Source organism: Cucumis melo, chromosome 5 (assembly GCF_025177605.1).
Source record: "Cucumis melo cultivar AY chromosome 5, USDA_Cmelo_AY_1.0, whole genome shotgun sequence".
NCBI lineage: Eukaryota > Viridiplantae > Streptophyta > Magnoliopsida > Cucurbitales > Cucurbitaceae > Cucumis > Cucumis melo.
In genome coordinates, this window is record NC_066861.1 from 24,824,013 (window position 1) to 24,967,880 (window position 143,868).

At 33.3% G+C, this 143,868-nt stretch overlaps 12 protein-coding genes and 1 long non-coding RNA gene across 36 annotated transcripts in view; 7 read left to right on the forward strand and 6 right to left on the reverse strand.

Moving 5' to 3' along the window:
- Positions 1-4,230: 4,230 nt before the first annotated feature.
- LOC103493220 (kaempferol 3-O-beta-D-galactosyltransferase-like) lies at positions 4,231-6,947 on the forward strand. Its single transcript, XM_008453899.3, has 2 exons — positions 4,231-5,038; positions 5,980-6,947. Exons 1-2 carry the CDS (start codon positions 4,540-4,542, stop codon positions 6,843-6,845), a joined length of 1,365 nt encoding a protein of 454 aa, XP_008452121.1. The 5' UTR covers positions 4,231-4,539; the 3' UTR covers positions 6,846-6,947.
- A 7,666-nt stretch (positions 6,948-14,613) lies between these two features.
- On the forward strand, positions 14,614-20,311 carry LOC103493248 (protein DETOXIFICATION 16-like). 2 transcript variants are annotated; one of them, XM_051085296.1, is made up of 9 exons: positions 14,635-14,955; positions 16,835-17,034; positions 17,105-17,379; positions 18,229-18,315; positions 18,402-18,458; positions 18,604-18,842; positions 19,405-19,523; positions 19,657-19,743; positions 20,110-20,311. In XM_051085296.1, the coding sequence occupies exons 1-9, from the start codon at positions 14,781-14,783 to the stop codon at positions 20,164-20,166; spliced, it is 1,296 nt and encodes a 431-aa protein (XP_050941253.1). In that variant the 5' UTR covers positions 14,635-14,780; the 3' UTR covers positions 20,167-20,311. The 2 variants fall into 2 exon arrangements, with proteins under 2 accessions (XP_050941252.1, XP_050941253.1); XM_051085295.1 differs by having other exon boundaries at positions 14,614-14,955; positions 16,835-17,379.
- A 3,583-nt stretch (positions 20,312-23,894) lies between these two features.
- Positions 23,895-34,651, forward strand: LOC103493228 (protein DETOXIFICATION 16-like). Its single transcript, XM_008453917.3, has 8 exons — positions 23,895-24,155; positions 26,006-26,550; positions 26,964-27,050; positions 27,194-27,250; positions 33,788-34,026; positions 34,146-34,264; positions 34,367-34,453; positions 34,595-34,651. Exons 1-8 carry the CDS (start codon positions 24,024-24,026, stop codon positions 34,649-34,651), a joined length of 1,323 nt encoding a protein of 440 aa, XP_008452139.2. The 5' UTR covers positions 23,895-24,023.
- On the reverse strand, positions 28,558-33,451 carry LOC107992287 (aspartic proteinase-like). Of its 10 annotated transcripts, none has more exons than XR_007821242.1 (11): positions 33,125-33,451; positions 33,002-33,031; positions 32,592-32,700; positions 31,625-32,305; positions 30,214-30,326; positions 29,953-30,121; positions 29,803-29,842; positions 29,667-29,713; positions 29,425-29,485; positions 29,204-29,323; positions 28,558-28,779 (listed from the first exon to the last, which is right to left on the reverse strand). XR_007821242.1 is itself a non-coding variant. In XM_051085298.1 (9 exons), the coding sequence occupies exons 3-8, from the start codon at positions 31,694-31,696 to the stop codon at positions 29,465-29,467; spliced, it is 462 nt and encodes a 153-aa protein (XP_050941255.1). In that variant the 5' UTR covers positions 31,697-32,305; positions 32,592-32,700; positions 33,125-33,451; the 3' UTR covers positions 28,558-29,323; positions 29,425-29,464. The 10 variants fall into 10 exon arrangements, 3 of the variants coding, with proteins under 3 accessions (XP_050941255.1, XP_050941256.1, XP_050941257.1); XR_007821245.1 differs by lacking the exon at positions 33,002-33,031 and adding an exon at positions 30,453-30,549 and having other exon boundaries at positions 33,125-33,450; XR_007821241.1 differs by lacking the exon at positions 33,002-33,031.
- Positions 34,652-36,177: 1,526 nt separating the features above from the next.
- On the forward strand, positions 36,178-38,569 carry LOC103493252 (uncharacterized). The gene is made up of 2 exons (XM_008453929.2): positions 36,178-36,211; positions 37,887-38,569. Exon 2 carries the CDS (start codon positions 37,898-37,900, stop codon positions 38,336-38,338), a length of 441 nt encoding a protein of 146 aa, XP_008452151.2. The 5' UTR covers positions 36,178-36,211; positions 37,887-37,897; the 3' UTR covers positions 38,339-38,569.
- A 554-nt stretch (positions 38,570-39,123) lies between these two features.
- On the reverse strand, positions 39,124-41,846 carry LOC103493261 (transcription factor MYB36). The gene is made up of 3 exons (XM_008453936.3): positions 41,642-41,846; positions 40,882-41,011; positions 39,124-39,940 (listed from the first exon to the last, which is right to left on the reverse strand). Exons 1-3 carry the CDS (start codon positions 41,775-41,777, stop codon positions 39,319-39,321), a joined length of 888 nt encoding a protein of 295 aa, XP_008452158.2. The 5' UTR covers positions 41,778-41,846; the 3' UTR covers positions 39,124-39,318.
- Positions 41,847-49,745: 7,899 nt separating this feature from the next.
- LOC103493269 (uncharacterized) lies at positions 49,746-59,518 on the reverse strand. 6 transcript variants are annotated; one of them, XM_051085273.1, is made up of 13 exons: positions 59,225-59,517; positions 59,059-59,118; positions 56,322-56,436; positions 54,067-56,218; positions 53,867-53,964; positions 53,685-53,786; positions 53,383-53,535; positions 52,982-53,145; positions 52,700-52,847; positions 52,094-52,216; positions 51,911-51,998; positions 50,190-50,645; positions 49,746-50,051 (listed from the first exon to the last, which is right to left on the reverse strand). In XM_051085273.1, exons 4-12 carry the CDS (start codon positions 56,216-56,218, stop codon positions 50,479-50,481), a joined length of 3,195 nt encoding a protein of 1,064 aa, XP_050941230.1. In that variant the 5' UTR covers positions 56,322-56,436; positions 59,059-59,118; positions 59,225-59,517; the 3' UTR covers positions 49,746-50,051; positions 50,190-50,478. The 6 variants fall into 6 exon arrangements, with proteins under 6 accessions (XP_050941230.1, XP_008452183.1, XP_008452174.1 ...); XM_008453961.3 differs by having other exon boundaries at positions 53,867-56,218; XM_008453952.3 differs by having other exon boundaries at positions 53,867-56,436; positions 59,059-59,088.
- Positions 59,519-72,380: 12,862 nt separating this feature from the next.
- LOC103493290 (26S proteasome regulatory subunit 4 homolog B) lies at positions 72,381-75,368 on the forward strand. The gene is made up of 6 exons (XM_008453981.3): positions 72,381-72,993; positions 73,355-73,600; positions 73,848-74,017; positions 74,114-74,330; positions 74,450-74,590; positions 75,063-75,368. Exons 1-6 carry the CDS (start codon positions 72,508-72,510, stop codon positions 75,144-75,146), a joined length of 1,344 nt encoding a protein of 447 aa, XP_008452203.1. The 5' UTR covers positions 72,381-72,507; the 3' UTR covers positions 75,147-75,368.
- A 1,798-nt stretch (positions 75,369-77,166) lies between these two features.
- Positions 77,167-93,676, reverse strand: LOC103499255 (uncharacterized). 3 transcript variants are annotated; one of them, XM_051084405.1, is made up of 15 exons: positions 93,280-93,676; positions 92,022-92,101; positions 81,837-81,954; positions 81,525-81,703; positions 80,954-81,036; positions 80,683-80,867; positions 80,238-80,299; positions 79,891-79,999; positions 79,691-79,810; positions 79,224-79,343; positions 78,960-79,080; positions 78,700-78,856; positions 77,972-78,044; positions 77,697-77,824; positions 77,167-77,517 (listed from the first exon to the last, which is right to left on the reverse strand). In XM_051084405.1, the coding sequence occupies exons 1-15, from the start codon at positions 93,461-93,463 to the stop codon at positions 77,395-77,397; spliced, it is 1,842 nt and encodes a 613-aa protein (XP_050940362.1). In that variant the 5' UTR covers positions 93,464-93,676; the 3' UTR covers positions 77,167-77,394. The 3 variants fall into 3 exon arrangements, with proteins under 3 accessions (XP_050940362.1, XP_050940363.1, XP_050940364.1); XM_051084406.1 differs by lacking the exons at positions 81,837-81,954; positions 92,022-92,101 and having other exon boundaries at positions 93,280-93,599; XM_051084407.1 differs by lacking the exons at positions 81,837-81,954; positions 93,280-93,676 and having other exon boundaries at positions 92,022-92,045.
- A 23,453-nt stretch (positions 93,677-117,129) lies between these two features.
- LOC103493298 (uncharacterized) lies at positions 117,130-122,727 on the reverse strand. Of its 5 annotated transcripts, none has more exons than XM_008453999.3 (10): positions 122,484-122,726; positions 121,998-122,093; positions 121,062-121,138; positions 120,774-120,853; positions 120,533-120,593; positions 120,058-120,125; positions 119,876-119,957; positions 118,554-118,736; positions 118,124-118,243; positions 117,130-117,489 (listed from the first exon to the last, which is right to left on the reverse strand). In XM_008453999.3, exons 2-10 carry the CDS (start codon positions 122,089-122,091, stop codon positions 117,310-117,312), a joined length of 945 nt encoding a protein of 314 aa, XP_008452221.1. In that variant the 5' UTR covers positions 122,092-122,093; positions 122,484-122,726; the 3' UTR covers positions 117,130-117,309. The 5 variants fall into 5 exon arrangements, with proteins under 5 accessions (XP_008452221.1, XP_008452230.1, XP_008452212.1 ...); XM_008454008.3 differs by lacking the exon at positions 122,484-122,726 and adding an exon at positions 122,319-122,476; XM_008453990.3 differs by lacking the exon at positions 122,484-122,726 and adding an exon at positions 122,339-122,451.
- LOC127149368 (uncharacterized) lies at positions 119,172-121,326 on the forward strand. The gene is made up of 2 exons (XR_007820887.1): positions 119,172-119,265; positions 121,018-121,326. It is a non-coding gene; the product is annotated as an uncharacterized LOC127149368 (long non-coding RNA).
- A 10,467-nt stretch (positions 122,728-133,194) lies between the features above and the next one.
- Positions 133,195-136,785, reverse strand: LOC127149366 (regulatory-associated protein of TOR 1-like). 3 transcript variants are annotated; one of them, XM_051084574.1, is made up of 6 exons: positions 136,581-136,785; positions 136,302-136,397; positions 134,303-134,461; positions 134,107-134,223; positions 133,834-133,976; positions 133,195-133,454 (listed from the first exon to the last, which is right to left on the reverse strand). In XM_051084574.1, the coding sequence occupies exons 1-5, from the start codon at positions 136,581-136,583 to the stop codon at positions 133,920-133,922; spliced, it is 432 nt and encodes a 143-aa protein (XP_050940531.1). In that variant the 5' UTR covers positions 136,584-136,785; the 3' UTR covers positions 133,195-133,454; positions 133,834-133,919. The 3 variants fall into 3 exon arrangements, with proteins under 3 accessions (XP_050940531.1, XP_050940532.1, XP_050940533.1); XM_051084575.1 differs by lacking the exon at positions 136,302-136,397 and adding an exon at positions 134,541-134,623 and having other exon boundaries at positions 136,581-136,783; XM_051084576.1 differs by having other exon boundaries at positions 136,302-136,384; positions 136,581-136,783.
- Positions 136,786-143,382: 6,597 nt separating this feature from the next.
- Positions 143,383-143,868, forward strand: part of LOC103493325 (probable xyloglucan endotransglucosylase/hydrolase protein 23) — a 4,397-nt gene continuing 3,911 nt past the window's right edge. The window contains exon 1 of the mRNA XM_008454035.3: positions 143,383-143,770. Within this exon, the coding sequence (XP_008452257.1) occupies positions 143,504-143,770 (267 nt within the window). The 5' untranslated portion in view covers positions 143,383-143,503. The remainder of the gene's footprint in view (positions 143,771-143,868) is intronic.

Consider the following 143,868-nt stretch of genomic DNA (forward strand, 5'->3'; position numbering starts at 1 on the left):
GATTCTAAAAGTTAGTAAAAAGTTTGACGTGGCAAACTGGGATATTTATTTAAATTTGGATAAGTACACACACCGAGTCAGATTTACGTACTGAGAAGGGCAAGGAAATTTGTAAATGTGGATTTTTTCTTTTTTGAAGAAATTAAATTAACGCAAAATTTAATTTTCTTGTCGACATGTCGTATTATTGAACTACATACTCTGGTTTTCTGTTAATATTATAAAAATATGCTATTTATATAGATCTTGGGAATTACTGGAATTAACATTGTTTTTTAGGAATATTTTCTCAAGATATTTGGAAATATTGGGATGATTTTATTTGTTTCACATGAATTGAGAAAGTGTTAAATTCTCTTAATTTTCAAACAATAATTCAAGTTTTGCAATATTTGAAGATGAGTTGAATGAGACTATTTGTGTAATTCAATTCTTTCTAGAAATGATTTTTCAATGCAAACGAAAAGGTAATAGGTAAATAAGTTATTTTGAGGTTTAATGTTGATAAAAGTTTAAACAAAAGTGTTAGAATATATTGATACAGTTATATTTCAACCAGAAGGGGAATGGACCTTCGGTATAATGTGGTCGCATCATAATAGAATTGTGGTGTAGTTAAATTTTGGTCTTGTACGTAATGTTTCTTTAGAAGTTCTATGCAACTAATGTCTAATATTTCTATGGTTAACTAGATCTTAGATTAATTTACTACATTTAGTTTTTTTTATTTCTACGGTGTCCCTTGCTTTTAAGGCGATAGGACACCCCTATTTCTAGGCTTTAGTCTCATGTTCTTTTGTAAATTATGTTTACCTCCTAATTTCATATGCATTAAGATTTCACTAGATTGCATTAATTTAACTTAATTAACAATATTTTCCATAAACTCAACAAAGGAAATGCACAAGTCAGAGAGGTATGAAGCATAGACATTGCACATAAAGGAACTCTATAGAGAACTTTGCTCATGACTAAAATAAAATAATGAAGTTCATTTAATTAAAATTTGTTATTATATTTTTTTTAACAAATATGGAATTAGTTTTTTTTATTTAAAAATTATTTCTTATCTTTTTTAAATATCCTTTTTAACGAGGAGATAAAAAAATCTTCCTTTAATATTGAAAAGATAAAAAGATCTTCTTTAAATATTTAAAGAATAATTAAAAAATCTACTTTAAAGAAGAAATTAAAAAATATTCCTCATAAATGTTTTATAGTAAATAAGGGGTTCCCTTTCTCCAAGGAAAAGGCATTTTTGGCTAGCAAAAGTTCTCTAACGTACAATCCATTATTCGTAACTGATGTTCAAAAGTTTATATTTTTGTTGGTGAAAAATCTGTATGAAGGTAAACCGGTTACCTTCCTTGTTTTGTGAAGAATTCTTGATATCTTCATTAGCGGTTCTATTGTATCCGGGATAAAAGATTTGACCAAGACTTTTCTACGAAGAGCTTGCCATCTTCATTAGATTCAAATAGAGCCTGATTATTTTTAATTTCTTTTTATAACTAAAAAGATTACTAGATCTAGGGGTATCTTTTCTACATTGTTAAAGTATTATATATCTTAATAAAATCTACTTATATCTGTAGGTACGTTTGTCACCAAGCTGGGTTTAACAAAGGGACATGTTTTCATTTACATTATTTATCTTTTAGTTGCTTTAGCTACCTCTGGTTGTTAACTAAAGTAATAGCTACAGAAAAATTATCTCACTTTTTAGAAATCATAGTTAGAGGAGGATGTTCAATGGATATAAAGAAAATAAAGGAGAAAATTACATGGAAATAATATTGAAAATACAACTCAAACATGTCTCGAGGCAAATCCTCAATTTCCTCACCTTTCCTTAGGTTGATACTCTCGCGCATACTTTCACGAGATTAGATGACTTAGAGTGATCACACCTTAGAGGAACGTTCGTTCTTGAGCATGTTGACTGAGAATTCAAGAAATTGCCCAAGGGAGATTGAATAAAATGGTAGAAAATTAATGAAAGTAAATCATGAATAGTTGTGGATAAAGAGTTCGATGGATGAAATTAGGGAGACTTCTTATTCTTAATTATATAAGTCCAAATTGGTTGAAGAATAACCTAAGATCATGTTCTGAATGTTTACCCAACATTTTTGGGCACTAATAGCACCTTGGACCAAGAAAATAGAAACCATAATCACTAAAAGTGCATCTTAATTTCAAGACAGATTTCTGCAAAGCTTATAAAATCAATACAAATAATCACCCTAAATTAACTTTTGACAATTCAAAGACATGCATGTGCTTTCCCATTTTACTCAATTCTTCTTCCTAGACTCAAAATATCAAATATGTTGTTGCTAAAGAAAAGCACCCTATTATATATCAAAGGCATGCATTAATTTTTATAACATGAATCAAACATAATCATCATAACCTATTTATACTTTTAGTCTCAACTTTTATGAAAATAAAAAATAGATCCCCACTTTAGTCTATAACAATTTAATCATTATACTTTTAAATTTTATAATAATTATATTCTTAAAAATTAGGTTTAAATCCTATTTTTATCCTTAAACTTTTAAAAATACCTGTTTTAGTCTGAACTTTTAAAAATGGATAATTGCAAATATAACAATAAAATTCAAAATAATTAAGTATATATCAACGTTTTAGAAAAATTGCAAATATAGCAAAATCTGTCAAAGTCTATCCGTGATATGAGTCTTTTTCAATTGCAAGTATAGGAGTCTATCATTGATAAAATATGTTGCAAATATTGATCTATCATTGATAAACCATAAGAGTCTGTTAGCGATAGAAGTCTATATCGATAGACTTTGTTATATTTGCAATTTTTTTAAAATGTTGCTATATACATAATAATTATTCCTAAAATTGCTAATCATTATAATTACCTTTTAAAAAAAGTATATTTGGGTCTCTGTCATTAAAATAATTCCACTAACTAATGAGTGGAATGGTGAAGTGGTTTCTATATTTTGATGATTATGATGTCAAATAAGATAATCATTTTTAATAATCTAAGGTTATAATTTTTATTTATACACTAGATGTTAAATTGATGTTTTATTAGAGAACTCAAAAAAGCCATTGACTTCTAAATTTTGATCATCACAATTTTGGCACATTGTCAATCTACCTCACTTTCTCAATTCGTATAAATTTTCTAGTGACTTAAGTTTGGAACAATATTTTGTGATTCATTGATGTGTTTTTTTCTCTTCCTCCCATTTGTAATTTCTATTCTTTCTTTTTTTTGGGAGGCTTATGATATTATGGGAATATTTGTTTACAATTTCATAGGGTTTTTTTAAAACCAATGTTATACTTATTTTATTTTTCTAGTTTGTCAGTTATATTTTATTTCTTTTATTATACTAAATATTGTTTTTTAATTGATTTCAATTAGAAAAATAAATAAATAAATAAAGGATAGAGGGTCGGGGAGGACATGTGGGAGATTCAATTTTGGTGAAAAAGAAAAAAAAAAGTTAGTTTTTAGTTTGGATTTATTTAATTAAGTGGGTTAATTATCATAATTTTATGTTGGTATATATAAAAGACACTTATTGGTTATATATCCATTTAATTAATATTATAAATCTAGAACCTAAAAATTCAAATATAGAAAGTCTTAAATAGTTAATGAAATCGTCCTCGCAACAAGTAATAAAGTAAGTTTTTTTCAAAATTTCGAAGACTAAAACAGATATTTTTAAAAGTGTGGATACCAAAATAAAACAAAGTTAAAAATTCACAACAAAAAGTTTTAACCTAAATTCTAATGTAAGATAATTTATTCTCTAAACTAAATCTAATAACAATTGAAAATCCATATCACAAAAAGATCGTTGATTTATATGATGGTCTAGTTTTTGTAGTTAGACAAATATTCATGATTAATGATCATATATAAGAAATTTTATCCAAACTTAACAATATTTTTTGCTATAGAAACTAAACTGTTACAAATTTATTAAAATATATGGGTACTAGGATGGTTATATAACAAAGCTTGAAGATTAAATTACTAGAAAAGTGAAAAATACATAAATTATATTGTGTACTGTGATATATTATTGTCACAAAAGTTGGAAGACTCATTGTTTGTGAAAGAGTATGATCCCTTTTTAATTATCATGGGATCAAGGGTTGGTTGATGTAGAAAATCTTTGATGAGGTCAGAGTTCTTTGAAATGTGTGAATTTCATTTTGTAGGAAAGTTGGTAATTGATGATGACATTTTGTTTTTCTACATCAGAAGAGTTGGTAAAAGAAGGGTACTGTAAAGCTAGAAAATGTTTGCCACTCCCCATTGTGTAGATATATAGCTTCCATCTCTCGTTCAGATGTTTGAGAGGGCCTCAGTTGGATTTATCATAGTCTTTGAGTTCTAATCATAGTTTATATTTTACACTTTTTTATATTAAATCTTAAATGATATTTGGAGAAAAAGTTGAGCTGTGAAATTTGAAGAGTTACTTACTCAGTTACATTTTACAAAGATCTAAAAAAAAGCTTCATTTTTTCTCCATGTCCATGGAAGAATTAGCAAGAAGCCATGATTGGAAGCACCAAGTTCTGGTTTTAGCCTTCCCCTTTGGCAGCCACCCTTGTAGTCTTCTCGGTCTCGTCCGACGACTGGCCAGCGACGCTCCCGACGTGAAATTCTCCTTTTTCAACACAGCAACTTCCAATGCCGCCATTTTCAACGATGGGCGCCGAAACGACAACGTTTTCCCTTACAGCGTTAGCGATGGTCTGCCGGAGGGATACGTGAGGAGATGGGGAGTGCCGGAGGAGCCGGTCGAGCTTTTCTTGAAGGCGGCATGTGGGAATTTTAGGGAGGCGATTACGGCGGAGGTGGCGGGGGTGGAGGTTGGAGGGGTGGTGAGTGACGCATTTTTGTGGTTTGCCGGTGAGATAGCGGCGGAAATGGAGGTGGCTTGGGTTCCGGTATGGATTGCTGGGCTAAGGAGCCTCGTTGTTCATCTTCACACCGATTTGTTCCGTCAAAATCTGGCGGATTCAGGTATATGTTGGTCAATTCTCATCAACTTTAACTTTTCAAGTCTTTGCTTCTAAAATAGAAAAAAAAAAAAAAGCTTTTAAAAATAAGAACTATTTCCATAATAATTTGTCAAATTCTCAACCAACCAAATATCCTTTGTCAAATATATAAGTGGGATCTTAATGCTTTCAACTTCATTTGAATTGAATTGACTTTAGAAATCAAAGACATTACCAAAAAAAAAAAAAAAAAACAAAGAATAGAATTCCATGTTTGGGCAAATAGTAATCGGTTAATATAGTCCACACATGCGTTATAGTTGTTTCTGTTTTGTAGTAAGAAATATTTTAGTCTGTATTATCATAACGATAGTATGTGTTTATTAAGTAAATTATTATAGTTTGAGAAAAAAATAGTCAACAACATAGTAAAGAATTTAAAAATGATGAATGTAAAATAATAAAAATAGATATATGAGGATTTTGAAATAGTACTGATTGAAACTTTTAAATAGTATTTAGGGATGGTTGTAAATATAGCAATTATACTCAAAATAGTTAAGTATATAGTAACATTTTCTAAAAAATTATTGATAGCAGTAAAAAATCTATCAATAATAGGAGTCTATCACCAATAGATTATGTAGCAAATGTTGGTCTATCGATCATAAACCATAAAAGTCTATAAAATGATAGAAGTCTATTACTGATAAACTTCGTTATATTTACGATTTTTAAAAATATTACTACATACTTAATAATTATTCTAGAAATTGTTATCCATCGTAGTTATCCTAGTATTTATGCTACCGAGATGGGGTTATTATAATCTCTCCCAGACTCCTTATCCAAATACCTTTTTAGTTCGAAAATTGTGGGTGGTAACAACGTTAATGTACCTTGTAACAAAATAAATAAATAAATATATAGTTGCAGGATGTAGATAAGATTTGGTTTTTGCAGGACATGATGAAGAGAAAGTCATCAACTTCCTCCCAGGCTTTTCAAATATCCGTAACATTGACTTGCCCCATGAAGGGATTCATGCAGACTTAGAATCACCGATTACAACCATGTTATATAAAATGGAATTACATCTCCCCAAAGCTTCCGTTGTCGTCGTAAATAGCTTCAAAGAAACTGAGCCCGTGATGTTTGATCTACTCAAACCAAAGCTTCGAGAACTTCTTACCATCGCACCAATTAACCTAACATCACCGACGAAATCAATTATCAATGACGAGTATGGATGCCTCGAATGGTTGGACAAGGAGAAGCCTAACTCCATAGCATACATATGCTTTGGTACATTTGTAGCACTCCCACCTCACGAGTTAGAGGCTTTGGCAGAGGCACTAGTTGAGAGCGGAGTTCGGTTTCTATGGTCATTCAGAGGCAACCCTGAGGAAAGCTTCTCCGAGGACGTTCTTCAAACATTTGATGTGCAAGGAAAATTGGTGCCATGGGCTCCCCAAACAAGAGTGTTGGCACATCCTTCAGTTGGGGTTTATATAAGTCATTGTGGATGGAACTCTGTTTTGGAGGCTATAATGGAAGGTGTGCCTATGATATGTAGGCCCTTTGTTGGTGACAATGGCCTTAATGTTAGGACAATTGGATGTGAGTGGAAGGTTGGCTTAGGACTTCCAAATGGAATATTTACAAAGGATGGAGTAATGAAGGCTATGGAGACAATCTTAGACCCTTACAAAGGGGACCAAATAAGAAGCAATCTTAAAGCTCTTAAGCATTTGGCTTTCAAAGCTAATGAACCTGAGGGTAGTTCAACTAAGAACTTCAATTCTTTGAGAAAGTTACTCACAAAGTAGTTACCTAGCTATACCCTTTTTAATTTCTTGTCATTAGCATAATTTGTGTTGTTCTCATTCTAATATTGTTTTAGTTATATATTTGATTATCATCTTACTTTATTGACTTGTTTCTATTATATATATATATTCAGAAATGAGTAATTATCAAAAGTGTTCGATACCCCAACTAGTTTGAAATACCAACCTTTGCAAATGTTATCGATCAAACTTGACAAAGAAAAGTTCCTACTTTGGCTATAACATTGTCCTTCCAATCCTTAAGAGTTACATAAACTTGAAAGTCATCTACCTAGAAAAATACCATCGATGTCTAGCATTGTTCTTCCATCCAAAGATGAAACTCAAGAGCTATTATCTAGCTAGCAATTGATCGATTTTAATTCCATGACCCTTATTGACATAAAAGTAACGAGTCTGATATTGAATGCAATACAGTAGCTCTATGGAATGTACCATAATATCAATACTTTCAACCATTAGTAAATTAGTTAAATGAACTTAGCACAACGATAATTGGTGTAACCTTCTATTTGATAGATGATAAGTTCAAACCTCCATCTAACCTAGAAGTATAATGAATTTTTGTCCTTTAATGACTTTTTTTTGTCAATAGAGTGTAAATAGTTTGTATTTTTTATTATTTTTTAAAAACCCCCTAAAATAATTGTAAATATATAGCTAAAGAATTAGTAAAAACACTAAAAGTCAATGTGAAACCTCCATTATGGGAGTTTCTTATCGAATTTTCACAAAAAACTCTTAAGTAAAAAACAATCAATTTGAGAAAGGGTTTTTTTTTCGCACACTTCTCGATTTTCTCATGTTGAAAGCTATCATCTAATAGTTGCTACTGATTACTATCTATCACCGATAGCTGCTATTAGTTATCATCACATATAGGCTACTATCAATTAATATTATCATTTTCTATTTATCACCTTTACGGGTGCTTCTTTCCAGCTTTCTCAAATTAAAAGTTATTAATGATAACAGAGTTGATAATTGATAGTTGCTACATCACTGGTAAATTTATTAACAATAACTTGTTTGAGAAATATAGTATCAATTGATATAATTGATAATGGTTATTGATGATAGCTTCTATTAAGTATAACCAATAAATGGTAGACTTGTTATTTAAAAGAAATTACCAATTCTAATATTTTTGTAAATATTTGATTCCATTATTTCAATTTTAGTTTATTTTTTAAATCGTGCTATTTGCTATGACTTTTCCTAAAAAGTAAAAAAAAAAAAAAAAAAAAAAAAAAAAACAAGTTGTGTGATCCAATAAATTAGGATTGTACATATTTGACCAATTGAGTACTCAAATGAAAAAAATTGATCGAATCTTTTTAAAGATGTGTTTGGATTGATTTTTAAAGTGTTTGATTTTTAAAATAATTCATTTTAAGATAAATTAAGGTGTTTAGAATTATATTAAAATATTTTTTAGAAAAATGAGATTATGAAATAAATCATTTTAGAGAAAACACATTCAACCAAATTTTAGAATAAATGTTTATATGGTGTTTAATGAGAAATTTCTCCCAAATATCTATTTTTCTTCCTCTACTTTTTTATTCCTTTTTACTCTCTATTTTTCACTCCGTCGTTCTTTTTGTTTTTTTTAAATACTTTGAATATTTTTTAATGTGTGTTCATATACATTTAAATATATGGATTTGCAAATGTTCCTCTCTCAGCCAAATCTACTTCACTTTTGTAACGACCCAACTTCTTATACTGAGCCGAAGTCAATACTAAATGTAAAGCACATGATTTAAGTCATAAAGTTTAGTTAAAACGAATAAAACCTCATAATTTTATTTATAAAAATCAAATCAGGGTAATGTGCAAAATATAAATAAATATTAAAATCCTACTCGGGTCCTATCTACTTTTAAAGAAATGAAATAGTAAATAAGAAAGAAAATAAAACTCAAGTTACTAATGTCTAAAACGAGGTGTAAGCGGAAGCATAAATCCCTATGGCTCACCACAGTCACTTCTGGTCGCTCGCCAGCTTGCCCTTGTCCCTACCTCGGCCTCTACCTGAAAAACATGACATGGAGAGAGTGAGTATAAAATACTCAATAAGGGACCCACTACTAGTCGATCCCACTAGGTGCCTGTTAGCTTCCTATTAGAGTCCTGAAAATGGTACCCAATCTCTGGCACGTTCCCGAACACGTGCAACATGCGCTCCCGTAGGAACGAAAATCTGGTCTTCGGTGTCCCGGGGGAGCACCTAGGACATACTGGTTTGTAGTGAACCTGGAGGAAGCACTAAGACAATCGGGCTGCGTGGATCCCGTCGAATCACTCGAATCATATCTATATCCATGATAGACTAGCGTCTCGTCGGACTACGCAGTCCTAAATAGGTGGTGATCCCGAAGGACACCCATGCAGATACGACTCTAATAGGCTAAGCTAACAGATACCCTAACCATAACATACATAAGCATAGCATCATCATGTAATCGTATCAGTCTAATCATCATTTCACATCTCACACAATATCCAACATACAGTCATAATAAGGCACGTCATCACATTACCATGCCATCATATAAACCACATCATCAGTCACATCATGCTCTCATAAATTTACATGTGTTATACAGTCTAGTCCTTAACATGCATAACTGGAAGTGTATGTAGTCTCATGGTTCTAGTCGTAGAGCTAGTAGTAGAAATCTCTTACCTGGAGATTTGCTCGACGAGTCCTAACCGCAAGACAAGTGTGCTTTCCAAGCAGCGAGGTCCTAAGTGTTTAATAACGCCAAAATTCATAATTAAATCACCAAACGACCCAAGACCCAAAGTGCAGTTGAGATGACTTACCCTAGGTCGAGGTTGCAGTAGTTCCCTTTAATTCGAGAGATCCCACGTTCCAACTCCACTTGGTTCAACCGGCCCTTTCAGAAAAATGATTTAATTTAACCCAAAATTAAATTATTTAAAACTAAGATTACTCTTCGTTGGGTATGCCAAAAATCCAACCAACTTACCACAAACTCACCAAGGACATGTGGGGGAAAGGACCAAAGAACTAGGTGGCTCCAGAAAAGCTTGGCGGCTCGGCTGGAAAAGCAGGGACCGACTCGGCTTGGGCGCAGGCGCGGCTCGGCTCGGGTGCAGGTGCTGCACGCGTGCGGCTCGGCTTGCGACAGAAGGGAGGCGGGCTCGACTTGCGGGTGCACGTGGTGCGGCTTACACGCGGGCGCGGATTGACGGCACGAAGCAGCTGTGCGGGTCGGGTTTCGGGTCGGAGGCGCGACGTCTCTGTTCGGATCGGAAACGTGGATCGGCTGCGGCAGAAGGTGCGACTCGGGTCGCGAAGGGGTGATGCGGGTCGAGTTTCCTGCTCGGGCGACGGCGTGCAGGCGGAGGAGATGCAGCGCTCGGCAGGTGTTTCGTTTTAGCGCGGGGCGGAGATGCGATCGGAGCGCAGCGCACGGCTTCCGGACTCTGGCGGCTGGCGGCGCGAGTCAGCTAACTTGCAGGGACGTCCGACGTGGTGTCTGGCTGAAGGTGGCGCTCGGCGACGGGCGGACGGCGGCAGCGGCACTTGCTAGGATTTTTTTTCCAAAAAATTTCTTTAGGTTGCTCTCTCTTTTTCTTTTCAAAAAAAAAAGTTTTACTTTTGGTACACGGGTCCCAAGGCTCATTTATAAGGTAAACCCAAAATAAATTCCCTTCAATTAATTCAAAACCAACAACTTTCTCTCTCTCCAATTAAATCTCCCAATATCTTAAAATTTCAAAAATTATCCAATCACAACATCCCCTTTCAAATATATATATATATATATATATATATATATATATATATATTCTTTTCCAACTAAAATATCACATTAGCTTAACTCAATTATTTTATCTTCAACAAACAACCTTACCAATTTAATTATCCAAATCAAAATAATTATGTCTCTAAACCTTGATTAATCAGAAGTCAAAATGATCAAGTTCCTCAAATAAATTCGAAATTTCCATAACCACACTTAAAAATAATAAAAAGGAAATCAAATTTGTTGGGCCGTTACAACTTTAAAATAAATCATGAGAACGTCAAGAAGAACATGATCGTTCGGTTCGTGAAATAAAGATAAATGAAGAATGTAATCAAATTACACATCTTCTTGTCTAGTTGATATTATATTATATAAGAAAAAATATTTATCTTATGCATATTTTGTTGTTAGAAATCAATTGTTTTTCTTTATGGTTATGGATTTACATTTGAAGATATTTGTGCTTTTAAATTTGAATTGTAAAAAAAGAAACAAAAACAAAAAAAAAAAAAATGAAATTAATGTTTAGTTTCAAGTAACTAAAAATTTAATAATTTAAAGATAACGTACGATTAATTTTAAAATATATTTCTGAAAAAAAAGATTCAAAATTTTTGTATTTTTTTATGAAATTAATTCATAATGCTTAATAGTCTTTTGTCGTAATTTGACATAAACATTGTTGATATAAGACAAACCAAACACAATTTTTCATATAAAGATTTATAAAGATATCAAACCAAACATGTAAGTGCCTAAGTGTCTGATGTTAAACTTATTTTTTAAAAAATAGTTTTTAGAAAATATATTCTTAAAAGAACATTTTTTTCATAGAAAATCTAAATCAACCCTAAATTAGGCTACAAAATTATTTATAGTTTAATAGAGCAATGTAAGGTTTACATAAATCCAAACACTAATAAATAAATGACTCATATTGTCCACCAGAATCAACACATTTCTCGAAGATTTTTCCACAATCAATTAATACATAAACAAGAATATCTCTTAAAATAATTTTTAGAAAATGGTCAAATTAGATTTTTAAAATTATATTATTCAATTCTAGTTTTGACAAAGACTTTTGGTAAATTTAAATTTAGATTCGTGACTAATAGTTTTCTTTAAAATAAAAAGAATAAAAAATTGTTATATATATTTTAACATTTTTCACATCTTCTGTTTTCAACAAAAACTTAATTGTGAAAGATTTAATGAAAATATATGCACTAAATTTGAAAGTAACGTTGAACGTGATTTTCGAAGAAATTCAATTCAATTCGTTTTCTATTAACTTCGTTATAATGAGTATATAATCTCTAGTATGCATAATCCTTTGTCGAAAAATAAACTTTTGTCTTCAAACTTGTTGATCTTTTTAGATGACTTAGTGATCTTCCCGAATGATTGATCTTTGTGCTTCTTAACTTTCTTGAAGCCTTTGAATTTGTTGATCTTCTTAGGAGGATCGACTTTTGGACTTTTTGTGCTTGTTGAATAACTTGAATCCAAAATCTGGCTTATTCATTGTCTTGAATATGATTGACTTTAAAACATCAAAGGACTGTTTGACTCTCAGATTATGAAGGAGTGGAGTGAGCTATTTTAGATCATACTATGTTTGGCCCAAGGGTTATTATAATCTGATTAAGACTAAGCCTATTATACTCATTTTCCTATTTCTCTTTTGTCACTATTCCTCACTCTTCCATTTTCTTCTCTGACACTATTTTTCACTCTCTCATTTCTCTTTTTATCACTATTCCTCACTCTCCAAGAGTTATTATATATTTCACAAATTTCAATTATGCCACAAAAAAAAATTCATCTAATGAATTTTGTTACAAATAATAAATTAGAAATAATTTACTTAAAAATAACTTAGGAATATGGCTTGTTAGGAAAAACAAATTACAAAAAATATATTTGTAAAAATAACGTAGTAAAAATTACTTAGGAAAAATTAATTTAGAAAGTATCTTAGAAAATTTTCTTTGCAAAAATTTAGAAAAATTGTGTTAAACGGTTAATGCATAAACATAATATGAAAAATTGATTGTGTTAAACTTTCATCGATTTATTTCAAGTTTTCAAAAAAGGAAAAGAACAAACCAGAAAATCAACAACTTTTGACAATGTTTGCTATAGAAATAAATAAATATTGGTAATTAGATGGGGTAAAATGAAACTATACTTTTATTTCCATTCTATCAAAAAAAAATTTAGCTTTTATTTCTAAATAAATCAAAGGAATAATTTTTAGAAAAGATACGATTATATTTTTTTCATTAAAAACTATTTTATGAAAATATTTAGCTTAAAACAAGATTTGAATAACTAAATTTGTATCATAAATCTAAAGAATAAAAGATATGCATCTTAATGCATTTTTTTTAAGAAGACAATTTATGTTATAAAAAAATAATAGCATGATAAAAGAGAAAAAAATAATAAATTTCTATCATAAAAAGAATAAATTTGTATCATACTTAGAAAAAATAAAGAATTAATGACAGTCTAGCAAATGCATTTAGAAAAAATGACTATATGCAGTGGTCAAAATCATGCAAAAACATTTTTAATTTTTTAAATCTTTTATACAAAATTAACAAACTTATGACTTCCTTTAAAATTAATTGAAGAAAAATGCGTATTTCGAATACAGTATAACAAAAAAAGAGTAGTGAAAAACTCAGATTATAATAGTCTCAATTCCAAACACATCTTATAATAACACAGATTATAATAGTCTGCACCGTAAATACAGATTATAATAACAAAAACTATAATGATTTGTATCCCAAACGCAGACTATTATAGTCTCCAGACAATTATAATACCAGATAGACCAAAACAGTGTGTTTATCTGTTAAGCTTAAGAAATTGGCTGAATGCAACTTTTTTTTTTCTTAATGAAAATTTATGGTATACATAACATATAATATCCATTTTCTATTGCAAATCTAAATTTAATGATTAATTATTTTTAGAAAGAAAAGATACATTTGTATTTTGGTCATTAAAATTTACATGGTCTAATTTTGCTGTCATCTTACATTGGTTGGTGGATGTGACATTTCATTACCTAATGTGTTTTAAATAATTTATTTTCTTTATTTTCTTTTACCTTTTCAATATTATTTGTTTTTTTCTATTTGTTTCTCTATATTCTATATTCCATCCCCACTCTTCCACCCCATGAATGAGAGGAGAAATAATTGACATAATAAGATTTTAAACTTATTGGTTTCAACAATGCCAAACTTTTAGGTTTAACTTTTTAATTTGATTTTCAACCCATGAAGTTTTTGTTCTTTTGGAAGAAAAAAAAATGTTTCTATAGTAGCTTGGTCCAAGCTACTCTCTCGATTTCAAGCATTACAACAATCTAACTTTTTAATGGTGGATCTTATTTCAATTTTTAGTTCTCTAAGTTTTGCCTTTTTAACTCGATTTTTTACTCAAAGACTTACCTTCAATTCCCTAACATGGATGACTTAAAAAAAATTAAAAAGAAAAATAATTGTTATGAATAACAAAAAAATTTGAAACTATTTGTACACATATTACAAAAAAACTTTAGATGAACCTGGTAAATTTTGCTAAATTTTGTAAATAGTTCTTTTTTTTTTTTTTTTGCTATATTTCAAAATGCTCTTAGAATTCTAATCAATTAAATTTCAATAGTTATTTTTTCGTCACAATTAGATTTAATTTTAAAATTTACTTCCCTAAGTAATCTTATAAATGAGAACAGATTGATGAAACTATATACAAAATATATAAAAAAAAAAAAAATCAAAGATAAAATTGTAAGGTTTTGAGTGGGACTAAGTTATGAAATAAAACTTACTAAAAAGAGCCTTCAAAAGCAAATATATAAAAGTTTAGACTAAAGTTGTAATTAACCAACATTTTGGTTTAAGCCATGAATACATCCAAGGAGTAGAATACATCAAGAATAAAGTTGGGTCCCCATTGACTGTAAAGCTATAACTCACTACACAGAGATAGACAGAAATCTCGCCATGGAAGAAGAAGAGCAGACGAAGAAGCAGATCAGTGATCTGAATTCTCCATTCATTCCGCCGAGACACCACGATGGCAGATCTTTTACGAGGGATGAGATATGGGAGGAGGTGAAGAGGCAGCTCCGATTAGCCGGGCCACTGGTGACAGTGAACGTGTTGATAAGCTGTTTGCAAATGATATCGGTCATGTTCGTGGGGCATCTGGGGCAGCTTCCTCTCGCCGGAGCTTCCATGGCTACTTCCTTTGCTTCTGTCACTGGTTTCAGTCTCCTCGTACGTACCCTTCTCCCCCCCATCTTCTTCTGTTTTCAATAATTTTGTTCCTTACAATGATTTGTAAAAGTTCCGGAATAAAAGTTTAATTGAATGGTCATCGACCCACAAATCCATATCTAACATTTGATAATTTTATTTTTTAAATATAAATTAAGATAACTATTATCTATGTTTATGATATAAACTGCAACCTATCTTAATAATTTTACTATTTTATCTTTCAAAATTCTATTATTGTTATTATTCTTTAGATACTTTTTCTTTCTTAGGATGTGTCTCTAGTTTCTCAAGAAAACACTTTTTATATTTCAGATATTTAAACTTATGTCTCTTGCATTTGTTTATATGTTCTTTTTTATGTTTTTTGTTTTGTTATATTTGTAATTGTTTTGTTATATTTGTAAGTATTCTAATAGTTTTATTATTTAAATTAAACAATTATTCATGATTCATTTTAACTTAATCAAGGTTAAATTACAAGTTTTCTAGTTCTTGAGTTTTAAGACTTTGTGTTTAATTATTCTTTAAATTTAAGAAAAGTGTATTTAATATAGATTTTGAACTTTTGATCTTATACCTAAAACGTCTCTTAATTTTAAAAAATAGTCTAATATATCATTAAGCTTTAAAAAGTTTAATAATGATATGACTTTTTATCCTTCTCAAATTTGATCTACAATGTTATTTTTAATTCAAATAATTTTCCCTGAAGTATGTTGACTCCTATCTAATTTTATATACGTATTGCAAAATATTAAATAATATTTAAATACAAACTTTAAAAAAAATTAGAAACTAAAAAATTAAAACTAGATATAAATTTAGGCAGCAAAAATTTCAAATTTCAAAATTAAACTAATGTATAAACTAAACAAATGGCAAAGTAAATTATAAGGCCTCAACCTGATACTTTATCGTGAATATTAATAATCTAATTAAATTGAAATATTTATAAAAGTTTAAATTAAACCGATGGTAGTGTTAGTATAGAATTTTAATTTTAAAAAAAAACTATCTTTTTCTTTAAGGAACTATAAGTTCATTTGATTGATTGGTCAGTTTTTGAAATGAATTCTTTTAGTCTCAAAATGGATTTAACTCGAGATTAATGTTATCATTTACCATAGGTAACTAAGATTTTATATATACACTTTTAATGTGGACATGGAAACAGTTTAAAAGGTAATAAATAATAAAAACAAAAACCACTCTCTCTTTTATCATCTTCTTCATCATCTTCCATTGAACCTGTGGTTAAAAGTTCAATGACCTAAGAATTAATTGAAATTTTTATTATTAATTGAAATTTTCCTTAAAAAAATTAATTCCAATTCTTTTATTCCAACTTGATGATTAAAAAAATTAAAATTTAGACATGTAGAGTTTGAATCTCTATGATCAAAGATAGTGATATCATTTATATAGGAAAGGAAAAATAATAGTGGCTTCACTATATAACTTCTCAGATTAAAAAAAGGAACAATCTAACTCTATATTATATGAGTATATCATATAATCATAAATTTAATTCAAGAAAATACTATACGTACTTATTTTACGACTAAAAATGTTTGTAGTTAGCTGACTAAATAGTTTAATTTTTAAATGCACACAAATACATGTTTAGAAGTAACTTTAAAATGTAAATAATTTTTTTTTTTTTCAAAATGACTAAAAAATACACTCATCATCACTCAAAATCAAACTAATAAAATTACTTACAAAAGATTAAAATCAATTTTTTAGTGAAATAATTTTCATAATTTCATAATTGTCCAAACATAATTGATGGAACGAATTTGAAAGTAGTTGTATTGAAAAGATTCACGATATATATATACTATATATGTGACGTACTTTATTATTGTATGTAAAGAATGGAATGGGCAGTGCATTAGAGACATTCTGTGGGCAATCATATGGAGCAAAACAATACCATATGCTTGGAATTCACTTGCAAAGAGCCATGGTTGTTCTTCTTCTCGTCAGTTTCCCGCTCGCCGTTGTATGGTTCAATGCCGGCGACATTCTTCGGCTGCTTGGCCAAGATTCCGAGATCGCAGCGGAGGCTGGCCGGTATGCTCGTTGCATGATTCCCAGCATTTTCGCCTTTGCCATTCAACTGTCCCATGTTCGTTTCTTGCAGGCCCAGAACAATGTTCTTCCTATGACAGTCATTGCCGCCGCCACCGCGGTGCTCCACTGCTTTGTGTGTTGGGGTTTGGTTTTCCGCTCCGGGTTGGGGAACCGAGGAGCAGCATTGGCCAATGCTATGTCTTACTGGATAAATGCAGTGGCATTGGCGGTTTATGTTAGAGTTTCGCCGTCGTGCCGGAGGACGTGGACTGGATTTTCCAGCGAGGCGTTTCGTGGGATCTTCAACTTCCTTAAACTCTCTATTCCTTCTGCTCTCATGCTCAGGTTCCATACTTGTTTTTCTCTCTGGTTTCTTCCATTTGATTTAAAGCAATTTCCATTCTAAATTTGTCTGTTAATTGAAATGGATAAATGAAGTCAATCTCACAACAACATGTTTAGAAGTGATTTTGAAATAGTAAAAACTATGTTTTAATGTTTTTATAATTGATTTTAAACATGTTTTTAATAATTCAAAATCATTTATAATGATATGAAAATAGCGATGTAAAATCTGGTAATTTAGAAAATAACTGAAGTAAATTTTCCCAATTTTAGAATTATTCCACAAATTATCATTCCATACAATTTAGGTCAAATGTACTTTGGAAAAACATAATCATTTGTTGTATTTGTGTTTGTTTACATGTATTTTGTAATTGTAACGAGATGTGTATATATGCGTATAAAAATAAGTTTGGACCCCACTAATAGATAGATTTTTATAGAAATAATCGATGAATTATAAGTCTCTCATAGTTATACTACTATTGTCACATATACCAATCCCCAATTGATCATAAATGGTAATGGTAATAAAGACAATTTGATGGAAGACAATGAAAAGTAAATAGCCTCAATTATAATCAAATTACATTACACATCTAAGTAAATATGATTAAGAAAATCCATTTTATTAAGGCTCATTACACAATTACACACCAATTTTTATTTTTTAGTACAATATAACATATGAGAAATTTGAACCATAAACCCTGTTGGTCACTAATACATGCGTATTTGATTAAACAAACAAAAATCATGTAATAAGTTGAGTCATGGTATACTTTGGAAATTGGAAATTGTCTTTTGGAATAACTTTTAGTTGATTGATTTATGGATGTATGGTAATAGTTTGGAGATATGGTCATTTGAGATGGTGGTTTTGTTATCGGGCCTTCTTCCAAATCCAAAGCTTGAAACTTCTGTTCTATCAATCAGGTAATTAATTAAACTTATGACCAATTATTAAGTAACGCTGGCTCTAATCCTACTTAGCATTTTAATGGATCTCTTGTTTTTTTCAGCCTCAATACAGCTTACATGATTTACATGATACCCCTTGGAATCAGTGGTGCAGTGAGGTTTAATTAGTCACATTTTATTTTATTTATTTTAATTGAATATTACTTCAATCTACATATTTTTCTGCATTACCCAATTTAGATTTTATAGTTTAAATATGGTTGAAACCTCCTGAATTAACTTTCAGTCTTATGCATGGGACAGCACAAGAGTTTCGAATGAACTTGGAGCAAGGAGGTCAATGGCGGCTATCTTAGCAGGACGTGTTGCAATGGGGATGGTGGCAACAGAAGGCACCATGGCTGCTATTATCATCATCGTGGGCAGAAGATTATGGGGTTACAGTTATAGTACTGACGAGACTATGGTTGGATATTTGGCCCAAATCTTGGTTTTGCTTGCCATTTTGCACATCTTCGATGGAATTCAATCTATTCTCTCAGGTTTCTTTATTATTTAATTTCTTGTTACAATCTTATTTCAAAGTTTTTTTTTTTTCTTTTCTTTATGAAGAATGAAAAAAATTATGGATCAACGATAACTTGGCCTATATAAGACAGAAAGAGTTGTGCTTTTGATGTTGTGTCAAGTCACATATATGCATTTTAATGCTCAAGTTATAAATATATATTGAGTTTGTAAATATTTTGTAGATAGAAAAAAGTACGTACGTGTTTGAATTTTATAGGGATTATATATCGACCTTAAGGATATGAACTGACCAACTTCATTTGGAAGGGTTACTATATTCTGTTACTCTTCATCCTACTCTCAATTCATTCTCTTATATCTTAGTCTTTGGTTGACTCAAATGTGGAACCATTTCCTTAAACTTATCTTGAACTTGACCAATACACTTTCACATATAACAACGGCAAACTCTATTATGAAGTTGGGTTACAAAATTAAGTTGGCTTTCTTGTTTGTTTGTTTCAAATTTATGTTCAAGAATCTAACCAAAATGGTAATGGTTACTTCCAAACTGTATTGCACTTAAAATTATAGGTATCACAAGAGGATGTGGAAGGCAGAAGATTGGTGCTTTTATTAACTTGGGAGCTTATTACCTTGTGGGCATTCCTACGTCTATCTTTTTAGCATTCTTTCTAGGCATTGGAGGAAAGGTGGTGCTTTATTTACTTTTACAATTTAAAATTTTTTCTTCTATTTAATTTGTTTGTTTAATATATATATATATATATATATACATATAAAAGTAATCTTGGAATTCATATTATTGATCCTTTCTATGAGTAGGGGCTGTGGATGGGAATAATGGTGGCAGTGTTTTTACAAGCTCTATTTCTTGGGATCTTGATTCTATCCACCAATTGGGATAGTGAAGTAAGCTTCTCATCATCTTTAAAGACTTCCTTAACTATATATATAATGTAATTTTATAATTTCAATATATAATTGAAATAGTTATATTAGTTTATATCTTTTTTTTAAAAAAAAATACTATAGATTATCTGTTTAGTTTCTCACTCAACGATACTATTGAACCAAATATTTCAAAAACTTTGTTATGGATCAATTCACTTAAAATTTTCTTAGCGAAGATATGTTTAATGAGTGAGATTATTTATTATAATTATATAAGTGTTAGATTTCTTTTATATATATCATAATTAATTAGTAGAATATATAAAATTGTCCAAAGTTATTTTTGTGAAATATGTAATCTCTCATTTTCTCGAGTTTGTTCAGGTTAAGAAGGCGGCCGATAGAGTTACGAGTTTCATGCCAGAAAATCTATTAGAATGATACCATCAAATAACAAATCGAACTTAGATTGACTTTTATGGTCATCACATTAATTTGTATTGGATATTCTAAAATCAAAATGAATCTTTATATAGCCCTATAACAAACAAATTCTTATTATATATATGCTACTTTTTTCCTTCTATCTTTTTTAGAATTTAAAGTATATTATTCTATATAAGTTGTGTATGGTCTTCTCTTGTATGAACAAGAGACTTAAAAAAGATATATAATAACAAGAAAAGACCGAATATATTGACCACTAATATTTAAGGGGTCATTTTCAAATATAGTATAATGAATCAAAATATTTATACAATATAGCAATAACTTTTAGATTTTGTCAATAATAAACATCAATAGATTTCTATTAGTATCTATCAGTGTATTTAATAAACTTCTTTCAGTGTCTATCATCGATAATATCTAATATTTTGCTATATTTTGCAGTCTCGTCATTTTCAATAATTTTCCAATATTTAATTTACACACAAATTATATAATAGTAATTCCATCACTTTATGTCAAGCTAGTTCGAAGATGTCTTCCGTAGTCAAATTAATTTTTCAAATTGCTTTCTATGAGAGTCGTTTGGTTAATACATCTGCAATCTACTCCAATGTTGGAAGGTATGGAATACAAATCGCACAGTTGTCATCAATCTTATGCTTTATAAAATGCTTATCTACCTCGATATACATGTACTTTTGTTCCATCTATGTAGAACTGAATTATGAGCTATTAAAATGCATGCCAGATTTACTATTAAAAATTAAACTCGTGTTGATTCCTTTTGAAAGAATTTCAAAATTTTAAATTGAAACTTTTTTATTTCGTAAATATTTTTGTTCATTTTTTTATATTTAAAAATAGTCCAAATTTTGTTGGGAAAATTTTTGAAAAATAATTTAACTAATTAGCATCAACCAATAATAATAATTAAGAACGTGATGAAGACTACTCTATTTTGATAATAGAGTTAAAGGAAAAAAAAAAATTAATTTGAAGTTGGTGTCATATGAGAAAGGGTTGCATTATAATTATTTATATTTTAACAAATCTATGTCAGGTTGATGAGATCCAAAGCAATTACACTGAGATCTTAATTGATATATATATATATATATATACACACACACATATATATCTCAGTGTAATTGGTTTATTTGGTCTTTTCCAATTTGTCATTTCTTGGTTGGTTGATGTGACAAATCTTTTATAATCTCTTTCCTGCCATAAACATTTTTTATCTTTTTTTTTTCTCTATTCTTTCCCTCACCTACCACTCCACCGGTTAATATTTTAGGTAGTGATTGAAAAATTGGGACGTAATAAGGATTACTAAAAATCATACAAGTATTGAAATGTGTGTCAAATTGAAGGCGGAGCAAAAATGAAATCGTAAAATATAAAAATGATAAAAAAGTAGAGTTTAATTGAAAATTGTTGGGACAAAATCATGAGCTTAGTATTACAATTGAGACTCACAAGCTGAATCCAAATATGAATTTTGGATTACATTATAATGCATTTCAATTCCATTACGAGTGTAGAAAACATCATTTTAAGGGTACAATGAAATGATATTATAAGGATAGTAATATACTTAAGATGTGTTTGGAGAAGGAGAAAGAGAGTTATGGGGGAAAAGGATTACAATAATGATTATTATGATTCTAGTGTTATGATAATTTGTATTTGGAGGAAATATTATTATTACTAGTGTCATGGTAATATGTGTTTGGGGGAAAGAATATAAAAGGTATAGTGTTATGATAATGTGTTTGGAGGAGTGATTACGATAATAATGTTATAATAATATGTGTTTGGGGGAAGAGTTATGATTGTAGTAATTTAAAAAATAATGATAGAATTTGAATTTGATTATTTAAATAGGGTAATATAGGGTTGTAAGAAAGTAAAATAGAGAACAATATATGGTTATTTAGGGATTAGGATAACTCTAATCCTCATTTATCATAATCCTTGGGCCAAACACAATTTGGCCCAATTTCTTAATCTTTTTCCCCTAAAACCCCATCCCAAACATATCTAAATATATTCATACATATATAAATTAAATGGTTCGACAACGTTATTTAAATATTCTTGTATATCTCTAACATCTAGTATACACATGTTTATAAAACAACAATTGGCTTAAAATATATGTCATTTATTTACTCAAATATGAATAGAAATACTAATCGACCATATTCACAATATAGCTTGGGAAGTGAAAACAACATAATTATTAATCTAAATAAGTTCAATAAATTTCATGACTTACAAAATTTTTTGTTGATATTGATATTTTATTTCGATATGTATGGATATTTGAATTAAAATAAATAGGCAGAGTTAACATAATTTTTAATAGAGGTCTTTTCAAAAATATAAAAAAACGACAAAGTATAAAATATCATCTGTCAACAATACACGTAATATGTTTGGTAACGCGATTTGGTAGGATCATTTAGATTTGACTATTATTTGGTATACAATCATTTAGATTTATTTTTTTTTTTCAATTCTATCATTTGGTTACACGATTGTATAATTAATTGGGTTACACGATCATTTATATTTGTCTACATGATCGTTTAAATTTCACTACCCCAAATCTAAACAATAGGTTTAGATTTGGGACAATTTTTTCAAGATTCTTTATATATCATTTTTTTATGGTTATATAATCTAAACGTAAAAAAGAAAAGAAGAAAGAGGATAGGATGCATGCGGTGAATGAAAAAAAAAAAGAAAGAGGAAGAAAGACATGCACGTACCTAAGAAAAATAGAGAAAAACAAAAAACAAAGAAATTAACTAAATCTAAAAACAGAAAAAGATGGAAGGACAAATCTAAAATATTTAAAAAATGACTAAATTCATGCGCTTTGTTATACGAACCGTAAATATTTAAATAGTTTGTTATATTTAGAAAAGTTTCTCTTTTTAATATAGTATTAAAATGATTTTTTATTAAAAATGTCGTGTACTCAAACTATTTCATTTCATTTTTTATTATCAAAATAAATCTAACTATCAAAAGAAGAAACCTAAAAAAAACTTCAACTTAGACACTAAATTTTATAATGTTATATATTTTATCGATTCGTTCCTGCTTCATTAATATAAATCAATCAATAAAGGTTTTAACATGTAACGAGTTTTGAGTTTGATCCGTTTTTAATTGGGTCTCCAAGTTTTAATATGTAACAATATTTTATACCCTTTCAATTTTGAGTATTGTTTTTCTAAGTCTTAATATTTATATTCTCGCGAGTGAATTGAAACCAATTAACTCAATCCCTCAAATTTTTAAATCTTAAACCTTTTAAACTTTAAAAATTAAATTAAAATCAAACTCAAAACTTAAAACAAAAACCTACCGTGTCTTGAAATCCAACCAAATGAATCTAGATTCAAAACCTAAGAACTAAAAACACAAACACATATTTATATACAAGAGCTCAATCATATACGTAAGATGAATATCTATTAGATACAAACTCGAGAGTAGAACTCTACCTAAAATAAATTAAAACTTCAAAATTTTTATCAAACACACACGCAAATATATAAAAATGTAGGGACTAAAGTTGCAATTAAATAATATTTCCATTTCACCCATGAATGCATCCAAGGAGTACGTAGAATTAATACATTATAAAATGAACTATGAGTTCGACCCTCCATTGACAATAGAGAGAGAGAGTGGCCATGGAAGAAGAGCAGAAGAAGCAAAGTCTGGACTCTCCTCTCATTCTCCCGCCGGCAGACGACGATGGGGGATGTTTTACGAGGGATGAGATACGGGAGGAGGTAAAAAGGCAGCTCCGATTAGCCGGGCCGCTGATGACGGTGAACGTGTTGATAAACTGTTTGCAAATGATATCGGTGATGTTCGTCGGGCACCTCGGGCAGCTCCCTCTAGCCAGTGCTTCCATGGCTACTTCCTTCGCTGCTGTCACTGGTTTCAGCCTCCTCGTACGTAACCATTCCTTTTCTTCTTCTTCTTCTATGTAACATTATTGAAATTACTGACTATTTTCATTTATTCATTTTACTTTTACCTTTTATTTCATAAAATGTCAGGGGAGAGGTCGAGTATATGTTTTAATTACATATTAATATGAGAATGGTTGTTAATGTTAATATCAGATGTTTCAATGATCAAATGCATATACTATTGAAAGAATATGAATTTTTGTCATATTTTGTTAATATTTTCAACAATTTTATCATTTACAATATTTTATTATAAAAATATAAAGTTGATAGAATATTTATATTTGATACGTAATGAATTTTATCTTATTTTTTTAGAGTAAATATTTTGTTTTTTTCCTTCTATTTTTGGAAAAAACCCATATTTATTTTTTAAAAATTGGAAAAACCCATATTTGTTTCTTAAAAAATTTAGAGATTGAAATAATCATTTTATAAAAAAGTTCACAAGATCCAACATTTTTAACTGAAAATTAGTATATTTTATTGTTGTTGTTTATGGAATTCTTTACAAATGAGTATCCTTCGCTTTTAGATCTAGAAAATAATTAGGGTAATACTAATAACACTTTCATTAAATAATAATATTTAGTTTAACTCCAAAATATAGCTATCAATTTCAAGTTTGAGGTTCGATCTCTCACCATGGTCCATATACGTACATATATTTAATTAACTTAAATCAAGTAATCGCTCAAAAGTAAATTTTTTTATAAAATAAATTGATAAATTATTCTAGGTTCGAAAATATCAAACTTTTAGAGTGCTTGTTTTAATTATGTTAAACTTCTTTCAATATAATAAGAGATGGAAAAGTTCAAACCGATAGTACATATGTTGATTGTCGAATTCTCTTTCAAACTATAAGTTTAATTCAATTTCTCAACTTTCAAAAGTATCTAATAGGTTTCTAATTTTTCAATTTTTATATATATAATAGGTTTATATATTTTTAAATTTTTTAATTTTGTATCTATTATATCTATAAACATATTTAAAAAGAAAAAGAGAAATTTTTCTTTAAACATTTATTATATAAAAATCAGTTAATTGGTTTTATTAAAAATTTATATCAATAAAACTTTAAACTTTCAATCATGTATCAATAGATTGATAAATGCCATAAAATATCAAATAGTCGATAAAAATAAAAATAAAATGAAAAGTTTATTTATATATTAAATATATTGAAACTTTAAAATTTTATTAGAAAAATTTAAATTTTAGTCACCACATGATTTGTAATCCTAAAGTGTTAGATAAAATATAATATCTTGTTCCCTAGGAATGATGTATTTTATAAATATTATAAAGATATGAACACAGTTTTATATATTTTTAGATCTGAGTTCAAACATTCGTTCTATATATTTTTAGAAACAATAGAATAGTAGCATTCAAATAGGGACTATTATTATTAATGTAAAATTGTTGAAATCTTTTTACAAATGTATATAGTAAATATTAGTAATAAGTGTATACCTGTCTATCAATATTTATCAATAATTATCGTTAATAAAACAAACGAACATAATTATATGCAATATTAAATAATAATAGGTTATAGTACGTGAAAAATATAATGAAGTAGTTAATGAGTTCAAATTCAAGATACCAAGTTCAAATATTTCCCTCTCATTTTATTACTATAGGAAAAAAAAAACTTTTTAGCCTAAATAAAAGAAAGATACATAACTCATTACACATAGTAATAAAGATCTTATGATATTTTTCAAATTGAAAGTTTTAATTCAACAATCATATAAATTGACGATTCTTTCTAGATAGATAATAAAAAGATATAACATATTTTATTACGATATTACCAGAATGGAATGTGTAGTGCATTAGAGACATTTTGTGGGCAATCATATGGTGCAAAACAATACCATATGCTTGGAATTCACTTGCAAAGAGCCATGGTCGTTCTTCTTCTCGTCAGCCTCCCACTCGCCGCCGTCTGGTTCAACGCCGGCGACATTCTCCGGTTTCTCGGTCAAGATTTCGAGATCGCCACAGAAGCTGGCCACTACGCCCGTTGTATGGTTCCCAGCATTTTCGCTTACGCCATTCTTCAATGCCATGTCCGTTTCCTGCAGACCCAGAACAACGTTCTTCCGGCTGCTGCAGCCGCCGCTGCCACGGCGGTGCTCCACTGCTTTGTGTGTTGGGCTTTGGTTGTCAGGTCGGGGTTGGGGAACCGAGGGGCAGCATTGGCCAATGCTGTGTCGTACTGGATAAATGCGGCGGCGATGGTGGTTTATGTTAGAGTTTCTCCATCGTGCCGGAAGACGTGGACAGGATTTTCCGGCGAGGCGTTTTGTGGGATTGTGAACTTCCTTAAACTCTCCATTCCTTCTGCCCTCATGCACAGGTTCTAAACTTTTTTTTTTTTTTATCTCAATTAGGTAAATTTGTATGATTTTTTGTATTATACTTTTAGCCTCAATTTTTCATTCAAGGTTGCTTTTCCATCTTTAATGCTAATATCTATTTAACTAATTTAACACTAAATTTATACTATAATTTTCTTAATATAACTTCTTGATAATGGTAACATATAGCAACTTTAAATAATCTCTGAACATCATCACAGCAATTTACTTCCAACAACCCTTGGAATATTGTACCCTATTAAGCTTATAAATAGGGTAAATTCAAATGATTAGATCGATCTCTTGGTCGTTTAATATATATATGTTGACAGTCGAAAGTTTTGAATATCGATCTTTCTTTTTCTTTGTTGAGTTTACAACAAATGTTTGATTGATTAATGTATGGGAACAGTTTGGAGATATGGTCATTTGAGATGGTGGTTTTACTATCAGGGCTTCTTCCCAATCCAAAGCTTGAAACTTCTGTTCTATCAATCAGGTGAATATAGTGGAGGACTAGTTACACATTAATTAGTGTGTTTGTGTGGTTTTAATTAAATTTAATTAAGGATGACCATTATTAAATAATGCATGCAGGCTCTAATCTTAATTAGTATTATTTGATTAATCTCTTTTTTTCAGCCTTAATACATGCTCGATGATTTACACGATACCCCTTGGAATAAGTGGTGCTGTGAGGTTAGTTACACTTATTAATTTTATTTTCCATTTTTTCTTCCTTCCTATGTTATAATTATTATTGTTTTTTTAGGGTAATTAGAATGGATAGCAATTGTTAGAATAATTATTAACTATGTAACAACATTTTAAAAAAATTGTAAATATAGCAAAATCTATCGGTGATAGACTTCTATTGTTGATAGACTGCTCTGGTTTATCAGTGATAGACCAACATTTGTTACATGGTCTGTCGGTGATAGACTCTCATCATTGATAGATTTTGACAAATTTTGCTATATTTATAATTTTTTTAAAATGTTGCTATATACTTAATTATTTTAAATATAATTGCTACATTTGCAAATATCCCTTTTTTTAATTGGATTGGAAATAGAATGGTGGAATTTTAGGTCGATAATTTGTTTGATGAGTTCTAAATATATATATATATATATATATATATATATATATATATATATATATATCAGGGACTAAATTGCATAAGTTAAAAGATGAATATGGCTTTTCCATATTTTGAACCAAATTCTTCAAACCAATGGAAATACTCTCTCTCTCTCTCAATCTCTCAAGAACAAGAATTTGAATTATAAGTCAAATTCCAAATTCCAAATTTTAGTTTTTATAAAACTATTTTGTAGTCAAAATTTGATTTGGTTTTTAAAAACATGGATAAAAAGTAAATAAAACACAAGAAATTAGAGGTTGTTTATTTTACTTTGATCTATATATATGTTCAAAGTTTGATAAAACATTGAAAATTACATTTGGAATAATTTCAAAAGAAAATCTAACTAGTAGTTTAAATTGACTCATATGAAAAAAAAAAAGTTTAAACTTATGGTCACTACAAGAAATCTGACCTTTAATGTCGGTTTAAAACCGACATTAAAGGGCTTTAATGTCACTTGACAACCGACATCTTTGCGAGCGTTATTAAAGGCCTTTAATGTCGGTTGGGCTTTAATGTCGGTTTAAAAACGACATTAAAGGCCTTTAATGTCAGTTTTCAACCGACATCTTTGATAGTGTTATTGAAGCCTTTTAATGTCGGTTGGGCTTTAATGTCGGTTTTAAACCGACATCTTTGATAGTGTTATTGAAGCCCTTTAATGTCGACTGGGCTATGATGTCGTTTTAAAACCGACATTAAAGAGGCCAATAATGTCAGTTTAAAACCGACATTAAAGGCTTGTTTTTGTCCATTTTTAGAAATTTATATTTATTTAATTGTTGGATTATTGTCCATTTTTTATAAACCAACATTGAATCCATATAGATAATTATTTTTTTCTCGCTCCAACAAATTAATAAAATCAATATTATTTTAGAAACTATAATATTTATCTTTTAAATTTGTATACACAAAACGAAAAACTTAATATTGTGTTTTACAATAGTACATGAAACAAGATCCTAATACAAGACTTAAATAAGAAATTCTAAACGCCTTCTCAGTCTTCAACCTTCAACGATCTCCTAGCTATCTACACAATCGCTTAGCTTTCAATCTGATGACTTCAATCATTCTACAAGCAATATCGAAATAAACCATTTAATCTGATAACTTCTGATTTCTATCATCTCCATTATTACAAACAAACATGTCAAGCATAGTAGAAAGCAGTTCTATCACTAGAAGAAAACCATAAACATACCCAAACCCAATTACAAAAACATTCAAACCCACTCATAAAGAAATGTATATATCAAAATAATTTTTGGAATATGTAGAAACTGTCATTGTACACATTCAAATGTCTATCTCCCAAACATTTTTATATACAGAATCATTTCCCATGGTCGAATTGCTTCTTCCTTAACACTTAACAGTACACAAAATCATTAAACTAATAGAGTAAAATAACTAACTGCCCTGAACACTCTTCCTTGCATCATATTATTTAAATTTACAAAGAAGAGAAGAGAGGAGAGTTTTCAGTTGGATCTTACAGTATCAATGGCATGAACCAAATCATCGAACTTTGCTCCAGTTACTTCTTTAACAACCTTCTTGTCCTTTAGAATTTTGAAAGTTGGCACCACTTTTATCCCAAGTTTCTTTGCCAATGGCTGCCAGATAAAGACAATTTAAGTGTTCTTACTTCTTATATGAACTATTCTGCAAATACATTTCTAATTTCCAGCAAGAAATTAGGGATCATGAGATGAACCTTATTGTCTTGGTTGCAATCAAGCTTTAGAAAGACAACATCAAGATATTTGTTCAGTCTGCTACTCATTACAAGACAAAGTAAGAAAAATCAAGTTATTTTGAATGAAATTGATAGTCATAATTCGAAAGGATTTAGAGTTATGTCTCATTGACCTTGGTAGAGGCACTTAAACTAGCTATAGTCTTGCATGGAAAAATGAAATAGATTACATGGATGCATTAAAAATTAATGCTGTTGACCTTTACTAGAACAAAAATTAACGCTGAGCAACCACCAGAACAAAATCCTGCAACATGAATTTTTGAGTCGAAATTAATGAAGCCAGTTATGAAAACAATATTTGATTGATCACAGAGTTGATAATTTTGAACGTACCAGTCGTACTGCCATTGATCAGGACATCACCCATATCAAACTGCCAACATAGAAAATGATATAAAAGTTTAAGACCTAATAATAAACTGCTAACAAAGACAATTATATATTACATGCAAGCTTGTTTACGAAACAGCACACATAACGAACCTGCCAATATCCCTTTTTAGTAACTGGAACATATGTATGTTCCCCCTTGTAGTGATCAGGATCCACACCACCAAAGACAATTTCACCACCTTGTTCCTCATCTGCATTTCGATTAAACCAAAAAGAGAAAACAGGTTCCTTCACAAGGTTTTGATCAACCATGTTGTACCTGTACTACTAAACATTTAGTAATCTATACCATCAACATTAACTCTCCTTTACATAACGCATGCAAAAAACGGTATTGATTCTACTACATACCATACAGGCACTGCATCTCCAACCGAGATCTCTTTAAAGCCAAGTCCTAATATGCCATCAAATTGGGCAAGTACAAACGTGAGGCTGGGTTCCCTAGTTGCCTCGATAAAATCCTGGAATGAAAAATATTCTAGTAAAATTAATGCAAACAATGCTGGTCACAATGGTGGTTTATGTTCATCTGAGGAAGAACTTAATGCTGTTGTAAGTGATTTAAGTTCTTTAGAAAATTTCAAAACCACTAATTTCTTTCCCTCTGATCCTGCATCTGGTTCTTTTGCTCTCCTCATCTTCCTTTTTTAATCCCATTTGGGTTGCTGCCTATAGATTCAGAGCCTGCAATACCATATACAACATGAAAGCATTCCGCTTTCTGAGGAAAAGCAAAATTTAAGAGAAATTAAACAGCTTGAAGGGACGAGGGAGAAAGTTATTGCTAATGCTGCTATGAGAGCAAAGCTTCAAGATTCTATGGTACAGAAAGAAGCCCTCCAAGATCAAGCCAAGGTTAGGAACGTGAAGTTGAATCCAATTCTGTTTTACTAATTAACTGCTGTAATGCAATAAATTCACGTCTTACAAATCATGGTAATGTAGATCATAGGTGGTGTTTTGGATGGAGTGAGGAAGGAACAACAAGCCGTTAGAGCCAAGATAAAGCAACTCGATGATGCCTTGAAGGCAATAGACAATGAAATTAAAACTTTGCAGGATGAGCTAACTTCTGTTACAGAGAAGAGAGGCAAAGCTCACAAAAGCATTCAGCAACTTAGGAAGAACCGTGATGAGGGGGTGTGTTGGATTACTTGATCTTACCAATTTTAGTTATATAACTGTTTATATTGTTCTCTGCAGCAGGCCAGTTGATGCTAGTTCATGCAGCTATGATAAAATATTAAATCATCCCTCGTGAACAAGTTGAATTGAACACTTGGTTGATAACAACCTAACCATATGAACATAAATACAATACCAGTATCCAACTAGTGACAAAGGAATACCAAAATGATAAGTCACCTAAACCAAATTGCGTTCGAGACCACTAATATTATACAATGTGCTTTACAGTAGAGTTTCATAGTGCATTTCAAGAACTACCCTACTAGATCTAGACTTTCGAGCTGCTGCCCTCCACATAATAAGAATTGAGTTCTCTGTATGTTAGAATTCATTTAGTGGTATTTCTTCCCGAAATCTTCATTTTGAAAATATACGATAACAGTTAAAAACTTACAAGGAATCAATTTAGAATTTTTAAAGTTTATATGGTCTAACCACAAAGAGGTGTATAATATGTTCTATGTAATTCCGTCACAAAATCTAAATGTTGTTCAGCTCCTCTAAATTTGATTCTATATAATGCCATTTTTGCAGTATACCAAAAATATAAAGATGAACCAATATCCCTTACCTTAGCCTCAGCAAAAGGTGCTACTGGAAATGCATTCAAGAACCATCTGCCCCAAAAATAGCCTAGGTACATAAAAGAACAGCGTACAGAAATAGAAAATCCTGCAAAAGGTAGAGGTGGATGACACCATCTCCAAACAAAAACTACAAAAATCCTGCAAAATTTGTTGTAGTGTGTGTTCTGTTATTATTTTTTATTTCAGTTACTCATGTTGTTACTTCAGTTATTAGCCTTACTATTAGCTTAAAACACCAAGTTAATTGTGTGTGTTTCCTGGTATTAGATTGATATATTATAGTGAAAGAAATAATGAAAACTAAAAAGTGAAGAGGCATGTGAAGATGCATATAGATTTAAAATTGTTATGTGCGGTCCGGTGAATTTTCAAAACTTTTAGATCTTAACCCCTCATTTCTAACCTTAGACTATATGTGAAGATCTTAACCCCTCATTGCATGCTAAGATGAAATTACACATCAGCAAACATTCATTTCCTTGGAATTCTGGTTATTTAAATCCTTTTTATGATGAAATTACTCTTTCTTCTCTAAGAAAGGGAAAAAATACAACACTTCCCATTAATAGATAAGTTGTCATTGCTAACAATAAGGCTTCGAGGCACAGCATCGTAATACGTTCCTGCAGCACCCGCATTTTCAGAACAGCCATAACTCTTCCCCCCTACAAACAACACATAAAGGTCACTATATTATATTTGATTCTTTCTCATTCTTTTCCTTCTCTGCACTATGATGGTATTATAGAGCAGAAACCCCATGACAACACTCAATTTTTGTTACTAAATTTACGTTACTTTCTTTTATTTCAAGGAAAGAAAAACAACCTTAGAACATGTTACTAAATATACATCTTAGAGATAAAATGCTCAAAGTCAAACACAAGGCTAAGACAGCAGACTAGAACAACAAAATGAAGCTTGCTTTAAGTTATAGCTAAGTCAAATAACCTGAATCTATAATGGAAGTGTTTGAAGCATCCGACAATGGGGGGCTGACTTCTCTGAAGCAAATAATAGGCAAAGCACGCTTCGGTATCTTTCTTGCTTTTGTGATGTCCTGAAAACATTGCATATAGTAAGAAAACCGAGATACAAAGAGAGATTGCAATTGTAATGACTGATAACATACTTGCAAATCTAGCATAAAGTTTTATAATAGAAAACACCCACTCTCATGAGACTAAGTATGAGCTTGGGACGAGCAATTCCTTGGTGAAAATGAGAGTTTTTTTTAAATACTTTTGACTATTTAACCACTTAGCACACTATATCCACAACATATCGAAATTTTGAGGGAAAAAAAATCTTTTAACAGGTTTAAGCACATTTCACACATCCAAAAGCCATCTCAAGCTCACCTCTTGAAAACTACGTTCTTGTCGATGAAGCTATCAGACGCCATTGAAAAGATTAATGTGAAAGAAATATATTGTTTGACCTTGTTTTAGTGTGAAAAAGATCAAATCAGTGCGGGAACGTACGTGGTGGAGCGAAGTTGGGGCGGCCATTCGTGGGGATCTACTGTGCGAAAGTCTGTTATGGACATCAGGGGAGGGAACGTCGTCTGTGGTGGCGCCGACAAGTTGATTGATATCCCTGTGGTGGCGCGGCCAAAGCTTGTACGTGAACGTCGTCTGTGATGGTCGAATGTCGTCTGTGCGTGAACGTCTGGTGGTGGATTGTCAGCCGAAGCTTGTGCGTAACATCATCTGTGCGTGAAATTGGCGGCCGACGAGCTTGGGTGGAGGAAGGACAGGAAGAAGAATGGGAAAAAGAAAAGAAAGAACGTATGGGAGGGAAAGACTACCCTAGGGTTTTTGCTGAATTAAATTGGGGAAAAAAAGAGAGGGAAACCATTGACTTTTTACAATATTAAAAAAAAAATTAAAAATGAGCTTTAATGTCACTTTTAAAAAAGGGAGAAGCTTTAATGTCGGTTCATTAAACATCCGCTTTTTGAAAAGCGACATTAAAGTTCATTTTTCATTTTTTCCACTTGACATTAAAGCCCACATTTCTTCTAGTGGGTTCATAAAATTATAATTAATTAGAGACATTTAGTACAACTCTTCAAAGTTTTAAAAGATATATAAATAAAATTTGTCAGCATATTTAATTTGATCTATTTATGTTGGAGGGTATAGTACTAGAGTTTCAAATGAACTTGGGGCAATGAGGGCAAAGGCGGCCATCTTAGCCGGACGTGTTGCAATGGGGACGGTGACTATAGAGGGTGCAATTGTAGCCACTATCATCATCCTTGATAGAAGATTATGGGGTTACTTTTACACAACTGATGAGACTGTTGTTGGATATTTGGCTCAAATCTTGATTTTGCTTGCTGTTGTCCACATCTTCGATGGAATTCAATCTATTTTCTCAGGTTTATATGTTCGATCTTTCTCTAAACCATTTACAGTCTAATATTCATCAATGAAATTTCTGTGAAAATAAACAAAATTATTGTAATCAACTTTTGTCGTTTTTGTTGTTGTTAAGTAGGTATCACAAGAGGATGTGGAAGGCAAAAGATCGGTGCTTTTATTAACTTGGGAGCTTATTACGTTGTGGGCATCCCTATGGCCATCTTTTTAGCCTTCTTTCAAGGCATTGGAGGAAAGGTGGTGCTTTATTTACTTTTTCAATTTCACAATTTCTGATCTTGTTGAGTTCATACGTATTATTAATTCATTTGGAAATGATGATCTATATAATTTGTGCAGGGGCTATGGATGGGAATCATGATGGGAGTGTTTATACAATCTTTACTTCTTGGGATCTTGATTTTATGCACCAATTGGGATAACGAAGTAAGTTTCCTTATTCTTTTTCCACTAAAACATTTATATTTTGACAAACTAATCTTTTTTATACTGCATGTATTGTTAAAAGCTTTTCTAATTAAAAATATGTAATCTAATTAATCTCATTTTCTCTATTATATTTTTCAGGTTAAGAAAGCAGGGGATAGAATTAGTAGATCCGTACCAGAATATGTTTTGGAATGATATTAATATCAAAATACTAATTAGTTCATAAATTTTAGCATAATATTGTAGTTGCCCCTTAGATACATTCATCTTCACACATTTGTGAATGAATATTTCTAAAACTAAAATGAGTTTGTGTACCTCTATGCCAAACATTGTCTTAATTATATATATAACTTCTTTGGCTTTTTTTTTTTTTTTTTTTTTTGCACTAATTTTGTGTTCTTACCGATGTATGAGAGTGGTGATTTAGAAAAAAGATCAAAGTTGTCTTATTTTGATCTACTGTGTAAACTATTGTGCATAATGGACATTAATTAAGCATTATATGGGTATTAAACCTGTTGATGTTCTTAAATCATTTCAAGTTTCTAGACATGATGAATGATATTAATATGTCTCGAGTTGATGGCTTCATAAGAAATGTTATTCTTTGGTTTCAGGCAAAATGAAAAATCATGCTAATACGATGTCAAAGGAGAAATAAAAAAAGGAAAGTTGTTTGAACTTGAGGCATAGAACAATAGGCAAAATATTTATACAAAAACAATATTTGAGTGGACTAGATAACACACTATAATGTGATTACGAAAAGGTTGAGACATTCTTCAAAATTTTGTGGATACTTGAAAAAGGTGGTTGTTTCAATTAATAGTTCAATTCTCGACCAATTCAATACGGGACTCTAATGAAAACAAATAATTTGTTTATTTTTCTATGGAAAATGATTTCCTTGCAAAAACAAATCTTAGAAAAAAGTTCTATTCAAAATATTTACATGTATTTCGAAAACGAAACGTGGCTATTCTTTCCTACACGATTGCAAATCTAAACGATTTAATTTAAATTTGGCTATTCATTATACAACTATTTTTTTCGTCATATTTTATATTTGACACAATGATCTTAAACTGAAAAAATAAAAAATGAAAAATAAAAAATAGATCTTATATAATTGTGATTTTGAAAAAAAATAAAAGAAAAGTTATATTTCGTAGTTTTAAAAAAAAATTGCATCTTATAGGGGAAGAGAAGAAAGATTAAGAGAGATGTAAATACAAACCTGTAGTATTTATATAATAATTTTGAAAACGAAAAAAGTGCAGAATCTTAAAATACAAAAGGAAAATGCTCCGTGGATCATGCTGTCAACCATGCGCGCCCTACACAATCGTTGACTATTGTTTGGATACAATTTATTTAATTTTGTTAAAATCTGGTTACATCATCGTTTATATTTGATAACGGTTTTTCTAATTTTTTTTGTTACACAATCTATTTTTTTACGATACAATATTTTTATATTTTTGAAAATTAACCATTTATAAAATATATTCCTTTAATTTTATACAAAAATAACCGGATCTCAACCGCCTAAAATCATTTCATCACGAACAAAAGTCAACGGTTGCGATTTGTCTCACCTATCCATCCGGACCCATCGTTTGTCCAATAGGAACTCGGATGTACTAGTACCGGAAGCAGGGGATCAAATCCTTCAGTGTATATAAACCCTACATCGACCCTGATCCCGAAACCCTAACCCTCCGATTTCTCAGAAGCAGCCAAAACCAAAAGGTAAGAAACCCCACTGCCTCTTCTCTTCATTATTGCTTTATATTTTCTATTCCATGTTAAAAATATTAATTACTAACTTGCTTTCTTGTCGGCTAAACTGAGATCCTCATTTTATTTCCTTTATTATTCTACTTGTTTCATTGATTTTCGTGTTCCTGCTTTGTTCTTTTGTTCTTTGAATTTTCTTTTCCGCCGATCCTGATTTCATATGAAACGAAATGTTAAATATATTTACGTTAATGAGAATCAGCCATTTCTACGAAAATCCTGGTTTCTTGTGGCTGGAAATTTAATATTCAACGAAAATACCGCACATTCTTGTACTATATGCTTGCATGTGTTGTAGTAATAGAGTTTCCAGTGGACTTTTAAATAGTTTCTGATAATATATATTGAATATTGTATGATATAGAGCTGTTCTTTAAATCATTCTTTTGTACTTTAGTGTTATTATTGTTTGTTGTAGCCGAAGAGAGAGTAATGTATCGTGAAAGCTTGGTGTAAAATTGGGAATAAAGTTATTAACGTGGGTAAGATTATGGATTCTTGGACAAGGGAAAGTTGTCAAGGCGTTGGGGCTTTATTGGCGTCAACGAATCTTGAAAAGCATAAATTAATTACAATAATGCTGTAAATAGGATGAAATGGCTGGAGTTGCGTTTAGTACAAGCTTCTTGTATTTGGTAGATGAGGTTTAGTGACAGGTAGGCAACCAGGTTGGAGAAGTTGTGCTATGTTACATAGAAAGGAATCAAAAAACTATTGTCTCTTTAGAATTAGCTTAACTTAGGCGGGAAAATGAACGGAGAAAATCAAGCTATAACACTGCTATAGTTGCAAGAAGTTCTTATAAAATCGACACTAAAGTAGGAATGTAGAGACTTTTAGATTTGAGTAATACCCTTTAGCATATCAGAAAAATTTTGTCTTACTTCATACCTTTAAAATTGGATGGGACGGTCAAGGTGTTCATAAAAATCTCATTTCTAAAAAGGAATTTAATCGGATAATTATTTTTTAGTGCATCAAATGCATATTAACATGAAAGTCAAGCTTAACAGACTTAGAAAGTGCATTCTTGTAAGAATAAACAAAAGGAGTGAAGGGACACAAACTATATGGTCACTAGAACCGATTGGAGACTTGTGTATAACCAACAATGATTTTTCTTTTGATAAAGCAACTAGTCTCGTATTTTTCTGGTGAGCTGGTGTGTTCTAGCTTGGTAAATTAGTTATGCAATAGAAGTAACAAAGTCAAGAGGATTTACATCAGTGTAATTGATCTTCAAAAATTTTGTAATAGTGGAGGTGTAGATCTAATTGCACTGTGGATGCAGACCACATGCAGCTGAACCACTTAAATCCTTGTTCTTATTCACTCTATTCTTGATTGTGTATTGTCTTTCTTGATTTCAGAACATAGTGTAACAAGTTAATGCAAACTTTTGACATGCCATTATGTATTATTTGAAATTTTTCATGTATGCTCAACTCAGGAGTTCAATTCCACTTGGGCACATTTACCTTTTTCTCTCTCTTTTAAATTCAACTTCAGAATGAGTTTGCCATACACCTGATTTCACCATAAGCAATTTCTTATAATATCAAGAATGAAATTATATATCTGGACCTTGGTTAATTATGTTATTAATCCTTGCTTTTGGTTGTGGTAGAAAACACAGCAATGTCAAAGCAGGTTGGTCGTTACGATGGTGGGTACCAGAACTATGACTACGATTATTCGGATGACTATTCATACAATCAAGGACCAGAAGTTCAGGCAACAATTGGATATCTTGAGGTTGTGGAGGACAACAACCAGATGAGCAGCTACGAACAAAGTTGGAGGACTCATGATCGTAATAGGCAAACTGGAAGCTATACGACCACCTCAACAAAGGCGGTTGCTTCCCGTGGTGAAACCTTCAAAGAAAGATCAACTGGGAGAGTTGGCGCCAAGGACGAGTTCAAAACCACGTCCACGTACAGGGTTGGAGACAAAAGTGGATATACTGAGTATCAGTGTCAAGAGAGGTTCCGCCGAGTTGATTTCGGCGGAAGCAGCAGTGGATCTGGTAGTAAGGGGGGAAGGGCAACAAATATCTCAAATGAAGGGGTGTGGTAACTATATGATGATTGGCTCTCTTGCTTAGAAGAATGTAGTTATTTTTGTGCAGACTTCGGTTGGTGTTAATATGATGGTTTCTGATGGTCTGAACTTTGGGTGTTGGACGATAGATCTAAGAGGGCCCTTTTGTTGGTCTGTTTTGGTTGTGCTTGTAAATGCTCTAATAGGTTTAGAGAGATGAATTAAATTCCAAAAACCAAAAAGTAAATGGTATCTCGTTTTGTTGCCTTTTTAGTTTCTTTTTTCTTTTCCTTTCGAGTTCATGGTTTGTTGGCATGTTAGTAATCTGCTTCACAAATTTTTTTCACTAAAGAAAAAAAAAAGTGTTTTTCAAAGAATTTTTTATTCAAAAGCCATCTTATCTTGAATTGTTGTTAAATACTTCAATTTTGCTAAGCCTTTTATGGATCCTTCTATTGGATCGCATTCTTAAGTCTTCAATTTAAAACATAAATCATTTTGGAAAAAATTAGAGGATTTAATAATTATATTTTTTCTTTTTCTTTTTCTTTTCTTTTTTTTTTTTTTTTTTGCGTGATTATGTTGCTTGCTAGTCCTTTTGTTGGTTTATTGGTTCAAACTTTTTCTTAAAGAATCTACAAAAATTCGTAAATTTTGGGAACGTAATAAAATGGAATTAAATATGAAACATAGGAATTGAAAATATATTGTAACATAATATGGATTATTTCAAAGCAAGCTAAGTATGGCTTAACTTCCATATGATATATGATAAAAATTTTGTGATGGTTTATAGAAACTTGGACCGCTATTTTCTGTTTTTTAGCACAAAAACCATTGAAACCCCCAATCGTGAATTCATATTATATCTAATCAGAAATTTGTGCAAGAAAGCTATAACAAAAGACACATGCATTATAGCACCATTATTATTCACACAATTTACAAAACTTAGTAATTAACATCTCTCTGTCATCATTTTTTGTAACAATAATTACAAACATCTATCAATTTCCCTAAAGGCTGTGACTAAGCTGTTCGAAATCCTTAAAAATCCCTTCCAATTGAACATCAACCGAAGCAGCAGTCTCCCACAGTTTGGTAGCTCCTCCAGATTTTGCATCAAAATCATAACCCCACCAATACAAACTCTCCTTCGAACCATCCATTTCCTTCACAAACTCAACCCCCCTTCTTCCTCCCCCATCTTCCAACCTTCCTAACTCCATCGAGCCCGAACTGACCGTCGGACTCTTCATCAATGTGCAATTCATGGCATAACCTTCCAACGTAGGGGTGGCTACACTGCAGGACGCACCATCAACATGGTTATTGTTGGCCAATTGGCCAGTTCGGGCTACCTTAACTTCCTCGACCGACATCGGAGGCCAGAGCGTTGAGGCGTTGTTGAAAGAAAAAGTGCTTTGTTGGAGCTGCATTTGAAGCTGAAGCCTTTCAATGGCTGAGTTTGTCAATGCTTGTGCAGTACCTCTGGAGTCACCGTGATATGATAACTTGTTGATGTTGGAGGAGTACTGTTTGGGAGTTCCGAGGAGTTTCTTCTTCAGTCTTGTGTTCCAATAATTCTTTATGTCGTTGTCAGTTCTTCCTGGTAACTGCGCTGCAATTATTGACCATCTGAAACCATGTGTATATTCATTTCTCAGTTCAATACAATCAAGAGATTTGTTAATTATCTCCAAGCTTAAAAAAAATGATTAACTATCTATCTATCTCACATGGGTTGGGTTAAAAACTTGGGCACGCAGGAATTTCATTTTAAAAATCAAAAACCTTGTGGTATACTCATCAACCTTATTACTCTTTTCCCCCCAATTCTTACCAATTTGTGTCCAATAATTATGGGTTGATTCAATTATAATAAACTTTGAACTATGGAGCCTTTGGAGCTTGTTAAATTAAAATAAATACCACAACTTTTGTTACTTGCCCTTAATTTACAGTTTTTTTTCTATTAATTTAGATTGGTTTTTAAATTTTTATGATTCAAATAAAATTGAGAAATGTAAATGAAATATTTATAAAAGTTAAATAAACAGAATCATATAAACTAAATATACTTTCAAGCTTATCTCAACTAGTGTGTAATAGTAAGCACGACCAATCTCTCTACTCTAATCTAATAATTGTACTAATATATATATACATATATATAACCATTTATACTCCATCTAATAATCCTTTTATTTGTTGGTTGCTAAAAATTTAGGTAATTTTTTAAATGGAGTAGACCTTGACAAGTTTTAAATGGATATTATTATCACTTTCTAAATATCTTCTTTTTCATTTTAATTTACAAACTTCAAAAATCAAATAACTATCGTACAGTGTCTTACCTGCGTTTTTTAGTTTTGAAAATATTGCTTGTGTCGTCACTATTTTTCTATTAGTTTTCATCGTTTATAAAATTATTATAGTTAAAATTCAAAACTAATAATTGTATGATTCGATCGGAGAGGTTTTAAAAAATTTGAAAATAGTTTTATGGTGGGAAAGAAAAAAGAAGAGGGAATTCAAAGAGAGAATGAGAAACAAAGAGAAAGGGACAAAATGAAAACCTGCTGCCAATGCTAATGAAAAGGCTACAAATGATGTTGTCTTCTTCCTCAGAGAATCCTCCATGTTTTATATTTGGCCTCAAATAATTCAACCATCTTAGCCTACAACTCTTTCCACATCTCTTCAACCCTGTTTTCATATATATATATATATATATATATATCTCTATCAATTCAATAATATCTCTTCATTATTTGATCTACACTTTCAAATTTACAAATTCCATCCATTAGTTTCCTCTCGACAACGTTATTATTTCATCCCCATTTTTTTTCTTTAATAAAGTCCTTTTTTCGTTTTGAAAAATTTTGACTTAGTCAAACTATGAAATTTAGGGATGAAATTGGTGTTATAAGCTTAATTTTAAAAGATAAAAATCAAAAAATGAAATGGTTATTAAAGAGAATTTTGATATTCAATTTTTTTAAAAAAAATATTTTACATATCCACTAGACACAAAATTAAAAGTCGAAAGTTCATAAATCAAATACACAAAAACTTCAAGAAAAAGAAAATAGAAATTAGACTTATAACTAAAAAAAAAAGTTAAAATACTTTGAAGCTTATTCAATTTTAGTCGATATATTTTAATTGTTTAATTTTAATCATTATATTTTTTATGTATATTAAATTTAGTCTTTATTATATTAATAATATCGCTTTATACAAGCTAAAAACTTAAATTTTAAATTCGGCAACATTCTCAATTAACGACCGAGAGTGGATGAACTAAAATTAAATAAAACTTAAAATTAGAACCTATTTTGTGGGGAAGAGCAATCCAATTGGAAACAGTTCCATGGAGATGGATATAAGACTTGAGCTTCTCATCTTCTTCAGGTGACCATGGCCCTTTCTTCACTTTCTCTTTCTCACAACATGGAGCTCTCCCCATCTCTCTCTCTCTCTCTCTCTAGAAACTCAACTATAGTTGTGAGAGTTTGAAAGTTTTGGTGAATAGGTGAAGATGACCCTTCTCCAATATTTGTGTATATATATATATATACCTTGGAAACCTGTGAGAGAGAGTGTGTGGGAGGAAAGAGGGAATTTTGGGATCCTGGTTGTATGTTTTTTTAAAAAGATGTTGATGTGACCATTGGGAGTAGTAGAGAGAGAGAGAGAGAATAGTATTATCTTTTCTCTTTTATGGAACCTTTATATTTTATTTAATAATATGTGTTTGGGTTAAGTTTGGGATTGTTGCAATTTTTAAATTATTATGCTTTTATGTAAATATCAAATGTAATGTTTGAAACATATATTTCGTATCATATATAATTAAGTTCGTCTCCATCTATCAGTTTAAATGTTTGGGTAAATTTCTGATTTAAAAATATAAGAGGATGTTTATAGAAAGTTGGAATGCAATCAGGATTACTGAAACAGAAGAGAAGTGTTGGAAAGCATGAATAATAGAAGACTAAGCGAAAATGAAATCATGAAACATCAAGTTCAAGACGTTTAATCTAAACATGAATCATTACATTATAAACCCGTCTCCATCAAACACTCATAATGTGTTTCACAAAGATTAATTTTATACTAGAGCAAAGTTGATTACATTGTTTGGTAAATAAATATAAAATTAACGCGTTTTAGATATATAAGTAAAAATATAGGCCTATAATTTTTTAACTTTTAAATAATTGTTCAAAATATATGTTTATCAAGATTACTTTGTTAAATAATAAGATAAATGGCATTAACTATATTTAAAAACAAATAAATATGAGATGACTTTTTGAAAAAATAAGAATGTTTTTGTTAAAGGGAATTTAGTGATATTGGCAAGATTTTTGTCTAAAATAAACCGATAGAATGATAACTCTAGAAGTATCCAAAAACTAGTAGATAATTGATTTTAAAACCAGAATAAAATAAACATAAGTTTTAAAAGTGAATGCTTGACCCTTACAATGATCCGACCAAATATGTCATCTTTGAAATGAAATAAATTTTCGACAAAGTATTTTGAAAAACTTAAAAAGGGTTATTTTTTTTTTCAAAGAACACTCTAAATTATTGATATTTTCTCAAATATTTATAGAAAAATAATTTGACATACAAATCATTTTTTAGCTGTCATCATAAATATACTATAAATTAATCGGAATATATCTCCTCTGATGTGTTTGGTTTAAACTTTTTAAATATTTAATTTTTAAAAACAAAGTTGATAGTATTTGTAATGTGTTGAAACCAATAAGCTTATTTTCCATCTTTTTCCTAATTTCTATATATTCTTCTAAAGCAAATTTGAATTTAACTTTGAAATTTGTTGTAAAAATATATATTTGGAGAATCATTATTATTTTTGTTTTTGTTAATATTGTAAGAAAATTGTTGTGAGTGCATGCTATTGTGTAAAAAATAATGTATTTTATTATTTTTTTACTTATGATTTACATAAATTGAAGTGACAAACTGATATTTAAAAAATGAATACAATAACCAAAATGCTTTTAAAAATATATCTTTTATTGTTCTCATTTTTAATTCAACAAATGATTCTAGACGTTAAAGTGAGCTTAATTGAAAGTTAATTAACATAACCTCCAAACGATTTACAAATCATAAATTACATGAACTAAGTTTAATTTTAGATGTTAATAAATGTCGTTTTTTCTTTTTATGGTAAATAGGTCATTTTTTAATATGAAAAAATGAATCAAAATATTTATAAATGTACCAAAATATCATAGACTATTAACTATGTAGTTAATCACGGTCTAACAAAACTATTTAAACGAGTAAATTTTACTATATTTGTAAATATTTTCAACAATCTTGTTATTTAAAACAATTTTTCATGTAGATATTTTATTTAAATACTACTTAAAGATTAAAAAACCAACGAAAACAAAGTTAACTCATATTTTAAGGACAGAAGATATATTCCTAAATATTTTAATTTAACAAGTAAACTTGTAAGGGTGTGTTTGAGATTGTACGATTTAGGTATAATTGATTTTGTAAAATTAATTTTTAAACAATCAAATTTATGTTCGATATCAAACTCTTAAAAGTAATTTTTCACATCTTTAGATTTGAAGCTCAATTATCTTTGGTTCCAAAAGTTAATTTAAAGTTATTTCAATTACTCAAGATTATATTTTCTATTTGAGAAATAATTGTAGTAAATACCTATTTCTATTTATTTTATCATTAAATACTTATATGCATGGTTCATATTTTGAGTAAGGTGAATGTTTACGATAGATATTGAAAGCAAATTCAAGAAATATATAATTGCATGTTTTTTATTAACAATTCAATGACGGACAATATCTGCCATATATTATTGTTTCAATATTTAGAATAAATAAAATGGATTCACAAATAGTTATTTAATCAATAATATTTGGTATTTTTTAAAAATAAAAAAGAAATTATCTATACTTCGTAGAAAAAAATCACTAAAAACAAAATGCATTACATTTCATTTTTCTATAAAGCGTAAATATTTTGTTAATTTTTTAATTTTTAACAATTTTTTGTAATATTTTACACAAAAGTTGAATTGAATAACCATTTTGAGATTAATTCTCTGTCAATTAATTAACAAAAATCAACTACTACTGATTCCTTCAAAATCAGTTTTAGTTCATACTATTCAAAGAAAAATGATTTTGAAAAGGAAAAAAAAAAGTGATTTTGACATCCCAAAACCAGTCTCAAACAAACCCTAAATTAAAGTTGGATTTAACCAAAAGGTTATAGATTTTCTCCCACCATAAACTAAAACAATTAAGGGACAATTTCAAAAATTGTCAAATGAACAACAAATATTTACAAAACATATCAAAATTTCAGCTTTTATCAATGATAGATACTGATAAGTTCTATTAGTGTCTATCAATGTCACTGATACTAATAGAAATCTATCATTGTCTCTCGTTGAAAGATCTAGAATTTTTCTATATTTGATAAATATTTTAACATTTTACTATTTACAATAACTTTCCAACGAGTGAGGATAAATTGCAAAAAATCATTTTCCAACGAGGGAGGATAAATTGCAAAAAATCATTTTCCAACAAGTGAGGATAAATTGCAAAAAATCATTTTCCAACAAGTGAGGATAAATTGCAAAAAAAAAAACATTCTTAAAGTAGGGTGATAGCACAAAAGAAATGGATAGTAAAAAAATTAAGAGTTGATACAAATATCAAAATTGTAACATTTTTATCATCCACTTTTTACAACTGCCGTAAGTTTGGAGATCTTCTTTTAACACTTACAGAAGTTTATGAGCCTAATTGTTACAACTGAAAGTTTGAGAGTATAATTGCAACTACCATATGTGAAGGATAATATTTGAAATTCTCCAACAATTAAGGCTTCATTTGATATCTAATTTTGGTTTTTGGTTTTTGGTTTTCGTATTTCTTCCATCAAGATTCATACTAATCTTATAAAGAATGTATCCTTAGGTAATTCCAAAAGCAAAAACAAGTTTTTAAAAAATACTTTATTTTAATTTTCACATATTAACTTGGATGTTTTAATAACTAGAATAAACGGCAAATAATAGAAACAAAAGTTTTAGAGATGAAAATGCGTCTATAAACTTAATATTAAAAAACAAAATGGTCACCTACTAAATCAACCAAAATATTTAGAGAAAATAGTATTATTATACATAAAAAATTCATTTAATATTTAATAATAATAATCATTCGTTGAATTTTGTGCTAGAAATGTTGAAATTAGAAAAAAAGAAAAAAAAGACTCAAACTTTATCATCTTTTTTTTTCTTCTTTTTTCTTTCTTATCCCTTAGGGTTTTTGGATTAGTTCATTTTGGTTTTTGTCCTAAAATGCATGCAACTAGACAAAGTACACCACCAAGTTTTTCTCAATCTTTTTGCTTTTATATTAAATTAATTAAAATTGCCTTTTGGGGGGTTAATAATTAATTAATTTATTGGGATTGGAATTATTGTCCCAAATTATTTCAATTTAATTGATAAGAGAGGCATCATTCTCTTCCTTATTGTCTCTATTATCCCCATAATGTTCCTTTGCCAACCACAATTTCTTTAACTCTATATGAATTTTGATCTGTCTTTTCACAATACTTTTCCAAATAATTATTTAGATGCCAAAACAATTTTGAAGTTTAAATATTATTTTGGTCTCTCGTTAATCTTTAATTCAAAATGCTTTTCAGTTTAACTTTTATAATCGTTAGGTTTTTTCATCTTCGATGGGTGTCCTAACTCTTAATAAAAATATAATTAGGTTATAGGACGATTAGGATGATTTGTTTCTTTTTTTTTTTTTATAAATTCAAGGGCTAAAATATGTCTTCTTAAAATGTTCGTAGATCAAAATAGAACAAATTTAAAGGTTTATAAATAAAGAGTAAACATTTTAAAAGTTTAGAGATCGAAATAAATTAAGTTAGACCAAATCATAATATAGAACGAAAGAAAGAAAGGATGGTCGTTGAAACTCTCTTTTATTTTTTATTTTTTAGTTTAAGAATAACATGTACGTGTTGCATAATAATCGTGAACAATGCTTTTAATTATCCTTAAGCTATAATTAATTATCATTTGTTAGAACAAAGTAATTAGTGTTTTTATCCACTAAGTTGTGCTCGAATGGAAGGGTTATTTGATATAATTGGAACATTTATCCCTACTTTAATTTATTTTTCACCATTGACTCATACACAAATGTATATAGTAAATTCAAGACTTGTGGTTTGTTAAAATTTGACATTTAATTTGGATATAAGAATAGAAATTACATTATTTTAAACACTGTTTTCCATTTTAAAATCAAATTAGTATATTCAATTATATCTTTAACTCAATTATTTGGCACTAAATTTTATTAAAAAAAATAAGTGATAAAGTCAAAAGTAATCTTTAATTAATTAAGTTATCAACTTTGGTTAATTTGTTTGCTCTCTGGTCTTTCATTTTGTCTTCTATTTTCTGTTTTGAAATTTATTGCTTTGGTTTCCTATCCACTTAATTTTTATATTTCTTAAATGTATGATTGAATTCTAAATTAAATTCAAAAAACAAAAACTATCTTCCGAAAACTTCTTTTTTTAGTAGATAGAGTGTAGATAACAAATGAAGAAAATTAGTGGCGAAAGTAGTGTCTATAAGCTTAATTTTTAAAAACAAAAAGTAAAAAAATAAAATGATTATCGAAATGTGCCTAAATTAATTGATTTCCAAATTCAAGTAGAATTCAATTTCAAGTAATTACAATATTTGTTCTCTTTTCAAAAAATTTATTCAAACTTATAATTTGTTCTCTAATGTATATTATTATCTATGGTTACACTAGCTTAGAATTAACTAATTTTTTCTTAATTGGCCCTTAAGTCAAGGTTAGAAACTAATAACAAAATCAAAGGAAAAGAGGGTCCCTCATTGACCTTTAATATTGACTTTTACTAGCCCTAATATTAAAATAATAATAATAGTTAATAATAGGTTTCTAGTACCAATTAATTAATTAATTAATGCCAAGAGGAAAATAAAGTAAATTATCTCCAATTGCCAATTACTCAAAACCCTTTATATAAAAAAATAATCTCAATAATTTATTGGGATTCTAATTCTCAAAGATCAAGAAATGAAATCTCTCATTGTGTTTGTCATTTCTCTTAACCAAAGAATCAAAGCATTGACATATTGCAAAATTCTTCAAGTAGTGTTAGGTGGTAAAGTGTGTGGTCCTTTCTCAAAAGATAAGCATTGCCCATTAACTAAACCAAATGTGATTTAATTATTACTATTCATTTATTATTAAATATTTTTTTACTATAGTTGCATTCAGGTTAGAGGATGCAAACTATAGATTTTTTAGTTATTTAGTATATTCGAATGTTAGTTAAGCTAAACTTTTTAATTGATATTTCAAACCAACCAATTATTTTATGTCTTTCTTCTGATGTGATTAGTGAAACTTTTTTTTTCATGTTTATGTTAACTTTAGGATAAGGACGATAGAAGATATGTGTTCTAATTAGCAAAAAGGATTTGAAAGATTAAAGAGGTTTTAAGATAAAATTGTTACACCAAAAGTTTGAGACTGAATTTTTATACATACTCTTGAAATTTTGATTATTTGTTTGAATCATTATATATCAAAACCTAACAAGAAACATGTTAAAACACAAAAATTTAGTTGATTTTGGGCATGATTGGATGATGTTTTGAGAAAGAATTAGGTTTTAGTTTAGAAAATAAATGATTAGTTATACTTTCGAACTTTCTTGAACTTTTGACTAGTTAAGTCCTTAATTTGTTTAAGAAGAGATTATGTAAATATAGAAAAATAGTAAAATTATTTACAAGTTATAGCAAAAAATTCTACATTTATTACAATCTAGATAAACGCAGATAAAATGATATAAGTCTATCATTCGTAGATTTTGATAAAACATCCATCAGTGTCTAGGACAGAAACCTATCATTGATACAATAAAAACAAATGCATGTCAATCATCGATAAAGGTCGATAGAAGTTTACTAATATCTATTATTATTATTTTTTTTCTATTTCATGAAAACTTCTATTGTAAAGAACTATTTAATCTATTTGCTTAATTGTGTTTCTTCTTTCACACTTTTAGCGAATGTATATATATATATATATATATATATATATCAGTTCCTTTCTTCATTTAAGGTAATTTGCTTTTTCATTTTAGATCATAGTTATTTCACCAAATCAATACTAACATAAAACTTTTGATTTCATTAAATATAATTCTTGTTAACTTAAAAGGAAGTAACAAAATTTCCCTATATTCTCTCCAAGTTATAGAAAGCTCAAGAAACCCCACCAAAATATATTAACAGAAAAAAAAAAGAAAGAAAGAAAGAAAGAAACTAACCGACAAAACACCAAACTAATATCAAAACCTAACCACAAAGTAAAAGATCACTCAAAGTCAAAAGACCAAAAAATATCAAACCCAATTCATAGCCACCCAACACAGCCATGAGAGCCAATGTCCAACAAAAAAAAAGACCATTTTCTTAAATTACAAAAATCCCCTTCCCATGTCATTATTTTAATGTTCAAAACTCAACTAAAAGTGTCACCCACATCTTAAAATTTAGAGTTTTTTTTTTTTATAAAACTAAAATATGAGATAAAATATGAGAAACTCACAAAGGATCTTGAGCATCACATAACTTTGTATATTCATTAACATTAAAGAAAAAACCTTTTTTTTGAAAAAAGCAAAGTACATCAAAACTGCCACCCATGATCCTATCCTATAATATGTAGTTGCAGTGATGTCAATTTTTACTTTTCCCTTTTGAACAAATTGAGAATCCAGTCAACTTGATGAGCTCACATGTCTCTTGCTCCTTCCCTTAAGTTACTCACAATTTTTCTTTAATTTCCTTTACTTTCTACCAAACCCATCATAACTTCACCCTTCAAAACCCTCCTATTTGCCTGTTTTTGTTTCCTTTAAGTTTAACATAACAAATCAAGTACAGAAATTTGAACCTTCAAATATGTCAGATGTCAATCTATGCTCACTTTCTGAGTCTAGGGTACGAAAGAACAAACATTTTCAAGTAAACTATAGTTTAATATTGATGATACTAGACAAGCAATCTTACATTTGCATAGAAAGACAATTGTGACGAAACGAATTGACTTTAAGAGCATATTTGGTATTATGTTGAGAGTCAAATCATTGAAAAGAAAATGTTGATGATGTTAATCATTAGAAACTTTAAATGCATATCATTGTCCTTTATGCAAACGCATATACTACTAAGCAATAGATATAACAAAGTCAACCAAGCATTTGAAATATTAGACAAGTCAAATGAGGCCCTACCAAACTCACCCAAACCAACATCTTTTCTTCTCAAAACTTATATGTATAATAAATTTAATTCAGTTCCATCTCAGATATGAAGTACATTGTTAGGCTTGCAGCAGTATCTTTACCTTCCCAAAGATAATGTGTACCTTCCCAATTTGCAATCCCTCCACCCCTCTCCCTCCCTCTCTCCCTCTTATTTACATATATACTCCCAAATACAGAAGTGAAAGAAAAAATTTAGGAAAACAGGTCTTCCAGCAAATTATAGCAGAACCAACATATATATGTATTGTATCATTACCGTACGGCGTACGCTTCCAACGGTATCCCAAGTGAAATCCTGAACAAAGGAATCAGAGAAATGTCAGAAAAACTCGATTTATAAACACCCAAGGAAGTAGAAATAACAAGTACGAGAAAAATAAACTAGCTAGAATATTTATGGTATCAAAAAAAAAAAAAAAAAGAAATGGCTTACATTCCCATGACTACATGGATCTCCTTCATATATGTACTTGTAGTCTCCCAGCAATGCAGTCTCTATAGAGCACATATAATAACCATACTCTATAGGTAATATGCTAAAGAAAAGGATTCCACAAGAGAATGACATCACATCTAATAGCCTTCTTACACTTTGAGAACCAGCAGATTGCCTTAAAGTTGAAAAAATTATGCTTCATGTTCTTTTTTTAAAAGTGTCTTTTGCCAATTCTTGGCTTAGCTTATGAATGGAATAGTGGATGGGTTGTATTGAAGATTAACAACTATTTCACATTCATTGCAGCTGCCATATTCCTTAGCTTCTGAGAAATTTCTGAAAATGATGGTCTCTTAGCTGGGTCCGAGTCCCAACAGCTTGACATTAAAGCCTTCCATTCTGGGTCGCACCATGTCGGGATTTCAGGGCGTAAACAATTATGCACAATTCCTCCTGAAAACATGGAATAAGATTCAGTAGAACAAGATCTTTAGCCTACTGTAAATATTAGCCGTTCATTTGTTTGATAATCACATTTGGATTTATTTTTCTTTCTTCAACTTTGAGATGTGCATTTCATAACATGACTAATTATTGCCATTTGATTTTCATAAATATTTTTAAAAATTATGCCAGATTTTGCCCGTACGTTATTAAAAATTTTTACCAGAAAAGAATTATTGACACATTTTCGTTAGGCTGTCTCAAAAGTCCTTTTTGTTGGCTCCGCTTTGATACTTTCACTTTTCCTAATAAAAGCTGGTTTTTTCGATTTTTCATGGTAGGAACTAAACATGGAAGACGACAATTGAAATTTAAAACACGGAAGATGAAACAATGTCTTCAAGTATAGGTTTTGAAAAGGCCAAACACTAAAGTGAACAGTAAGTTAACATTCTAGGGCTGAAACCATATTTGATCTTTGGCCTGCTCAACCAGGGAATGTCAAGACCTTATTGATATGTTCGGATTCAGAAAGGTGGAAAAGTGAGCCATTAGTAGAGGAAATGCTAACAGAAGGGAACACAACCTAGCACAAGTCGATTTCAGAGCCCAATTTTACTAGTGAAACAGTATGGTAGGTAGTGATTTTGTGTGGATTACAAAGCGCAGGATAATGTTACCCAAATTAAAGGCGCCAACCCTCCAAGAAAAATCTCTCAGCAGCTTCTCGGTATTATTGATCCCTATAACTGGGGCCTTGGAAATCGAGAGCTGTAAATTGGAAGGCTGTTAAGAGTATAGTTTGCAGGCGTAAGCCTTCTAGCCTTTAAGAGAGGAGTACGCTTCTATTTATCAAGTCTAGTTTTGAATTTGTAGATAATAGGATCCCAAAAGCGATTGAAAATTACCCCCAAAGGGCTGTTTTTCCTGTGAATATCAATAATAGAAAATGGAATACTTATCACATGAACATAAACCTTTTGGACAATAGTTGCTGTACAATTAGAAGGGTTTTTTTTTCTTTATTGCTTCTCAAAATTAATATATCTTGTCCACATGAAAAATACAGAAGTAACCAACAGACATGTTTTACAACAATCTTTTTTTATAAGAGTTTTACAACCAAGCTTAAGATATGATTTCATCATTAAACAGAAAATTCAAGAAATCATTGAAAATTGCAAGCAAGTACAAAAAAAAAACAATAATAAATAAATAAATTCATGGCTTATAGATGAGAGGGCATAAATTTACTCCCATAGTTCAGTGCTCACCGATTATTGAAGCACAATGCATATCTGAATATGGTTCATCTCCTGTGAGTAGTTCCCACATAACAATTCCGAATGAGTAAACATCAATCTGTATTCCAATGAAAACGAATCAGTGTATAGATAAATTTTTAAAATGTAACAAGCTAAAACAAAACGGTAAGATTGAGAAAAGGCCAACTCTACCTTCTCCGTCACCATGTTACTTTTCCCACTAAGAAGCTCCGGCGCCATCCAAGGCAAAGTTCCACGAACCCCTCCTGATACTAACGTGTGTTGCCTCACCTTTGACAATCCCAAATCACCAATCTAAAAAATTATGCACATAGCATGTGAATTTAGAATCCAGGTCCTTCCCAAGACAAAATGCTCCCCGCCTTCAGTCCCCCACCAATTCCCCACCCCCACCCCCACCCACAAAAATCTTTTTCTCTTAAGCATTGGTGGGAAGAATTTGTAGTTCTTTAGTTGAAAGATTTATTTTTTCTTTTTGAATCATTAGCTTCATAAGCAATACATATTTGATAAGCTCCACATCTAAGTAAAAATAAAGAATAGAATAACAACGATGCATTAAAACAAGCCTATAGGTCGCCTACTGATACTCCCAAGTTTGCTCTTTAGGCTTCTTTATTACATTCATTGTATAATTCTCTTGTACTTTGAGTTCTATCGTTCGTCTCCATTAAAAAAAACAAAGCTTACAGAAACAGGTCCCAACAGAAATATCAGGAAGAAAGGGTGCTACAAAACAGGTCTTTGAAATATGCACAAATAAATAGAGCAGTGTACCTTGCAAACAGGCCTTTGAGGGTCTCTCATATTCACTAAAAGGTTTTCGCATTTCAAATCAAAATGTACAATATTCTTCCCATGCAAATATTCCATCCCAAATGCAGCATCCATAGCTATAATGAGCCTCTTCCGACGATCAATGGTCCTATGAAAATGTAGTATTTGTGTCACATCACAATTCCAGGACTCACTATCAGAACAGTTTAGCATGAAATACATTCAAAGAAAGAGCAAACGAACTTTAAGAAAGTGAAATAAGAACTATCTGCCAAAATTTACCTGTCCTTCTTGTGCAAAAACTGCTTCAACGATCCATTAACCATGAATTCTGTCACTGTTGCTAAGGAACCATCTGGACCATCACGGACAATGCCGTAGAAGGAAACGACATTTGGATGGTGTAAAGAACTTAATATCAAAGCTTCCTTCCAAAAATCAGCAATCTGTTGTATGAAAGAAGTACAAATCAATAACAAGGTGTATGCACCAAAAGATTGAACAGTTTCAGTAACAAATAAATGCAGGAAGAGGTATCAAAAAGCTGGTCTATATTAGGTTACACAAACTAGGCATTGAGACACAAACAAGTAACAAACATATGGTAGGACATGGACCAAATCATTCATTCTAAGGAACCACAAATGCCTAGTGAAGGAAGAGCAATAAGACCAAGATCCTACCAAACGTTCTCTTTCCGAAGGCCGTCCAGCAAAACAGCTAGCTTTGATCCTCTTTATTGCAACATCAGAACCTCTCCACTTCCCATGATAAACAGCACCATAAGTCCCAGACCCTAGTTCACGAATCTCCTCCAGATCATCATTTTTAATTGTCTGAACAACAAATACAAGGAACAAAGAATCAAAGCACATGATTGAAAAGCATAAGCAAAGTCATAATGAGCACAAAGAATGGCCAAAGAGCCTTCTAAGAAAATTGACATATATGAGGTGAAAGAAAATATGCATAATTGTAAGTTTACTTGTAATCCTCTTGAAATGGCTTCCTCTTCAGCTTTTGTTGGCTCAATTCTGGAGCTTTGATTTTCACTCTCAGTTTCCAACTCAGGTTCCACGTGGTTATTCTGTATGGCAAAGGAAACAACAAAATTACAATGAAATATTGCCAGATGACAAAAAAAATGCCCAATTGCTTTGTCCTAACCGAGGAGTGTCGCTCATTTGTTGTCTCTTTTTTCTCTATTGAATCAGGTCTCCTTAGAGCGGTTTCTTCAACCATTGCCTCTTCAGATACTTCAAGTGCTGCTCTTTTCACAGATGCAATCAACTCAGGTAAGAAACTCAGACGGCTGACAGATAGTTTAGGTTTTTCAAGAGTCTCTACAGAAGGTTTCAAGCCATCACCATTTTCTACTGCAGAGTTCGTGCAAGCTGAACTTAATGATTCAAGGGGTGCAACCTTGGAATATGTATCATCAGTGTTATTCTGCCCTGGATGAGATGCAGTGTGTGCTTCAGAGATGTCAGCTTTCCCCATATCCTTTATCATGTGTCCATTTCCTTCCCCAAGCACAACTTTCCTTTCCATCATCATAGCTTCATTAACCGCACTAACAGCCCTTAGTTGTGGATTTTGGCTAGGATGAAAAGGTGCAACCATTTTTTCTTGAATAAATGCTGAAGATGAATCTGACCTCTGCATAGGAGAAGCGACAAGGTTTATTTTATCAAGATGTGGTTGGATATGTTCTAAACTTGTGAATTGTTGATTGTCATGGCCAACTGTGGTTGAGTTGGTCTTCAGAACATGCTCTGTACCAGTTGCTCCATCAATACCCAAAATTTTTTGTGAGGATTCATGCCAAGGATTTTGGTGGTCCATACCAATATGAATTCGTGGACTACCATCTTGCATGGCTTTGATATATCCTGGATTTATGCTTGCATTCCCTTGTTGATGGAAAACAGATGCTTCATATGGGGGAGCAACATGCAATGGATTCTGAACATTTCGCCAAGAGGCATTTCCAGGCATATGTCTTTGTGACATTGGAGGATAATGAGGATCTCCACCATACCCATAAGGCATATAACCAACACCACGATCTTCGGGAGGAGGAACACACATATGTTGCCCACTAGGCACAACCTGATCACGAAATACCTCATCATGAAAATTTGTTGAAGCGTGGTAGCCATCAGCAATATTACTTTGTGTAGGAGGCAAATTTGAGCCAGAACCATCCACAATGTAGTGATCGTTTAATCGCCCAGTCCCAGAAGCATGTGTCCTCGTGTCATCCCCTCGCACACTCATTTGGTGTTGCATAATCCATCCTTTGTCATGGGGAGGTGTCTCATTATAAGCAGATCGGTAATCATTAATATTCTGCTCGTTTGGAAAAATACCATGATGGAACTTTGTGTCTGCCTTCTGCGTCAAGGCCTCCCTATTCTGAGCATATTCAAGGGGAAGCCCATTTATCGTATTAACTTGCTCCATGTGCGCTTGATACCGATGAAAATTTGCTCGACAGTGTTCACAAGAACTATTCCCATCTGGGACACCATGTCCATGTAAAATATTACCTGGGAAACCTGATTCTTCACTAATTGTTCCATTTGGCAGCCATACAATATTCTCATTATACTGTGGTTGATGTTCATACATATGTTGGTGATTCATTTGTTGCCTGACATAGTCTTCAGGCATTCTTTCCAAATATTTATCTGGCAAATCTGGGAATGGCATACGGTACCGTGCAAATGGAGAAGATGGATAGTCTCCCATTGGTCTTGAATCATATGGACCATGATGCCTAGGTGAAAGTAAAGCAGGACTCCATGGAGCTTCCATTTCACCATACCTTTGAGCCACAGATTGTTGTTGCCCCCCAGACCCAACATGAGGGATTGTGAGCTGATGCAGGTGGTATGGTGACAAGGGCTCACAACTCCTCTGAGTGTGAAGACTACCTTCAATATTCATTGGATTCAAAAAATGTTCAGTCCCATGCATATCATCTATGCCACTAAGTGCAGGGGAATTTTGTTGTTGTTGTCTAACAAAATCATTCATGTCATTTGAATTATTAAGAGCATCTACATATCGCCTCTCAGTATCCCTTTCATCCCCATCCACAAAGGGCAAAGAAGCATCTTGTTCAGGATGCGAAAACAAGAATATCCTGAGCCTAGTGAACCCATCGCCAGAACCCACCTTATCATACTCTTCCATCATGTTAATCACATCATCATCGTTGACAACTGACACAAGGGCATCAGGATCCTCATCTGGTTGCTGGTATTTCAACACTGCAGCCCCATCATATAGTTCCCTCATCTTAATCATCAATTCCTCGTAGGTAATATCCCTTGGAACACTCACAATCCTTGTCTCTCCCCCAACATACCGAAGCTTGCCATCTTGGGGGCGAGGCATTATACTTCCCAAGAAGCTGCACAGGAATTTAACACGTGGGTTTTCATCATGTGAACCAGGATTTGAGATAGGTGAGGAATTAGGAGTAGAGCTCCGCGTCAAAGGGCTATCCATCTGTTTAGATACTTGAATGTCACTAATCGATGGAGTCCTTAGTTTTGCCCAAACATTGAATTTTAATCACATGACAACAAAATCACGAAGACCTAATACAAACCAAAAATTTGTAACCATCCCAGAAAGCAACTCCCAAGTTTCTCAGTTTTCAACGAATCAAATTCTTCAGTTTTCCCAAATCCATTCGGCAAATTGTAAGGAATCAAAAAAACATCCTGCCAAAATCAGTTTAAAAGATTAAAGAAGAAAACAAAAAAGAAATGAATCAATCAAAACAAAAACTGAATGCAGTACAACAAAATGAGAAATTCTAAAAATGGATCAAAAGATCATTCAAATCCTCCAATTCACAAAGAAGCAGGAATTTCATAACAAATGTATATATTAGTATGACACATTTTTTGTAATCTAAAAACAAAATCATGAGAGCATGGACGATATCACATTAATGTGGAGCTATGTGGGAGGTTTCAGCATTCCTGACAGTATATTTTCTTTGATGTAATATGGAAAAGTGATATACATGCTTTCACAATATTACATCACAAATATGAAGGTGGAAATTCAACTTACAACCTCTTAGAAGTAGGGAGAGATGTCTCAATTGTTGACCTACGAATAATACTTATGTTTTTCGCGTATAAAATATATCAAAGATTTATTTTATAGGACTCGCCATACATTAGGATTTTAGCCAAGTAGAGGTATAGAAAGTATAATGAATTTTTGAGTGAAAATTAAAAAGAATCCAAATTGTGCAAGAGAAAAGATTAGGTTTTGCCACACATCTCAAAAAACTATAATAAATCTGCCTAACTTTCTCTCTACCACAGATAATCAAAACATGCAACATTAGGAAATTGTAAACATTTCAGAACTTTGGGAGATTTAATAATGCTATAAAAACAATATACTTTTCATAAACAAAAAAAAAACAATATGTTAAATCTTTAAAAAAAGATATTAAAAATAGATATGATAAATCTTTTAAATGAGAGGGAAATTCAAATTGACACTATGAGAGATAAATGATAATTTAAGTGCATATTCAAGAGTGAATTTGAAATTGTTAAAATCACTATTTTGGTGTTTAAAATCACTTCAAAGCACATCTTTAATCCCACAAAATTGTTTTAATTTTTAATTAAATGTAATTTTCATATCATTAAAGTTAGTTTTGAATAATTAAAGGCATATTTCATAGTGATTTTAAAAATGACAAAGGTGATTTTAAACATTTCAAAAATCACTCTTAAACATGCTCTAATCTTATTTTAGTAACCATTGCCTAAATTCGCTAGATGTAGCTTTTTGGTTATACTGCCTCTGTTTTTGTCTACACGATTTAGGTTTTCTTTTACTTTATCATTTTTTGTATGAACATATTTTTACTTGAGTGCTTGTAATTAAAATACTTGTTTGTTATAAACACACTAATAGTTGTTGGGTCATTGTATTTCAGGGGAGAGAGCTATCCTTTAGGGTGATAAGGATGGGGTTTGAAGACTTATACATATCAAGCCCTGGTTCATTATCTAACAAGTTTGGGAAAGACTATCATTTTGGTTGAATTTCCGTCCATATACACGCATTATAAATTGTATTCATATTTATGGTCATTGTGGTTGGGTGGAAAGAGATTCTCTTATCTACCTAAACTGTGTGTGTGCATGCACACATGTTTTATGCATGTAAATTCAAAAATGTGTGAAAAGAATAAAATAGTTCAACCCATATGAGTTGGCCTAATGATAAATAGGAAGCATCACCATGATAAAGGGAGGGCTCAATCCATAATGGCCAGCTACCTAGGATAACAATACCAATTTTCTCCATATACTTTGAGGTGTGTCCAATTTTAGTCCCTATATCTTTTGTATTTTCTAGTTTGAGAGTGAGGAAAATGGTGTGAGTGATACCAAAAGCATTGAGAGAGCATTCATAATCGGAATCGGGGAGATTAATTGTGTGATTGTAACAATTTATCACATGATGGGTTTCTTTTCGGTGAGCCATTGTTTTTCATCAATTTTGGAGTTACTACACATAAATTCTTGAGTTTCCTACCTTTTATTGCTTTCTTTCAATTTCTCCATTATTTCATGTCTATTCCTATGATAAAAGTGGGGTTTTTTTAATAGTGAAACCAAAAGTAAACCCACAATAACTAACTTATTATGAAAGTAGACTATTTATCACAAACATCGTGAAGATGGCATGGAGAAGTGTGATGATCTATCATATCCTTTAACACTAGCACATTAAAAGATCAAGGACATTTGTCAATACTCCTTAATGAATTGTGGCTTGGCATGAAAACAAAAAACAATACCATTGGTATTCCGTTCATAAAATCTAGAAAATAAATAAAGTTGAAGTAGTACATCCAATAGCTACCAAATAAGCCAAAAAACCAAAAATCAGATGGTTATCTAACTAAGCCTAAAAAATTGAATTATATTTTTGGAATGGAGGCGTAGCTCCCTATTGTCATAGAATCCCCAGAAACATTTAAACACCAAGACTGGGACTTGGGTTTCAAAAGAAGGTCTTTTAGACAGAAAATTTAACATTTACATAAACCTTATCAATTGCATCAACATTGTGTAGCAGCTCAACTCAAAACTCATCGGATATTGAATCCTCGGACAACTTCAAATTCATATAGGATTGGGTTACCGGGTTATAATATTCTTTTCCTATCACAATTTAAACTCATCAACAACACATAACAAAACATTCAAGTGTGAGGGACAAAAACACATAAACTCATATAACACCCACCAATACAAAAACACATAAAACTTCTATTACAATAAATTTGCAATCTTACATACCTTACACTGAAGAATAGCTAAACCCGATGCCTTGAATATAAGAAATCAAAAATCAGAGATCTGAGATTAACAAAATAAAATAAATAAATAAATAAAATAAAACAGAGAAAGACGGTGAAGAAGACGAGAGAGAGGGAAGAGGGAAGAGAGAAGAGTGAAGAGTTACCTTGGGAGTTGGGAGTCAGTGGCACTGGGAATCGACGGAGTGAGAGAGAGAGAGAGAGAGAGAGAGAGAGACGCCGGGAAGGAGATCGAGGGAGAGGAATTGAGAAAGAGAGCGTGAAGGGGATGGAGAGAGATGGAGAAAGGGTGAGGGTGAGGAGGATGAGAAGAGGGAGAGGAGGAGAAATGGAGGAAGGGAGATGACGGTGGCGATTGTGGAAGGCTGAGGGAAGGAGAAATCGGCCAAAGGGGAAACTCCTTTGTACCTTACCTTTCATCCAGTATGATGATTCGTGTTAATCGAAAGGCTACTATTTTTGTTCTTTTTTAAAAATTAAAAATTAAAAAAAAAAAAAAAAAAAAAAAAAGAGATGGGTTTCTGAACCCCTCTCCTCTCTTTTGTTTTTAGTCCTTTAACACATGTTATATTTTTGTATGTACCATTTGTTACATCAAAAGTTCGAACTAAAATAAATGTTATCTATATGTATGTTAATTCAAACACATACTTTCATACTACAATTCAATGAATAAAGATTAATTTTTGGTAAGGTTCTAAAAAAATGTATTCCTTTTTTTTTCATACGCGGATGTTGACCCAGGGATAGTGTTAAAAGTAATTGAGGCATCCCAAGCATTATCTATTTGTGTACAATCTACTTAAATATTCGATAACAAATTGTCTTTGGACAAAACTTTTTTAACAAAAAACACAAAGTTAATTGAAGGGGATGCATTGTATATGTGCAACATGTGTAATGTAATTTAAAGTCAATGTTTGGATCGAACATTTTGGGTTCAATGTATAATACTAAAGACATTTTGTTTCCACAATTTAAAACTCAATCCCTTTTCGATTATTTTGATGTTTCACAACCTCATTTATATTCCATCCTTAATTCAACATTATTAGTAATCTTAATTATCTTTCGGTCTTTCAAACAAACTCAAGGGATGTGTCTTTCTTAATCACTCAAATTTTGGGATTGGGAAGTTTGCAGCTTCCTCGTAAGAAAATTTCTTGTTTTTATTTTTTGAATAATTATATATTTATTTTCTTTTTGACACACCTTCTATTTGAAACTAAAATGACATTTTTAAATATACCAAAATTAACCAAAACATTACAAAATATAGCAAGATATCACCGTCTATCTACGTTAGGTCAAGATAGACTACTATATATGTTTATAACAAGTATCATAATCCATTGTAATAAGATAGACAAAGATAATAGTCTGTTATAGATTCTGACTATATGTGTTTATTTATCGACTGTGATATATGCTATAAATATATATAGTCTATCTTAATTTATTCATAAATAGATTATGATATTTTGTTATATTTGTAAATATTTTCAAAAAATTTAAAAATTCTATAAAGAAACAGGTATCTATTATTGATATAATATAAAATTTGGTTATGTTTTGTTAATATTTTTATTCATTTTATTTAAACTAGAGCAAAAGAATTAATATATACCGTAGATTAAAGTTTTCAGACATTTCCAAAATTAAATTGAAAATAAAAGAGTTGCTCCAATAAAATTTTTTTAAAAAAAAAAAAGGTAAAATATTAATTAAGTTGGATGTCTTTATCACTTATTAAGTTGGGGATTCCCACTCATATTCCCATGAAAAAGGAAACGGATATGTCTATTTAAGTCCTAACCTAAAGAAAATTTAGGAGACACTCTTGGAATTTTGAGATGCAAAGTTGGATAAATGAAATATGAATCCATGGACTTTAATGTAAATAAAGAGAACATGTTCTTTTTTCTCTCTTTTTTTTTTGGATATTCTTTTTGTTCTTTAGCATATTCTTAAGATCCTCGTTTTATTTTATTTTATTTCAACTCCTATGTTTTATTACCTTCTCTTGATTTCTTTTTCATATTTATTTATACGGATTGTTTATCTAATTCTTTCACGATATTTGGTTTACCAACTTACCTGTTGAGATGGTTATAACGAAACTCATTCGACTTACCTCTACTTACTCCATTTATTCTTCTCTTCGATGTTTGTAACTCACAAACTCTAAGGACATTATCCAATGATGTTTTGGAGATCAACTTCAACAAATACCATCTCTATGCAAACTTCGAGAGTCACCTTGAACAGTAAAAGTTCAAGGTCTTATGTGCAATCTTGAACGGTATGTGGTTGATATGTAAGTTGATCATGTTCAAGTAATAACTTAAAGGGTTTATTGTATATGAATAAAGTTGAGTTAGCATGAAGATTTGATGACTGTTGGAAGGAATGATTGGTGGTCCTTTATTTGACGAGAGGATTGATCAAAGCTCCACATCAAAATTAATAAAGGGATGATCATGAGTTTATAAGGAAGGAGAACAATTGTTCCAATGGTATGATGTCTTTTGGATGAAACCAAAGGCAATGCCCAATGTGGACAATATCACATACCATTATAGAGATTTGCATCCGTGAGAGTGACCTAAGTCATGATCTCAATATGTGTGCCATTTTAGGAACTTGACCAAATGGAGAGCTTATAAGAGAATTTACAAGATTGAATTCATTCATTCTCTCATATGGAATGTAGATGAGTAACTCACTTAAGTGCTAACTCGAGGACTTGAATAAGGAGTCTCACCTTCTTACTCATCAAGTGACTTGATTTATAGTTGACTATAAACAAATTGTTCATTTGAGGATTAATGATACTTAAGGGGTTAAATGTATTTATAGGGATAAAACACACTTTTAACCCAATTATATTTATGAACAATTTGTAAAAGATCAACTTGCTTATAATGGTTATATCTAAAGGAATTGAATCTCATGCAGAAATGTGTGCCTGCTTTGCTTCAATTAAGTTCAAAAATTAAAACACAAAATTAAAATAAGCAAACCAGATTAATCATACTTTTTACGTGTTGCAAGGGAGAAGAGTAAGTTGTGTTTGAAAACTTTTCTTCTAACTCTTCCTCAGGTCTTAAAAAGACAATAAATACTCTCCTTTGAATCGTGAACTAAAGGAAAATAAACTGCTAAACCTGAAGGAACACAATCTAAATTTTGTGAGCTTAAAGGAACATTAAAATAACGAATCTTATGGAACAAAAACCGATGTACACAATCTATCACTAAAATGAACAAGCATACAACATGCATTAAGGGTCCCATAACATAAAGCATAGCATAATACACAATCAAAATAGTTCATAGCAAGCTTTAAAAAACTTATTCAATCATGAAAATGAATATTATGCAGACTTTTTAAAAACTGTTTGGCAAAAATTAACACATAATCAAATGCTTATTTGTTTTGGATGGTTCATAGACACTTCAATAGCAATGTTACTTACCTCGAAAACAAGCCCAAACGTATTATTAACAAAGAAAACTAATTTATCTAAAAATATTGGATCAAACCATGTAACATAAACTAAATTTAATTTTAGCCTTTAGGTATAATTTCAAATCACAATTATATCTCCAAAGTTCCTTAACCAACTTGACGTGTTACTTCTAAAATCACTCTCAAGTTTTCGAACACAAAAAAGCTTGATGTGAATGCATGTACATGTGTTGAGTGTAATATAGTAATTAAAACGGTGTCTTATAGGACCAAGTATCATAGTTAGGGATCAATTTTATAAATTAAAATGTAACTATTTTAGAGTCGGATCAATTTATCTAAGAAACGGAAACTAAATGATTGATTTGAATTTTAAAAGTAAAAATAAATATAAAAAACGAAGATTAAAATTTTAGAGTTAAAAAGTTATATGTTGTTGATTTCATTTAATAACTTCATTAACTAAGAAATGCTTAATTGTTTCCTAATTTATTGAAACATCAAGTTAGAAACATGTAGATTAAGCAATGTCGTTAACAACTTTTTTTACTAGCCTAATTATTCTCTTAGGATAGTTAACAAAGATTCAACATTATTATATATCCAATAAAACATACAATCTCTCGATTATATTTCTAACCTAATATGCATTGATGGTTAATCAACAAGAACATAAGCATGATGAGTTGAAAACATATATCATTCCATAATTTATCCATGAAAGTACTAAACATCAACTTAAATTCATAAATAAGTTCATCAACAAACCTAGAACTAAAGAAGTGTAGCCATTTATATAGATGTCAAATACACAGTTTCATATATTTTGGCAAATATACACAACAAAGAGAACGAAAAGAACAAGGAAACACTACTGTTGGAGCGATTCTCTATCGTTGGAGCTCATCAATGCTACCTTGATTTTGTGCTCAACGATCTCGAAATTAACTCTAAATTCTCTTTTTCACATACTCTCTACTCTCTTTTGCAGCAAAAACTCATTTTAGGGCTTTGAAATTTTGTTCTTTGAACACTGAATAACCACAAACTTATTGGAAAAACTTTCCAGAACTACACAAATTCATTTTTGGAAAGACAACCCCAGGATGTTATAGTCCAATTTCATCGTGCATAGGCACAAGTTCCTCATTTATACCCTTCTGTAAGTTGTGTCATGGCACTCTTCTCCATCATTTGTTTTTGTGAATGGTGTCGCAGTGCCTTCATATTTTTTTTCAATCTCTACAAACTTTCCTCAATACTTAAGTAATTTTGGTTTAGTTTGGTTCTTTTGACTTCGAATCTTGTTTTCTTGCCAAATTCACTAAAAACACTAGCATAAACACACACAAATATATCTAACAAAAAAAAAAAAAAAAGCATTAAATGAGCTACAAAGAAATCACTTTTCAAGTGCTTTTCATCCGACCTATACATAAAACCATAATTAAGTGTTATAAACCCAACTTATTGCCCAATCCAAAAGGTCTTATAGCTTTAATACCTACCAAAAAGACTCTTAATACTTTGTTGGACAATGACTTAGCTCTCTCTCAAACATGGATCTAACATCCAAAAGCCAGAAGTAAACTAAAACTTAGGCCAAATCTTAATGAGAGATTCAAAAACTAAATAAGAAAAACAAAAAGACATCTAAAAAATCTTGTAACAACCATGAATTCAACAAACAAGCAAATGGTGAATGAAATAGGTGGCAACACGCAACATGACTGGAGGCATAAGCATAGCACAATTTAAGAGAGACATTATTGTCAACGAACTGTGGAGATTAGATTAGAGAGAGAAAAAGAAAGTCCTCTATCCTGCACGATGACACCACTCTCAATGACAAACAACATTGCATGGTGTCGTTGGTTGGTTGGAGACGGTAGCTACGATAGTTGACATTGGGAGTCAACGTCATGGGATCTTTTGATGATGAGATTTGCTCATGAAGATTGGGGATGAAGGGTTGTTTGTATATGCATGGTTGAAATACAATTTAAATAATCCCCGAACTTTAATACTATAGACAAAATTGGTTAACAATAACATGCTATACTGACTAATACACTATTCACTTACCAAAATGTTAATGGGGGCATTTTGTGCTCAGGTTTGGAATAAAAAAAAAATGGAAATCAAATGGTTGAAGCTCATTTGAGAAGGTTTTGAAGCTTGGGATCACAAATGTTTGTATATGGAACCCTAAATTTCGAAGTGTGATATGTTGGACTATATATATATTGAAGGGTTATTCTCAAGTATAGCAAATGAACAAAAATGTTACAATTTATTGACACATAACTAATAGTCTAACGTGGTTTATCACATACAAATTGTAATAATTTACTGCATTTTAGGAAGTTTTGTCATTTAAAAATTTTTTATTTTAAATGAAAAAGTTAATTTGTTGGTTTCAAAACTTAATCTGTATTAGTCACATCTTTTTAATCCTAAATGAGTTCTTTTGCTCTATTACTTTCCGTAACAATAATAGATTTGGTTATTTTCTAAAACAAATTTAGTTTTTAGCAACAAAGTAATCCATAATCCTTGAAATCTAGTTTTGCATTATATTTCAAATTTACTTATTTTTCATTCCTTTATAATAAAATTTTGCCTTTTGATAATTTAGCAAAGTTTGAAATTTAGCCTACTAATACATTTAACTTTATATATGTGCTTTTATTTAAACATAATAATTTGATTAATCATTTTTCACATTATATGTAAAATTACACGTTTTAATGTTTTATGAACAAAACAAAAATTAAAATTAAAACTAAAATTAAGCAACATTAAAAAAAAAAAAATGTAAACTCAACACTAACACATGTTCTAGGTATACAAGCTAGTTTGTCCCTACAAGTGTGGTTGGTACATGTCTTGTACAATTGGCTTTATGTGGCAAATGAAGTGAACCATTGGAATTCTGTACTCCATCCACCATTTTCTTCTTCTACTTCGATCTTAGACAACTTAGTTTTCTTAACTACATTTTTTAATTGTTTTTTTTTCAATACCTTTTTTTTTTTTTTAAAAGGGATAAAAATGGACTAAGTATTTACTATTGGAAAAACAAATGTTGATCATAGTCGTTGTGTCGTGTCGAACCACTGCCTTGAAAGCAAAATTTGGCGCGACCTCGATGCTAAATCGCATGTGCCGAATGCTCCCCAAGGTTAACACAACTTCCAAACTCAGGTGTGCACTCGCAGGAGTTAGGAATGGAATAAAAAAGGAAAATGCTTAGAGAAAGAAATTAGGGTTTTGTTTTGTGGAAGGAAAAAGACCACACCCACCAAAACTTTTCTTTATATATATAAGAATTATGGTTTTTGAGTTATAAAATATATTAAATAATAACAATTATTAATTTCCAACTTCTATAAAATAGTACAATGATAGTCATTCCCAGCAATCCCCCACGAATGGCTACCATTACAATCCAGTTGAAATAGTAATAAAGCATTTTATCTTAGCAAAGAAAGAAGTAGTATAAACTTAAACATCAATATCTTTCGATTTGGATTGATACATAGTGAGGTGGGGCAACGATCCAATTAAAGAAAGTAAGTTACCTTTTGAACTTTCAATAACTATGGTTGAGACCCTTGCAATATGTTTTACTTCTTAATTTTCCATCAATTCTGCAATAAATTCTATCACAATAGACAACTCAAAATTGTGTTATTTAAGGTCGTGCACATAGAACCTCGGGTAAACATGAAAGCTCTAGAAATGATCTTTAAACTTTTTCCATAGAAGACGACCACATCTTCACAATCACGTTTATTGCTTCATCAAGTCCATCACAATAGACCACTTAAAATTGAGCTATGAAGAGTACTTCACAACTAGTCCATATTAAGACCAACTTCATCAAGTCTGTCAAAGACAAACCACTCAAAACTGAGTTATGAAGATTTTACAGTTACCCATCAAGTCCATCTATACCAGGACCACCCCAAAGAAGGGCTATAGAAATTTCTAAGGTTTTAGTTTCATCCATCAAATCCATTTAAGGACTACCCACACATGGCTATGGACCATCAAGTCTACCGCAGTAGACCACCCAAAAAATGTTGGCTATGGACCATCAAACTATCGCAATAGACCGCCTAGAAAAGGGTCATAAACCATTAAGTCTATCGCAATAGACCATCCAAATAAAGGGTTTTGAAAGGCCTAGAATTACTCTCTTGGTTAGGCCTTTGGAGAGATGATCTACAAAATTCCTCTAAGACCTCACATACTTCAAGAAGATAATTCTTTCGTTTAACTGTCATTTCATAGATGCATGTTTCAAACGAATATGCCTTCTCTTTTGCCATAGCACACTATTCATGGCAATAGCTATGATAATGTATGAATCTCAATAAAGATATTTTGGTATAGAGACCCCCACAATGGTACATCCCCCATTAGGCTTCTATGTCATTCATACTTATGTCTCCATACAATGGTACATTTCTGTAACGACTCAACTCCTTATACTGAATCGAAGTCATTACTAAATATAGAACAAGTGGTTTAAGTCATAAAATTTAGTAAAACGCATAAGGTTTGAGAAATTTTATTTATGAAAATCCAAACAAGGTAGTTAGGCAAAAAAAAAATGCGTTCTAAAGTCCTACTTGGGCCCTATCTACATAAAAAGATGGTAAGTAATGAAGAATACTCAAACTCAGGTACTAAAGTCAAAAACAAGAATAAGCGGAAGCAGAAGTCCCCATGGCTCGCCACGGTCACTTCGGGTCGCTCGCCAGCTTGCCTTTTCCCTTGCCTCGTCCTCTAACTGAAAACATGACATGAAGAGAGTGAGTATAAAATACTCAGTAAGGGACCCACTACTAGTCTCACTAGGTGCCTGTTAACTTCTTGTCAGAGTCCTGTAACTGGTACCCAATCTCTGGCACGTTCCCGAACACGTGCAACATGCGCTCCCGTAGGAACGTAACTCTGGTCTTCGGTGCCCCGGGGGACACCTAGGACAATCGGGATGCGAGGACCCCGTCGAGTCACTCGAGTCATATCTATATCCATGCTAGACTGGTGTCCCGTCGAACCGCACAGTCCTCAATAGGTGGTGATCCCGAAGGACACCCATGCAGGTACGACTCTAACAGGTTAAGCTAACAGGTACCCTAATCGCAGTATACATACACCTGGCATCAGCATATAACATAACAGATAAATCATCATTACACTCTCCATCTCGACACCTGTCGTACAGCCGTAACAGTTCTCGTCATCACACAACATGCTATAATATAACCATATCATCATTTGCATCATACTATCATTGATTTCATGCATCGTACAGTCTAGTCCTCAACATGCACAATTGAAGGTATACGTAATCTCATAATTCTAAACATGGAGCTAGTAGTAGAATCTCTTACTTGGAGATTTGGTTGTCGAGTCCTAAAAGTAAGAGAAGGTGTGCTTTCCAAGCAGCAGGGCCCTAAATGGTTAAAGACAACAATTAAACCTAACCTTCAAGGAACAGAGATCCAAGAGTCGTTTGAAGCAACTTACCCCAAAATCAAGGTTGCGCTAACTCCCTTTAAGCCGAGGGAGAATCCCACGCTGCAGCAGTTACTTGGTCCAAGACGTCCCTTAAGGAAAATAATCTAATTTAATTCCGAATTAAATTATTTAGTGCCCAAACCATTGAATCTTACTGGGTAATGCCAAAATAATTAATATAATTACCAAAATTGGATGGGAGGGGCCAAATTAGGCTTGACGGCTCGGCTGGAAAAAGGGCAGGGACCGGATCGGCTTGGAGATTGAAGATCGGCTCGGCTCGCGGCGCAGACAGGCGCGGCTCGCGGTGCAGGCAGGCGCGGCTCAGCTTGTACAGAGGCTACGCACGTGCGGCTCGCACGCGGGCGCTACTCGGCTCACGGGTGCACGCGGCTCGGGTTCTGAATCGGAGGCGCGCGGCGCGGGCTGGGCTTCGGATCACGGAGCGGGGCTTCGATCGGGTCGGGTCCTCGCGCAACGAGGCGCTGGCTTCCGGATTCGGGTGGCGCGACGGCTGCTGGTGGTCCGGCTACCCACGGCTTCGCTCAGCGACGGCTGCAGACGGGCGTTTCGGCTGCGCTGCGTTGGATCGAAGCGGCGCGACGCGGCTGGCTGACGGATCGGCTGCGGACGCGCGAAGGTGACGCTGACTCGGCTTCGGGCGACGGCTGCGAGAGGCGGCTGCAGACACGGCGCGACGTGCGTAGCTATTCCTAGGCGTGCGGTGGCTTGACTCGGTTTAAAGATCTCCGGCGCGGCTGTGAGGGTGGTTCGACTTCTCCTGCGGCTGGCTCCCGAACGCTTGTGCTTGAACTGGTGGCGAAGGCGGCGGCGCAGGTCGGCGGCTAGGGTTTCGGCGGCTAGGGTTTCAAGAAGGACTTTAATTGCTCCTCTCTCTTTTTTTTGTTTTTCTTATGCACGGGTCCCAAGGCTGCTTTATATAAGAAAATATCCTCTTTTTTTCTATTTCCTTTAATTAATTTGAAAACCAACCACCTCCTATGTCTCCAAATCTCTTGAAATTTTCCTTATTAACCCCAACTAGGTCCCCACATTTCTCCCTTAACCAACCAACTTTAGTTTAATAATAACTTCACCAATTACTTCCAAATAAAAATACTTATTATCTAAACAAAATAAAGATTCCAAACCTTATTTAATCGTAATTTCAAAATGATAAGGTTCTTCCAATAAATTTGAATTTTCCATAACCACACTTAAATATTAATGACAATGAACAAAAAATCGAATTTGTTAGGGCGTTACAATTTCTTATTAAGAACACATATCCACTAGTAAGGCTTACTTCGTCATTTTGAGTTACCCAGTTTGCATACACTATCTCTCTAGTATGGTAGATAATTATTAAAATGCAAACCAAAATCCATTGTAACCTTACAATATCTTAATAAATGTTGAAGAGCAATAAGATGGTTGCAATCAGGATTATGTGTATATATACTCAATCTTCACATAACATATGTAATAACAAACCCCTTACATATTATCAAAACATAATACTTTCTATAATCCTTGCATATTCAGATTGAGAAACACTATCTCATTTATTTTTCTTAAGGCTCATACTAGCATCATGAGCAACATTAAACTATCAAATCTCTTTAATAGTATTCATGCATAAACTTTGTCAAATATAACGTACACGAAATATTATTTCTACCCATACTAACATGCTAATAGAAATGCTCAAGTAGATCACAATAGCGTCTCAATATTCACTAACTTATTTATCAATCAAACATATAAATCTATATGCAGCACTACTGTGAACATAATCAATAGACATAGTCCTTCAACATAAGATATGCTACCCTTATTAATTAGACACCCCACAGTTCTAAATATTTAAGTGCATAACATATCTAAAGTTCAATAGAATCATTTTGTTAACTAACTCAACTTCATCACGATAACATTCTATTTATGATATTAACAACAATACAATAATTATGAACCAATATGGTTGTCAACAAAACATTCAATATATACTTATCATACATATATTGAATATCATGCTCAAATATAGCAATGAAATAAAATTGCCAAATATTCTCAGGTCATATATAAAAACTCAAAATATTATTGAGCCTTAGACTATAGGAAAACCAAACACCCATCATTATCCAAAACTTACAATAACTTGACTCTCTATCACGTGTATCATGATATAATTTGCTACTTGTGAAATATCAAAATATATATTCATTTAGTATGTATCAGATATTAAATATTAAATCTAGTAAGAGAAATCTCAACAATGTAAAGTTATGTTTGTGGAACAAATTACTAGCCAAAATATATCAACAACACAAACCAACAATCCAATTAAAGCCATCAACAAATAAATGCATGGCTTATTAAGCTACATTTTAGAATCTTCAACCAAACATTTTCACTATCATCTTCATCCAAATTGACAAAAAGATGAGAATTTAACGTGCTCAATTGTTTTTCCAAAAAATTTTAAATCATTTCTTCAATTGGATGATTTAGTCTACGAATCACATGCGACGTCTTTATTCCTTTAAATTATTTCCTTTAATTGTAGATAAACTTATAGCAATCTAAAATATAGAGAATCAAAATATAATCTCTATCGATATTTTTAACAATCTTCCCAATACCTTGCGGACAACCTTAAATCTAACTCTCAAACCATACTCTCAAACCACAGTTCTTCCACGATGTTAAGGAAGACAATCTCAAAGCTCTGGCTCTTCGCAAGGTGAATCTAAAAGAAATTCAAGCTAACAAGAACGAAAATGGTAAAGTGGTAACAAGTATTGGAAAACCCTCAAGGTTTTCATTTAGAGCATTGTCAATATTGTTCTTCGAGATCATACCATGATTCTTGCCTGTTCGCTCCTTGAATTGCTTGCAAGATGTAATGTTAAATATAATCTAAATCTTTTCTTTTATACTCTTTTAACTCTTATATATAAACTCCTTGGAAAAAAAAATCTACCAAATGTATTAAAGAGTTAAATCAATAATAATAGCTTTAAAATTGTGTAAGTGACATTTTGTTGCCACACCTACTTAGATCCACCACCGCTCGTCCAAATCCTCAATCTCCTTTCTATTTAGTTGGTCTCTACTTTGTTTGTGTGAGCATCGTCCACATTCGCCGCTAACCAGAATGCCAGTACTTCAGACACAGTCAACCACACCTTCGCCTCCCCGTTCTTCAGACATCGTCAACCAAACCTTGCGAATCAATCAGATCCGTTGCCCAGCTCAATCCGCTCGTTCTTCATCTCCATTTGTGGTTTTCTATTTTTCTTTTCTTTTCAGATTGGATCGATGTGAGGCCTTCATCCTACCGCGCCAGCATGTCAGCATGGTTCCAAAGGATTATTTCGCCGTCGCTTGATCTTTTGACTCCTTATTTTTTTCAAACAAAATTCGGGTGACCTCAATGCTAAATCACACATATGTTGGATTGCTTCCAAGGTTAACACAACTTTCAAACTCAAGCATGCTTGCAAGAGTTAAGAATGGAATAAAAAAGGAAAACGCTAACGGAAAGAAATTAAGATTTTTTTTTTCTGTGGAAGGAAAAAGACCACCCACGAAAACTTTTCTTTATATATATAAAAGAATTATGGTTTTTGAGTTATAAAATATATTAAATAATAACAATTATTAATTTTCAACTCTTGTAAAATAGTACAATGATAGTCATTTCCAACATTTACAAATTATATAGTAAAATTTTCTATGTTTCTTATTGTTTAGACAGAGGATGATAGAAGTTCTACCATTGATATTGATAGAAATTGATACAAGTCTATGACTAATAGACGCAAATAGAAGTCTATTAGTTTTCATTAGTCGTCTATCTTTGATACATGCAGATAAAAGTTTATTAATGTCTATCAGTGTCTATTAGTGATATAAACTGATAGAAGCTTATCATTGATACTATTAGTGATAGAAACTAATATAAGTCTATTATTGATACTATTAGTGATAGAAACTAATATAAGTCTATTATTGATGATAGAGGTGTAGTGTCTATAAATTTTTTTTTTCTAAAAGAATTAATTAACAATATTTATAAAATACAATGAAATTTCAGATTCTATAAATAATAAATACTAATAGACTTCTATAATTATTTAGTGATACAGACATTATAAGTTTAATAAATATGAAATTTAGTTATATTTTACGAGTATATTTTTTATTTTATTATATTTGAAAATATTGATTTTTGTTTGTACGTAGGGATAATTTTCTTCTCAAAACTATATTATTGTTGGAAAAAAGAAAGAAAAAGAAAAAGAAGAAAGGCGAAGAGGGAGAGATTCTTGGGCAACAAACCATTGATTTCTCAATACAATTCCACATTTCCCCTCTTTTCACACCTCTTCTCACTTCTCACTCTCTTCACCAAAAATGGGTCAAGGAACTCCCGGCGGACTCAACAGGCAGGGCGGTCTTCCCGGCGACCGAAAGCAAGATGACCCCAACAAGAAGGACAAGAAATTCGAGCCCGCCGCCCCTCCCTCGCGCGTCGGCCGCAAACAGCGCAAGCAGAAGGGTCCCGATGCCGCCGCCCGTCTCCCGACGGTCACCCCCCACACCAAGTGCAAGCTTCGTCTTCTGAAGCTTGAGCGAGTCAAGGACTATTTGCTCATGGAGGAGGAGTTTGTTACCAATCAGGAGCGGTTGAAGCCTCAGGAGGAGAAGAATGAAGAAGATAGATCTAAGGTCGACGACCTTCGTGGCTCGCCGATGAGTGTTGGGAATTTGGAGGAGCTGATTGATGAGAATCATGCCATTGTGTCTTCGTCTGTCGGTCCGGAGTACTATGTTGGGATCTTGTCGTTTGTCGATAAAGACCAGCTCGAGCCTGGATGTGCCATTCTTATGCACAACAAGGTAGGTTTTGTTATAGTTGTTATTCTGGCAATGCTTCGTTCTTGTAATTGGAAATAGCTGACGAATTGGATAAACCTGCATTTATTCGATGGATTGTTGCAATCTGTTTGTTTACTTTTCGCTACTCTTCGATTCTAGGTTCTTAGGCTGTTGAATTTCTCTAGGAGCACAATTTCAGGTTAGGGTTGGTTCGCTTTGTGGGGAATATTGAACGAAATTGAACCCCAAATTAAGTTTTATGATTACACTGAGTTAGGGGAAAATTGGACTTTTCCATGGTGAACTGCAATATTGCATCCTATTGAACGTTACTTTTCCTTGTTGTGAAATGTGGATGGTTTTTTTTTTGTGTTTTACTCAGGTCCTTTCCGTTGTTGGGCTTCTTCAAGATGAGGTCGACCCTATGGTATCTGTTATGAAGGTTGAGAAGGCTCCATTGGAATCCTATGCCGATATTGGTGGTTTAGATGCTCAGATCCAGGAGATTAAAGAAGCTGTAGAACTTCCACTTACTCATCCTGAATTATATGAAGACATTGGAATTAAACCCCCCAAAGGAGTTATACTATATGGGGAGCCAGGAACAGGGAAAACATTGCTCGCAAAGGTATCCATTGACTTAGCCAAACCACACAAGCAAAACTGTCACAAAATTGTGTTAATCTGGAAATTAGGACGATTATTATGTTAATCTTAACCGTGTAAGATTTATTCTAACTCTCATGCTAGTGAACTGGTTGTTAGAAAAGTTTCATGTTTGCTCGATGTTGGGTTCTTTATTTTTGAGTTTGGAGTGAAGTCTCTTGAATAGGTTGTTCTTGACTTTAACTGTGCTACTAATTTGATGTGATCAGGCCGTGGCAAACTCCACTTCAGCCACTTTCTTGCGTGTAGTTGGAAGTGAATTGATCCAGAAATACTTGGGAGATGGACCTAAATTGGTTAGGGAGCTCTTTAGAGTTGCAGATGATCTTTCCCCATCCATTGTATTCATTGATGAAATTGACGCAGTTGGTACAAAGAGGTGTTCATTCTAGTGAAAGTTATAATGAAAGCTTTTCTATCTTTGTATGTAAGCGCAGCATTCCTTATTGCATTGCACGTATTACATGTTGGCCAGGTATGATGCTCATTCTGGTGGTGAACGTGAGATTCAAAGAACCATGCTTGAATTACTGAACCAATTGGATGGGTTTGACTCAAGAGGAGATGTTAAAGTAATTCTTGCTACGAATAGAATTGAAAGCCTTGATCCTGCCCTTTTACGACCTGGAAGAATCGATAGAAAAATTGAATTTCCCCTTCCAGATATAAAAACAAGACGCCGCATTTTTCAGGTGCTTCAAATACCTTTTTTTTCATGAAGAATCCCAAAACCCTTCCATTGCTTGGCTCTCTCTCTCTCTCTCTCTTTTAATCATATAATTTTATTGACGCTGCTGTTCATAAAATGTAGATTCATACATCAAGAATGACGCTAGCTGACGATGTGAACTTGGAAGAGTTTGTAATGACCAAAGATGAATTTTCTGGGGCTGATATCAAAGCAATTTGCACAGAAGCTGGCTTGCTTGCTCTAAGAGAACGTAGAATGAAGGTAAATACTATTGTACATAGCAACTTCTTATAAACTCGTACAGGAAATTTATTCCCTACCTATAAACGTAGTGCATTTTAGGCTTTTAAATGGTGATAAAGTTGATAATAACTGAAGATTTGTAGTTAAACAGTGAGCATTTCCGGTCTTATACATACTTCTTAAGGGAGTGTTTGGGTGGATGGAGTGGGCTATAGATTATAGTTCCCTCCATGTTTGGTGCTCCAATTATTATAGTTAGTGTTTACAACCATTACAACCATTATAACCTACAATGAGCTATTATTTGAAATCTCTTCTTGTTACTATGTTTTACTATTTCTTACCCAAACTAAAATAGTTGGATACCAAACATAGATTATAATAAACACTAACCATAATAACCAACTAAGCACCTGAAACATTACCTAATATGCTGATATAAAATGCCTTCAAGATTGATGTTTCCTAACTAACTTGCTTTGTACTTCAGGTGACTCATGCAGACTTTAAGAAAGCAAAGGAGAAGGTTATGTTCAAAAAGAAAGAGGGTGTTCCAGAGGGACTTTACATGTAGTGGAGTCTGGGACACATTATGCAAAAAATGTACACATCTCTGTTTCATGGTCTTGTTTCATTCTTCATTTTTCCCCAATTTAATGTCGAACACTAGCAATTTAGCACCCAATTACCTGGTTGAGACATTCCTTTTAGATTTAACGCTTTATACACGACATTCCGTTCTAGACGAATCAGGTGTAACTTCCTTTTTATTAAAAGAATGGGCCCTTTGAATTTATAGCTAGAGATATATAATGCAGCTTTGGGAGAAGTACAATCAACAGCAAGAAAGGTAGTATCAACCACAAACTTGCTATATTTTTCTGTTCATTGCTACTTTATTGATGGAGATTGATTGTTGGTAGGTAATGAGTTATGTTGTTTTAATATCCTTCATTTAGAAGAAACAAATTTATTGACGAGTGAAATTATAGCATTAGGGCGAGGAAAAATACAGTCCCAAAGTAAAGTATTGAAAATTCTTTAAGTTGAAAAGGGAAAGAGGAAGAGATTTATATGATATAATAGATGTCTTACATTTTTCAATTGCTGTCTTTTAGTTAAAAAAATAAAAAAAGTCTTTTAAGGAACATTCAAAAAGTCAAATAGTCGTCTGTTTGTTTCGTCTGGGCAATGTATAAATATTGCACTTTATTTTAATGGTTATGATAATGTCACTATGTCAATTATTGTTGGTAACAATTTTTATTATTTTACATTCATGGTTTTAGTTTTTCATTGCGTCCCCACTGTTTCCTTCAGCAAGCTAAAATAATTTATTCTAACCAATATTATTATAAATAAAATTAAAATAATCTAACCTCAAATATAAATTATTTGCGATAAGTGGAGTCATCAATCTATCTTATAAGAGATGAGTTTTTTTGGTTTTTTCAACATGGGATTCTCAACGTTGATATCAACATTTTTTGGACAGAAATGATGAAGCTTTGTGTGATTGATTTTAAGTATTTTTAGGCATATATTGAAGCTACATTGTGCTGTACACATACTAATGTTGTCTTGGACACTACTAATATTGTGCTGTACACATACTAATGTTGTCTTGGACACTACTAATGTTGTCTTGTAAAATTAGTTATGTGCACTGACACAAAGAAAAAAAGGAAAATAATTACAATATTTTATTCCAGGGGTGTCCGCAAAAATAGCAAAATATTTTATGATAATAGAGTTTATGTCATTACATTTTTTAAATTACAAAAGTAAATTTAAAAGCAAATAGCAATTTGATAGTTGTTTGATATATCTAATTAATTGTCATATTTGTTATATTTGCGATCTGCAAAAAAGAGATGTTATAAGCTGATTTTTGCTAAATTTTTTTGTCACCTGATGCAATTTTTCTATATTTTATTTATAAATTAATAATATTTTATCGGGTTAGTTGGATAAATGGGTGAATTTTGAAACTAATTAGCAAGGGTAGATTTGAAACTAATTAGGAAAAAGGGACAATTTTTTTTCTCAATAAGACATTCACATTCAATAAACCCTAAAATATTTCGGTCTAATTTTGTGAATATATTTATGAACCATTGGCATATGGTACACACATGAATTTATTAATTCAAAAGTTGTGGAGGAAAGGAAAAAATATGGCATGAAGAACAGTAATATTTTAATAATGAAAAAAAAAAGGCACTTCAAACGAGACTATGTAGTGATACGTGAGAGATGAATAGTTTAGTGCAAAAACAACATTTGAACAAAATTTCCAACTTCATATTGGATTGCTCCACTAAGTAATGTTTATCTCCTATTTTGTTAAATTATGCAACCGATCCTTAAATTTCTTCCAAACACAGAAGAGTGATGGCCAAGTACTTATATGACTTCCTTTTGGAGTAAATATCATCTTCTTTCAACTTCTTAACTTCTTGGTTGTGTACTTGTGGTTGAATATACTCAAACGTTTAAATTTTGATCACTATTCTTATTTGTTAACCAGTATAGTCCTCCTGCACACAAAAAGTTGTAATATAGAAGTGGAGAAAGAGAGGGAAAGATGTCTATGACTGAATTCTTGACTTGTTCAATCTATAAACAGTGTCCATATCGTAACTTTGGAAATGTTTCCTTATTTCACTTCGCATGCCGTCCAGCCATATCCTGAGAAAGGTAGAGCTAGAAGCTATTGATGCGAAGCAAATGAGAGCTTGACAAAAAGGAAAAGATAAGAAAAGAAACGAATGGAATATAACAAGATGGAAATGATTGTGATTCGGTAGCGAGCAAACTGGCTATGACAGAGCTTGTGCCATTATCGAGCGGTGAGACAACTGTTGTTCATAAAGCTCTCGGAAAATTTGGTATTTAGCATCATGGTATAGCTTCACCTTTGGATCTTTAGATGGATAAATCACCTGCCAATTGAAGCAAAAATTTTAATGGTTGACTTGACACTAATCCATTTAGTACTTATTCAATGGTCTATGTTCAAGAGGATTCAACTATTTTCCTTGCTTATTCTGTGAATGAAAGAAAATAAACTAGGCTGACTGAGATCACGAGAAAAGAGGAAAAAGAACAATTTGATGCATACTTGACCAGCAGAATTCAGGGCTTTCATGGCATCTTGCAGAGTAGAATACTTCCTAGCAGCCACGGCTCCAAGAATTGCTGCACCTAAGAGTACGGACTCGCTTTCCCGAGGTAAAATAATAGGACAACCTGCTCTTCGTCACCAAAATTGCCAGGGTGTAAGATCCAAATGCCATAAAAAATCCTTCTACAGTAGGGTTTAATTTAGTTCTAGCCTTTCCGTAAATAGAAGAAAATCTATGAAAATATCAGAATAATAGAGAAATGAAGGGTAACCAATAATATCGGCGTGCTCTTGAATGAACAATGAATTCTTTGCAAGGCCACCACATGCAAGTAAAGTATTAATCTGTCGGAACAGAAGAAACAAAAGTAAGGAGATATACTTGAAGTAAACTATAAATAGTCAAAATTGGATTTGAGAAGGCATAAAGCAGAGAGAGATGCATAAATTTTCCCAAGAACCACTTCAAATACATATGCATAAGAATATTCTGCAATACAAAAACCATCTAGGAAGAATGAGGTTTAGGATTGAGTTGAGTACAATGCTTCAAGTTGGATAGGTCTTTCTGATGAGTTTATTAATTATTTTTCTTTTTCCTTTTCTTTTTTTAATTATTATTATTGCAATCCATCAGAAAGTGCTAGAAGACTAAGAGAGAGAAAATAGCGGCGGAAAGATACATGAGGAAGTAGAGAACGAACTCAAGAATACAGTTGTACAACTTATAGAATAGATTCAAGTAAGGTCGCAGAAAACTACATAATTTAAAAGGCCATTCAAATTAAACAAAATTTGAAGGAAGTCAGATGAAAGAGAAGTATAATCAACGCAACCAATTAAAAACCTTTTTTTATGAGAAATATATGAATAGTATGATGGGATGAAATTACAGAAGGGCATAAAGCCGTGTGGGATTACATAATAACTATTATAACATTGGCAAATGGCAAGTATCCAATCCCATTTGTCAAGGGTAAGAAATATCAGTTCACAATACCTTGTGCCCATGGGAATTGCAGTGCTCCACAATGTGGCGTGTACCATATGCAATAGCCTGTACGGTGGCAAGGTACAAAATAGAAAGCTGTTGCTCACTTGTGTCAAGTGTTAACCCATAGATCACTCCTTTTGCTTTTGGATCCGAAATAGGAGACCTAATCCATGGTGCAATCAAGTTCATTAATAATCTCTAGCAGGGAAAGGAGGAAAAAGAACTCCTGGAAAAATTACTAAGCAAAATGTCTGTCATTCATTCACCTATTTCCATGAAAATCAGGAAGTATGTGTATATCTTCAGTCAAAGCAGCAAGAAATGGACTTTTCAGATCAACCACCAAATTCTCCAACAACTTGTTCAACATATCAAACACAGAGATATCTGAAAGATTAAAATTTAAAAAGAAAAAACAAAAGAGAAGATGAACAATTCCAGATTAGACACAATCATTTAACTTTTAAGTATACTCTACTTTAATCACAGTAGACGGCATCAATATAATCAAATAACAAAAAGAGTCATACTTTGCAAAGCAGCACGGTTTGCAAGATGAGGAGAGGCAACATGATTTTGAATTATGTGATCAAGTAGAGCACCGGTAGCACTCTGACCACCTTCAGTAAGCCAATACTCAGGTACCATTGCTGACATTTAAAAAAAAAACTCATGTCATTTAGGAGTTTTATGGAAAAGATGGCAATCACGTTTAGAAGAAATACTGCAATAAAACCGTTCCCTCTTTACTAAGCTATGAAAGAAATAGATATTAAATATTAGACATTTGAACTCAGCAACCAACAAAGACAGTAAAATAACAAATTGCTGTATGGTATCAGTAATTGGCACAGAACATATCCATGTAAATTTTGATGGTAAAAACATTTTCGTTATCCTATTGAGAACATAGTCCACCTGCCTCTTTCCTCCTCACCATGCTACTATTTGAAATGAAGAACTTGACAGAAAATATTGGAATTAATTTCAACCATACCTGACCAAAACGGTCCCCATACACCAGGAATAAAGAGCTTATCCCTTGAGACAGCCATATGGCAGGTAGATGTTCCACAAACCAGTGCCATACGATGCAATATCATCTCCTTATCGAAACCTAGAACAGTTAATTTCAATATGAAAGAATGAAATATAATAAGAAAAAAAAAAGATGAAATATGTAGGACAAACCACAACCTTCAGAATCAGAATCTTGCCCAGGTACACTTTCCAACACCCCAACTCCACCTGCATGAGCATCAATCAGTGAAACACCAACAGGGATGCCAGCAACCAAACCCAGTTCCTGATAAGCACAAAGAAAAAACAATTCAATCAAATTAAAAATGAACCTGAAGTTGATTTCTTATTTTATTATTTTTGTTTTTTTGTTTTATTTTTATTCCTATTATTGAACAGTTTAACAGCCAGAGCAAATTCTCCTTTCCCTACCCTATCAATGCAATATTGCATATTACATAAATGTTCGCTAATAAGGAATTTTCAGAATTCTAAGTTCAAATTTTGAGGACGACGTTTCTTACCTTCGCAGCTACTGGAGTCAGACCAGAACCCAAGGGGTGACCAGGGAATGCTACACTTCTTCCTAATGACATTATACATCAATAACTTTGTACAGTCAATTACTGAGTTGCAACAAGTAAACCAGTTTTATGGGATGGGTACAATAAACAAAAAGTATAGAGTAAATGAGTACAAATACATCCACTACACATTTCATGACAAACTTAAATTTCTTATGAAAGGAAATAATATACAGAGAGTGCTCAACATAAAAAATAATCAAGAAAAAAAGTGTTTCGATTCTTCCTTATGGATACTAAAGAGTAGAGAGGGAATAATAGTTCAAGCAACGTAAAGGATAAATCTGCACTCAGAACGTACCAGTGCAAAATGATTTAGAAATTCTAAGTATTTCATCAATCAAAAAACTCAACCAAAATATGTTTTCAGCTAATTCATTCACACCTATTTTCGCATGGTGACCATCAACAAGATCTCTTAATCCAATTTCCTCCCAGAAATCATCATCCCATCCACAAGCCTCCATATTTCGGGAATCCTTTTCATTGTACTGTGACATGTGTGCATGGCCAAGATAGGTCCATTTGCACACGGTGGTGCATAGACTGCGTGTGTCATCACCAGTGGCCCTAGAACATCCAGATAATGATCTTAAAGTATGAAAGATATCGAAAATTAAGATTAAACGAAAGCAAGAGATTGGCTGTCTCTTTACCTATAAGACAACCAGTCACTCAAGTCCATCCATCTGAACACCATCGACCATGTATCTGGTAAATTTTCTTTAACCCAGAGAAGCTGCAAAAATAATCTGTATCATAGCATATTCCATGACTGTGAATCTGTGGAAAAAGGCATATCATGCACTTCATCTCAATAGTCGAAGATCGGATGATAAAACAGAAAAGTGGAAAGTGGAAACGGAAAAGGAAAGAACAAAGAAGCTGAAAGTAACTGAATCTGTAATAAGGGTGTATCGTGCACTTCCTCTCAATTATCAAACACAAGCATACAAAGCAGAAAAGAAGACACTGATGAAAATAGATCATGGGAATAAATGTTTTATTTTAGCAAAATTTCATCATTCCTTTCCATTTTCGTTTTCCAACTTCTGTAACTATACACCCTAAGTATTACCACAACAGATGGGGGAACATTTTTGAAAACCTCAAGGAGCACAGATTTCAGATATATTTTTTCACTAAACAAATGAAAAATGGTTCCGCTTTTTAAACAAATATGTCTGGCACAACATTAACAATGGGATCAAACATCTATTTGAATACCTTAGGTGGCTGCATCTCAGGGGAAAGAGATCCACCACAGTATTGTAGTACTGGTGAATTGAAAGAATTGATCCTTTCAGCCTGCTCTACAGCTCTATGATCCATCCACACTATTACATTTCTTCTTGAGTCACCACTCCAAGATACTGTAACCGGTGAACCATCAGCATCAACTGCAACTGCAAACAAACCATTTCAAATGAAATTTGTAAAGGCTTCCATCAAATGCCAATTAAAGAAGAAATTGTTATCTTGTGAGTCAGTCAGTCATTAATAGAGCAAGATAAAATAACCAACTAATAGCATACAGACCAAGAGAGCAGGTAGCAGCAAATCCAAGACCCTTCACTTCCTCCCCTGAGACATTTGCCTTGGAGCATGCTGATTTCACTGCAGCACAGACTGCATGCCAGATATCTGTCGAGGATTGCTGGTTTGAAATAGAAAGCTCATAAATAATCATGAAAGCCCGACATACTCTTGGGCTGGCAGTTGTACTATTGACTGTTATTGTTATTGCTACATCGGCAGAGGCAAGCCATCATAAAATTTTGAAACTTGCAATACAACTCTAAGATTTCTACAAAGTTGTTACTGACATTTTGACAATGGCTAGACAGATTGAGTCACATTATTGCCATATGGGTTCATGTTGGCAACATATAATGCAATTTTTATTTCTGATCCACCTGGTAGCAATTGAGAACAACTCAGTATGGATATGCTAGGCCCCCAATCTTATTTACGTATAATAGGAGGAATAAGAAGAAACATGAAACCAATGAGGGGGGAACAAGTGGCAGGGAAGGTCATGGCCATGAAACCAATCCAGAGGAGGCACATGGTGGAGGGGAAGAAAACAAGGAGGATGGGGACCAGAAAGGGGGACCCACAGTTAGTTAGTAGTGGGTAATTAAAAGGGGACAGCAGGCACAGGGGGAGGGTACGAATGTTTTTGGAGGAAAAGGGGCAGAGGTAGCCATCTCCTGATAGGGGAGAGTGCAGAACCAGGTTTTACCATCTTGTTTTGTGTCTATATAGTCGGCTGGTCGACGTGAACGTTATTTTGGAAGCCCTAGTGTTATTCTGCTTTGTTGTTTTGTTAAGTTTTCCGTGTGTTAATATTCTGTAGTGTTGGTTTGAGTTTGTTCATCGTTTGTTTGGGCTGTAATCAGTTTTTGGAAGGAAATATATAAATCAAATGTTGAAGAGTCTTAACAAATTGGTATCAGAGCATCATACCTGGGCAAATCGTAACAATGTCGAAAGCAGCGGAAGAATAGTTGGAAACGGTGGAGCTGGAGATGAAAAGGCTGCCGATGATTGAGGAGAACATAGCATCGTTGGCCAAAAATATCGCGGAGATGAACTCGCAAATCGACAAACAGGCGCAGCAGCAGCAAGTGATATTGAAGTATATTGAAGGAATCATTAACGACGATTCACCGGGAAGAAAGATAGAAGAAGGATCCACCAACAAGGTTACTATGGCAGAGGCATCCTCCCCAGCGACTGTCGAAGAACCAAAGTTGGAAACAAAAACAGAGGAAGAACGAACGCTGGATCGAAGTAAGTTTAAGAAAATGGAGATGCCAGTTTTCGATGGAACAGACCCCGACTCGTGGCTGTTCAGAGCGGACCGCTATTTCAAGATGCATAACTTATCAGATTCGGAGAAACACACAATGGCAGTGATCAGCTTCGACGGGCCTGCGTTAGACTGATATCGATTTGAAACAGAAAATGCTGGTGAGGTTCCGAGCAACCAGGGAGGGAACGTTGGTGGGCCGATTCTTAACGATCAAATAGGAGACCACCGTCGAGGAATACCGGAACCGTTTTGACAAGCTACTAGCACCGATGGCTTCCCTGCCCACGGTGGTGTTAGAAGAAACGTTTATGAATGGACTTAACCCATGGTTGAAGTCTGAAGTGGAAACCCTGGAGCCCAATGGGCTGGCCCAGATGATGAAGCTCGCATTGAAGATAGAAAACAAGGAGTTGGTCCGAAAGGAATGTGGGCTGATTAGTGCCTCGATATTAAAACCGGCCATAAAAATCAGCAGACTAAGAACACCGGTTCAACATCCACGAAGGAGGGATCGACCGGGGAAGTTGGCCAATGACAACGATAACTCTGCGAGAGGCAGCCACGGGAGATAACCGTCGGGAAGGGCCCACGAAACGATTGTCTGACGCAGAGTTCCAAGCCCGTAGGGAAAAGGGATTATGTTTCCGTTGTGGGGAGTACTTTGCAGGACACCGATGCAAAACGAAAGAACATAAGGAGCTCCGAATGCTGGTAGTCAAAGAAGGAGGGGAGGAGTTGGAGATTGTGGAAGAGGAGTTCTTTGATGCCGAAACTGAGATGAAACAAGTCGAAGTCCAGAATGTGGAGAACCTGAACATTGAATTGTCCCTCAACTCAGTGGTGGGACTGACCAACCCAGGGACCATGAAGGTAAAAGGAAGGGTGGGAGAAGAGGAGGTGGTAATCTTAATTGACTGTGGGGCGACCCACAACTTCATTGCGGAAAAATTGGTGACCAAACTGGGATTGACGTTGCAGGAGACACCGAACTATGGAGTGATCCTAGGGTCGGAAACAGCAGTCAAGGGTAAGGGGGTGTGCCGCGATGTCGAAGTACAATTGGAAGGCTGGAAGGTGAATGATAGCTTCTTACCACTGCAGTTGGGGGGAGTTGACATGATCCTAGGAATGCAGTGGCTCCACTCTCTGGGGGTGACAGAAGTCGACTGGAAAAAGCTGATGCTGACTTTCCATTACCAGGGAAGAAAGATTGTGATAAGGGGGGATCCGAGCCTCACCAAAACACGGGTGAGTTTGAAGAACTTGATGAAATCCTGGGGAGCAGAAGATCAAGGATTCCTTGTGGAATGTCGAACCATAGAATGTGGGCCGTTGGAAGAACATGAACAAGACAGAGAACAGGGGAAGGAAGACGAGGAACCAATAGCGACCCTGCTAAAGCAGTTTGCTAGCGTGTTTGAATGGCCCACAACGCTTCCACCACAGCACAACATTAATCATCACATCTACCTGAAGAGTGGGACGGACCCCGTGAATGTCAGGCCATACCGGTATGCGCACCATCAGAAGGAAGAGATGGAGAGATTGGTGGATGAAATGCTCTCCTCAGGGATCATACGACCGAGCAAAAGCCCGTACTCCATCCCGGTGCTGTTGGTAAGGAAGAAAGACGGGAGTTGGAGGTTCTGTGTAGACTACCGGGCATTGAATAATGTGACGATCCCAGACAAGTTTCCAATACCGGTGATAGAAGAATTGTTCGACGAATTGAAGGGAGCTAGTGTTTTTTCCAAGATAGATCTAAAAGCCGGATACCATCAGATTAGGATGTGCCCCGATGATATTGAAAAGACCGCGTTCAGAACTCATGAAGGGCACTACGAATTCTTAGTGATGCCGTTCGGATTAACGAATGCCCCATCGACCTTTCAGGCACTAATGAATCAGGTGTTCAAGCCATATTTGAGAAGGTTTGTGCTGGTATTTTTTGATGATATTCTGGTCTATAGTCAAGGGATAGAAGAGCACGTCCAGCACTTAGAAGTGGTCTTAGGACTACTAAAAGAAAAGGAGTTATATGCGAATTTGGAGAAGTGCAGCTTTGCAAAGCCACAGCAGCTATTTGGGGCACTTCATTTCGGAACAGGGCATTGAAGCGGATCCGGAAAAGATAAGAGCAGTCAGTGAATGGCAACTCCGACCAATGTGCGGGAAGTTCGGGGCTTCCTTGGGCTGACTGGCTACTACAGGCGCTTTGTCAAAGACTATGGAGCAATAGCAGCGCCGCTCACCCAACTGCTTAAGAAAGGGGCATACAAATGGGATGCAGAAGCTGAGGCTGCTTTTGGTAAGTTGAAAAAGGCCATGATGACTCTACCGGTGCTCGCCATGCCAGACTTCAAACTGCCCTTCGAAATTGAATCAGATGCTTCAGGATTTGGAGTTGGGGCTGTGTTGACTCAGTGCCGGAAGCCCGTAGCTTATTTCAGCAAGACATTAAGTATGCGAGACAGAGCGCGGCCGGTGTATGAAAGAGAGTTAATTGTCGTGGTTCTTGCAGTACAAAGATGGCGGCCGTACTTGCTAGGAAGGAAGTTCAATGTGAAGACAGACCAAAGGTCGCTGAAATTTTTGTTGGAACAACGGGTGGTGCAGCCCCAATATCAAAGGTGGGTAGCGAAGCTCCTGGGCTATTCGTTCGAAGTAGCCTACCAGCCAGGACTGGAGAATAAAGCTGCAGACGCCTTGTCCAGGATTTCCCCAGCCGTGCAGTTGAATCAAATCACAGTCCCCGCAATGATAGATGTGGAAATCATCACAGAAGAAACAAGGTAGGACCCCGCGCTGCAAGAGATCATTAGACTGATAGAAGAGCAAGGGATGGAGATACCCCATTATACTCTGCAGCAGGGGGTGTTGAAGTTTAAAGGACGGCTGGTGATTCCAAGCAACTCCACACTGCTACCTCCGATATTGCACACCTACCATGACTCAGTGTTCGGAGGGCACTCGGGGTTTTTAAGAACTTTTAAGCGGTTGACTGGGGAGCTATACTAGAAAGGTATAAAGAAGGACATTATGAGGTATTGTGAAGAGTGCGCGATATGCCAGCGAAATAAGTCGTTAGCATTGTCGCCGGCAGGGCTACTGATGCCATTGGAAATTCCAGACGCGATATGGAGTGACATCTCCATGGACTTCATCGAAGGTCTGCCAAAATCCAAGGGATGGGATGTGATACTAGTGGTGGTGGATAGGCTGAGTAAATATGGCCATTTTCTGTTACTGAAGCATCCTTTCACAGCCAAGATGGTGGCTGAAACGTTTGTAAAGGAAGTGATCCGGCTTCATGGGTATCCGAGGTCGATAGTGTCCGACAGGGACAAGGTTTTCCTAAGTCATTTCTGGAAGGAACTCTTCCGTTTAGCAGGCACTAAGCTGAACCGGAGCTCCTCATATCACCCCCAATCGGATGGTCAGACCGAGGTGGCGAACAAGAGCGTTGAAACATATTTGAGGTGTTTTTATGGGGAAAGACCGCACGAATGGAGCCAGTGGATACATTGGACAAAATATTGGTACAATACTACCTACCACAGTTCAATCGAAATCACTCCTTTCCAAGCTGTCTATGGATGCCTACCCCCTCCACTGGTGTACTATGGAGACATGGAGACACCAAATTCAACACTGGACCAGCAGTTGAAAGACAGAGATATAGCACTGGGGGCGTTGAAAGAACACCTGAAATTAGCTTAAGAAAGGATGAAGAAACAGGCTGATACCAAGAGAAGGGAAGTAAAATTCCAAGAAGGGGATTTTGTGTTCCTCAAATTGCGACCTTATCGACAGGTATCCCTCAGAAAGAAAAGGAATGAAAAGCTGTCACCAAAGTACTTCGGGCCTTATCGGATCTTAGAAAGAATCGGAAAAGTGGCATACGGACTTGAACTCCCTGGGGATGCTGCTATCTGTCACAATCGTAACTTCTCAACACGATTGTGCGGCACTTGTTTAACTCGATCAACAAGTCAGCTGTTTGAAATTCGGAATCCGCGGACAAACTCGCGGTATGATGTAGCCTCCCTCCTCGTTCTTGGGAAAATGTTTTTAAAAAACGGGAGAGAGAAAGTAAATAGTTGAAAACATCATAAAGAAAGCATTGAAGACTGTCAATTGCAAAGAAAATAGCTTAGCATGCAAAGAGTGCGACAAGGCTTGGGCGGGGTCGGACTACTCATGTACCCCCTATAGTACATATTGAGATTTTTGGCCTTGGCAGGCTTGCATATGAAAAAGCCGAAATGTCACACTGTGACTCGGCGACACCTAAACGAAAGAATTAACCTAGACTACATTCAAGACATAAAGATAAAGCGATTTAGGGGTGTTCGGGCATACGGCCATGGGTAAATAATACCTTGGACAAGTATGCCCTTGACATTCTCCCCCACTTAAACGGTTGACATCCTCGTCAACTGGCGAAGCTGGAGCTCTTCGGTCTTCTGCGTCCACGCTTCACGGTCTTCGATAGGTCCTCCACTTGTTACCTCCACGAGGGGCTTCTTCTGCTTCACCAGGAATTTATGTATCTCCCCCGTGGGCCTTCTACCAGTCCTTACTCTGTCAGCAAGGACTTCCTTGACTTCTCTGTCTTCCTCCAGGTCCAGGTTGACAGATAATCGTACGACGTTGTTGCACCATTAATTGGGAGTTTGGTCATCCACTCGAACTCAAGAGGGTCTCGATCTACCCCCTCCTCCATCGGCCTTGAAGCTTCTTCTAGGTACACTCGAGCGATGTCGACCATCTGTTCCCATTCCTCTTCAACTCTATGAATTTGAGGGCGGCCCCCTACATAAGGGCCAACTGCGAGCGGCGGCAATACAGAATGCCTCTTACCTTTATTCTCAAACGGACTTCTCTTGATCAATGAGTCTGTCTGAGCACCATGACCGAATTGGGCTACCTTCAGCAGCTGAACCCAATTCTCTTGTCTGCCATCAATGATGTAAATGTTCTCCGAGTACACAGCTGAACTGCTCGGCCTCAACTTTGGCAGTCTTGGTCGCACTGACGACCCCAAGACTTGGCCCCTTGATCATGGCTTGCTTCAAACCATTGAAAGCGGCCTGACGCTCGAGGTTCTCGCTCCACTGCGTGTTTTCTTCTCTCAACAACCCACTTTGGTGGCACTCCCCCACATGACTCAGCACGTTTATCTGGCTCTGCACAGAATAACGCTCTCCTCCCTTGGCATCGACAAGACTCAGTGGAACCACGGGAAACTCGTATGCTTCATACCCAGTGACACAAGTTGCCTCGAGTCCCTTTGCCTTCGTTGTTCTTACTCGACAGTACCTCGGTCGGATGTTTGACTTTGGGAGATACTTCGTCCCACGTGGGCGGTCCACCCGCCTCGTGAGCATGGGGAGTGGATATTTGTGCCGAACTGTGAGCTTACTCTGGATACGGTGGTCAATACGCTGTTGTGGGCTTCTGTCCTTCTTCTTCAGGGGAAGGACATGGGCTCCATACGGAGCTTGCACAGGTCTACGAAGTTCTGTATTCAACAGCATCTTCGATGGTTTCCGAAGTTTGGTTAACTCCGACGGCGCCATGCGATAATCATTCTTCATAGGCGCTTTTGTCCCTGGTAACACCTCTCTTCCCGGGTCAATCGTCCTTCGCATCGACACGGATTTGGGCCAACTACTTGGCAGCACATCATGGTGCTTCTTTGAGACACACAGAGTGTCTTTGGGGACTGTCTCTCCCCCTTTTCCCAACGCCCCAAGCGGGATCTCTACAGATGGTGGTTCCCCTTGGGCGCGATTCTCATCTAGTCGCATGACCGATATCATTTTAAACCCGTTGGGCTGACGGATCTCCGCTTGCACTATCGTGGGAAAGGATCCAGTAATCACTAGACATCTGGCTGAGGGCATTGGTATGACTTGATGTTCAAGGAGGAACTCCATTCCTAGTACTACATCAAAGTCATCCATCTTTACAAATACAAAGTCTACGCGGCCCTTCCACCCTCCCAACTTTATCGTCGTTTGTTTCACTAACCCGACGACGGGTAGAGCGATAGAGTTCACGGCCTTCATTCTGCCTGTGTCCTTCTCCCAGCGAAGTTTTAGACGTCTGGCCTTTGCCTCTGTTATAAAGTTATGGGTGGCACCAGAATCAATCATAGTGCTTTTCGCCTGCTTTTGATTGATCCAGGTGTTAACATATAATAAGCCCCCTTTTGTGGGTATGTTTCTCTCCCCTGACTTTTTCTGGAGAGACGACAGATATTTTATGGCTCCTATTCGAGTCTTTTCGCCTCCATCTATCAGGCCCACTTCATCCTCAGTTCGATTTTGCTTATCATCTGAATCCGCGATTAATGAGGCCTGAAACTCATGAAAGTCGACTTTATTCGGGCATTCCCTTGCCATATGTGGCTTACCACATATGAAACAACTGAGGCGGCGCTTGGGTGGGCTTTGATTATTCGGGCCTTTGCCATGTGTTCCCTGTGTTTGACTGGTGAGATCTGCGGTCTTTACCAGGACATTCGTCTCCCCCTACAGCTTTGGGAGAACTCGGACGACTATTCCTATTCCTTCTTGGTGAAGAACTTTGGTGACGTCTCACATCTTGAGAGTCACTTGTCAGATCGAACAACTGCTCGGCTGCTGCATATGCTGACGTGAGGTCTTGGACCCTTTGTTCATACAACTTGGCCCTTGCCCACGGTTTCAGCCCTTCGACAAAACAGAAAACTTTGTTTTTCTCTGACATATCACAGATGTCTAGCATCAACCCTGCGAACTGTTTCACGTACTCCCGAATCTCGCCAGTATGTCTTAGATTGCGCAATTTTCGCCGAGCAAGGATTTCCACATTCTCGGGGAAGAATTGCGAGCGGAGTTCTCTCTTCAGGGCGTCCCAAGTATCTACTGTGCAACGTCCTTCCTGTATGTCCACGTATCGGGACCTCCACCACAACTTCGCATCTTCAGACAGATGCATCGTTGCTAATGTCACTTTGGCTTCCTCGGTAACAGTGTTTGTAGCCTTGAAGTACTGTTCAAGGTCGAAAATGTAGTTCTCTAGGTCCTTTGCATCCCTTGCCCCACAGAAGGGCTTTGGTTCCGGGATCTTTACTCTGCTAACCGAAATTGCTCCTTCAGCTGGAGCTTGGTTCGCCATTGCTCGCATCGTGAGATTCAGCCTTGCGTTCACGTCTGCGATTTCATTCCTAACAACATCGAGGGTGACTCTAAAATCCTCCGACATGCCATTTATCATCTCTAATTGTGTCTTCTGAGAGCTATCTAGCTCGCTGACACGTTCTTTCATGTGGGCAGCGAAGCCTGATGAACTGTCTCCACGCTCGTAGTTAACAGTTCTTCTAGCGTTTGTGTTTTCTTCTAGGGCGTCAACTCTTGCCAACAACTCTTGTATCGGCAACCCTTCGACACGGCCAGCTACCTCATCGATCATATCAGTTTTCTCGGAAATTTCATCAAGACGAGACTCCAAGTAGCGGATGGAGTCGGGAACTTCGACTAGGTAGAGCATCTGCTCTTTTATCTCTACTAGTCGGTCTTTCTGGGCCTTGCCCGATGGATTCGACGACGACATGTTTCGGTCTTATCGTCAATTAGTTAACCTGGCTCTGATACCACTTGTCACAATCGTAACTTCTCAACACGATTGTGCGGCACTTGTTTAGCTCGATCAACAAGTCAGCTGTTCGAAATTCGGAATCCACGGACAAACTCGCGGTATGATGTAGCCTTCCTCCTCGTTCTTGGGAAAATGTTTTTATAAAACGGGAGAGAGAAAGTAAATAGTTGAAAACATCATAAAGAAAACATTGAAGACTGTCAATTGCAAAGAAAATAGCTTAGCATGCAAAGAGTGCGACAAGGCTTGGGCGGGGTCGGACTACTCATGTACCCCTTATAGTACATATTGAGATTTTTGGCTTTGGCAGACTTGCATATGAAAAAGCCGAAATGTCACACTGTGACTCGGCGACACCTAAACGAAAGAATTAACCTAGACTACTTTCAAGACATAAAGATAAAGCGATTTAGGGGTGTTCGGGCATACGGCCATGGTAAATAATACCTTGGACAAGTATGCCCTTGACACTATCCACCCCGTGTTCATGTGTCACAGTTGAAGAAAGCTGTCGGGAGAGGAGAAACTGTGCAACCATTGAATCCAAACATGAATGAAAACCATGAATGGATCACGCAACCCGAAGAAGTTTACAGCTATCGCAAGAACCCAGCAACTAAAGAATGGGAGGCCTTGATCAGTTGGAAGGGACTGCCGCCACACGAGGCAACATGGGAGAATTGCACTGACATGAAATACCAGTTTCCGGAATTCCACCTTGAGGACAAGGTGGATTTGGAAGAGGAGAGTGATGCTAGGCCCCCAATCTTATTTACGTATAATAGGAGGAATAAGAAGAAACATGAAATCAACGAAGGGGGAACAAGTGGCAGGGAAGGTCATGGCCATGAAACCAATCCAGAGGAGGCACGTGGTGGAGGGGAAAAAAGCAAGGAGGATGGGGACCAGAAAGGGGGACCCACAGTTAGTTAGTAGTGGGTAATTAAAAGGGGACAGCAGGCACAGGGGGAGGGTACGAATGTTTTTGGAGGAAAAGAGGCAGAGGTAGCCATCTCCTGAGAGGGGAGAGTGCAGAACCAGGTTTTACCATTTTGTTTTGTGTCTATATAGTCGGCTGGTCGACGTGAACATTATTTTGGAAGCCCTAGTGTTATTCTGCTTTGTTGTTTTGTTAAGTTTTCCGTGTGTTAATATTCTGTAGTGTTGGTTTGAGTTTGTTCATCGTTTGTTTGGGCTGTAATCAGTTTTTGGAAGGAAATATATAAATCGAACGTTGAAGAGTCTTAACAGGATATTACCTCGATACAGTTTCCCTCTTTCCAAATTTGTATTGGGCTGCTAGAAGAACCCAAAAGCTTCCCAGTCTCATCAAAGATTCCTAAAACAGAAGTCCATAACAATAGGTTTTAATAGTCAAAGAGGTAAATCTGTGGAACCAGAATTTGGACAGGAGGATAAACAAAACATGGACTTCAGTTTTTACTGTTCATTGAAAGCACAATGCACATAAAGCATTCAAGACACTTACCTCTGCCGCAAACTAATCCCGAAATCCACTATATATCCAAATTCCGTAATCACCTTTATTTGTAATACACCCTTTCCCCCTCAATTTAGCTAGCAAACAAACAACTACCTATCTCAGATGCCTACTACCTAGCAACACTTGAAACTAACTACTAGTTAATCATAGGCTGTCAAAACAAGCCAACAATGTATTTTCAAGTACTTTTCAACGGTTGAGAAGCATCCAATCAAGTCCCAACCAAGCTAACAATGGAGTAAATGGCCAACACGTCTGGCCCAAAACTAACTTTTCTACTTAGAACACACTCTCTCCCATCATAACTTGGCTAACAAAATTACAATCAACAACTCCTTTGGCTGCTAACCTAAGAAGCACAGATATGGATATGGCACTACACGCAATGACATCATTTTCTAAACATCTAGGACATAGATAGGACAAGGACAAATTTATTAAATTATACTTAAAAAAATATGTTATCGTTGTTATACAAGAAAATTCGAAGTCAATAGGTTAATGCAATTATATGCTTAAAAAAGCAGTTTCATGCATTTCACTCACAAGATTTAATCAAAATCAATAGGTAAAATACATTTATATGCTTAGAAAAGGAGCTAGATGCATTTCTCTCTCAAAATTTATTCAAATTAGTGTTTGTACAACTAATATCCAATGCATTTATTGCTCCAACAAGAGTTTGATACGTGCTCAACAAATGTTTGATATATTATACAATGACACTAGCCAAACTAAAGTATTTTTTTCTTCTTGGCTACCAATCTCGATCACCTAAATAATTATAAAACTCTCACCCATTGTCAAACACCCTTTACAATTCTCAGTACATAGAACATAAATGGATAATCAGTTGATCCTTAAGTGCAAAAGCGCATACAATACAACTAACGCAGATTTCCGATGCATCCCAATTCAAACCCAGAAACGCAATAGAATCAAATGAACAATATCGAATGGTAAATTAAAAAAAAAAAAAAAGAGAGAGAGAAGAAGCAAGGAAATGGAGAAACCTGCACGAGCACTGCCAGTGCCAACGTCGACGCCGAGGAAGACGGGTCGAAGGGGAAGGACAGAGTCGGCTGGAGAAGCCATGCCGATGTTGGAGGAAGGGAGGCGAGCAGGAAGCGATTGGAAGCGTTGCTGCTGACCGAGCAATGGAGCAGTCTCGGACCAGGAATTTCTCTTGGTGGACATTTTTGGTTTAACTCGTGGATTTGTCGTATATGTAATCTGGATTATTTTGTGTTCATCTACTAATTATTCATAAATCATGGAATCAATCCTATTCGTGTAAAAGAATTAGGGGATTGATTATGTGTTGGTGACTCACTGTTCTAAATTTCTAATTCCATCAATCCAATCAAATCCAAACGCTATGGCTCAAGTTCGGTTATGAACTCAGCTCAACTTCAAACAAAATATCACTCCCTCAACTTCTAACATTTTATATAAAGCTCCCTCAAATTCTAATATTTAATTTTGTTATGTTCAATAGACGTTTAGACTTCTTGTCCTATTTGATATTGCTTTTAATACATCTATGTAGCCTGATTTTTCTTTACTTAACAAAAGATAGAAGGGAAATTGTCAAAAATAGGTTAAAAAAAGAGATTTAAATGAATTTTGGGACAAGTTTTCAAAAGAAAGACTTTTATGACAATTTGGGTGTGAATGGACAAAAATGCCCTTCATTAAATTTCTATCGCTCTCTATGGATTTTTCGCCTACTCACGTTCGCTTTCCCTTCTCTTTTGCATAGAACACCTGAAGTAAAAAAAAAAAAACATCTCCTTTCGTTGGCTTTTGAAATTTCCCGCTCTGCTCTTCGAAGATACTCCGACTGTTCGTCTGTCGTCGGTCCTCCAATGCATTTCATCGCTTCTCCTTTTCGAACCTAAGAATCAACTTTGAGCGTGTTCTCTTATTTCAGTGAGTTTTATCTGTAACCCATTTTCAATATATTTGCTGGAATTTGTTCCTTTTTCTTCAGGCTTCAATCATGACATCGACTTCGACATCGACCGACGGACCCTTGTACAAGATTAATCCTTCCCATCATTTTTATTCCCTAGTAAGTTGTTTGTCTCATTTGGAAAAGACAACACATAATATTAAGGCCAAACTCAAACCCGATCAATTAGCCTTATTTAGGAAAACAAAATTTGGGCACTTTTTGGACCTAAATATTGTCTTTAATGGGCCACTCATCCACTACTTACTGTTAAGGGAGGTGGAAGATGAAGGAAAGGATTCTATAAGTTTCTTACTAGGGGGCGTTGTTTGTACTTTCGGTAGGAGAGAGTTTAACATCATAACTGGACTATGGGGTCCTAAAGAGGACTATATTCAGTTGGTTGGGAATAGTCGACTGTTGGAGAAGTTTTTCAAAGACAAGGAGTGTGTTTATGTTAGCGACTTAGAGGATATATTTTTGGAATACGAGGGTGATGACGATGATATTGTGAAATTAGCTTTAGTCTACTTTATAGAGATATCTTTGTTGGGAAAAGATAGGCGAACCAAAGTGGACATTGGTTTTTTCAAGATTGCTGATGATTGGAATACATTTAATAATTATGATTGGGGTCAGATTGTTTTTGTACGCACGCTAAGTGCCTTGAAAAGAGCCTTGGACAAGCAATATGCCAAGGGAAAGAAGAAATCAACACAGACAAAAAAATATACTATCAATGGATTTCCGCATGCATTACAGGTATGTGACTTCTTACTTCTTACTTCAAAACTTTAAAACGATCGTTTAGTTATTTTAAACGATAGATTAGTTATTTAAACGATCGTTTAGTTGTTTTAAACGATCGTTTAGTTGTTGTTTTAACGATCGTTTAGTTATGTTAAACGATCGTATAGTTGTTGTTTTAACGATCGTTTAGTTATGTTAAACGATCGTATAGTTGTTTTTTTAACGATCGTTTAATTATGTTAAATGATCGTATAGTTGTTTTCAAACGATTGTATAACCACTTGTTTATATATCTATATATATATCTTGTGGCACTTCCTAAACTTGTTTGTCAAATGTCGAATAGGTTTGGGCATATGAGTCTATACCAACCATCATTGGATGTGGTGTAGATAAAGTAAACGATCATGCCATACCACGAATGCTGAGGTGGGTGTGTCAACAATCACCAAAGTCCCAAACTATAAGCCAGGTGTTTGACTCGCCAATGGTAAGTAGCAAGCAATAGTAACTTACTTAAGGATCGCATGATTTTGTGCTTATTTCTTTGTCCTAAATACATTTGCCTTTTTCTATTTGCAGTTTATAATTAAGGCGGTCATTGAGATGACACCTGAAGAGGAGCAGTTGAAAATTGCTTCAGGTGAACTTTTTGAAAACTTCCGCTCATCTACCATTATTCAGTCGAAGAATGGTGGTTCAAAAAGAGTAAGAGAAGTTGTTAATGATGAAGATGACTTCAAAAAGAGTAAGAAACAGAAGTCCAAGATTAAGATGAAAAAGGCTATTCGAAATCTCCCAGATCGAGTAGCGGTTGTTGAAGGGCAACATAATAGTATAAAATCAGATATTGACGAATTGAAGGGCATGATGTCAACCATATTGAAGCACATTGGACTTCAAAGAAAGGTTAGGAATGAAACTGTTAAGTGTATTGACGTTAGTTGTTTCATATTTGGTAATTACTCATACGTTAAGTTGCATGTTCTCGCTAATTCATTTTGAGGTTCCATAGGGTGACGAAGGGGACCACAAGGTGTCCTAAGGCTTAGTAGATCATACATTAGAAAGTAAAAAAGTGGATAATACTAAGACCGAAGATGTTGACACAGGCGGTACCCCTAATTGGTTGAGGATGCCAAAGGAGGATGAACACATTGAAGTTAAAAAGAAGGTTTGGTTCCATGTCCTTGCTAATATTGATGTTTAATTTCTACCATTATCCACACTAATGCATTATGAGCTTCCATAAGGCGACGAAGATGTGTTGGAGAAGAAGGTTGGTATTGGTTTAGAGGAGCCAATAGATGTCGTTGACGATGAGGACGTCACAGAGATAGAACCATTTCTCACTCAACGACCATACGTTCGACCCGCCTGTAGGAAGCGTGCAAGTGTTTACCTATCAACCCCATTCACAACTCTACCTAAACGGTCTGTGACATCAACCACCAGCACCTCTCAGTATGAACCAATTGTTTATGATCCTATGCACAAAATACTTGACGTCCATTTAGATAGACTTCGAGCTTGGATTACAGACAAGCGTACAGACGATGAGCTGCGTGAAACCTTTCATGGGAAAAAATCGAAGGCTTTTTTCAGAGACTTGTTTATGTGTCGCCGGTGGTTGGCGGATGAGGTATGGGATTATCTTATCATTTATGCAATTATAATTTTTTCATTGTTATAGTTCTATACATTTACTGCTTACTTTTGTTTCTATTAGCATTTGGATGCACTTTTTCTTTTCATTCGCTTGAAGATTAAGGTAGCCGGGATACCTTCTTCTCAGAACTTCACAACTGCAGACACAATCTTTATGGTTTGGAATCGTCGCGTTACTTTATGTATGTATTTGCGTTTGATATTTGTCTTTCGGTCTGATATTTGCGTTTGTATGTTTTTCTTTGCAGCGCATTTTAGTTTCGAAGTGGCCCCTATACAAAGAATGTATTAAAGAGAATCGCCCGTTTGACTGGGACGAAGAGTATAGGTTGGTTGACTATGTTGTCGGGTCAAAAGAGGACTTCCAAGATCCTTGGGCAAGTGTTGATTACGTTTACTCTCCATTCAATGTCCATGGCAACCATTGGGTTCTATTATGCTTGGATTTGGTAAGTTGTCAAGTGAAGGTATGGGATTCGCTTCCGTCACTTACAACTGCCGAAGAGATGGCAAACATATTACTGCCCATTCGACAGTTGGTGCCAAAGTTGTTAGATAGTACTGGCTTCTTTGATAGGAGAGGTAGATCATCGACATACAAGGAACCTTGGCCAGTTGTCATTGTTGACTCAATTCCACTTCAACGAAATAATAGTGATTGTGGCGTATTCACAATTAAGTATTTTGAGTACATAGCTACTGGTGTTGGTTTAGATACATTATGTCAAGAAAACATGTCATACTTTAGAAAACAATTAGCATTTCAATTATGGACCAACACTCCTATGTATTGAAATATTTACATAAATCACAAGTATCAATTGGTTGTTCGATTATTGTCTATGTTGCATTTCAATTAGTATCAATTGACATTTCAATTAGTAGTATCGATTATTCTCTATGTTGCAAAACTACTTGTAGCTAAACGATCGCTTAATTTTTTTTATGATTTTAAGAAGATCGTTTAGACTTTACCAAACGATCGTTTAGACTTTACTAAACAATCGCTTAATATTTTAACGTTTATTAAGAAGATCGTTTAGACATCGTTTATTAAGAAGATCGTTTATACTTTACCAAACGATCGTTTAGACTTTACTAAACGATCGCTTAATATTTTGACGTTTATTAAAAAGATCGTTTAGACATCGTTTATTAAGAAGATCGTTTATACATATGTGCGCGATGAGTATTTCTCTACACGAATATTTTGTGATATGTATCTAAACGAATACAAATATTAACTCAAATATTCTTTCTCAATTTTGGCCGCGTTTAATTGAAAATATCACAAAGTATTTATTTTATAACAAAGTTTAAAATTATAATATGTTATTCTCTCTATAAAAATTACATAAAAAAATTATATAAACGAATACAAATATTAACTCAAAAGTACAAGAACGAAATATATATTTTTTTATTTAGCAAAAGTATTTATTGGCCCAAAGTTCCAGCACATATTGTTGTCTAAATAGTTTCATGTTTGGCACAGTTAGACAACCAAGGTCACTAGCAGTTACAAGGCATTCAACAAATTTAGCACAGAAAATTCCACAATCCAATGAACACCCTTTCTGTAATGTGGCCTTCGATCTGCGTATTGGCCAAGGGCCATATGTGAAATGATCTGAATGGAGGTTGACTCCAATTGCAATCGCGAGTGAGGGGATGCATCGTGCAGGCATTTGAAGAGCTTCATCAACAAGTTTATGCTCAACATAATTTGGCATTGAGTCGAACACGTAGATCCTGCATTTTCTCATATCAGCTGCAATAGCCAACCAGTGTTCTTTTATGTTGATGCAGGTAATCACGTAGTTGACATCTCCCCACCCTGGTATGTGGTTGTAATCACCAACAGCAGTGTTGAAATAGTATTCCACATCTTTTCTGTCCATATAGTTAGGTGTGCTGTTGGGTCTGTCCATTCAGCTTTCGTATTATCTGGTGTCACCAGATGAGTATCGAAAATATGGTTCCAAACAATGCAGTCTGGTTTATTGATTCCAAGCTTCAAGAACAAGTCAAAAAATTTAATCAGAATATAATGATGCAGTTTAACTTCTATACAAAAAAAAATTAAAGAATAACAACTTACTAGAAACGAGGAATGTAATATTCTAAAAGAACGCTTGCAATGGTGCTTGAGATGCAACATTTTATTCTGCAAGTGGGATAATAGCAAATCCAATGTCTACAAAGAAAAAATAAACGATCGTTTAGTGAATGAAAGGAGAGTATAAGCGATCGCTTAAGAAATGTACATGTGATCGTTTACTTAGTAAGCGATCGCTTAAGAAATGTACATGTGATCGTTTACTTAGTAAGCGATCGTGTAATATTAACTTAACGATCGTTTAGTTAATATAAGCGATCGTTTGGGAAGAGTACTTACGTCTCCATGTACCCATGTGTTTTCTTCAAGCTGTCTGAAAAAGTTTTTCTTTCTGGTTGTGGAGACTACTTTCCTTTGTTCATGGGTTGTTTTTCTTGATCTTTTCCATTGTAAGTATTCCTTCCATGATTTTGGATCCACTTTCCACATCGGATTATATGTATCTACTTCTCTGATTTCCACATCTGGGACAGGTGTTGTAGATTCTGATATGATCTGAGCAGATGTTGTGGGTGGATTACCTTGTTCATCTTCATCTTGCACCTCTTTATTTGCTATTTTACATAGCTTTCTTCTCTTTATTTTCTTGTTCATCTTTATCAGGCACAGTTACTGGTTCTTTTTCAACCAAAGTAACTGCTTCATCATTTTTTTTAATCTCAACCTGTTTTTTTGTTGTTTCCTGCAATGTAATCGTATTAAACAAGTAACAAACTATTCATTCAAACGACTACAAATTTGTTGTGTATACATACCAGTTGAGATTCTTCATTTACAATTTGTACAGTTTGATCCAATGGAGCCAATTCACAAAGTGCAAGAGGTTGGCTCACAAATGGAAGGGTAGTAATCATTTGTGGCAGATCTGTTTCTTTCTGAATTTGATGACTTAGACTATCCGATATATCTCTTATAGTCATTAGCAAGTCTGCATCCCTACCGTCTATGCTTATATCACTACCACATTCCTCTTGATGTTCCCTAAACAAAATGAGAAAAAACATGAGAATAAGAAAAAAAAATACAATTGTTAGGTATTTATAAACTAGTAAACAATGAATGAAATGTTAACCTTTGGGTTTCCTCTTGATGTTCAGTATGTTGTTGTTCAGTATGTTGTTCTTGAACAACATACTCATTGTCATTCTGATCAGTATGATCATTCCCTTGATTTTCAGTTTGATTCTAATAAACAAATAAAAACGAACATAAAATTAAAAAAATAATGTATTGTTAAACCATCGTGTATATAAAAGTAAACGATCGCATAACTTTGATAAACGATCGTCTATCAAAGTTAAACGATCGAGTAACTTTGATAAACGATCGTCTATCAAAGTTATACGATCGTGTAACTAATGTATTATGAAAACAAATTTTACCTGGACCAATCTCTCCAGTATCTGCTTCATTTCATACAGCTCCAATAACTGCTTTATGATTGTGTCATCCATCCTACAGACTTATGAAGTCAGTGTGGATAAATCCTTACGAACTTCTTTTATTTCCTTCTTCAGTTTCTTGTAGGATTTTGAATGACTTTATTCTTCTTTGTCATTGGACTTCTTTGATCTGAAATGTTTCTTCTTGGTGATTGGATGCATTTCAGACTCGTCAGCCACTGTTTGACTTTGTTCTCTTTGGGGTGACAGTTGTTCTCTTTGTGGAGATGAGTCTGATTGCTCCAATGATTTGTTGTTCATTGCTCCAATGGATTCATCGTCCTCCATTTGCATGTTATCATCCCCTCGAATTCGACTCTCCATGAAAGTCTTCTCTTGGGTTGACATCTTTAGTTTAGATTGAACAACAGTCTGCAATATAATTGTATTAAATGATCGTGTAATTATATTAAACGATGACTAACAAGTTTTACTTACATTTTTGTTGTCGAATATGTTCTTCTGCAGCATTTTGTAAGATGGAGCTTGTGTACAATTCCATCTCAATATCCTAGGGATTAATCCCTTACTTTTTCTTGTGGCCAGGTGCTCATTTGCAGTTGAGAGTACTTCATAAGCCCACACCTACAACATTTAAACAAATATGTTAAACTTTGATGTTCAATTGGCATTTATTTAAAGTGTATGAACAAATAAAAATCACCTGAAAAGTAAGCACGTAGCCTTTGATGTTGTAGTATGACACTGCTTTGGAACTTCGTGTCTTCTTCAGCTCGTATGCTTCTTTTTTTCCTTGGAGACTTGTCTTTAAACTGTTGAGCAGACGAGTATAGAAGAAAGTTGACCAATCGAAGCTTTTAAATGCTTCTTCATCATCAACTCTTCCCAAAATATCCATGTCAAACTGTGTTTTCTTATCCTTCCCGACCATCACAGTTTCTATAAAGACGGCCAAGGCGACCTTCACAACATCGTCATCATTTGTAAACTCAAAATTCTTGAAAATTTCCTCAATTTCCAAGCATGTTATTAGTTTCTTATTTTCTGATCCGAATAGAAGACTTTGTAGCCGCTTGCTATCGTAATCTTTCTCCAATGGATTGTTTGTTGGCCACAATCCAGTTATGATGTTGAATTCCTTTTGGGTAAAACGGACGTTCTTCCCTAAAACTGAGAAACAGATTCCATCTGCGTTACCGTCTTCAGGTATCTGCCTCAGCAAGAAATGATGGATCAACTGGCCGTTGAAGACCATGTTCACATTCAGCAATGGACCAAAAATTGTTTTTTCGAACATTTGCAGCTGGTCCTTGGTCAGTTTATCCTTAATAAGACTGCCGATCTTGTGTACTTGGCATGACACAGTGGCAGGGAAATACTTGTCGCTAGGTACAGCCATCCTGAAATGATAGTTAATCAAAAAGTAATAAATTTAGCAATCTGGAGAACTATATTGAAGACAGAAGTCGAATCCGAAACCCTAAACGCTTCACAATAATAATTTAAGAACACAATGATAGTTTTTGAAGACAGAAGTCGAAACGTTTGAAATATAAAGAAAGGAAAAGTGTAACGTTATAGTAGGAAAAGTTTGGGAAAATACCTTTTGACGTTGACGAAAAATATGGACTGAGACAAAAATGGTCTGAGAGAACAATGGACTGAGAGAAAACGAAGGTGAGTGATCAGTGCGGTTGTGTATTGCGTAGTGACGAAAAACGAACGAAGAAGGCGGAACGTATATATCGGTTGTTTTTACCAAAGGGGCAATATTGTAAATTCGCGTACTTTTTTTGAAATGTTGAATCGCGGTTGTAAACAATTCGCGGGTGTCTTTCGTTGTTTTAAAAGATCGTTTAGTTTTTGTAAATGATCGTTTAGTTTTTTATAATCGATCGTTTAGTTAATTTCAAACGATCGTTTGGTTGTTTTAAACGATCGTTTAGTTTTGTTTGACCAATCGTTTAGTTTTGTTTAACTGATCGTTTAGTTTTTTCAAACGATCGTTTGGTTGTTTTTATACGATGTTTTGCTTGTTTTTAATCGATCATTTAGTTTTTTTTAACCTATCGTTTAGTTGTTTTCAAACGATCATTTGGTTGTTGTTAACCGATCGTTTAGATATTTTTAAACGAACATTTAGTTATTGTTAAATGATCCTAAAACCAGTTTTTGTGTTCTTAAATGAATAAGTCAATTGTTATTTTCGTCTTCTTCATTCATCTGGAAGCACAGAAAGTAAGAATGTTGGGACAAATCATTAAGAAAACACATCATTAACAAACATTCATTAATTAGTGTAATACTTAGTACATTGGTAGAGAAATTTCTAATCTTGTATGCTCGACTTGTTGGTATATGAAATTGGATTGGTACACGTTAATCTGTTGTGACCTATTTGTTTACACCGATCACACTTATGCAATTTCGGAGCTTCACCAATACTTGGAATCCTCTTTTTCTTCGGTCGACCAACTCTTTTGACTACTTTTCGAGGTAAAACAGTCATATGTACGTAGTCTTCGCTTGTCTTCCAATCTGACTGATTCCCAACTGGGTAGACGGCCTCCTCATATGCAGCCAACAAACATTCATTAGTGTAATAATTAGCACATAAACTATAAACATTTATATTACGATCCCGTGCTGCAGCAATGGCATGTGAGCATGGTAGTTGCTCAGCTTGAAACTCCTTGCAAGTGCATTCTTTAGTCTGAAGGTTTACGACCTCCTCCTTATCTAAATCTTTGACATGAAATTGGTAACAGTCAATTGGGTTGACCTTTATTGTCAAAGCTCCTTCTTGTTTCTTTTGAATAACTAACTCTGCCCATTTGGTCAATGTAGACGTCACTTTAATGCCTTCTTCTTGACGCTCCCAAAACCAACGTTGTAGCAAAGCTCGAACATTTTCAAGGAATGAAGCAATAGGCAAATCTCTAGGTTCTTTCAGTATAGAATTCATGGACTCTGCTATATTTGTTGTCATCATGTTATACCGTCTTCCTGGGCAGTGAACACGAGACCACCGTGCTATTCCAACATCATTTAAATATTTCCCTGAACCATTAGGAAATGCAAGAAGATGTCTCCACGCTTCTACAAACGTTGATTCATGATATGTTCTCGATGCATTATAAAACAAAGTAGCAACCGTGTCATTCTTATATTTATCATGCAAATTTTGACTCAAATGTTGGACACAAAGGCCGTGGAATGCAGAGGGAAAAACTGATGAAATACCCTTGGCGAAGCATGTTTTCCGATCTGTCACAAAGCCTAGATTAGGCACCTCCCCTATTGCACCTTTCAATTTTTCTAAGAACCACTGTATTGAGTCATCTGTTTCTCTATCAACTACTCCAAAGGTTAGAGGATAGATCTGATTGTTACCATCTAAATAAACGGCCACTATCAACTGACCCCGATATTTGTTCTTAAGAAATGTTCCGTCCATGACTATGACCGGTCTAATGCAATTTAAGAATCCTCTAACACATGCACCAACAGCCATAAAAAGATATTTAAAGAAACGATCATCTTCGAGTTCCATGTGAAATAATGTACCTGGATTTGTAAATTTGAGTGCTTCACCATATCTACGCAAAAGATTATATGACTCTTCAGGAGACCCTCGCACTCGTTCATATGCATTTTCTCTGGCACGTCATGCTTTCTCATAACTCATATTTATGTCATAGTCTTGCCTCATGTCTTCTATGATATCACATGGTTTGTATATGCGACCGGGTCCCTTGAATTTGGACTTTATTAATTCTCCAACAACCCAAGATTTTGCTTGCCTATGGTCACGATTCAAAAACTCAAGAGAACATGAATGAACTTTCACATACTTTTTAATCTTGAATATATTTGAATCCTTCAGTCTAACCGCTCGCAATCTCCAACCACACTTGTTGTCGATGCATCTAACGAAAAGAACCTCTTTTGTAGACTTTTTTACTACAAACTGAAAAAAAAATTTCATTGCCAACACACTTAATCTCATTGACAAATCTCTCTTGCAAAAAAAGATTTGTCCTACATCCAACTCTTCACTTGTAGAGCTTTCTTCCGACCAGCCACTTCCTTTTGTCTTCAACTTCCGACTAGAGGAGCTGTAGTCAACTTTACCTTTTCCTTTGCAATCTTTTGTAGAAGCATCTCTTTGTTCTGGGATGTCAAACAATTCATTGTACATCTCAACTGACTCTCATGTAAAAGTATCATCTTTTGAATGATATGACTCATATGATTCCCATATAGCCGAATTGGTCCCTATCATGTTATCACACAAGCCAACCTGAACTTCACCAATATCAACTTCATTCTCATCTAATGTATCCATTCCAATTGGAGGATGAGGGTTTAAATTTTGAACTTGGTTGCTCCCAGATACTGAATTGTAATCTTTGTTTAACACTTTCATGCTTCGATTGCTTGTAGGCTCAAAAGATAGGTATAGGGGGACCTCCAATGTATTTTCACTAAGAATATAAAACTTCAAATCACGGTCATTGCTTAACTCAAATGGAGGAGCTTCCTTTTCCCCTTTGATCTCATATATACATCTTATCTTTATGTCGAACTTTGTAGAGTCAACTTCTGCAAGGTCATATAGTTCAGACTGTAAATCTTTGTGCGTTATTTCTTTAGGGACAACAATGCCTTTTAACACTCCTCCTTCATATTTTCTTCGTCCCTCATCCCATTCACCACCGTGACGCACTAAAATCCGAAAATGTGCCATCCTTAAACTACCTTAAGTAGTTTTGTATCTTCAAAAATTGATTTGAACTTAAGAACCTACAAGATGCGTGCAAGATGTAAAGAAATAAAAAAAAATAACTGCAAGATGTGTGCGGGCCTAAGAGAGTTACTAAACATGCAAAGAATAGATCTACATGGATTAGGAGGTGTACCAATTTGATTTTGAAATAAATAGTGGAAGTTTGGAACGTGCGAGATACGTGCGAGATAAAGCATGAGGGCCTAAGAGAGTTACTAAACATGCAAAGAATAGCTCTAAATGGATTAGGAGGTGTACCAAGTTGATTTTGAAATAAATAGTGAAAGTTTGGAACGTGCGAGATACGTGCGAGATGTGTGCGAGATAAAGCATGAGGGCCTAAGAGAGTTACTAAACATGCAAAGAATAGTTCTAAATGGATTAGGAGGTGTACCAAGTTGATTTTGAAATAAATAGTGAAAGTTTGGAACGTGCGAGATACGTGCGAGATAGGTACGAGATAAAAAAAATACGTGCGAGATAAAAAAAAACCTTCATTCCTTCTATTCCTATTGCTTACTCCTCCTCTATTTGATCCAACTAAATCCTCATCCTCTAGTTCAATTCATTTTTCACTACCCATTGAACTTTCTAAGAACCTAAAACCAAACTTTGACTAAACTAATTTACGGCAAATAAGTTCAATTCCGAAAACCAGACAATTACGGATGAAAATAGCACCAAATACCCCAACCAAACATTTACTTACAGTAGATAAATTGAAAATCGGTTAGACATGAAACTCACCCAAATAAGAGAAAACGCTCGAAGTTGATTGAATGGTCCGAATAGGAGCGACGAAATGCACTGGACAACGACCGACGAAGGGCAAGCGACGAAGGGCAAACAACGATGGGCAAGCGACGATGGGCAAGTGACGATGGACAAGAGACGATGGCCGGAGTAGCTTCAGGTGTTCTACGCAAAAGAAAAGAGAAGGGAAAGGGAACTATACGCGAAAGAGAAGGAATCGATCGTGGAGAGAAAGGAAAGCAAACGTGGAAGAGGGAAAGGAAAGGAAGGGCATTTTTGTCCATTCACACCCAAATTGTCCTAAAAGTCTTTCTTTTGAAAACTTGTCCCAAAATTCATTTAAATCTCTTTTTTTAACCTATTTTTGGCAATTTCCCAAGATAGAAGAATCGAACCTCTAATTTCTAGTAATGATCTATACTCACTTTGACATTTGTTTTAGATAAATTACACTTTTAGTCCCTGAAGTTTGATATTAATGTCTATTTAATCCCTGAAGTTTCATAAGAAACATTTTAGATTCTCAAATTTGTAAAATACTTCTAAATGGTCACTCTATCTCCATTTAATCGTTAGTTGACTAACAAAATTGACATGACATATTATTAATTTATTATGTAGTTTTTTATTTTTTTTTCTTTTATTTTTTATTTTTATTTATTTATTTTTGTATGTTTCCTTTCACTCTCCATTTTTCCCACCTTTCTCCTCTCGTCTGCAACATCTTTTCTCTTTTCTTTTCCAAAGGCAAGGATGGAGAAGCTAAAAGAATGTCTTTGTCCATATTTAAATTTAATTCCCTCCTTGTTAAATGTTCCATTTGACATCTAGACTACAGGATTCAAAACAGTTCAAAGAGATAATAATTGCTTATTAGTAAAAAAACCTTGTAGATAATTGCTTTTGCACAAAATTCTTATCTATAAAGATGTTCCTGGGACAGTTCAAAGTGAGTTGCGAGGAAGGAGAAAGGGAGACTGCGAGGGAAATGGAAAAGAAAAAAGAAAGAAGAAGGAAGAAAAACGAGAAAGAGTGTTGCAGACAAGAAGAAAGGTAGGAAAATGAAAGAGTGAAAGGAAACATAAAAGTATAAATAAAAAGAAAAAAAGAACAGAAAATAAAAGAAATATAAAAAACCAACTAATAAAATAAATAATATATAATTATTTACACAATATGTCAGGTTAATTTTCCGTTAATCAATTAACAGTAAAAATGGATGGAGGGACCATTTAGAAATACCAAAAATGTTAATGTGCGATGCATGTGTAAAGATTATGTTGTTGACTTTTTATATATAAATATTACTAAACAAAATAATATGTCACTAAGAGTAACTTTTTTTTTTCTAGTATAATTGAGAGCAGGAAGATTGTAGGGAGATTCAAAACTATGAACTCTGAGTATACTGATCCACTTTAATAACAAATAAGTTATATTCTTTTTTACCATCAAGAGTAATTTGAAATGAAATTAAACAAAGTAGTGCCATTTTAATTTAGAAGTAAACATTAATATATATAAAAAGATAAATTACCTCTTCAACAATAAAAATGGGTTTCAAAACATCTACTTATACTTTGTTCGTGATACATTGTAACAATTGTCTATGAATGTGGCTTGAGAAAATCTTAGATCAAATATTCACATTAATTATGCACGAAAAAATACAATTCTAATTGTGATCTAGAAATAAATTTTATAAAATTAGCTTCACAAATTTAGTGCAATAAAACAATTTGATTTTGGGTTGGATCAATCAATATTATATAATAGAAATTATTATTAAAAAAAACATATACCTTTGCCATAAAAAGTAAAACACATGTAGTGAGTAAAAAATAAAAAAGATCAACCTAAATAGGGAGAAATTCAAAGGTTTCTAAGAAAACAGTTGAAAATGTATCTTTATATATAGCTGAAGAAAATAAAAGGTTACAAAGTCAATTGAGATCTCACCATTAAATATAAATTCATAATTTTTAGAAATTAAATTATTGAAATAAATAAATAAAATTTTTTCGTATTTTAGGATGAAGGTAAGAATTTGAAAATAGTTAGTAATATTGATTTTTTTCTTTATATTAAATAAATAAAAATTTATTTATAAAATAATATAATTAATAAACTTCTTTTATAAAACTTGTTGAATATACATGGGTTCTTTTTTTTTTTTTTTTAAATTTAAACAAAAATTAATGTTTATTTTAAAATATAGGATAACATCATAAATTTAAAATTTGACGAAGGGTAGAATTGTCAAAAAAACGATTATTCTCTAAGCCCCTCTTAATATAGTAAGAATTTTATAAATCTGAGGCACGTGCTCATTTTGAAACTTTTAGAGACTAAATAGATAAAAACTCCAAATTTCAGGGACTAAAAATGTATTTTTTTCCTAATGTCTAATAATAAATTTCTTAAACAAATAATGATATGTAATACATAAAAAGTTTATTGACCTACCATATACTTTTACGTAGAGATGTTCGAGAGATGGGGTTGAGAACGACTTCCTTTTTCTCGTCACCGCTTTCACCATTTCATTCACCCTCTCACCTAGAATTTGTAGAGATTGAGTTCCTCGTGGAGAATTTTTGTTGAAAATAATCGATTAGCTTGAATCAATACTAGTGAAACTTTTTAATTAATCGGTTAATTTTATTGCTATAATTTTATATAGACAATTTGAATTTTCTAAAAATTTACTCAAACTTTGTCGCTGAAGTTAATGATTATCAAACAAATTATTCCTATGTAAAATTTAAATTTTAAATTTTCATATTCACTTTTTCACCAAAATATAATATTTATAATAATTATAACCTAAAATTAAATTGTTATAATAAATTAAAAAGATAACTAATAAGACGAGGGATGGAGGTGAGTCCCGTTCTCGTCTAACTTTCAAGCAATTCCCTATGCATTCTTTCATTCTCCATCTTGTTAGATAAACCTATGCTTTTGTAGTCTAAATAAAGGAAAATTATTTTAAACGACATTGTTGATAAAAATATTTATAAATGTAATAGATTTTTATCGATAGATTACGATAGACCCAAATTTTAACTTGATCATGTGTATGAAACAACCACTCTAAAAACAATAAGACAATTATCACTCTAGTGATAGATACTATGTTTATCTGAATATATGTAATCTGTCGTAGATAGATAGTAAAATTTTACTATGTTTATAAATAAATTAGTACATTTTGTTATATTTAAAAACATTTAAACAAATCTTATTAAACAAGCTAAAAATTTTAAGGTATTAATGTACCATAAATTAAAAAAAAAAGTCATTTTATTGTAAATATAATGATATTATAAATGTAGATATCCATAACCTACATAGGTTACAATTTTCATATAACTCTCACATTCAATTTCATATTGTAACATCCATCCCATTGAATTCCATAATGTAACTTATACATAAGATGTCCTATAAATAGAGGAATGTGGTGCTTTTGTAAGACACACCACAATTGAGTTCAATTGTATGCTCTTCTCCCTCTCTTCTCTATTCTTCTCTTTGTTTGTTTCATTATCCTTTATTTCATAACACGTTATCAGCACGACACTCTACAATTTTGTTATTTACAAAAGGTAGGTTATAATATTAGTTTGTTTTTTTTTTTTTTGGTATTTGTGAATATTGCATGAAACAATCCATGTATACATCATGCATAGTTTAAATGCTTGAGAATGTAATATTTTATACCTATTGCATGTTGTAATTTTACATATTACGTTTACATGGTTATTGTTTGTTAAAATATATATATATATATATATATATATATATATATATATATATATATATATATATATATATATATATATATATTTTTAGTTCATGATAAGATTATGATTTAGTTCATCTTTAATTTCTTTATGATTTATATGATCGTTTATGTTTGGTTCTTATATCAATTATTTTATGATCTATGTATAGTTTATGGGTTCTTTATAATTTGTGTTTATAATTTAATTGTTTACTTTATATTAGTATAAGTTTTGTAATTGTTTTTATGATCTAAATACTTTTATCAATTTACTTAAGTATGTTGTAAAATTAACATTTTTGGTGTGTATTGTTGTTAATTTTCCATAATATGTATATGTAATTTTTATTTGTAATTTTAATTATTGTACATTAACATGCATGTTTTGAATTATTATATATGGGTTCCATTGATTTTTGTATCATGTGCATAATATGATATTTATTTAAGTTGTCTTAGAATGCATGTTTGACATGTTTATTAAATTTCTAATATAAGTTAGTTTATTTGTTCTTTGTTATAGTTTTACCATGTCAAGTCTTACCAAATTAGAATTTCTAGCTCTTGATATCAATGGTGATAATTATTTGGGTAGTTGATGCTGAAATTCATTTGAATGCCATGAATCTTGGAGAAACGATTAAAGAAGGAAACACGACTTCAAGTCAAGAAAAGGCGAAAGCCATGATTTTCCTTCGACATCATCTTCATGAAGGACTAAAGATTGAATATCTTACGATAAAAGATCCCTATGAACTATGGCAAAGTTTAAAAGAAATGTATGATCATAAAAAAAGTTTGATTCTTCCTAAAGCTCGATATGATTGGATGCACTTAAGGTTGCAAGATTTTAAATCAGTAAGTGATTATAATTCCGCATTATTTAAAATTTGTTCAAAATTATTATTATGCGGAGAAAAAGTTACTGATGAAGATATGTTAGAGAAAACCTTTTCAACATTTCATGTCTCGAATATGCTCCTACAGCAGCAATATTGAGAGAGAGGTTTTAAAAAGTATTCTGAACTCATATCATATCTTCTTGTGGCTGAACAAAATAATGAGTTATTAATGAAAAACCATGAATCTCGACCAACTGGAGCAACACCATTCCCTGAAGCGAATGTTGTATTTTTAAATAATATTAATGGTCGAGGTCGAGGTCGTGGTCGTAATCGTGGCCGAGGTCGTGACCGTGGTAGAGGAAGAAGTAATTATACTTTACGTGGTAATAATCATTTAGATTTCAAGAAAACCACAAATGATGATCATAGAAGGAAGACTCCACAAAATAAGAAAATTAAAAGTGGTGAAAATCAATGTTTCTGTTGTGGTATGAATGGTCATTGGACTCGTACTTGTCGTACATCCAAGCACTTAGTCGACCTCTATCAAGCCTCATTGAAGGAAAAAGGGAAGAATGTGGAAGTAAACTTTGTCTTTCCAGATGATGTATTTGACCCTTCCAACATAACCCATTTAGATGTGGCAGACTTCTTTGAGTCTCCTGAAGAGAAAAATGATGTTAATGAAGGAGTAGTAAATACTTCCTTTAATTATGATAATGTCCAAAACTAATATTTGCATTATGTTTTCTCTATTTAACATTTACAAGTTTATTTACATTATTTACATTTCAAGGTTAGTTTTTTTTTACAATAGACTTATTGTAATCGTTTTTTTTATAATGAAGAGTTATGGACATTTCTCATATTTTGGTTGATTTAAAGATGAATAATGAAGACTTATGTTTGGCAGATAGTGTAACTACGCACACAATACTTAAAAGTAAAAAATATTTTTCTACATTAACAATGCTTGAAACAAATGTCAACACAATATCAGGTTCTACAAACTTGATTGAAGGTTTTGGTAGAGCAAACCTTATTTTGCCTAGAGGAACAAAATTCACAATTAGTAATGCTTTGTTCTTTAGTAAGTCAAAAAGAAACTTATTGAGTTTCAAAGATATACGTCAAAATGGTTATCATGTTGAAACTAACAATAAAAATAATATAGAATATCTTTATATTACATTTATTATTTCACATGAGAAGCGTATATTGGAAACATTGCCTGCCTTTTCTTTTGAATTATATTATACTCATATACGAGTAGTTGAAACATATGCCACCATGAACCAGAAGTTCATGAATTTAAATATGTTTACTGTTTGGCATGATTGATTGGGTCATCCTAGGTCAATAATGATGAGAAGAATTATTGAAAATTTTCACGGACATCCACTAAAGAACCAGAAGATTCTTCAATCCAAAGAATTATCATGTATTGCTTGCTCTCAAGGAAAATTAATTATTAGGCCATCACTAGCCAAAGTGGGAGTGGAGTCACCTATATTTTTAGAACGAATTCATTGTGACATATGTTGACCAATCAATCCACCAAGTGGACCATTTAGATATTTCATAGCTTTAATTGACGCATCAAGTAGATGGTCACATGTGTGTTTATTATCAAGTCAAAACCTTGCATTTGCACGATTACTTGCTCAAATAATCAAATTAAGAGCACAGTTTCCGGATTATACAATAAAAAACATTCGACTTGATAATGCTGGTGAATTTACATCCCAAACATTTAATAATTATTGTATGTCAACTGGGATAAATATTGAACATCCTGTAGCTCATGTTCATACACAAAATGGTTTGGTAGAATCATTTATCAAGCATTTACAATTGATTGCCAGACCATTACTTATGAGAGCAAAACTTCCATTATCTATATGGGGTCATGCTATTTTGCATGCAGCGTCGCTTATACGTATAAGACCGACATCTTATCATAAGTATTCCCCAACACAATTAGCTTATGGCCAGGAACCAAATATTTCTCATTTGCGAATTTTTGGTTGTGCAGTATATGTTCCAATTTCCCCACCACAACGTACTAAAATGGGACCTCAAAGAAGGTTAGGAATATATGTCGGATTTGAATCCCCATCAATTATTAGATATCTTGAACCCTTGACGGGAGATGTATTTACTGCACGATTAGTTGATTGTCATTTTAATGAGACAAATTTTCCAACATTAGGGAGAGGAATTAAGAAGTTGGAAAACGAAATTGCCTGGAATGTATCGTTATTGTCTCATTTAGATCCTCGTACAAAGCAATGTGAACTAAAAGTTCAAAAGATAATTCATTTACAAAGTGTAGCAAACCAAATGCCAGATGCATTTACAGATACTAAGAAAGTGACCAAGTCATATATTTCAGCTGCAAATGCTCCATCTAGAATTGAAATCCCAACTCAGCAAGTTGATACAATTAATGAATCAACGCTGCGCCAAAAGGGTGGTAGACCGATGGGTTCAAAGGATAAAAATCCTCGAAAAAGAAAAGTGACCAATTGTCGAAATGACTTAATTGACAATAGAAACATTCAAGAAAAAATCATGAACACGACTAGTGGTAAAAATGTAGAAGAGACTCAAGTATATGAAGATAACAATGAGATCTCGATAAATTATACCATGACAGGAAAAAGGTGGAATAGAATTAATGTAGTTGTGGATAACATTTTTGCGTATAATGTTGCACATAATATCATTCATGAAAATGAGGATTATGAACCTAAATCTGTTGACAAATGTCGTAATAGAAAGGATTGGCCCAAGTGGAAAGAAACCATCCAAGCATAACTAAACTCACTCACGAAACGTGAAGTTTTTGGAGCTGTAGTTTATACACCTAAAGGTGTAAAACCTGTGGGATTTAAATGGGTATTTGTGCGTAAACGAAATGAAAATAAGGTCACTAGATATAAAGCATGACTTGTTGCACAAGGATTCTCTCAAAGATCAGGCATTGGTTATGAGGAAACATATTCTCCTGTGGTGGATGCTATTACATTAAGATATTTAATTAGTCTGGTTGTATGTGAAAATCTTGATATACATCTTATGGATGTAGTTACAACATACTTATATGGATCTTTGGAAAATGAAATCTATATGAAAATCCCTGAAGGATTTAAGATACCTGAATCATATAATTCAAATTTTAGAGAATTATGTTCAATCAAATTACAAAGATCATTATATGGATTGAAACAATCAGGACGAATGTGGTACAATCGCTTAAGTGAATATTTACTGAAAGAAGGTTATCAAAATAATCCAATTTGTCCATGTGTTTTTATTAAGAAATCACAGTCAGGATTTGCGATTATAGCTGTATATGTTGATGATTTAAATATAATTGGAACTCCTGAAGAGCTTTCAAAGGCAATAGAATATCTCAAAAAGGAATTTGAAATGAAAGATCTTGGTAAGACAAAATTTTGCCTTGGCTTACAAATCGAGCATTTTGCCGATAGAATTTTTATTCATCAATCAACATATACAAAAAAGATTTTAAAAAGATTCTACATGGACAAAGCACATCCATTGAACATTCCAATGGTGGTTCGATCACTAGATGTAAAAAAGGATATCTTTCGACCTCGAGAAGATAATGAAGAATTACTTGGTCTTGAAGTACCGTACCTTAGTGCAATAGGTGCACTAATGCATCTTGTTAATAACATAAGACCAGATATAGCATTTTCAGTAAATTTGTTAGCAAGATATAATTCTTCTTCAACAAAAAGACATTGGAATGGAGTTAAGCATGTACTTCGTTATCTTCGAGGGACAATTGATATGGATTTATTTTATTCAAATAAATCAAACTTTGATCTAGTTGGTTATGCGGATGCTGGATATTTATCTGATCCACACAAAGCAAGATCTCAAATAGGTTATCTGTTTACATGGGGAGGAACTGCTATATCTAGGCGATCTGTAAAGCAAACCATGACGACCACTTCATCGAATCATGCAGAAATTTTTGCAATTCATGAAGCTAGTAGAGAATGTGTATGGTTGAGGTCAATGACTCATCATATTCGAGAAACATGTGGTTTGTCTTTCAGTAAAAATTTACCAACAATATTATTTGAAGATAATACCGCATGTATAGCACAAATCAAAGGAGGGTATATAAAAGGAGATAGAACAAAGCATATCTCACCAAAACTCTTCTATACGCATGACCTTGAAGAAAATGGTGACATCAGTGTTCAACAAATTTCTTCAAAAGACAACTTGGTGGACTTATTCACAAAAGCATTACCCACACCAACATTTGAAAAGCTAGTGCATAACATTGGAATGCGACGACTCAGAGAACTTAAGTGATGTATCCATATGGGGGAGTAGAAATATTGTCCTTAAGGAATAGGAGTAATGCATTTTTTTCCTTTGACTATGATTTTTCTCATTGAATTTTCCTAGCAAGGTTTTTATGAGGTAGTTATTAATGTATAAAAATGATGTACTCTTTTTCCTTCGCTAGGATTTTTTTCCCATCGGGTTTTTTCCTAGTAAGGTTTTAACGAGACATTTATTTTTATATAATATGGATATCTAAGGGGGAGTATTGTAAATGTAATGATATTATAAATGTAGATATCCATAACCTACATAGGTTACAATTTTCATATAACTCTCACATTCAATTCCATATTGTAACATCCATTCCATTGAATTCCATAATGTAACTTATACATAAGATGTCCTATAAATAGAAGAGTGTGGTGCCTTTGTAAGACACACCACAATTGAGTTCAATTGTATTCTCTTCTCCCTCTCTTCTCTATTCTTCTCTTTGTTTGTTTCATTATCCTTTATTTCATAACAATTTTAAACATAATAAACATAATTAACTTCTAAAAAAGTTTTTACTTGATGCACGACCATTGAATTTTTATTCTTTTGAGATTTGTTTGATGAAGTCTTAAGATTTTTTTTCTACCTTAAGCCTTGAGCTTAAAAAGAACAAATTTTACCACTATCACTATTTTATTTATTGTTTGAAAAAATATTGTTTGAAAAATTATTTGAAATGAAAAAATTATAAAATATTTATAAAATATAACAAATTTTAAATTTTGATAATATTAAAATTTTGTTAATATTAATAGACTACTATTGTGGTTATTAAACATGAAAATATTCCTATTTTAAAGTAATATCCTTATATTATTTGTTTCGAGCACAATCTCTGCCTATCAAAATGGTTATTTTTTTTGGGTATTTTCAAAAATATAAAAAAACGACAAAATATTTACACTCTAGAACAATTCTAAAAACGAAAAAAGTACAGAGACCCACCGTGTAAAATACCAAAAATGCGCTGTCAACCATGTTGTCAATAACGCGCGCATAATATATTTGCGATCGTTTAGATTTGGTTATTGTTTGATACGCAATCGTTTAGGTATGATACAATTTATACGCGATAGTTAGATAAGGTTCAATATATTCGCGATCGTTTAGATATGACTACAAGATCGGATCCAAATCTAAATGATTTTTTTTAAAAGAATTTGTTACCAAATTTTTTTAATTCTTTTTGCTATACGATTGTTTAGATTTATTTACACCATAGTTTACATTTGGCTACTCGAATCCAAATGATTTTTTTTCAAGAATTTTTATACACGATCTTTTGTTTTTTTTACATGATCATCATTTGATCGTTTACAATTGGCTACTCTAATCTAAATAATTTTTTTCAAGATTTTTTATACACAATCTTTTATTTTTTTTACACGATCGTTTATATTTGGTTACTCCAATCTAAATGATTTTTTTCAAGATTGATCTTTAAGATTTTGCACACAGTCTTATACACAGTCGTTTAGATTTGGTTACCCAAATGTAAACCCGTAAAAAAAGAAGAAAGACGATGGAAAGAAATCGCAGCGAAAATAAGAAGAGGAAAAGTAGAAAAACGATGGAAAGAAATTGAAGCGAAAAAAAACGAAGAGGAAAAGAAGAAAAACGACGAAAAGACTAAACGACATAAATTAAGAATTGAAAAATAAGAAAGATAATGGAAAGAAATCACAAAAAAGAAAAAGAGAAAAGAAGAGAGACAAAATCGCATGGGAGGATGAGGAAAACAAAATAACAGGAGCAACGAATCGCGACGAAGAAAAGAAAGATGGAAAGACATACCTGTAATATTTAAAAATGACTATTTACAAAATATCTAATATATCTCTAAACTTCCTGCTTTCCGTTTTCTTTTTTCAAATAGATGTGTGACCTATATAATATTTCTTAATATTTAGAAATTTATTCAACATAATATTAAAAATTTAGAGTTATCCTAGATCAATAGAAAGTCAAATATATGAAACCTTATTTACATTCAAACTTCAATAACGTCTAAATACTTCAAAATTTATAAAACCTTAACTCTAAGGTGACTTAATTTTTTTTTTTCAATACTATATTTTATCAAAGATTTACCTATATTTATTTTACCTAAAAATTAAAAATTCCTTGAACATTTTTTTAATAGTTCAACGACTATCCTTCTAATGTAACAATTTTTTTTAAAAAAGATATTTCTTAAAAGCTTTTTAGCCAGCATTGATAATAATAATATTACTTATTATTGTTATTTAATGTTTAAGCTTTTGTGACCAAAATTTGAAATTTGAACAGAAGGTCAAATGTGAAAAAGAGTAATGTGGCTACATAGACTTCAGTCTGAACTAATACAAACAATATCAAAGTTGAAAGTTGAACATAATTATATCAGGTAATGTAAGAAACAAATTCAGCTAAAATGTTTCATTTTATGCGTTCAAATCATAATCTTTTACCATACAATCATTATATTATAGTAATTCAATTATAGTCTTAAATACAAATTCCAATCCCAAAGCATGAAGGTTATGCGCCATCTCTTGTTGGCTTTGGTTAAAAGCAATAAACTGGTTTTACCTAGTGATATACTTAAACTGATTGTAGAACACCAAAAAATGGATTTGTCAATGCAGAATTCAACAACGATCCAGCAGTGTTTAAAGCCTCTGGGTCGATTTTATCATGGGGAAGATACAGAAACTCTCCTTCTTTTCGAAAGCCACAAAGCTCGAGAAACTCAATCCCTCCTGTCAAACTCCCAACTCTCTCCTGTTGAAGTACAGAAACAATAACAGATGAATCTTGTTTGAAAATTAACTATTAAGATTGATAGATGTGAAAGAAGAGGGTGATATTAATTCCAACACTGGCTGCATTTCCTAAAGACTAATCTTCAAATGAAGATTTAGTTGGATCTCATAAGCTCAAATTGCAATGAAGAATGAGCTGAATGCTTATGAAGACTAATTTTACATTAGTGCTCAAACTACAAGAAAATTTTGGACCTTATTTGTGACTTGTGAGTAACGTATAAACTTTGTAAAGATTTTGATGGGACCCTCTCTTATGAAGTAACCAATAAGCTTGCTTTATTGATATTAATGAAAGAATTACAAGATCGAACTCTCTTCCTTGTTATTCTGTCTTCCAAGAATGAACATAGGAACTTTCTCTCATAAAACTTCTCCTCCCTAATCTATTGTATTCATGTGTTATTTATACTTTTCTGCTAACTATTTCTGTAACAAACTTCTATAACAGCCTAACTAACTTGCTATCTATTTCTTTCCTCTACGGTTGTACTGATGTATAATAGGAGGTGGTGGTCTATCAGATTTACATTACATGCTGTCGTAACCATGAGGTTTGTAATACAATCAACATACTGGATTAAAAAGTTTACCTGGAACAAAGGATTACTGAGCCTAATCTTCCTAAACCTTTCCTCATCAGGATTTTTGGCTACATTTCTGACATAGATGAAGAGAGTTTGGTAGGCATTTCTCACTTTGTCAAAATTATCCTTGAACGCAGAAAATAGAACAATTAGGAGTAAGAAATGAAAGTATATTAGCAGTATACTTCTAGGAAAGGAAAATCAGTTCATGTGTGAGATGCAACACAAAAAGATGGAACGAGTATACAAAATTCTCCTAAAGAAAGAATATATTTCTTGGATTTCCATTTTCATATGGTCTATCATTGTTCATAGGAAATAGAACAAGAAAATTTATCAGGCAGCCACAAAGGAATTTTTGTAGTAATCATATTCAAAACTTAAAAAGAATGCTTCAACAAGATATGAGCCAAACATTTTCCATAGATATCAATACCTTATGATGGTGCCTAAGAGACCTTAAACATTCTCTCATAGAGACTGCTTTACTGACTGAAGTTGCTGGCAGTGAATTCTGTGATCTAGGTTCATCCTTTTCCCCTGCTTTGGTTGCGGTAGCTTTTGTAGCAAGGCTTTCAGACCTTTCAGAGGAAATTCCACCAAACCTCTTTCTTTCTATCTGCCAAATGTGCATAAAATGATAAAATTTTATAAAAAATTCTATAATGGAAGGATATAGACAGAACAATTTGTCAATAACTCAATATCCAAAAAGGAAAAAAGGAAAAAAAATGTAAGCCCATGTTTATTGTTAACAAGCTTCTTTGCACGAGGCTTGTTTTTTCTTCCTTTTGGAGGTTCCTCTGCTTGGTTTTAGTTTGTGCCATTCTTTAACCATTTTGTATTTTCGTTTTTACCTATAAATGCAGTTCTCTGTAAGGCCTCCTATTATTAATGTGTATAAAAGAAAGGGCAAGAAAGTAATCCCACAGGACAGCCTGGATGGAAGAAAGAATTAGAATGGGATCGTGGGTTAGTGGAATAGCAGGTGGGCCCGACAGGATAATGTCTTTTGTCTTATTTAGGAGCTTGTCCTATAAATAGTAGAGGTGAGGGATCAAGGGAGGTAAGAAAAATATTATGAATTTCATGGTGAGAAAAGCCCTTGGCGGCTGAGGATGATTGCCCTAGTCTTTAGAGAATAGAGGGTATGTTTTATTGTTTTCTATTGTTATTTCCATGTTATTTTCCTTTATCATCTTGTAGCTACTGCTATTTGGCTTTATAAATATATAATTACAGAGTGCTGCCTCTGTTTCTGCCATTAAAGTAGTCAATTTAGTGTTATAAAAGTGAGGAATCTCACATTCTCTTAGCTCCAAAGAAGCAATAAATTTATAACCTTCTTGTCAATAGGTATGCTATAGCTGTGGTTATAAACAGTATGCAAATGCCTCAGTGATATTTATCTAGGATTTATAATTAACGAATCTATTATACATAAAATTGAATTTTGCATCTAGTAGATTGTTAAACTTTGAATTATGTGGTTAATAGATTTCTGAATTTTAAAAATTGCTGAACCGGTCAAAGATCAAATAAACACAGAATTGAAAGATCAAAAGTTTAGGAGCCTTCTGGACACTTCATAAAATTCAAGGACTAATTAGATGCAAAAATAAAAGTTCAGCGATGCTTAGCTATAAATTCTTGGGAATCATGAGAATGAAAATGAAATATCCGTCGAAATGTATCTCACTCAGATAAAATACATTATTGGTTAATACAAAACTAAAAAAAATGGTGGAGAAAGCAAACCTTATCCTGTTCAAGTTTTTGTACAACTTTTTCCCTTGCTCTTTTCTCCTCCTCTTTCTCAACTTGTCTAGAATTAATATTGCTAAGCAAAGGAGAAAACATATTTCACTTCAGACAGAAAGCAAAAATGCTTTCAGTGACAGAGAAGAAAACCAAAAACGGGATTGATAAAGAAGACATACCGTTTCCTTTCAATTTCTTCTGCAATTCTTTTTGCTTCTTGTAGTTCTTTACTGGAACGGATTCTATCCTTTAAAAATTGCAAGCATTAGATCATGAAAATTAACATATACTTAAGCTTACAGATAGCATCAGATCCAATCCAACGTATGAAACCAAAATCAAAATAATATATACTCATGATTGGAGATTGGAGGGTATAACAAGTGGTAAATGTTTAAATTTTTTTACCCACTACTACATAACTAGTCCCCAAATGGTGAAGTGATTAGCAACACGATGGCAAGATACATAATATAGCATCTAGTATTACACATAAATGGAAAATTTCTGGCAATTCCATTATCAAAGCTCAATTTACTTCATCTACCAGTTTCGTTGATATGTAACCCTTGCTAATTTACTTCATTTAAACAAAATAATCTTCAACTAGTTAAACAGAATAAGATTGACAAAACAATGATTCGAACACGGTACCTTTTCCCTTTGTCTTTCAATATTTTTTCCTTCTTTTTCCTTCTCTTTCCCTACTTGATCCCTAAACATAGGAAAATCAACAAAAATCTAATATTAAGATACCTTTGGACTAAACAACTCCAAGTTTAAGATGGTTCTAGAGTGAAATAAAATGGCATAGTGATTAACTTTATTTTTTTGTTGTGAAAAAAAAGTGTAAAGCATTCAAGTCTTTCACAATAAACAAAATCTGATACCATACCTTAGTTCCTTAGCTTTTCTTCTCATTTCCTCTGTGATATGAAATGGTTCAGGAGATTCAATATCAATGTTAACTGCTACCTGCATGGATTTCCTTAGTTATATTTATCGTTGTAAAACTCAAATTCACTCAATCCACCACTTTTAATATAAAAAGTCCTGATTTATAGTCTTTTAGAGCTAGTTTAAGAGTTTGACATTGATACTTAATTGCAATAATATTTGACCATAACAAATACATGCAGTCTATGGAGTGTAATGAAGAAAGCTTTACAAATATAGAATTTACCGGGGGCATTTGATCAATATCAGGATCATTCTCATGATCAATGAGCCAATGAATTGCAGCTTCAGAGCTGACGTTGCCTGAAGAACAAAGAAAGTAGTTTCTGAGAATGAAAAACAGTAGATAATTCAACTATTCTAACTCTAAATTGTAGTGAAAGATGGAATAGGCGATGTTGAAGATGAGGGGATCTCAGTCCTCTTTCATCAATCTTTAGATGTACATTTGTAATGCAAAATTAAATGAAGAGTTGTATTTCATTCTCCAATGTTTATTGTCACCATTCACACTCATTCGGAAAATGAAAAGAGTGAAATGGTTCCTACAACTGAAGAAGTAGGACAGGAGAAAGAAACAAAGAGATGTGTACATTAATCAATACGAATCAAATATTTTGAGATAATTGTACTCGACACAAATTTTGGGTCCAAACTAAGATATTCCACACTTTTTATAACTGAAGTTTTTAAAACCTTTTGCTTGTATCATTATCCGTGGAAATTACCAAAACGACTTTATGTGTGTGTACAGGGTTCTTGCTACTAAAGAGTAAAGAGCAAGAGCAAGAATAAGAGATCAAGAGGCTGAGGAGCAAAAAATGCAAACCCAAAGGAGCAAGAGAAGCGAGATCAACCACTCTGAGAACTCACACGAGGGAGAGTGAGAGAGAAAATAAAGAGAGTAATAAGCTGAAAACCAAAACCCAAAGAAGCAAGAGGAAGAAGAGAGTAAGATCCTAATCAGCATGCACAATGGCCAATTTTAGTAATCTCACCTTGATATAACATAAGTAAATGGTAAAAAAACAGAGTTTTAAAAGGTGGGACATTTCATTCTGGATCATCCGTTCGAAAAACCAAAATATTTTGTCACAAAACAAATCATAGCATATTATACATTGATATCCTCAAGCTATAAGTGTCAGTCAATCATCCTCACCAGTACTATGAAGTGCTCGAACGACTCGAGCCCTAGGGAATCCTAGAGCTTCAACCTCGCTCATGAGTTTCTGTTTTATCTCTAGGAAAGCCATTCCTATAAGAGATTTCAAATTTACATTAACAAAAAATTACCAAATCACAATTTCTCCTAAAAACAAAAATTAGTAATGAACCTAGCATCCAGAAATTCAAGTTCAAAGTAACTAAAGAACTAATATTTTACAATTCTACACAAAAGGCAAACGAAATGGTAACATATTTCGCAATATAATATCAAATCTAGAAAAGGGGTTTTGAGATTATAAGAAAACCAAATAACCAACGTTCAAAAAATCAAACTTTATCGACTGCAGAACAAGAAATTGAAGCACAGGACAGAGGATTTCAAGGAGGGTGGGTTCTTTTTGTTGGAGAATCGTGCAGAACGATTTGAAAATTTGAGTATGAAGAAGAGTGAAAAAGAAAAGGGAAGATGGTGTTTCACCTTTCTAGGAAGTTCCGGAGAGGTCCAGGATAAACCAAGGGAGTTTCACTACAGGAAGCCATTGAAGATCCCTTGCTCGCTTCAGCAAATGGTTAGTCTCTAATACAAAAGGTGTTGGTTTGCCGCCATTTCTTTAACATTCATATTCTCTTCCCATTTATAACTTTTCGGCTCCTTCTTGTGAAGAAAAGAATAATACTCCAAATTTGGAGAGAATTTTGGATGGATGACTATTTCAATGTCCACCTGTCAAGAGTGGTGGATCAAAATTTTATTAGAAGTGGTATTTGAACCTATGTTGCTCTCGAACTAACTGACTAGTGTATTACCATTTACATAGACTGTTTCTAAAAATATAAATTTTGAAAACGAAAAAAGATTTGTTATACGATCCTTTAATTTGCTTATGTTTAAATTTAGTTACACCATCGTTTATATTTTTTTTAAAAAAAATTATTATTCAGATTTTACTCAAAATTTGATTCATGATTGTTTAGATTTGTCTAGATGATTTATTTTTCACACATTTACTTTTTTAGAATCGTTTACATTTGGCTCTATTTCTTTTGTACACAGTCAAATCTAAACAATGTTTTTTTCAAATATTTTATATTTATATTTAATACATGATGTTGTGAACAACAAAATAAAAGTTTGAAAAAAATGATCTTTTATATTTGATACATAAACTTGAACCACATAAAAATTTGGAATAAAAGAAGAGGAAAAGAAAAAAGACGATGGAAAGAAAGACAATAAAATTCGCAGAAGAAGAGGTGAAGAAAGACGGAGAAGATAAACGATAAAAGGGAAGAACAAACACTAAATATTTAAAAAATAGCTAACTATATGAGCTTTGTTATACAGGCCGTAAACATTTTACCTGTTTGTTATATAAAGAATATAATAGTGAGGAAATTTTATGTAAATCATTTAATATAATATATCTAATAATTATTTGATTTTTTAAAATAACATAGTTGCTGAAAAAATATTTACAAATATGACAAAATATAGCTGTTATCAGTGATAGTTCTGGACTTTATTACAATCTATTGCGACACAGATAGTACTGGTTTATCGATGATAGAAAATAAAATTGTTATATTTGTGAATATTTTGGTTCTTCTTTGTCAAATTTGAAATTATATTTGGCATGATTGTTGCTACTTTTCAACCATGAATTTTCTCACTTAATTTTGATGGATGGAATAATTTTTCTTTTTAAGTTTAGATTTTTTCATGTAATTGATTATTGTGTGTGTGTGTTTATTTAAGGTGGAGGAAATGTTCGAAAATTAGATTCTTACGAAGTAACTCTATATAGACAAATATTGGCAAATAATAGTTATAGAAATGGAGAGATTATTTCATTATTGGAATAATGGCTATAAAGAAATTAAGACATATATTATTGGGATGAATGCAATACAACAGGAAATCGTCAAAAACGAAACAATTTTGGTTTAATATTTCAAAAGTAGTACACTTTTAAAAAAACAATATTTTTGTTTTTCTTTTGCAATCTTGATCAGAATCATCCTTAAGATTTCATGTTTTGTTTTTAAAAATCAAAACAAAGGATATGTTTTAAAAAATTACCCTTGTTTTTCTGAATGTTTGATATTCAGTTTCGCCAAACAAACTTCTCATTGTGACCGATTTTGAATGTGTTTGCTCTCAAGATCGACTGATTTTTGCGAGGGCTATGCCAAAGAAAACTTTATGTTGCGTATCTCAAGCTTAGCTCTATAGCGGTAATTAGCTTTGAACGATTTGATAGTTTAGGGCTTTGTTTTAAATTTAGAATTTAGGGTTATTTATGAAATATGAGGCAGATGAGATATAATTGTTGGTTTGCTGTTGGAGTTGGTTTTGTATCTAGCTTTTAAGTTAATGCATATGGTTTTGTTTGATGCATTTCGACAATTTCATCAATTTGGGATGTGTAGACGATGAATCTCGGTTGAGGTTGATGAAATTACCTTGAGATTTGTTGAATGAGTTCCGAGATTTATTGCGTTTCTTATGCATTTTGTGAGGTTCTTCGTGTAGATTTCGTTCGAGATTAGTTAAGATACATCATAGAATGCATGTAAAACCTTAATCTAGTGGCATCCTGGTGTAAAATGGCTCGAGTACAATTGTTAATTCATGTTATTCTTAGTCGAGGTTGGCCAGAGATTGCTCGAGTTTTAGGACCAATTACACATTTTATTGTGTTTTTTGTTTGGCCAATGCCTCTTGTCACCAAAATCGGCAGTGCATATTTCTTCCCTGCAAACTTGACATGTTGTTCATACTTAGCGAAAATCCTCTTGAAAATTAAAAATAAGTTAACACCTAGGCAGATGTATATGTTTAGGAAAATAATGTCTAGACATTTTTAGATGTTAAGTTGGTTTTCAATGGACCTCTGTGCCATTACATCTTGCTGCGAGAGGTTGAACATGAATGAGAGGATGTTATTAGTTTTAAATTACTCGATGAGAAGATCTCCTTTGGACGGAAGAATTTTGACATTATCACGAGGTTGAGTTATAGGCCGAGACATGCTATGGAGTTTAAATAGGATAAAGCCTAACCTGTCCAACATATAGAATGGACCATTTTGGGCCTCATAGACGATTTAAAGGACTTCATCAGCTACGACTAGGGTGAGTTGATATGGGTTAAGACCCTGGATAGCTTTAGTTTTATAACCGAACATCCATCAATGAAAATCCTAAAGATGGCATCGTATAGATTGACATAACTTCGAGGGATGAGGATGTTCCACTACTTCTTGTCCAAGTTCTATATTAATATGATTAGTAATAACGCTAATTGGATCTGAAATTGGCCAAAGAGCTCGACAACATGAGGTGTGTAGTCCCAACTTTCCTACAATGCGGTGGTATTTTTACGTTGAAGCCTAACCTGCCTAGGACACCGTGGTCACTCTATCACGTCTGGGATACACCACAACAAATTATGGCAGGTGATTGTGGGATTTTTTTATAAATCTTTCGAATATACGATGTAACCTGCTCCTCTTTCTGAACCTTAACCACCCTAGATACATCCTCATATTTCATAGACAATTAACAATACAACTATAGGCTAATAAAGTCTTCTTGTAATGAAAAAACATTTATTCAATGCATACATTTTCTTATTCTTACATTGCCCTCAAATTTCCATTCTTCAAAGTAAACCAAAGTTATGTTTTAAAACTAAGTGCAAAATTCCCCTGAGATCAATTGAATTATAAAACAAAAGCCTTTAACTTATAAAACTCGAGGCAAATATCCCTTGAGATCAACCGAGATTAGAAATAGAAGCCTTTAGATTATAAAAACTCGGGGTAAAGTTCCCCCGAGATCAATCAAGATTAAAAAGGGAAAAGCTTTAGTTTTAAAACTCGGGCAAAGTTCCCTCAAGATCCATCGGGATTAAAAATAGAAGCCTTTAGGTTATAAAACCCGAGTCAAAGTTCCCTCAAGATCAATCAGGATTAAAAAGAGAGGGCTTTAGGTTCTAAAACCCGGGGTATAGTTCCCTTGAGATCACTCGAGATAAAAAACAAAGTTGATTTTAGGTTTAAATCTAGATGGAAGGTTACCCTTAGTTAGACCAGGTTTTAGGACAAAATTACTACAAATTTTACTCTCAGTGGACTTGTATCCCAAAGAGCCACAGAGATCAAGAACAGAAACCCTAAAACTAAAAATATTGGTTGATTCCGGGGTAAAGTTTATCAGAAATTTTAAACAAAAACACACGTAAAATATACTAAAAGAGATTTTGGTTGTACACTCATCGTGATTAACTGGGAAATGTATCATAATGAAGTGAAAAACAAAATGTATTGAAAGAGATATTAATTTGTTTTACATAAACACACGTAAAACATATTGTGCAAGTTCTCTCAACAAACTCAAAATATAAACAATGTACTATTCATTGTCCACAAGTTTAACTCTATATGTACTCTGATTATTCGATAGGATTGGTACCGTTCGATGACGAGCAACTTGATCAACTGTTCAGGGTGGTAGGATGACTCTATCAACGAATCCTTATGTAGTTTTCTATTTAGTAGCGTAGATCGAGAAGATAGGTTCGACGTACTTGACTAACCAAGATGTAACGGTGTAGGAATTGGAGCATAAGGTGTATGGGTTGATGTTCCTAACCTACAAGCAATGAGTGCATGGAAACACAAGATTTCATAATAATCGAACTACCCAAACATGCAGGTTCTCTCATATAAATTGATGCGAGGATTTAGATGACCGTCTATAATCTCCAACTCGTTGTGGTCAATTGGTCGCACACCATACCTTATAGACTTTAAATCAGTTAGTTTAATTAGGGACTCCCCTTGGTCGGACAATATTGAATCTCGTTTTGATACTATTTCACTATGTTCAAAGAACCATTCTTGGTGCATACCTCAAATGTGGGTGAAGAAAGCAGTGACAGGTAGTGTGCCCTTGCATCTTTTAAAACTACATTGATAGACACTGCAATATTAGTAGTCATCTGATCATACTGCATACCATTTTGGTATACATGGGCCTACCTCAGGTTTAAGCTCAAATGATAGATATACAATGCACGAAAATTATCTGAAAAGATTAATGTGATGGTTTAGCAATACTTTTGTGATGGTTAAATACAAACACTAGCTCATTAACAACGCCAATTGTCGTTTGTAATCTTCTTATGAACCACGTCCATAATTCATCATTTTCCTTATCACCCAACCTAAAAGCTATCGGATATACTTGTTTAACTAGCATCAATAGACATCGTTACGAGCATTACACCCTTATACTTCCCCTTGCAACTTGCAATGTGCAATGTCAACCATGATGATTGATCTAATGTAGTCTAAAAAACCTCTAATAGATGCCCCAAGTGCCATATACACCTACTTAAAATTGACCATCAAATTTCATCTCCTCAACGCTTCCTCATACTGAGCTAACAAAGTGTAAGATTCTTTAAAGGAACCTCCGACCATGGACAATGCAGCTTCTCGAGCCCTCCACGCCCTCACATAAGTAATGTCTACCTTGTATTCCTTTCGAAAATCTTGAATTATTTCACTTGGCCTATAACCACAACCAACATTCTGATACTTCAACTGAACTAATTCGTCTATTACCAACTCTTGGCTTGCTTATGACCCTATTTTCGTAAAATCTTTTGGCATGGGTGAATACTAACATACTTGGAAACTTTAAACATATCAGAATCTCTCATTTTAATAGCCCTTAGTTTCCACAAACAGATTGAACAACGTATCTTATGACGTTTAACTTCTTATTAGATCTATCAACATGATACTAAAAATTTATCCTAATGGCAAATACAAACAATATCTTTGCTAAATCTGTCTTACTTAAAAATAAATAATCAACCTAGATATCTTCAAGGTATAACTTGACTAGGACGATAATAATGTGATCCATCATTTTTCAATACATTTCCACTTCTTAACACTAACTGATTGTTCATCGTTATTGTCCACTAGACAGTCTGACTAATCATCACGAATTGGGTTACTATCAACCTCATGTCCTCTTTCTTCACTTGATTCTATAGTAAATGTACATTCAGCCTCTGTTTCCATCGGTATATTATCATCTATCAATTCAATATGATTTGCAAGATGAGTACAGACATTCGCCTTAGATACCTCAAACGCCTCAACATCATAATCTCTGATGATATCTCCATGCCAAATGCGTTGTCATTGTCGTTAAAATCATCATCAAATGACTTTACATGTACCATGCTAACCAATCTATCTGTATCATCTTCCAACTCTAAAGGACACACGTTAACAGTCAATGAACTCAAATCCCGAACCTCATTCAAGACAACATTGTACTTTGGGATTAACTGAAGGTTGGGTTCAAGTGATGATAGTTTAATGTTTTTTTGGGCCATTGGAATAGTAAATAAAATTGAAGTAATTGTGTAAATGAGTTAGGTTTGGGGGATTTTTTAGACCAACCCAATTTTTTGGGTTGGTCAAATTGACAACCCAAATAAGATTTTCGACCCAAACCCAACTCAACCCTCAAAATTCAAGTCGGGTTGGGTTCGGTTGTCATATTATTTTTTTATTTTATTTTATTAAGTACATTATTATTAGCTTAAAATACTCTTAAATTTGTCTACATCACATATTAGTAACTAACATTTCCTAAAACTCAAAATCCAACGTATCTATTACAAACTTCATAATAATATGTATGAATTATAATATATATATATATATTAATAATATTAGAAATTCGAGTTGAGTTGGGTCAACATGATCAATTTTTAAAAATGTAACCCGAATCGAACCGAACCCGACCAAAACATAAAAAATTCAACCTAATTACCTAACCCAAAATGAAAACTAACCCAACACAACTCTTACAATTTGGGTTGGGTAGTTAGGGTTGTTCGAGTTGCCGGGTTATTTGAACACCCTTACGTCCAAGTGCTCCTAGATTGATGGGATGATATTAATACCTTAGAAACCAAAACCATAACTTCAGATACATCATCACTGGTTAAAAGAAAATGAAAATCTTCTTGATTACTAATAACAAAAGTAGATATAAGAGGTTTCACATTATACAAATACATCATAATGGAATTGTATTCAACATAATTTATCCCACTAATTCTATAAATTTTTCCTAAAAACTCCTCAAATTTTATACTAATGTTGACATTCAACCCTTTCATTTGACCTCGACATTTTTTTCTTTGTCTACTTTCATTCCCCACCAAAACTAACAAATACACAAGGCATCCTACTAATATGTAAAGAAAATTAATAAAACAACCAAAATTTCAAGGTGAAATCATTTACACACTCAGCCGAGATTTAAAATTCTATACTAATCTAGGGGAAAATATACAAAAACTTAGTCGAGATATTTAAATAAGTATTGGGATTACCAAAAAAAATGCATAAAAGAAGCCATTGTTAGCCTAATCAGTATGCAAATGACAATAAAAATGTACTTTTTTTTTTATAACAAATGTAAGCTATATTTATCTTATTTCCTTGATGACTTGGAAAGATATGAAATGTGTGGGAGTGAATGAGGACCAAACATTTTTGAGAAGTTGTTGGAGTGAAACTTCTTGAACAACTCATTTTACTAATAAAATAACAATATTTAAAAAAAAATGAGGGCATTTTCATCCCAATCTCGGGATACATTTCACTATAAAGTTTTAAAACTTGAAAGGAATGTCCGGTAAACGAACTTCACAGGAAATCTCGAGGATGATTCCGACTGAGATTGTCCGAAAAACAAAGATACTGACTAGGGGTGAGCATCGGGCGGTCGGGGTCGGTTTTCCGACCAAACCGCCCCGAACCGACTACAAGTCGGCACGGAAGTATGAAAACCGGCCTCGACCGCCGGTTCTAACCAAACCGACCGATCCAACCGGCGGTCGGGTTGGTTGGTTTTTTTTTCTATGTTTCTTGCTTTCTTTTTTATAAACAAACAATTTTAAAAACTAAGAATGACGTTATTATGTTTAATTTCACTTTTTTATTTTAATAAAAAAGTCTAGGATATATATTCTATATTGTCTTAAAATCATATAATTGTGATTAAAAAATAAAATCAAGTTCTATTAATTTCAATGCTTAGTTCATAGGTATTATACAAATTAATAAAATAAACAACATAAAAATAAGAATCTAAACATACTACCAAAATGAAATATATATCAAATATTATAGGGTTAGAAACATCCAAGTTCAATTCAGTTCACCACATTTCTATTAATAGTCACAAATACAACCAAAGTATGAAACAAAAACACTATGATAATCTAGTCAATAGAAATATTACAAGTCTTGGATCAGAATTAGTTAATAATCGGTAATTGACAACTTATCAAAATCTGGAAGGTCTTCAAGCTCCTTTTCATTCTCCATAACCACCCGAAATCCTACATAATCAATATGAAGAATTTACTAAATAATTTAAGATTTCAGTAAAGTTACACATTACAACTACAAAAGATATCATGTAAAGATTTGAAAATACCTTCTTCAAATTTTGAAGCCTCTTCCAATTCATGTTGAAATTGAAGATGTATTGGATCAGAATTTAGCCAATTTTGAGTACATATGAGAGCCTCCACTGTTTTAGGAGCCAATGAGCAACGTGATGAGTCAACAACACGTCCTCCAGTACTAAAAGCCGACTCAGACGCTACAGTAGAAACTAGAATAGCCAAAATATCTCTAGCCATTTGACCAAGAACCTCAAATCGATCACTGTTCATCTTCCACCACTGTAGTATGTCAAAATCACCTTCAGTCCTAACATTGGCTTCCAACAAATAGATATCAATCTCCGATGATCCCTGTTCGAAAGGTGTAGTAGAATCATCTTCAAATTCCTCAACAATCGTGTCGTAGACAAAATCTTCACCCACATTTTCATTCGAATCAAAATCAATATTAGCATCCAAGCCTGAAACAGTTTGTGTACTAGTTGTACTAGTACTACTACATCCTTGTCTACTCCCACTTCGAGTAGTACTATACTCATGAAAGAGACGTCTACAACATTGTTCCACTACATTTCCCATGGATTCAGCAACCTCGGGACCAAAAACATTTTTCAAACAAAAAGATACAAATCTTAATTTCTTTCGAGGATCCAACACAATAGCAACATACAACAACAAATTATTCTTTTCATTGTTTCCCCAATATTTCTCGAATTTTTCCTTCATGTTATTAGCCATTCCAACTAAAAATGCATTTGCACTACCCGCATTCAAACGTATACAATTCTGAACCACTGTAATCTGATGGAAAACCAAGTTCGAAGTAGTATACAAAGAACCCGAAATCTTTAATGTGACATCATAAAATACTTTTAAAAATCGTATTAACATCATAGCATTTGTCCAATCTTCCTTATTCGGTGACATATCATGTCTATACGAGGCATCTTCATCTTCTAATCTATCAAAAGCTTTTTCAAACTTAACAGCAGCTTCAAGCATCATATATGTGGAGTTCCATCTTGTAGGAACATCAAGACACACATAACTCTTACAAGCAATTTTTTCAAGTTCAATGCACTTTTTAAATTTCAAAAAACGAGCAGGAGAAGACCTTATAAATCGTACAACATATCGAATCCTATCAATACAATCGTTATGTTCCTTAAAAGCATCAGTTACTATAAGATTCAATATATGGGCACAACAACAAACATGCAGAAATTTCCCACCAAACAATAATCCTTTATTGAATCTCTTTAAAAGATAAGCAACAACAGTGTCATTCGAACTTGCATTATCAACCGTCAAAGTCATTACGCTCTCAATGCCCCAATCCTTCAAATTCTTTTCAATGGTTTTACCGATAGTATCACCTTTATGATTCTCAATTGGAGAAAAACTAAGTATTCTCTTATGTAATTTCCAATCAGAATCAATGAAATGGGTTGTTAAGACCATGTAATTAATATTTTGTCCTGATGTCCAACAATCAGTGGTGAGAGAAACTCTATACTTATTTTTTACAAACATGTCTCTCAAACGATTCTTCTCATTAACATACAACTTAAGCACATCTCTAGCCACAGTAAATCGAGATGGAACAACAAATCTAGTATGATTTCCACATGTTAATTTATCCACAAACTTCTTAAATCCCTTACCCTCCACAAACTTAAAGGGCAATTCATCAACTATTATCATCTCAACCAAAGCATCCCGACAACTCTCTAAACTAAATGATTCACATACAAGTTGTGAAGAATTATCTCCAACTTTGTCTTTAGGTTGAAAAGCTAATGTCATTTGAGTTTGGTCTCTCTTTTTTTTGGTAAGGGTACTTTTTGCAATTTTCTAAATGATGTTTCATAGTTCCAGTATCATTACGTTTAGAATGACATGCATAAACAACTCCACAATATTTACATTTAGCACGAGGGTCATTAGGATCACCTTTAAGCCTCTCAAAGTGGTCCCAAACCATTGATTGTTTGACATTCTTCCTTATTTTTGGGGGATTTGGAACATCTTCTCTCCCATATGAATCAAGATCAACATCAATGGTTTTACGCTTGCCATCCGTATCTTCGTCCCTTACGATTTTTGAAGCTTCACAACTCCCATCACACTCTAACTCTGTATCCGTTGAATCCATTTGATTTAACTGTAATGAGAGTAAAAAAAGATCACTACAAGAATTTTGGCCTTTAATGTCACTTGACAACCGACATCTTTGCGAGCGTTATTAAAGGCCTTTAATGTCGGTTGGGCTTTAATGTCGGTTTAAAAACGACATTAAAGGCCTCTTTAATGTCGGTTTAAAAACGACATTAAAGGCCTTTAATGTCGGTTTTCAACCGACATCTTTGATAGTGTTATTGAAGCCCTTTAATGTCGGTTTGGCTTTAATGTCGGTTTAAAACCGACATTAAAGAGGCCAATAATGTCAGTTTAAAACCGACATCAAAGGCTTGTTTTTGTCCATTTTTAGAAATTTATATTTATTTAATTGTTGTATTATTGTCCATTTTTTATAAACCAACATTGAATCCAACAAGTGAAATTAACTACAAACTTGAAACTACAAGTCACATTACGTAGGAAACCATATTATTCAAGTCTGATTCCACCAACAATGAAAATGCTATTAGCACTTGCACATAAATCCCATTCATATCTTAAAGCAACAATAAATCCCATTCATATCTTAAAGCACATAAATCCCATATTATTCAAGTCTGATTCCACCAACAATGAAAACACGCTTGTAAAATTAACTGCAACCAAACAGAATTATATAAATTCAAAGATCACGACATTTTAAAGGTCTCGAAAATGCTTCTTCAAACAATTATTAATATTGGAAACAGGCACCAAATGCAGCAAGGGCTTGACATTCCTCTTCCTGAACTGTAGCAACCGAGCTCGAATAACCTGAAACCAAGTCACTCAAGAATCAGCTAAGAAAAATGACTATAAAAACCACACCACAGTTGACAACAAATAATTCGAATTTCTTTCATAGGTATATTGAACCTTTAGCTATTTTCCATTGAAGATTTATATATGCAGTTATATCAATTTCGAGAAAAGCCTACCCTAGTCTACATAGGTCAGGCAGTTGAAAAACTAAACTAACAGTTCTCGAATTTATAAATTAGACCTAATCTTCAAGAATTCAACAATGTAGGTCATAAAAGAATTTTTTCTGTGTTTCATAAACAAAGTAATGAAACCAGTTAATATCTAAGATTCAGACACTTCAGAATATAAAGTGGCATTGTTCAAGATAAATGAATGAGAATAAGTTCACCATCTCAAGGCCATCTTGATTGGTGTTGTAAGGCAAGAGGTAAAAACATCTGCAGGAAATTCAGCTCTTTGGGGAAGAGTTTCATGTTATTCACATGCTGCAAGCAAAATGCAGTCCCTCGTTGATCCAGAGGGATCGTGAAGCTATAAAAAAGAATGATATTGATGTAATTAAGAGTATGAACATCATGAATCTTATGAAAAGAAAATGAAAAATATCACTCCTGATGATGATAAATTAGTACAGATAAAATAAATAGAAGACAGTAAGTACCTCAGTGAAGGCATTGACTATCATCCCAGCAGCAGAACAGTCGAACACGTAAATGGAAGGTGTCTTCAACCATGAATCCAGATCACTAATAGGTAAGGGGATATACTGGGTATAACTCTGCACCATGAAAAATCGTGAGAATAAGACAATAACAGACATTAACAAAAAAAAAACTATAATATATGAATATATAGACCTTGTTAAAAAGCCAAATTTCACCACTAGCTGTTGGCTTTGGAACACCATGTCCGTTATAATGGAAGAGAACCCGTTCAGTCTTTGCATACTTGCGACATGTACTACAAAGCTTTTTTACCTCTTCCACAGTGGGATCCAGCTGAACTTTATAACGGGCCTGCATACACATCATCAAGTTAGGATATAGACTAGCAATACAGTAAATCAGACAAAGTTCTGGGCATAATGGTCTCCACCCTGGGTTGCCACCTCTCATACTGTACACTCAATGTTTTTCCAATACTTTCAAGTGCTTTTTGGGGTGCCATAGAAAACGGATCTGCAACAAGATTAAAAAAAGAATTAACAGACCTAAAAGACAACTTTAAAGAAGATAAAGTGCATATGTTTAACTGGAACCAGAACTGAAATGTGAAATCCTAATTCCTATCAGACAATTTGAATCCTTTCCTCTCTAGGTAATCAAATGCATTGCAATAATTCAATGAAAATGCAATGATATGGAAAAAAACACAAAAACAGCAACCACAGGAAGATAGTGCAAAGGTAGACCTAAGACCAATAGTAAAAATGAGAAATAAAAGAGCCGAAAACATCAGTGTTTATGTTTAATACTTGGTGTATAAAAGATACACCTCATAAAAATTCCAGAGAACAAATGCGATGAAAACAAGTAATGAACATCCTTATTCCTTAGGAGTACGGAAAAAAACATAACCAGATTGGACTTAATAATTTATAGGATCCAACCCACATTCGTCTACGATAGTATTTCCAATCATTGCAATTTGAATGGCATATGGTAATTGGTTTGTTAAACAGAAAATCATTAAGATGAAAAAATTAGGGGTCGTTTGATTTAAGGTTTTATAAATGCCAGGGAATTAAGAATGTCGGGGAATATGATACCTGGGATATAAGGAAATAGTGTTTGGTTAAATGGCAATGGTATCCAATTTTCTAGGAATAAATCTCCAATTTACATATAGAAAAGTTGTGATTCTTTTTTTAATTTGTGCAAGTAGTTATCAGAAATTTAACTTCCACGTAATAGCTGTCTTTCCCATGTTCTTGGCAAAAGCATTTACATCAGGGGCTGTGATTTTATCCAAGCAGTGAGAAAATAGTGGGGAAGGATTTGGATTTGGAGATTTGGAGATTTTGGTTAGGAAAATGAGGAAGGACATTTGAAATAGATAAAGCCCAGGTTTTGTCATCAAATCACATCTAAAACTTAACTCATTCAAATTCTTCAAAATAAATAAAACAAAAACAAATAGATTTAATGATTGCATCAGACGTTTTTTTGTAGAAAAAAGAAAAGAAGCCCTAGAAGGCCTTGAAAAGGTGAAGGCAAAGAAGAAGGAAGAAGAGTGATGGCAAGAAAAGCCAGCAGCATGGAGGAGGAGAAGAAGCAAAAGTTGAAGAAGAAGAAAGTAATCGATTAAAAAATCAGTGACAAAGAAAAAGAGTAACTGAAAAGGAAGGAATTTTCTAAAACCCACCATTTTATAAGGTAAAAGAAAATCCAACTTCAACTTCATTATGGATGCATTGGAAAATGATTTTCCTAGGAAAGTAAAACAAAACCATGAAAAAAAACACAGGCTTCAAATGCCCGTGCCCATTCCCCCCTCCAAAATCCCCCAACCAAATGCACCCTTAGTGAAATACGATAATCACATAAAACTCAAATAAAAGCAAAAGTTCAAGAAAAAGAGTAGTAATGGTGTAAAATATCTACCTATCCAGCATTCCATTCTGGCACAAGGTGAAATCTTAATTACATCAGGTGGATCAACACTAATATTTAAACATAATGGAAGAGAACCCGTTCAGTCTTTGCATACTTGCGACATGTACTACAAAGCTTTTTTACCTCTTCCACAGTGGGATCCAGCTGAACTTTATAACGGGCCTGCATACACATCATCAAGTTAGGATATAGACTAGCAATACAGTAAATCAGACAAAGTTCTGGGCATAATGGTCTCCACCCTGGGTTGCCACCTCTCATACTGTACACTCAATGTTTTTCCAATACTTTCAAGTGCTTTTTGGGGTGCCATAGAAAACGGATCTGCAACAAGAATCTGAAAATTAACAAACATGTTTGATGCTCACAGCTTCACATTTTGAGAAAAAAGAAAATGTTGGTGATAAATCAGTATCCGCAAACCCCATGAAACTGAAAATTAGTCTTTCAAAAGAATTAAGTTTACATAAAGCAACATACAGTGATGAAAGAGTAAGCAAAATTCCCAATTCAAACTTACCATTCTTTTCGTCGACAACCCCAAAGCAAAAAACCCCAAAGCAACATCAGTGTTTGAAGAAAGTGAGGAGTGACGGCGGTGGTGGCGGGCACGAGCTGGGCACGAGGGACGATGGTGGTGGTGGTGCCAGCGACTCTTCGGAGAAGAAAGGGAAGATTGTTAGATGAGAATGAGGAGTGAAGAAGAAATTGGAAGGATGAAATCGTGTGGGTGATTGAGAAAGAGTAAAGTAAGAGAGAGAAAGTCATTTTTTATAAAATAAAAAATTAAAATTAAAATTAAAAAGGAGCTTTAATGTCGCTTTTCAAAACAAGGATGTTTAATGTCGGTTTTAAACCGACATTAAAGCTCCAGCTTTAATGTCGGCTTAAAACCGACATTAAACATCCGCATTTTCAAAAACGACATTAAAGCTCTTTTTTCATTTTTTCCAACCGACATTAAAGGCCAGATTTGTTCTAGTAGATATTCCATTTTAGTGTGTGTGGGAAGAATAAAAGAAACCCAATACATATCTCCAATTATTTCACAAAAAAATAAAATTCAACTAAGACAATAGCTCATGAAATCGTATATAGAGGACAATAATTTAAATACTACAAATTGCTAAAGGGCTCATTTCTAGTCATTTATGGTCACAACACTAAAACTTATCAAATTTAACTATGATCAATAAATATCACTAAAACGTTTGTGTATAATATAATGAGCTACTTAGAGAATGAGTTAGATTTTCTTACTTAATCAACGATATAAATTTTAATCCAATCTCAAGTAGTGTTTATAAGCTTGATTTTGAAAATCCAAATGGTTAGAAACAAAACCTAAGTAATTGGCTACGCACTAGTTTATTTTCTTGTTTTCTATCAAGTCCTTCTAACAACTTCATCTTAAAATTATCCTCCACCATATAACAACCTAATAATCACCGGCACAGAAAAAGATTGGTGTTATGTGCTCTCACATTTTCATTCTTATAGTAGTTGCAAGAAAAGATTAAAAAAAAATGCAACTATTATAAGGAACTAATATAAGCGCATTTGCGATCAAAACAAAGAATCCAATTGGACAATCAAATTTCCAAGTTGGAAGTTTCACAGAAAACAAAACACAAACAGGTAGAGAGCATTTTCATTCTTTTTCTTCATTTGCATCCGAAAATCCCTGACCCACAAGAGGGAAAATGAAACTGGAAATTAAGCAGATTGAGATGAAGATGAAGATGAAGGTAAAGGCAACCAAATTTTCATTCTTTTTCGGTTTGTCTTTTCCTTCTTCTTCTCACCCCTAGCATACACTGATACACATATATTTAGAAAGAAAAGAAAAAAAAAAAACCTAACGCAACGGGTTGGGCGTGTGGCTGAGCGAACGAGTGTCGGGTTGGGCGTGCAGACGACGGCGATTACGGCTGATGGCGTGCGGACGGCCGGACGGGGATTGCGAAAACGATTGCCAAAGACGGGGACGGCTGATGGCGTGCGGACGACGGCGATTGCGAAAATGAGGAAGAATGGGTCGCGAGGAAGACGGGGACGAAAGAATATATGACCATAAATCATATATTATCTTTGTTTAAAATGTTATGTTTAATTACCATTTTGTTCATATTAAGCTAAATAAGACACGAGTTAGTAATGATTTTGCAAGGGTTAAAACCAGAACCTGTAATTTAATCATTTTAAAATCAATTAAATTAATCAATCTTGTTTTACCATGAAAATGATGTATAACATCATATTTAATTTAATGTAATTCGAAAAATTTCAAAATCATTCACAAAAGGAAGATCAACGTGGTTCTAACATATAATCGATAATTTGCGGAGAGAATACTGATATTTGGTACCCATCATCCTCACATTGTTATACCCCTTGCTTTAATGGTTTTTTTTGGTGTGCTTCAATTCTTTTTTATGTATGCTCATATATATTCTTTTCTTTCTTTCAATAAAAAAACACTTCGATTTTATAAATGAAAAAGAAAAAAGTATTATTTAATTATATGATTTTAGACCCTAAACTGATAGTTCTATCGGTTTAAACCATAAATCAATGGTTGTCCTAATTTAAACCTTGAACTTTCATCTATTAATTTATATTCTTAACTTTCATAAGTTTATCTAAATAAAACATAATGAAAGAGTTTAAACTGATACATCACGTAAGTTATTTAATGTTTAAATTGATTCAGTTATAAAAGTTTTAGGATCTAAATCGATACAATTATTTAGTTTGGGATTTCAATTGATATAAATTTCAAAATTCATAATTTAAATTATTATTAAAACTATTAGTTTAGAGTTTAAATTTGACCTTAAAGTTATCATTTAAATTGATATTTTTCTTAAAAAAAACCTCAAACATCATATGTGATCCAGCTTTTAATTTTAATATATCCAAGCTAAAAGATCAAGTACTCTCAAAATTTCAATAATCTTTCTTTGGTCATTTTTATTCTAAACTTTGGGTTGATTTTATATTGAGAATTTAAAAGGTTTATGAATATCCTAAATTCCCATTCCACAAGAATGATAAGTATTATAGAAACAATAAAAAGAGTAAGAGTGGAAGAAAAAAATCACATTAAAATTTATAATTCATCTAGTCTTGGTACATTACATTTCGTTTAAAAAATTTAGAAGTTCAAATCTTCCTTGACATATGGTTCAACTAATTATTATAATAAAATCGGACAACATATTCGCTTACCCAATAGAAAGAAGAAAAGTTGGGGGGAAGTTAGAGAATGTATGTAACAAATTTTTGAAAATTGGGGGAAGCTAAGGCAAGGTTGTTAGTTTTGGTGGCGTAAGAAGGATGGGCAGTACTTGACTGACTTATGGGTCTCTCTTTTGCCTTTAATGCAACAAAATTAGAAGACTAGTCTAGTACTTATGGTGGGCACAGCTGTAGAACAACAAGGAGAGCATCTCTTCCTTTAATTTGTTTTACTACCTTCCTTCTATCGCAAAATCCTATCAATCCATAATGAGAGAAATAGTAAGTGAAAATACTAAAATTACATCCACGCAACTCCAATAAAGATTCTAGTTGATTTTTCTTAAGGATCAAATAATCCTCAACATGTTTCCGTTGAATTCATCATTCTTTAGATTGAATTTGAATCTTTGTTTTTAAATTGAACATTCGTTTGGATTAATTTATGTACTCTAATACCATAGGTTTTATCTTAAAATAAATTTACAAGAAAAAAGAGAAGTAACTCATGCATTTAATAAAATTTATGAGGCCCCCCTCCAATTGTCTAACGTTAGATTATCAACTATATCTTTTCATTCCTACCCCATTTTCTTGACTTCAACCAAATCAAACATCAAATAATCAAGAAGACTTGTTTGGCTTTTATGGTTTCCAGTTGGGTTGGAATTAATTAATTTCTAGTAAAATTATAGTTTTAGGTACCATTCAACTTTTATGACGTTATAAATGTAATTCCTATCCTATTTAAAGCATGGAATATAGAAATTAGGGGTCGTTTGGGGGAAAGGTTGGGTTATGGGTGTTAGGGTTATGATAAACCCAGTGTTATGATAAAATAGTACAATTTTTAGTTATATGATAAACCTAGTGTTATGATAAACCTAGGATTATAATAAGACTTGTTTGGGAGAAAGGTTATGGAGGAAGTGTTATAATAAGATGTGTTTGGGGGAAGGGTTATGAAGAAAGTGTTATGATAATGTTGTGATAAGATGTGTTTGGGAGAAGGGTTATGTGTGTAGGATTAAGGAAGAGTTGAAGAAGAGTTAGGAAAAGTTGAAGAATGGTTAAGAAGTGTTGAAGAAGGGTTGAGGAAGGGTTAAGGAGTTAAAACTAGGGTTACATAACCCTTCCCCCAAACGAGGGTTGAATTACATAACCCTAACCCCTATAATCCAACCCTTCCCCCAAACGCCCCCTTAGATTTAAAGTTTTGACAAATATAGTAATATCTTTTTTATAAAAATAAATATATATAACAAAGTTTTTTAGAGTCTAATAGACCATTAAAAATATTGGTCAACATAAGAGTCTTTGCATTATATTCGATAAATTTTCCGTTATATTTACAATTTTTTTTGAAAAGATTGTTTTATTCTTAATTATTACTCCTAAAATCATTACTTATTCTAATTACCGTTTGAGCTCTAGTGATATTTTAACATGTTATATTAATATTTGAACAGAAAAAAATACTAAATATATTTTTAAAAATTTTGAGTTAAAAACATTTATATTTTTTATAACAAAGTCAAAAGCTATAAAATCTCTAATTCCAAATGTTATTATGATGAGCTCTAACATTTAGAATGTTATCTTCTTCCTTATTTCATATTAATAGTCAAAGGTATACGATCTTTATCTATATACTCAAGTCCCATTTTTAAAGGTGAACATGAGATTGATTCAGTGGTATTAGCATAACCTTCTTTCTAGGAGTCGAATGTTCAATTACCCTATATTGAAGTTATATATACTAAACAAACGTCCTATCCGGATGGAAAAGAGTTAATAAGAAATTGGTTGAGAGATTGAGAAGTATAAAATTCCATGCACGTTCATTGGTTTCTATCATTTTCCCACCTTGAAAAAAGTGTCCATAGGAGACATATATCAATGTGCAATATTGATAACATTTTTGAAGAATAAGTAGATGGTTTGTAAACTTTACCTATGTTCATGCATTCCAAAAGTTGCCTAATAAAAAGATTATCATGTGGCCATTTGTATTTTTTTAAAATTAAACTTTTTTAAGTATGGAATTAATCTTATTGCTTAAATAAATATATATTTTCAAATATAACAAAATGAACCAACATATTTACAAATTAGAGAAAAAATTTAGATTGTATCAATAATAGAGTCTTGAATTTTGTTATATTTGAACAAATTAATAAAACCCTAGATTTTAAAATTTTGGAGTTTATAATTTTGTGTGAGATAAATTAATTTTAATTTTGTGTGAAATAAGTCTTAAATTTTCAATTATCAATGTAAAATCCTAGGGTTTAAACACTTATTAAACATACTTTTAAAACTTCAAGGGATCACTTCTTTGACATAAATTGAACTAAATTTGTAACATAATACAATTTCTTGCTTATGAGTCATGAATTCATTCACACCTATGCTATATTTTGCAGCTTTTTTTTTTTCCTTCTCTCTTCATAGTTCCCAACAAACTTCTCTTAAGCTTTTATATGTATGTATATAACAAAACTGCTTACCTATGGTATTGACATACTTCAACTTTCATTATTTACCTTTCCAGCAAATTATTTTTTGGGTTAGATATTAAATATAAGTTTAAAAAATAGTACAATTTTCAATCTAGTATCCCTCTCATTTTTTGCTTTTTTCATTTTTAAATTTTAGAAAATAAGTGTGTTTAGTAACTAATTTATTTCTTTGTTTTCTAAACAAGAAATCAGTTCTTTTAACTTACGAAGGAATCAGTTACAAATTATATATGGTTTTTGCTTTTAGTAGATAAATTTTTTTAAACAAAATTTAAAAAAAAAAAAACAAAAAACGAGATGAGGTTTAATGTTTTAGTTTGATTACAATTAATTAGTCTATATGTTTCAAAATGGTGCACTACAAACTAATGCTTCTATTTTGTCATAGATTATCTTTTAGAGATGAAAAAAATAATTGCTGCATGAAATGGTAGCGAATCCTAGTTACCTAAAGATTTTTTGCGTACATTGTGACATAATTATACATTTGTCGCTTCCTACGACAAAAGTAAAAATGCTGCAATTTGCGATGCATGGAGTAAAAGTCGCATTGTGCAAACTTTATAATAACATTGTAGGTTGTGAGTAAATGTTAAAATATCGTATAATACAGCTAGAGTAACTTTGCAACACTTTTGTCGTTTCGTCGCATGTGCGAATTTTTTTTTTTGCAATATTTTTTCTATTTTTTTTGAAAATTAATCTGATTTGTTTTAGTGCTTTTTTTGATCTCCTTGTTTTGTTTTGAATGAAACAAATAAAATATCTCTATGTTGGTTTCTCCATCCAAAAGAAAAATATTGAATTTAATTAATTTAGTTCTTTTAATTCTTGTAGATTAATTAATCAACGTTAACCCTACGATGAAAACCAAATATTTAATAAAAAATTGAGATCAAACCAAATTATAAGGTCCGGCCCTCACCTGTTTCTCCGTTGCATCGCAGCTGAGCCCCTATGGATTTCGCTCCAACGGATCCTCAATTTCTCCTTCGCCCTGACAGTTTGGACGCCTTCTTCTCCTTCATCCTCTCTCTTAATTACTCTTTATCAAAACATAAGGTTATCTTTTTTTGGATTATTACCATCCTTTGGAGTATATGGTCTGAGAGAAACAATAGAATTTTTGGTACTTTTAACTATCAAAAATCTATTTTAAATTTTTGGAAAGAGTGTAGAATTCTCGTAAGCAACTGGTGCAGTAGAAATCATTTTTTAAAAGCTATTCGGTTGCAACAATTGCTTTAAATCTCAAAGCTTTTTGTAATTAACTCTCGGGCTTTTCTCTAGCCCTTTTTTAATAAATTTCCTGTGCTAGGCTCGGTCTTAGGCTTCTATCGGAAGTCCTAAGTCTCCGACTTATGCCGTTTCTCTTTAAAAAAAAAAATGAAAGGTATTGCATTTTTATTGTATATATTAACTTTTTTCTTTCTTCTTTTCATCCTTTTTATCATGCGGATTCATGATCATACTTTTAGTTTCATCAAACGAACCAAATTCGATCTCTCTTCTTAACCGCTTTAGACCGAAGCACTTATCCTTCACGTCAAAACACTTCTCAATACTTTCTTTATAAATACTTTCTTCTCCCTCCCATCCTTTTCTCATCTCATCATAACCCAAAAAAAATTAAAAAATAAAAAGAAAAACAAAGAGGCGCCTAATTAACCCGCCGCCACAGATGGCCGCAGCTCCGCCGTTGTATTCAGTAGTTTTGTTAGTTTGTTTAATGGGGTTTGCCAGTGCCGGTGATTTGAACAAGGACTTGGAGATCACGTGGGGTGGCGATCGGGCCAAGCTTCTCAATGCCGGTAACACGCTGACACTATCGCTTGACAAAGGCTCTGGCTCCGGCTTCCGATCGAGGAACCAATATTTGTTTGGAAAAATCAACATGCAGATTAAACTCGTCCCTGGAAACTCCGCTGGCACTGTCGCAGCGTATTATGTAAGCTCTTCAATTCAGTGAAACGATCATAATATTAATGTCTTTCAATAACCCATATATGGATGAATTTTCAAAAGCTATAGGTTAAATCAAGAAAG

Excerpts from the sequence above, each read along its gene's own strand:
- LOC103499255 (XM_051084405.1), bottom strand. The coding sequence starts at position 93,463 with ATGTCCACCAAGAGAAATTCCTGGTCCGAGACTGCTCCATTGCTCGGT. Across the intron at positions 92,102-93,279 it reads CACTGGCAGTGCTCGTGCAG|GAATCTTTGATGAGACTGGG; the intron begins GTTTCTCCATTT and ends CTTCTGTTTTAG. Across the intron at positions 80,300-80,682 it reads TGGTCACCATGCGAAAATAG|GAAGAAGTGTAGCATTCCCT; the intron begins GTGTGAATGAAT and ends TAATGTCATTAG.
- LOC103493290 (XM_008453981.3), top strand. The coding sequence starts at position 72,508 with ATGGGTCAAGGAACTCCCGGCGGACTCAACAGGCAGGGCGGTCTTCCC. Across the intron at positions 74,018-74,113 it reads GACGCAGTTGGTACAAAGAG|GTATGATGCTCATTCTGGTG; the intron begins GTGTTCATTCTA and ends CATGTTGGCCAG. Across the intron at positions 74,331-74,449 it reads CAAGACGCCGCATTTTTCAG|ATTCATACATCAAGAATGAC; the intron begins GTGCTTCAAATA and ends CATAAAATGTAG.
- LOC103493269 (XM_008453952.3), bottom strand. The coding sequence starts at position 56,218 with ATGGATAGCCCTTTGACGCGGAGCTCTACTCCTAATTCCTCACCTATC. Across the intron at positions 51,999-52,093 it reads GTAACATGGTGACGGAGAAG|ATTGATGTTTACTCATTCGG; the intron begins GTAGAGTTGGCC and ends ATTGGAATACAG. Across the intron at positions 50,646-51,910 it reads GCATTGTGCTTCAATAATCG|GAGGAATTGTGCATAATTGT; the intron begins GTGAGCACTGAA and ends CCATGTTTTCAG.
- LOC103493298 (XM_008453999.3), bottom strand. The coding sequence starts at position 122,091 with ATGGCTTTCCTAGAGATAAAACAGAAACTCATGAGCGAGGTTGAAGCT. Across the intron at positions 121,139-121,997 it reads TCGAGCACTTCATAGTACTG|GCAACGTCAGCTCTGAAGCT; the intron begins GTGAGGATGATT and ends TTTGTTCTTCAG. Across the intron at positions 120,854-121,061 it reads ATATTGATCAAATGCCCCCG|GTAGCAGTTAACATTGATAT; the intron begins GTAAATTCTATA and ends AAATCCATGCAG.
- LOC103493228 (XM_008453917.3), top strand. The coding sequence starts at position 24,024 with ATGACGGTGAACGTGTTGATAAACTGTTTGCAAATGATATCGGTGATG. Across the intron at positions 27,051-27,193 it reads ACTTCTGTTCTATCAATCAG|CCTTAATACATGCTCGATGA; the intron begins GTGAATATAGTG and ends TCTTTTTTTCAG. Across the intron at positions 34,027-34,145 it reads AATTCAATCTATTTTCTCAG|GTATCACAAGAGGATGTGGA; the intron begins GTTTATATGTTC and ends GTTGTTAAGTAG.
- LOC103493252 (XM_008453929.2), top strand. The coding sequence starts at position 37,898 with ATGTCAAAGCAGGTTGGTCGTTACGATGGTGGGTACCAGAACTATGAC.
- LOC107992287 (XM_051085298.1), bottom strand. The coding sequence starts at position 31,696 with ATGTACCTAGGCTATTTTTGGGGCAGATGGTTCTTGAATGCATTTCCA. Across the intron at positions 30,327-31,624 it reads CACCTTTTGCTGAGGCTAAG|GATTTTATCGAGGCAACTAG; the intron begins GTAAGGGATATT and ends TTTTCATTCCAG. Across the intron at positions 29,714-29,802 it reads GATCAATGGCAGTACGACTG|GATTTTGTTCTGGTGGTTGC; the intron begins GTACGTTCAAAA and ends TTCATGTTGCAG.
- LOC103493220 (XM_008453899.3), top strand. The coding sequence starts at position 4,540 with ATGTCCATGGAAGAATTAGCAAGAAGCCATGATTGGAAGCACCAAGTT. Across the intron at positions 5,039-5,979 it reads TCAAAATCTGGCGGATTCAG|GACATGATGAAGAGAAAGTC; the intron begins GTATATGTTGGT and ends TGGTTTTTGCAG.
- LOC127149366 (XM_051084574.1), bottom strand. Across the intron at positions 134,462-136,301 it reads ATGAGAGGTGGCAACCCAGG|GCCCGTTATAAAGTTCAGCT; the intron begins GTGGAGACCATT and ends ATGTGTATGCAG. Across the intron at positions 133,977-134,106 it reads TAGTCAATGCCTTCACTGAG|CTTCACGATCCCTCTGGATC; the intron begins GTACTTACTGTC and ends TCTTTTTTATAG.
- LOC103493248 (XM_051085295.1), top strand. The coding sequence starts at position 14,680 with ATGGAAGAAGAAGAGCAGACGAAGAAGCAGATCAGTGATCTGAATTCT. Across the intron at positions 14,956-16,834 it reads TCACTGGTTTCAGTCTCCTC|AATGGAATGGGCAGTGCATT; the intron begins GTACGTACCCTT and ends TTGTATGTAAAG. Across the intron at positions 18,843-19,404 it reads AATTCAATCTATTCTCTCAG|GTATCACAAGAGGATGTGGA; the intron begins GTTTCTTTATTA and ends TTAAAATTATAG.
- LOC103493261 (XM_008453936.3), bottom strand. The coding sequence starts at position 41,777 with ATGGGGAGAGCTCCATGTTGTGAGAAAGAGAAAGTGAAGAAAGGGCCA. Across the intron at positions 41,012-41,641 it reads TGCTCTTCCCCACAAAATAG|GGTTGAAGAGATGTGGAAAG; the intron begins GTTCTAATTTTA and ends ATATGAAAACAG. Across the intron at positions 39,941-40,881 it reads TTCATTAGCATTGGCAGCAG|ATGGTCAATAATTGCAGCGC; the intron begins GTTTTCATTTTG and ends ACATGGTTTCAG.